Source organism: Elaeis guineensis, chromosome 1 (assembly GCF_000442705.2).
Source record: "Elaeis guineensis isolate ETL-2024a chromosome 1, EG11, whole genome shotgun sequence".
In the NCBI taxonomy this organism is placed as follows: Eukaryota; Viridiplantae; Streptophyta; class Magnoliopsida; order Arecales; family Arecaceae; genus Elaeis; species Elaeis guineensis.
Genome location: NC_025993.2, coordinates 129,803,357 through 129,947,535, shown reverse-complemented (window position 1 = coordinate 129,947,535; position 144,179 = coordinate 129,803,357).

Genomic DNA, 144,179 nt, shown 5'->3' with positions numbered 1-144,179 from the left:
AGAAGAAGTAATCCTACATTAGCAGCGGCACGACATAGGAATCAATTCGCATCATGGTTTGACGAACGGGTAAGTTATGTTAATGTTCATTCATGATTAAAAGTTTGTTTATATAGTATTTATTTTGTCAAATTTAACCTGCTTATTATTCTTTTAATTGTAGATAGCTCAGCTACGTATAGACAATCCTAATTGTATCAGTAATGACTTAGCTGCACTTGCACAGAAATCTGACAGACGCGTATCAGTATATTCAGCATGCATAGTCAATGGTGTGCGATTCTTAACGAAAAATCACGATCACGATCGAACCACACATAATTGTGGAATAAGCGTGGAGGGCGAGCACAAGGGTGAAATAATAGATTTTTTTGGTGTTCTGCATGAAGTTATAGAGTTGAGATATAGTGGTCTTCGATGGATTGTGTTATTCAAGTGTCGATGGTATGACTTAGGATGACACATGTCAATTGTTATAGATCCTCAACTCGTCAGTGTCCACACTGGTCATGTATGGTACGAAAGTGATCCTTATATTTTTGCAAAGCAAGCAAGACTAGTGTGGTATATTGATGATAATAAAATGAAAGAGCCTTGGCGAGTTGCAATAAGGGCTCAGCATAGGTATTTGTTTGATTCTGCACTTTTCACATGCCCGAACGATGAAGATCTAGAGAATGAAGTCCGTGTAATTATTGAAAATGAAGCATATCAAATGCAAGCACCAGATAACATATTAGTGCCAGATGATACGATTGACATAGGACAATTACAAAGAGACGACTATGAACCTGAGGATGTTTCTATTGTTGGATCGTCGATAAGGGCACGGGCACGAGCACGATCCAATAATGACTTCATTAACGACGATGATGATAGCACTTCAAGGTCGAAGTCTTCTATGACTCCCGTCGAAGATGACTATATGGACACGAGTTCAGAATCTGAGAACAATAATTAATATGAATAAGTAATTCAATTTATTTTTTTTGTTATATCATGTAATACTTGAGTTTTTTTGATTATGTGCTGATTTAAATTATTTTAATCATTGCAGCATCATGACTGGTCCTGGACGTAGACGTTCACGGGGTAGGCAGCAGGCTCCGCTTGATGATACACATCCTCACTTTAGCATTTTGCATGATGAGTCAGAGGATTTAGATGAGACTCAGTTGTCCGAGTCCACAGAGCAGACTAGTGCTCAGCCAGAGCTTGCCCAGTCGGAGGTCATGGCACTGCAGCATCATCTCCTTACAGGTACATCTTTATCAATTTATAAATCATATATATTTTTTTGTTATATGCATTTAGTGATACATGATATATGTTCATTTCACCAATTTTTACATGTAGGAACACAGCATCGACGTGCAGTGTGTGGTCCTAGTAGGGGTCTTGTTTTGGAAAAATATGTGCATACACACAATGAAAAGCCGAAGGTATAGATATTTTGAGATCATCCGATTGGCACAGAGGCTAGTATCGTCGCAAATGAGATCAGTTTGTATATGTGGAATTATTTTTCGTGGGCTGCTGAAAGTTTCAAGCATGTAGCTCCTCGATACCGTGATGCTCTAGTCTCTCACATCAAGGTAAGAATTAAATTTGGATGTCTTGCATATCATTACATGATCCATATTATTTTTGATTATATAAATAAATTTTTTATTATATGAATAATTTCATGTATTTGCTTTTTGGTATGATGACTGTGTAGGATAATATTGACTTCGAGAATTGCACCGATGAAGAAGTGACGGCATGTATTCTCAAAATGGCTGCAAATAGATACAGAGATCGGCGATGTAGGCTTCATAAATACTGCAATAAGCTGTAGATGAAGGGGATTGATCCTGTGACCCAGCCATACAGAAATTGGGCGGGTCTAGTGACGATTGGCGGTGGTTATGTGAGCATTTTGGAAGTGAGGCATTTCAGGTATGTCTAGTATTTCAAGTTATTTTAATTTTATTATGTCCTTTATTGGTTATAATTGTATGTATTTTATAGCGATGATCGGAGGTGAATAAGGTGAATAGGAGTAAGATTGATTCTATTCACATGCAAGGAAGTGCCTCTTTTGCACAGGGAATGAAGAGTACGGTACGTAACTACATTTGCAATCATACTTTGTAACTTCTTATTAAATATTTATATTATTTTGATATCTTTTTTTTTTTTTTTTGAACAGGGACTATCCGGAGTCGACGTCTATGCTAAATTCTATCAAAACAAGAGTGGCGAGTTCGTGACCGAGGAGGCGAGGCAGCATCATGTAAGTATCATTACTCTACATTGTGAATACTTTTAAAGAGTTTGAAAAAAATTTATGATTTTATTTGGTTTATTGTGAAGGAAAAAATGTTAGAATTGAGAGAGCAGGCGACGAGGGAGGTGGGATCTGACGGTGATACTGGATTGCAGCAGGTTTGTTTGATGATAGATGATACGATTTTGGATACCATCCTCGGACGGCAGCTAGGATCTGGTCATAGCATGTGGTCCAAAAAATCACGCAGTTCGTCATCCGACCGGTCTGATGATGCATTGGTGCAAAGGCAGTTAGGATATCCATGAGCATGATGCAAGATCAGATTAGTTACTGGATGAATCGTAGTCAGATGCTCGAGAGGATAGTAGCTGCGGTGGCGGGACAGCTCGGTATTGATGCTTCTGAGTTAGCACCTCTACAGTCACATGATGCCACCTCTGCACCACCATCGCGACATATATCGGGTCAGGGATCGACGTCTGGAGAAGGGAACGAGGCCAACGAGTCAGATCATACCTAGTTTGTACTTATTTTAAATTTAAAATGGTGTATGGACTTATATTTTTGTATATGATAAAGATGGTTATGAAACTTTTTGATACTTGGAATTGATATTTTGAATTAGAATATTTTTATTGTGTTAATATACTGTTTATTTAAAATATGTTTGATCAGAGAATTTGTATTTGAGCAGATTTTTTTTGAAAAAAAAATAAAAATTTAATTTTTTATCCAAAATTTATTTTAGTGACGAAATATTAATTTCGTCGCAAAAAAATTTGTGAACCCAAAAAAGTAAAATTTTTATTATACATCATGATGAAATTTTTTATTTCGTTGCTATTTTTGCGATGAAAAAATAGTTTCATCGCTAAAAATTTTAACTTTTTTGCGATGAAATTTTTATTTCATCGTAATTATAGTGACAAATTTTTTTATTTCGTCGCCCTTATAGTGACGAAAATTTTCTTTCGTCGCCATTATAGCGACAAAATTTTTATTTCGTCGCAATTATAGCAACGAATATTTTTTTTGTCGCAATTATTGCGATGAAATTTTTGCAACAAATTTTGTTTGCGACGAAATCCGTCGCTAAGTTTTATGACGAATTTCATTTTCATCACAAAAAATTATGACGAAAGGAAAGTTTCATCGCAAAAAATAAGAGAATATTTTTTTTAATCACTTTATTTAGCGATGAAATTATTTTTCATTGCAATTTTAGCGACAAAAATTTAATCTCTTGTGATAAAATATTTTTGTCGCTAATACAGCACATACTTCGTCGTCTAGGTTTACTATTTTTTGCGACTAAATAAAATTATTTCGTCGCTAAGGTCTTTTGCTATGAGATTTTCTCTACAAATTTTTAGCGATGATATATTTCATCGCAAATACTTTTAGCGATAAAAATATGATTTTTAGCGATGAAAAAATTTCAACGTAAAAAATTAAATTTCTTGTAGTGCTTAGTCATCCTACTCAGCCATCCTGTTACAATCAGCCTCTATACCCACCTCCTCAACAGACCTCTCTAGCCGACGATTGGTTTAGCCAACTTTAACAAATGATTATGACCCAACAGCAATCCCTCATTAGGCTAGAAGCATAAATAGATCAGTTAGCTGAGTCTTCCATGAGGAGAGAACTAGGTCAATTATCGCGCCAACCAATATCGAATTTCAAAAATGACCCACCTATCCACTAACCACCTAGACCTAATCAACAATCTAATGTCTCACTTAAGAATCTTCAATTTAAAAATGATAAAGTAATCTCTGAGCTTAAAAGTGATAGGATTCTTAAGGACCCATATCAAGTCTAGGTGAGTGAGGCTAGTATTGATGCCAGCCAAAGTGCGAATTTAGAAGAGGAGGTTAGTACTGAGACTAATCCAATAGAAGAATCTGAGTCCAAAATTATTACTAATCTGAGTGAAAAAGATAAAGGAAAGAAGAGAGTGGATGAGTTACCTGAGATATATAAGCCAAGAGTCTTATTTTCTTCAGTCTTAGAAATCGGTTCTTCTTCTTTAGAATCATCACACCCCCCAACTTTAGAATCACCTCCTCTAGAATTGAAGTCATCTTTGATCACATTTGAGTACACATGTTTAAAATCAAGTGATACCCTTCCAGTACCCATTACTTCAAACTTAACTCCTAACCCAAAAACTCAATTCATGAGTATTTTAGAAGAACAAATAGGAGAAATTCTCAACAAACAAGGGTCTGTGAATGGGTTTGTGAATTATCTTATTACAATTAAGGAGGATATAAAATACTTTCTGAAGATTGATAATAAAATATTAAAATTTATTATAGGCCATCTTCTTGAGATTGGCAATCCAAAATCATTAAAATTTATCAATCCAATATTTGATATGGGGTAGGTGAGAGAATCAGCATGGTTTGGCTAAAGATATTAAACTTAGCGCTTCTTGGGAGGCAACTCAGTTTTAGTTTAGCTTTTATTTTTTATTATTTTTTATATTTTATTTAGATTAATCAAGTCTTATTTTGTATCTTTTGTAGGGATCTGAAGATAATATTGGCTAAGTTGAGGGGAGAACTAATTTTGAAAAAACTTCTGGATTAGGTGACATCTTTCTTTTTCTTCCTCTTTGCATGCACCTTTCATTTTTTCTACTCTATTGAGGACAATATCGATTAAATTAGAGGAGAGAATAATAAAAATTTTTAAAATTTTAAATTCTCAAGTAAGTTAGTATTTAGCATTTAAGTACCTGATTACACTTAAGAATCGAGTTAAACTGAGCATTCTTAAAAGAAAATTGATATACAGACCTAAAAATTTGTGAGATATTGAGGAATAAATATTAAAAAATTTAATAAAAAAATAAATTTAGAACTTAAATAATTTTTTTGAGTATTTCTAATTTTTTTTACCAGTATTGAAGAAGAGTTTACTTCTTATGGGCTTGTGTAGGGTAACTATACGTTTCTTCATATATATATATATATATATATAAGAGTTTTCAAGCACTTTATGCTGAGTAACTGGGCCTCTTTGCCTAAGCAAGAATTGACAAAGAAGCTTTGTTGTAAAGCTAGTGTTAACTCGTAGCTTGTTTGATTTGAGTAAGTAGGTTCGAGGGATATTCTATACCTAGTGTCTTAAAGTCACCTGGTTTGGGAGTCATTAGCTGAAAACTCATTATATGAGTCAAACAGAAAGCTTAAAGATTTAAGATATTCAATAGCGATACAATATTAAAAAAAAAATCAATAAATAAAGGACAGAAGTAACAATATACTTGTCCATATGAAGGTTAATGATTTGGAGATAAAGGTAGGGGTAATTTAGAAAAGTTCAAAAAAAGTTTAGTGTTCTTGATTTAACTTCCATATTGATTAGTATTAATACTCCAATGACCTATCTCACTCACGCTCTATTGAATATCAATAATTTTTTAAAAATTATTTGATAAAATTTGAAACTAAGTTAAATGGTACTTAATTCTAAATTCTTTCTTTACTCGATGATAAGCAAAGTTCAAGTTGAGGGGTGTAATAAGTGACATATTTTTATATTTATTATAGATATTTTTGATAATTTATGGTGCTAACATCTTTTAAAAAATCTAATTTCATAAAAAAATTTAGATTTTCCTGTAAAAATAGATAATTTTAGAAAAATATGAAATTAAAGTATATTTATAAAAAATAAATATTGATTTAATTAAAAATTTAAGCACCAAGATAATGAAGAATTATTGAAGAATTTAATACATATTTTTTTTCTAATTTTTTAAATAAAAATCAGAGTAAAAATTGAGTAAAAATATCTTAAAAAATAAATTTTATTATCTTCGGTGCACGGTGGACCGACCGCTCGATCCAAAAAAGTGATGGTGTAGTCCACGGGAATAGTTTCATGATCCATGATGCAGCTCACGAGCGGGATGGAAGTTTTTTTGCACAATCTGATGGTTGATATTAATTCTGAGGGAGATCGAATGGTCCACATTTGTTGTCGATTAAAAAAAGAAGATTTGAGCATGATCCGACGATCGAAATTCCATCTGAGACTTGATCCGACAACTGTCACATCTCCAACTATGTTAAGGAGATAAATGGCATCATCTGACAGTCAGAATTTAATCTATTATGTGATCGGATGGCTGAGGATGTCTCTGACTGTAAGGATTTAAACAGTATTTTTTTTATCAGATCTAGACGGTTCAGGGAAGATTCGACGGCCAGAAAAATTTTTATAGGTATAATATATTTTTTAAGAGTTTTAGGACTCCTTTTGTGATAAAAAAAATAAAAAATTTATCTATAAATAGGAGATCCGAAAGTAAATTTTAAGAGAAAAAAAATTTAAAAAAAATTAAAAAAAATAAAAAAAATTAGATAGGTCTAGAGATCCAAGGAGAAGAAGAAGAGAAGTCAGTTCGCTCTACGGAGTATGAAAAAAGAAAGAGAGGTCATCAACCATCTTCTTGATGAGGCTAAACTAATCAACTTCAGATTTTTGTTATAATTTTATTTTTATTATATTATTATTTTTTTAAATTTTTTTATACTTAAATTTTAATTTTAATTAATATAAATTTTATTTTTTTATACTTTAAATTTTTGCCTTTTATTTTTATTGTAAGTAGATGCTAGGTTCTAGTTAGTAGATCTTAGTACCAATTTATTTTATACTCTTTAAATTTTTATTATTTATTTTTATTGCAAGTAAAAGTTAGGATCTAAATAGTAGATCTTAGTACTTGATTTATTTTTCATACTTTTAATTTCTATTTTTTGACTTAAATTATTTTTTTTTAATGTTATTTTTTTTATAAAATCAAAGATTTCAAATCAAAATTTTATCTTCTCTGATTTCGATCCGACTCACTACTTTTTACGTATTTTTTATTTCTATTGAAGTCGAAATTAGATTGATAATCATGGTGTCCTAACGACAACATCATAATCCTATCACATATCCTTTGCGAGCTACTCTTGATAGCAAATTACTTCGTAATTGGATCATGTTCAGTGAGATGTACCCTACATCTCACCTGCATGCCATACCAGTATCTTCATACTTTTTGGTTACGAGGACAACCAACTCATATGGTACACAATGACCTACACGTGATAAATATTATCATCCTAGTAATAATATATTGTTTGGTCATGAATAAATTTAAAAATGATACGATAAATCTTCTTTTATCGATTGAAAAGTAGTTCTAAAGACTTCATCATAACAAAAGAGTTCAATAAAGAAGGTGTACAATTTATGATGAAAATATCAAATAATTTTTATTAATCAATAATTCATATACAATTTACAATGAGCTCAATTATCAATAGATTAACGATTGACTTTAGGATACATTTTTCAACAATCGTATCATAATACATATACATAAATTATTTGAAGAGTATTTAAATGCAAACTAGGTTATCTTCATGTCAGGAAATTAGGCATGTAGGACATATCAGGATATATGATAGAGATATATAGCAGTATCAGAACATGATTCATTTTCTTATTAGTTATCATTTTTGAATCATGATAGTAGAATATATGGTTTCAAATGAGCCATGAATATGATCAATAGTGTTAAAGCAAATGCATGCATGCATGCCAGTTGATAGTTTCATATCAAAATAGCATGTATCATAGCAAACTATCCATACCACAAAACAATCAAGTATCAGAGCAAAATAGAATAATCAAGAATTACAACAAAACATGTATCAACCTATGATATCATGTGAAGCAAAAATATGCACCAAAAGGATCACAAGGAAAAGATAGAGAAATGATGCGAGAAGAAGCATGCATCAAGCCATTATAATTATTCCTATTTATACATAACTCATATTTACTCCCCCACATTTTTCCTCCTTATACCACACAGCTCATATTTACTCCTTTTTGACAAGATCAAATAAATTGTAGATCATTCATAGCATAATAGATGATCATATATATAAGATATAATGCAACATAATGCACTACCATACTAGGCATCATTCATGAGTACGTAATCCAAAAAAAAAATATCTAAGCAAAGTCGCATAAATAACACACATGGGTCCAAGATATATATAACTCCAAGATACTCAATCAAGATACATGTTGCCACTGAAATTTGAGACTCGATCGAAAAAGCTAGAGCAGTGGTGCATCCTTTCAAAAAAGAGACCTTTCAGATAAGTCCTGACTGGAGTTGACTCCAGCGGGGACCTTCTGACGCTCAAGTCAGAAATTAGGAGAAATAGATGAGGAGTATAGAGAGATTGTGTGCATGTACCTTGGGGGTCTTCTCAAGATTTTTTGTAGGCGAGGGCCAGAAAGCTATTTTGGATAGATTATGTGATCGATTTAGACATGATATGATGATATTTTCGATCGAAATTTTCAAGATCGGATGGTTACACCTGTTTTATATATTCTGGAGCCAAATAAGTGTTGCGGGCACTTTTGAATTTTAAAATGAGGGTGCAGATTGGATTGGACTAACTTTTTTTGTTGACTCTTTGTCATGGTCCGATGGAGGCGGGTGCCGAAGAAAAGAAGCGACTGGAGCCATCTACGTTCAGTGAGATAAGATTGGTGAGGGCTAAAATGTACCTATGACTGAAGTTGGAGATCAATCAATTTAGATGTCTGGTCATCTACAAATGTTGGACAGATATCGAATGTCAGCTACCATGGAGATTGAGATAGGCTTGAGGCCAAAATCAGGATGAGGTTGAGGTCAGGATCCACTGATCTGGGGTGTTCTATTTAGGGGGATCACTAGGAGTCAAGGATCATTAGGGATCAAAGCTAGGATCGGGAGGTCCCAAGTTATACTCTGAATGACTTTAGATGGTTCTTTTACAATACAAGAGAAACACACTCCTTCGAGATTGAACACTTCCATCAATCTGTGACTGTGCCATGACATCGGTCTTGCATATTACATCACCTGCCTTTCCATTAATCCATGTCTTTGGGCTATATGACAAATTTTCTCCCAACACATGCCTTCTACTCTCGAGTTCAGAATGGATGAAGTACATGAGTTCTGACTCATTGAAGACATGCTGTCTTTCCCATCGAAATGGTGCTTGTGATCCTTGGATAGAGTGAACGGTTATATTAGTGAGTAGTCATGATCAAGAGGTGGTTGGTGAAATTTGAAAAGTGGTGTGCCTCATTTTTCGCATAAATCATTAATAAGCTGACTGACTCTTGCACACCAATAAGATCATGCCAAGTGTCAGTCATCGGATGGTTAGACAGGATTCGATATCCAAACAGTTCTGATCTTCTATGCCTATAAAAAGAGGTTGTGCTTCCTGCCTTCTTCTTTTACGCTTCCAGACTCTTCCAAGTCTTTCTTTTTCTCCTCTGATTCTCTTTCTTGTTTCGAGAGCTTTTTTGATCACCAGCGACTCCTCTTTGAATCACCATCCTTATTTCCTATGGAATCATCATTCTAATCTCCTGTAGAACCATAGGTTGGTCTCCTTCCTTCTCTTGTTTTTTTTTGTCTCTTTAATCTGATTACCCTTCTTTCTATGCCCATTCTCCTTTTTATTCTTTTCTTTGCATCTTTCTATGATGGGTTCTGAGAGTTTTAGTGAGAATTGATTTTTTGGATTGTCTTTCTCTTCAGAGGAAGCTCCTGTCGATGTGGACAAAGGGTGCGATGTTGTATCCCCCTTTATTCCTAACACAATCAGATCTAGATTGGGCACAGAGGATCTGAGTATCATTCGTACCCGATATGAAATTCCGACTACCTTCAAATTAGAGTCTCCTAGGCCTAGTGCTAGGGTTGGCAGTTTTCTTCTCGATAGAATTCGCCTGTATGAAGAGGCTTTCAAAGTCGGACTTAGACTTTCTATCCATCCTTTTGTTGTCGAGCTCTTCTACTTTTTTGATCTTTCTCTTTGTTCAGTCATTCCTAACTCCTTTTATTTCATCATCAGCTTTCTTATCTTTGTTCTAAAACTAGAGTCCATCCTTCTCTTTCTCTTTTTCGATCTTTCTATATCGTAAAGAGGTGTACCAACGATTGGTGGTACATCTTTCCTTCGAGGGGGCCTCCACTTTGATAAGAGGGGCTCCTTCTTTGGTGCACGATTTGAAGAATCCATTCTTTTTTATTTCGAGCCCTTTTATAGAAAAGTGGAGATTTCTACATTAGGGTTGGCTGAGGGATTCTGCCTTCTGGGTAGCAAAGCTAGGAGATAAAGACTTAGAGTGCTCTGCAATCTTAAGGGGATATAAAATTCTCTCATTAAAGGAGTTATTATCAGAGCAAACTCTCTTTAGTGCTAACATTAGTCTGGCTAACCCCAAAGGTAAGGATTTCTCAAATCTTTTCGATGCTCGTTCATCTAATTTTTACAGCTGCCAACTCTTCTTTTATTGTAGAAATGAATTTAGAAGAAGTGAAGAGGTTGATGAGAGGTTCATTGAAGATGAATGTGCCCTCTTCATCCATCGATACTCAAAAGAAGCCCAAGACTTCAAGCGAGAGTGACAAGAAAGTGGTCCCTCTGACTCTAGCTCAGATGGGAGTCATTTCAATTTCTTCCCTCCAAACTCGACCCATGAAGTCAGTCGCGCTCCCTGCCCCCCCAAGACCAATTCAACCCAAATGGGGTCAGACTCAGTCGGAGGCTTGGTAGACCAAAGATAGGGTTTGGGTTCACCATCTATCTGGGATGTCTTTGACGATTGAAAAATCGCTAGCAATGTCTTTTGAAAGATGCTTTTTGATGCCAACCTAGAAAAGGTAGAGGGTGAGAGCTCCATGAAGCAGCAGAAGCTGATGGTATCCTCCAAAGCATAGATAAATTTTTTCTTACTCTTTTCTCTCTCTCTCTCCTTTCTTTTCTTTCTTCCTCCCTTTCTCTTTTTTTTTTAACTTCTTATTCTTTGGGTACAGGTGGGTCACTACACCGTTGCCCTCATCAACAGGTTGAGTGGCACCGAGAGGAAACTGATTGAAGCACATAACAAGCATGAGATAGCCGAAACTTCTAAGATTGAAGCCAAGTCAAAGGCGGAAGCCGTTGAAAGCCAAGGTCACTCACCTGAAGATGGCACTAAAGAAAGTGAAAGCTGACTTGGCTTTGGAGAAGGAAAGGAGGCTGGAGGCATAGGCTAAAGTCATCGATGGTGAGAAGAAGGCTGAGGATCGGGTTGCTGAAGCCGAGCACACGGTTATGGAAGCCTTCTGTGAAAGATTGCGTAGGAGTTTCATGCATGCATTTCAAATATTTTTAACAAAAGAATATTAGATTAAAATATTTAATCTACAAATGCATGCATAAGATCTAATCTTAAAATTCTTACAAATAGATCTATGACATGAATTTATATGCATAAAAATTTGAATCTAAAATGACAAGCATGTGAACCAAAAAAATAACATTTAGTAATAGATCTAATCTATCACTTCTAAGGTTCTGAACCCAATACCTGAGTATGGATAGTCAAACTTCATAATCGAGAATATAAATCTAGAATTTTTCTCTGATCGTTCATAGCCGCACAAGCATCCGACCTCTACAGATGGTCCACATGAAGCCCTCAGATCGATCAGCCCTTCACAAGAGTGCTAGCTCGTGCAGTCGACTTCTGATGACAGATTTGATTTGATCTCTTCCTTCGATCATCTCAGACATTTTTGATATCGAAGATGGATTAGAGGAGGGTGCTGGATGGTGAAAAAAAATCTGATAGAGACTCTCTTCTCTTTGACTTTTTTCCTCATCCAAAATCCTAAAACAGTTCTAGGTCTCTCACCCGAGAGGAGATCGATCTCCTCCTTTGTTCATGCCAAGAAAGATAGAATCCCACCCAAACCTCACACCCTAAAGAATATTTTTGGCCCCTCTTTCCCTCTGGTATCTCATAGTGAAAAGTTCTCTCTTGTTGGCACACAAAATTATGGTCTTTTTATGGTTATTGCACAAACCAGATTTGATAGGATAAGAGCCGGAATTTGTTGAAATTCAAATCATTTTGAATTTCAATTTGACTCCAAATTTTTTTCACCTTTATCTGACTTAAATAGGGACTTACCAAAGAAATTTAAATATACAAAATAATCAAGAATACTTTCTTTTCTCACACACAATGGGCACCTTCAAAAGAAGCCAACATGTGGAAGGATAGGGATAGGGTTTTAGGTTGAAATTCAAACCATTTTGAATTCAATTCAAAACCAACCAAATCTTATCCTTAATGGGTGACAAAAGAAGGGTTAGCTTTTGATTTTTTCATATATAAATTGATTTTATGCAGTGAGAAAAGGTGTGAGACCTTTTGGGTGGCGCAAGGGAGAGAGTTTCATTCATCTGGGACTCTAGGGTTTAACCAATTAGATTTCTTTCAAATCTAATCTAATTAGATCCAAATAAAATATGATGAACCTAATCTAATTAAGCTTCTATAATTTTAATTAAATCTAATTAAATCAATGAATTAATTGAGCTATAGATCTGATCAAATCAAGATCATTTCTCTCTTACCGATTAGGTCATCTCATAACCTAGTCAGACCTGACCTGATTGAATCCAATTCAATCAGACTTAATTCAGACTTTAATGTTTGATCAAAATGAGCTAATTAATGATCTAATCACTAATTAATCTTTCATTAATAATAGAGTCCAAGTCCAGTGGGACTCTTCACCAGAGTTCTTGTCTAGTGGGACTCTTCAGCATAGTCTCTATCTACTGAAATTCTTCAGATTAGCCATGTGATCAGAGAAAAACTTTTAATGTGTGTGACCCCATAAGTTCGAACCTAATCCAATAGCACAGAAATAGATTTCTATACCAATCGAAGTAACCATCTAGCAATGGTACCCGACGTCTGGATAGGTCGAATGTATGCAAAGCAATACTTAAGAACTTATTTGGATATAGTTACCGTATAATTCATTCCTTTGATCCTTGAAGTTAGGATGACTTAAAGTTTAAACTATCAACTCTCAATAGTACATCCATTATGTGTCTCAACCTAATAAATCCTATGACTCCTCACAAGGATTGTCCTGGCCAAGATCTTACTATATTGAAATGTCAAGTATTCTCTCCAATCCTTTGGAGTGATCAATTCCATCTTGATTCATGCATCGACTTCACAAATACTTGACATGCCTAGAAACCTTTCGATCTTGAAATAAAAATTTAGGTAGTCTGGCACCAAAGCACAGTAAGTTGCTTGCAAGTCATCGTGGTGATCTCAGATCGGAGGGACACTTATACCCATATCCCTTCAGTGTGACTCTTGATAGTAGAGTGCTTTGAAGTTGGTCATGTTCAGTAAAATATACTCCTACATTTTACCTGCATGCCATACCAGCATCTCTACTCTTCTTGATTAAGAGGACAACCAACCTATATGGTACACAACGATCTACACTTGACATGTCTATTATCCTAGTAATAGCATATCATTTTGGTCGTAAACTCATTTAAGAACTAAATGATAAATCCTCCTTTATCGATTTAAAATAATCCTAAGGATTTTCATCATAACACAGAAGTTCGATATAGAAGATGTACAAGCTTATGATGAAAAATTATCAAATAAATATTTTATTAATTAATTCATATATAATTACATCAATAAACTTAACCATCAACAGACTGACGATTGGCTTTGGGATTTAATTTCCAACATTCTGTGTCTGATGAGTTTTCGAAAGAGAAATATGACTTCGGCCAAGAGGCCTTCAATATTGGCTTTGACATCTACCATCGAAGGGTGGCTACATGCTTTCTGAACTTAGACTTAAGCTTCTTGGATAAGATAGAGGAGGAAGGAGAAAAGGAAGGAGGGGCTGAGGAAAGAGTTGCAGGAGATGGGGCTCCATCTGCCAAGACTATAGAAGGGTGCTCTGAAGCTGCTCCACCTCTGGAGGTTGTGCCTGTATCCATTCCTACACCAATTTTACTGCTGCGAGTGAAGTCAGAGTAGTCAGCTGCGGTTATCTCAAGCTCCTCCATCGATTCTCATGTTGAGGTCGGAAATATTTAAACTTGTGTATCTTTTCTTTTTCTTTTCTTGTCAATGTAATGAAAAATTTTGAAATCAATGAAAAAATAATTTTTACACATGTTTTTTGGTTCATATCTGCGGGTGATATTTTTCTCAATTGGTTCGGTATGATTGTTGTGATTGCACATTTATACGATATTGTGCCAAATGTCTACCAACAGCCTTGCCCTTAAGGGTTCGAGTTGAGAATCTTCAGGAGGATCTCTACTGGGCTCAACAAGATGCTGTCGAAGTAAAAAAAAACTCCAAAAGATGAACAAAAAGAATGATGGGTCTTCAACAGACGTAGAGCATCTAAGAAAGTGTTTGAAGCTGGCGGATAGGGAATATTTTGCCACAAAATGCAGGTTGACTGAAGAGCATGATAGATTTGCAAAGTCTGCTAGAAATGCTAACTGGAGGATGGGGGGCATGTGTTAGGAGAAAATTTATCATCCAGACCAAAGACATGGATTAATGGAAAGATAGGTGATGTGATACGCAAGACTGATGTCACAGCACAGTTAGGGATGGAAGTGTTCAATCCCAAAAGAGTGTGTTTCTTCTGTACCATAAAAGTATCGTTTAAAATCATTCAGAGCATAATTTGAGACCTCTCGATCCTAGCTTCGATCCCTGACAAACTTTGACTTCTAATGATCCCCCTATACAGAACATCTAGAATCAGTCGATCCTGACTTCGACCTCTTCCTGACTTCGACCACAAGCCCATCTTAGTCTCCATGATAGCTGACATCCGATATCTGTCGAACATCTATAGACAATCAGATATCTGAACTGGCCAATCTCTAACTTTAGCTGCAGGTATACTGAAAGAAAAGTATCCTATAAGTCAATCGCAAGTGTGTTGTGACGAAACTTTCTTTACAATTTTTTAACTCATGAAATGATATTTATTATTATTTGAGGTATTAATTTATCATATTAGCTGTATCTTATTATGTCTAAGATTATGATGAACCCCAAAGATTAGGATAATGATTTTAGGAGACATGAATTGATCATGTTAGTGAGACCTAAAATTCTAATATTAAATATTTCTGATCGTAGGAGCATTGAGTCGGGGATCAATATTCTGGATAGACTGGTATATCTTATATATGCTCAATGGAGAGGGTGACAGATCTCACTAGCTACTTGTGTGAGACACTGATACAAAAATGTGGGTGCTCATTTGAGAAATGAGTCCACTGAATTGACTCGATGAAAGAGAACATCTTATGGAAGCCTTATTTGTATGACAAAGATGGTTCTCTAAGTGAGAGTTGTGCAAGTGATCTTTAGACCTGAGACCACCATGAAATCTTGTGCACATGAATTCATATTTTGGTTCATACCCAGACATAGCATTAAGACATGTACGGGATGTTCTGAATATGATGGAGTGTGTATGGAGGTTGTGAGTAGGTCAACATGGAATCAATCACTCCTAATAAGAGGAGATCGCATCTTGTGTATTCTCAATCCTTGATGACTCAAGAAAAGTCTTTTGGCCAAAAGCAAGAAGGAGATTAGAAAGAGTTTCTAAGCTTCTTCATTGGAGTCATCATTGGTTAATTGAGAATCGATATGAATATGTGTTTGAGTTTGACATGATTCTATACTCATGAACATATTCAGGGTGCAAGGATGATCGAAGGATTGAATTGCACGGTAATTTGCCACTGAGGGGTAGATTTGGTATTTTTATCAAATTTTATATCTTTTAAGTAGTCATGATACGTTGCTAGACGTCAATCTTGACTTGTAGGTTTTTGACCGAATTAAAGAGTTTAATTCGTTTGTCAATTAGAAATGATTCTAATTATTGAGCTTGGGTTAGCTCAATTGGACCTAAATCAATTAGATAGAAATCTAATCAAATTTAGTCAACTTATATCCAGACCTACTGTTGGCTAGATGTAAAATCCAATGGATCACACACATATAAAAATTGGCCAAGGATCCTTTTGAAAAAGGTTGATTGAAATTTTGGATTCAATCAGAGTTCCGGTAAGCATGCTAGCATGTGTGGAAACCCTTGCTCCTTTGGAGACCAATTTGGTCCCATCCCTTGCTAATTAGCTAGCCCAATTTGGTAGACAATTGGGACAGGTCGTGATACCTAGAAGCAGCCCAAATTGGAGCACCACATCCTATGTTAACACCAAATATGAAGAGTCCAATTTGTGGTGGACTCTTGGAGTAAAATAAGTTCTGCCTACAAGTGTTGGCATGGGCAGAAGAAAAAAATTATTTTTTTATAGGATTAAATTATGTGTGATAGTTGACATCACCCTTCATCCTTTGGTTCACATCTTAAAGTATAAGATATATTTTTTCTGGAATTTATGGGGTAGAGAAAAAAATTAGAAAAAGAAAGATGTCTCACGCATGCACGCAGAAGTGTCGCATCTCTCTATGATTTGGAGAGTCTTTATCCCAATCAAATGCTTTCATATTAGAATGATTTTTTTTATAACATTTTATGCTTGATAAGATATTTTTGATAATTTTTTTATAATTTTTTTAGACTTATCTGGATGCCAAATGGATGCCATAAGTCGGTCCTAATGCCTGCACGTGAGGTGATCAACAATCATGTGAAGAGGTGCAAGGATATCATCCTTTCGTATGAATTTTATCACTATTTTTTATTTTCTAGAATTTATACTAAATCCTCAATCCACATGAATTTTTGAGAATTTTTTTAATTTAAGAAGGGATGTGAAAATATCCCTTCTTTGATTGCATGCGCGCAGACTAGGGTGCTGATCGATGTATCATGGATAAGAATCCTTCTACTTGAAGGAACTCTTATCTCTGATAATCAGATCAGATATGCCTTTTGGATAAGGCATGTCCCTCTCTTTTGGCATGCCTCTGGTGGCTATAAATAGGTTGGGGTGCTGGATATCCGATGAATCTAAGAGGGGTTTCCAATTTCTCTCCTATTGCTCTCCTTTCTTTCTTACAACCTATCTTAGTTTTAGGACAAGACTTTGAGATTTAAGACAAAGCCTTATCTGGTCCTAACAAGAGTTTTAAGGGTCATAAAGAAAGAGAATCAGAAGTTCAGAGGAGGTTCTAAGAGGATGAGGTCAACTTCTTGAAGAAACTTGACCGGTACGAGGCTAGTCGAGTTCTAGGGGCTAGAACTCTTGAAGCAAGGTGAAAAAGGAGCGCTGTTTTTGGATCAATTTCTGTGTGGATCACCATTGGAGGGTGGATATTTGGATATCTTATAAAAATTAAGATTAGCACTACAGGTATTCTTCTTATCTTAATTTATATTTATTATGCTTTGATTATTATAGTCAAAAGTTTCTGGATATTAAGATTTCTGGTGCATTGGGTGTTTTGAATGAAAATTTTAAACACCTAACCCTTTCGCTGTGCCACCAGAATCTAATAGTGGTATCAGAACCTATCTTGATTTATGTAATCCAAAATTAAATTATTATCTTGATTGTGATCAAGCATAAGTTTTTGGTTTGGTTCAAGTCGGGTCAAGAGTTGAACCCGATTGAACATCCAAACCCTATCATGTCTTAGAGATATATTTTAAATATAAAATGCATGATGTATGTATAAAATTTTCTTAGTAGCTTAGTACTCTAATTGGAGTTCATCACCAGACCGTCCAGTCATAAGAGCAAGTAGGATTCAGAGACCCTTTCTTCCTATTCAATAAGGTACTCTTATGGCGTGTAGGGGTGCCATTGTGATGTTCCAAGAAGAAGAACTATGAAAAGAATATTTTATATTCATGCATGTTATTAGAACTTCATGCATATATGATATTCTTGAGATGTTTAGTTATAATCATATTGTATGATTCTACTTCCATATCTTAGAGATATGATAAGATGCCATAATTAGTTGTTATGATTATTAAGATACAACTATTATAGTGCATTCTTGTGATAGATTGAATTAGAATGTGTTTGAGACCATTAAAGCCCTCATAAAAATCATATTAAGTCGTAATATTATGAATCAGAAGCTAACCTATTTTCTTGAATCGATTAATTAATTGGTGTCTAAAGAGTGTTTCAAGTACGGTGGTTATTTAATTGATTCTATTACTGGCCTGGCCAATTTTATTGGTGTCTAAGAAAAGTAATAGGGGGACCCCCACCAATCTTAACACTTTTCTGATCAATTAGATTAGTTCGAATCTTGAATGAAGGTAGCTTAGTATTTTAAACACTACTAAGGGCCTTCCTTCATACTAGGTTAATGTTACATCATGAACTATGGCTAGTTTATTGTGTTACCATAAGACTTGTCATAAGGATTGATATAACATAATCCTGATACATAAAAGATGCTTACGGCAATTTTGGATATACTGCTTTGTTGTGCTAACACAAGGGCAATTATATTTGATTTTGACTGTATTGAAATGAAGGGTCTTACTTAACTAAAATATTATAGCTTGTTGTGTTAACACAAGGCTAATAATATTTTAGAGGCCAAGATAAAATATTAAGAATTGCATGAGATGTAATTGGAAAGAGTTTTCAACCTATGAACTCATAAGGGTTTGTTGTGTTAATACAAGATCGTTATGAGAAATTAGGGTCTCAATTCCACTAAGATAAATATAAAATATATCTCATTTACCATAGGAGAGGGCTATAGTATCTGATAAAATAGTGGAAGACATAACTAGTTTTAAAAGTCCTCATCTAGTTATGCATATCAAACATGAGTGGTCTGCTTATACTATTGTTTTATGTAGATTTAAGTCTATATTATGACTTTTTTATTTTTACCCCATGATACCATAAATAAAACTATGTTGACCGATACAACTATGTGGATTGGTTGAGGAACTTACAAATTAGGTTTATATCGAGAAAGAACTCTGATGTTCTGGATATTTTTGACTCTAGATTGGTCAGTAATAATGAGAAGGTAATGATGTCTGTATAGATATTATTTATAAAAAATTTAGACATTGTGAGTATAATTGTAAGAATTATCTTACAAGATTGAAGTAGGGTGTAAGTGTAACACCAAAAGATATGTATATGATACAGATCTATTTTTTATTGAGTGATTTAGATTCTGATATTTGAGTATTGGATATCATTTGTGGATCACATATTTGTAATTCATTACAGCGACTATCGAATATCAAAGGTCTGAAAAGATGTGACCTTGAGCTTTATAGCGCAAGTAGAGAGTCTATTAGCATAAAGACTGTGGGAACCTATATGCTTGATTTGTCTTCAGATAAAATTTTAGAATTAAAAGACTGTTATTACATGCCAAAGGTCATTAGAAATATTATTTCTATACCTTTATTATTAAAACAAGGTTATGAAATAAGGCTAATGAAAAATGAATGCTCTATTTTTTTTAATGAATTTTATGGCAGTGATTATATTAATAACAATCTTTTAATTCTTGCACTCAATGAAAATATTTTTCATATTAAAAAAAATATGAAAAAAAAGAGAAAAAATGTGAATGTCACATATCTTTGGCATTGTCACCTTGGTTATATTAGTGAGTCAAGGATAAATAAGTTATACAAAGAAGAATTCTTTGATCCAAATGATTATGAATCATTGGGGACTTATAAATCTTGTCTCATAGGTAAGATGACCAAGACTCCATTTTCTTAATATGGAGAGAGGACAAGTGAGTTGTTAGCTCTAGTACATATAGATGTATATGGACTGATAACAACTCAAGCCAGAAGAAGATACTCCTATTTTATTACCTTTACAAATGATTTATTAAGGTTCAGATATGTATATCTTATGAAATATAAATTTGAAGCTTTTAATAAGTTCAAGGAGTATCAAGTTATGGTCGAGAAACAAACTAAAAAAAATATCAAAATTCTTCGATCTGATCGAAGAGGAGAGTACTTATCCAGTGAATTTCTTGATCATCTTAAAAGTAAAGGTATTCTCTTTGAATGGATCCCTCTGATACACCTCAGTTAAATGGTGTAGCAGAAAGGAGAAATCACACTTTAATGAATCTGGTGTGGTCTATGATATGCTTCATCGATCTTCCAATATCTTTTTAGGGATAATGCCTTAGAGACTGCCACATATATATTAAACAGAATACCGTCAAAGTCTGTTGCAAGCATTCCATATGAGATATGGAATGGAAGAAAGCTTAATCTTAAATATCTTAAGACTTTGGGCTGTCCTACTTATGTCAAAAATATTTTTGGATATAAGCTTAATGCTAGATCAGACAAGTATAGGTTTGTAGAGTATCTTAATGAAATTAATGGATATTATTTCAACCACCCTACTGAACAAAAGGTGTTTGTTAGTAGGCACGCCACTTTCTTGAAACATGAATTTATCTAAGAAGGAGGCAGTGGGAGGAAAATTAAATTTATGAAAGTTCATGATCTACAAACCGATCCAAAAATACCAATGGTTGGACCATAAGAAGATCCTCAATCAAAAGTATCTAAGGATGAGGTACATCTACTATACACACCTCCTCTCCGAAGGTCAGATAGAGTGTATCAAGCATCTCTGAGATATAATTTTATCATTAAGAATAACAATTCTATCAATATCATTCAGGATGTTGATCCACTGATCTATTCGAAAGTTGTCATGAGTAGGGACTCAGACAGATAGCTAGAAGCTATGAAATCTGAGATGGACTTGATGAATACCAACCAAGTGTAGACCTTGGTTGATGCACCTGAGGGTGTGACCCTAATATAGGGTGCAAGTGGGTCTTCAAAAGGAAGATCAGAGTAGATGGCCAAGTAGAAACCTACAAAGCTAGTTTAGTGGCGAAGGATTTCAGTCAAAGGCAAGAAATTGACTATGATGAAATCTTCTCACCAGTGGCTATGCTCAAGTTTGTTCGAATTTTGCTTATAATAGCGGCATACTACGATTATGAAATCTGACAGATGGATGTCAAGACTGTTTTTCTTAATAGTAATCTAGAGGAAGAGGTCTATATGACTCAGCCAGAAGAATTTGTCTCAAGTAGGAGAGCAAATCAAGTATGCAAGCTAATGAGATCCATCTATAGATTGAAGCAGGTTTCAAGGAGCTGGAACATCCGATTTGATGTGACAGTCAAAGAATTTGGCTTTATCAAAAATACAGATGAACCATGTGTATATAAGAAGACAGGTGGGAGTGTTATTATTTTCTTGGTTCTGTATGTTGGTGACATACTGCTCATTGGGAATGATATCCCAGTGATGCAATCGATCAAGACTTAGCTATCAAATAAGTTTTTCATGAAAGACTTGGGTGAAACATCCTATATACTGGATATAAAGATCTATAGAGATAAATCTAAAAGGATGTTAAGCTTATCCCAATCACGGTACATAGATCTCATATTAAAGAGATTTAATATGGAGACAAGTAAGAGGTTACCTGCCTACAAGTCATGGTATACATCTCTCTAAAAGAATGTATCCTAAGACACCAGAAGAGAGGAAAAGGATGAATGAAATCTCTTATGCTTCAGCTGTGGGATCAATTATGTATGCCATGCTATGTACCAAGCCTGATGTAGCTTATGCTTTGGGCATAGCTAGTAGATATCAGGCTGATCCAAGGAAGGATCATTGGAAAGCAGATGATAGCAAGTTAATATCAGGGTATGTGTTTATTCTAAATGATGGGATAGTGAGTTGGAAGAGTTTCAAGTAGTAGATAGTAGTTGACTCAATTACTGAGCCAGAGTATGTTGCTGCTAGTGAAGCAATTAAGGAAGTTGTCTGGATGAAAAAACTCATCATGGATTTAAGAGTCGTTCCTAAGATTAAAGGACCGGTGTCACTCTAGAGTAATAACACTGGAGCCATTATTCAAGATAAGGAACCTAGGTCTCATTATAGATTCAAGCACATCCTCAGATATTTTCATCTTGTTAGAGACAAGATGTTATCCTTAAACGAGTAGATAGAAAGAACAATATAGTAGATCCATTCACTAAGGCCATACCACAGCAGCTATATGATTATCATCATGATTGTATGAGATACAAAGGCGATTGACTTTAGTGTAAGTGGGAGATTGAAAGAAAAGTGCCCTATAAGCCAATCGCAAGTGTGTTGCGATGGGACTTTCTTTAAAACTTTTTAACTCATGAAATGACATTTATTATTATTTGAGGTATTGATTCATCATATTAGCTGCATCTTATTATATCTAAGATTATGATGAACCCAAAGATTAAGATAATGATTTTAGGAGACATGAATTGATCATGCTAGTGAGATCTAAAATCTTAAAATCCTAATATTAAATATTTCTGATCGTAGGAGCATTGAGTTGGAGATCAATATTTCAGATAGACTGGTACATCCTATGTATGCTCAATGGAGAGAGTGGCAGATCTCACTAGCCACTTGTGTAAGACACTAATACAAAGATGTGGGTGCTCATTTGAAAAATGAGTCCACTGAATTGATTCGATGAAAGAGAATATCTTATGAAAGCCTTATTTGCATGACAAAAATGGTTCTCTAAGTGGGAGTTATGTAAATGATCCTTAGACCTGAGACCACCATGGAATCTTGTGCACATGAATTCATATTTTGGTTCATACCCAGGCATGGCATTAAGACATATATGGGGTATTCTGGATATGGTGGAGTGTGTATGGAGGTTGTGAGTAGGTCAACATGGAATCAATCACTCCTAATAAGAGGAGATCGCATCCTGTGTATTCTCAATCCTAGATGACTCGAGAAAAGTCTTTTGGCCAAAAGTAGGAAAGAGATTAGAAAAAGTTTTTAAGCTTCTTCATTGGAGTCATCATTGGTTAATTGAGAATCGATATGAATATGTGTTTGAGTTTGACATGATTTTATACTCATGAACATATTCAGGATGCAAGGATGATCGAAGGATTGAATTGTATGATAATTTGCCACTGAAGGGTAGATTTGATATTTTTATCAAATTTTATATCTTTTGGATAGTCATGATACGTTGCTAGACATCAATCTTGACTTGTAGATTTTTGACCGTATTAAAGAGTTTAATTTGATTGCTAATTAGAAATGATTCTAATTATTGAGCTCGGGTTAGCTTGATTGGACCTAAATCAATTAGATTGAAATCTAATCAAATTTGATCAACTTATACCTAGACCTACTGCTGGCTAGATGTGAAACCTAATGGGTCACACACATATGAAAATTGGCCAAGGACCCTTTTGAAAAAGATTGATTAGAATTTTGGATTCAATCAGGGTTCTGGTAAGCATGCTAGCACATATGGAAACCCTTACTCCTTTGGAGACCAATTTGATCCCATCCCTTGCTAATTAGCTAGCCCAATTTGGTAGACATTTGCGTCAGGTCATGATATCTGAAAGCAGCTCAAATTGAGGTACCACATCCTATATTAACACCAAATATGAAGAGTCCAAGTTGTGGTGGATTCTTGGTGTAAAATAGGTTCTGCCTACAAGTATTGGCATGAGCAGAAGAAAAAAATTATTTTTTCATGGGATTAAATTATGTGTTATAGCTGACATCACCTTCCATCCTCTGGTGCATATCTTAAAGTATGAGATATATTTTTTCTAAAATTTATGGGATAGAGAAAAAAATAAAAAAAGAAGGATGTCTCGCACGTGCGCGCAGAAGCATCACATCTCTCCATGATTTGGAGAGTCTTTATCCTAATCAAATGCTTTCATATTGGAATGATTTTGGGTGATAATATTTTTTACTTGATAAGATATTTTGAATAATTTTTTTGGAATTTTTTCAACTTATATGGATGCCAAATAGATGCCATAAGTCGATCCTAATGCCTGCACGCATGGTGATCAGTACTTGCATGAAGAGGTGCGAGGATAGCATCCTTCCATGATAATTTTATCACTATTTTTAATTTTTTAGAATCTAGATTGAATCTCCAATCCACATGAATTTTTGAGAATTTTTTTGATTTGAGAAGGGATGTGAAAACATTTCTTCTTTGGTTGCACATGCGCAGACCAGGGTGCTGATCGACGTATCATAGATAAGAGTCCTTCTGCTTGAAGGAACTCTTATCTCTGATAATCAGATAAGATATGCCTTTTGGATAAGGCATGTCTCTCTCTTTTGGCATCCCTCTGGTGGCTATAAATAGGCTGGGATGCTGGGTATCCGATGAATCTAAGAGGGGTTTCCAATTTCTCTCCTGCTGCTCTCCTTTCTTTCTTACAACCTATCTTAGTTTTAGGACAAGACTTTGGGATTTAAGACAAAGCCTTATCTGATCCTAACAAGGGTTGTAAGGGTCCTAAAAAAGAAGAATCAGAAGTCCAGAGGAGGTTCTAAGAGGGTGAGGTCAGGTTCTTGAAGAAACTTGACCGATACAAGGCTAGTCGAGTTCTAGGGGCTAGAACTCTTGAAGCAAGGTGAAGAAGGAGCGCTGTCTTTGGTTCAATTTTGTATGGATCACCATTGGAGGGCGGACACTTAGACGTCTTATGAAAATTAGGATTAGCGCTACAGGTATTCTTCTTATCCTAATTTATATTTATTATGCTTTGATTATTATAGTCAAGAGTTTCTGAGCATTAGGGCTTCCGGTGCATTGGGTGTTTTGAATGAAAATTTTAAACACCTAACCCTTTCACTATACCACTGAAACCCAACATATACTTCATCCCTCACCAGTCTTATCTCATTGAATGCAATTGGCTCCAGTTACTTTTTCCCTTCGGCACTCGCCTCCATCGGACCATGCCGAAGCCTCAACAAAAGAAGCCAGTCTAATCCAATCTACACCCTTATTTTAAAATTTAAAAGTACCCACGATACTTATTTGGCTCCAGAACAGATAAGGCAAGTGTAAGCATTCGATCTCAAAAATTTTGATAAAAAATCTCACCATATCACACCTAAATCAGCCATGTAATCTATCCAAAAAGGCTCTCTAGTCCTCACCTACAAAAAACCTCTAGGAGACCCCCAAGGTATGCATGCACAATCTTTTTACACTCCTTCTTATCTATTTCTTCTTATTTCTGATTTGAGCGTCGAAGGATCTCTGTCGGAGCCAACTCCGATCAGAACTTACTTTGCAGGTCTCTCTTTCAAAAGGGCACACCACCACTTCAGCCTTTCTGATTGATTCTCAGATTTCAATGGCAATAATACATATATAGAAACTAGAACTAGAAATAGAGGAAGCTCTAATCCTTGTTAGATGAAGAAGAGATCTCATGATGGACCGACAATCTAGACAAAGTACTGGCCCTATGGATTCTAGTCTTGTTGGAAGGCCCGACTTTGATCAAGAGATGGAAAGATCCTAAAGATGAAGACTGAAAAGGTTGATAAGTGGTTTGATGGGGCTGACTAAAAGGCCTAAAGGTGGTAGTGGAGCTTCTAAGGGCTGCAGATATTCTAGCTAAATTGTAGTAAGTGTCTCATGCTATCCAATCAGCCTATCCATGGACCAAAAATAAGGAACGATACTAGCAATCAATAAATCGCTCGTGTCTCTCATCTCCTCTCTCAACTGCCTTATCTCTAACTCTATCATGCCTTAAAGTCTTATCTCAATGGTTAGCTTTGGCAAGTGAGTACTATTGTCATGGCTCGATCCAACAACGCAACTCTATCTCCTCATCTCATCTCAAGGTCTAATACTTTACCACACAGGCTGGTGACCAAAGACTAAAGCTACTCTATCATGATACTCTACTCAATTAGCAATTATGAGATAGTAGAGATGTGAGGTACCATAGTCACCTCCAATGAAGGAGCAATATGAGCACTGTCCCCTTGAGTTGGACCCTTGGTTGCTAGAAGAAGAGCAGCCATCTACTCTAAAATTAACCCGACCTAATCATCATCAAGCCTAAATGAAATAGGTCATGCACTATAGCTGGTGCATTTGTGACTCTAATTGAAAAGCATTGATACAGTCTCTCCTAAAAGTGTCAAAGGTATACTACTCAGGTGCCGCATGTTTCTTAGCCTCATTCCAAAAGTAAAAGGACAAACCCCTTACTCTGTAGGAAAGTAAAACTCCTAGTTAGGTCTAATAGATCTAGTCTTTGTAGGAAGAGATGGTGGTGCCTCTTCCTCTACTCTATCATCATCATCACTCCATCATTTTTCATTGCTCCTCTTCACCCAATGACCAATTATTTTATTATAATCCATCCAATGTAGAGTATGATCGTTGCAAGTATCTAAATATGTCAGCTCTCTAGTGACCTCGCCTGCAAGGTCAACACCAAATTGTCTAAATATTTGGATAAGCACCATCCCATATGGCAATGGGACTTTTGGCCAAGTCAAAGCCTTATGCATCTAATGTAACATCAGAGTAGAGAGATTCAAGAAAATCTCATTCATGATAAGATACGTGACACAAATATTCGACTTAGATACAAAGTCAAATCTTCTCAATTTTGAGAAGAAGAACCTATTAACAATGTGGTGGAGCAATCTCATCTCTATTCTCAACTGATTGGCCTTGGCTTTTTTATGCTCTTCCACAACTCTCTATGCAGGATACACTAAAAATCAATGTCTCTACTCTAGCCTATTTCTGAGCTCACCATCATTAGAAATGTGGAGGATTTGACACAAGACATCATAGTCCATCTCAACCTCAACACCTTTTACAACCGAGACTATCTACCAACCCCAAATATTAGATTATGATAAAACTCCCATACAAGATCAGTGTACATAGGCACTTGGAGTCTACACATATAATCCCATTCTCGATCGGCTCGGGGCTCTCTGTCCTTCTGAGAGAGTTGGCTCGAGACTTCCTTGAGTCAACTCACCAGCACACTGGACTTGCATGCCACACCTAGATTGTGCCAAAGTCGACTTGGTTTCAATCAAGAGTCGACGCAAATTCTTCAAATTTGCTTTTCTTAAGGAATCCATCCCCAAAGTTGGTTTTCTTGATTCAAACTTCTTCTAAAAGACTTCAAGACTTGTCAAAGGAGTCAACGTCCTACATAATCAATCTCAAGGTAAATTTTGAGGTCATTTGATCATCTTTATGTTTAAATATTTTGTGATCATCAAAATCATTTTTTAGGATCAACAATCTCTTCTTTTTTGATGATTGCAAAATATTGAGCATAAACATTGAGAATTAAGAATTAGCTTGAGAAAATATATTGTATCATATTCAAAAGAATCAAAAGTAATACTCTTTTTCATTGCTTTAGCTAAAGTAATGTCATGCAAATGATTGATCAGGGGCTACGATCCTAATACATGGTATTAAGGCAATATTGTAGAAGTATCATAGATTTTAACACACTTCCCTTGTCTAAAGTCCCAAAAGAGTTATCTTTCTATGATTTCTTCTCCCCCTTAGTTTATGTTTTAGATGTTTTAAGTTTAAGCTTAAGTTAGTTCACCCCCTTTTTAAAGTATGTCTATGTCACTTCTAAGTCAAGATTTATATTTATATGTATAATTCTATGCTTTAAAGGAATCGTGAAGATATCTATGATCATCAGATTATGGTGAAGAGTTATCTGCATAAAGATGAAGTCCTAATCTTCCTTCTTTTAATCTTAATCTTAATAACTATGAGAGATCCGTGGTTGATCGAGATAAGATCTCGTATAAATAATCTGAAATTATTATTTTTTCACTACATGACTAATTAAAATTTTATTTTATCCTTGCGCTATATAAATCAATCAGTCCTTAGTTTCTAACGGTGGCATCAGAGCCACCCTCATATTTTTAAGATTAGATTGCTAATTTGGATATTATAGATCAAATTTCATTGCTATTTTTGTGGACCTTTTTTGTGATGATTGATCATAAGTAGATAAGATCATGAACATGATGATTTATGGATTGTTTAATGAGATTCGAAAATGATGAAGTCTGATCTTGTTGGCTAATTTGATCAGCCAATATTGATGGTCGATAAGATCATAAAGTTGTGGTAATGAGATCACATGATATCTATTTGAATCCATGTTAAATGATCAATCTAATATCCAAATCTAAAATTTTCTATTTTTTATATATAAGATATATGTGGTGATGATCATTGGATTGCGATCCTTTTATAATCTCTATGATGTATCATGTTTATGGATCTTGTATGTATGTAAAAGTTTTTATCTTTGGGTGCTTGAGAGCATCAACAAATCTATATAATTTGGAGACTTGCGAATCTTGTATGATTTAAAAGATTGTTATTAATTTTTATGTCTGTATTTTACGAGTTGTATCATGTGATTGATTGCACGTCAATGGTTGATTGATTGTAAGCCTCTAGCACATAACAAGCACAGATCGAGTCGAGCAATTGGTCGAGACTGGATCAAGGTATTGATCATGATGAGATTGAGGATATGCTTCAAATCAATTTAAAGAGTTGAAGATGATCAAACCAATTGACATGCTTGTGCTCGTACCTTTGACCCATAGATCCTGATTTGACTAAGTGGCTCGAACTCAAATCCCTTTCTTAGATCCATGATCATCATCGATTTTTTTTATTATTTATATTTTATGGCTTTTATTTGTATTAGATGTAAATAACTATAATTTGAGACCTAAATTTAAAACTCCTCAAAATATATTAAGCCAAGTGATTTTTCATCATTATATATGTGCGGGCATCCTATTGGTGTTGATTATTTTTGACTGATCATAGTGGTTAGTTATATCAAGAAGATGTAACTACTTTATTAGCATGAGATGCTATAGGATAAAGATGGGGTTGGATCTAATAATTATTAGGTGAGGGATCCAATGACAGTTTTGCCTATGTGTTTGAATGGTGGGTCTAATTTAACTAAAGAATGTGGTCAATAACTATTAGATAAGGTCCATATAACTTAGAGACTGAAGATCATTATAACTTACATGGAAAATATTATATAAGAGTTATCTACTCATTAATTTATATATCACTAATAACTGTTAGGTGAGGTGATATCCAATTAGTAGGACTGCAGTACCCATTAGAAACCCTAGTCATAAAGGATTTCCATTTCTCTATCTAAGGAGTGTAAAAACTTGAAAAAATAGTGAGAGATATATTTATTTTGAAAATTAATTTTAAAATAAATATTTAAAAATAAATATAAAAATCTAACTAGAATCTTTACTCTCTGCAAGAACAAAATATCAGCTTCTAACCCTATAGCTTGTATACTTGAAATCAACCAAATAATCAGAATCAATTATAAAGACTAGCTTAGGAACTTAAAATAATTTTAAGTTCTAAGAAGCTAAGCAAACTTCTTGACAAGGATATCCCCACATTACCAAATCATTTAACGGCTAACCAAAGCGCAATCTATCTATGGTCATTATTTGACAATGATCAAAGACATAAGATGCATAAGAAATTATAAGTGGATTTAATCCTACAATCCCTTTCTAATTTGTATAGATAGTTTATAGTAAACTATCATATGAATAAGATTGACTACACTAAGGCCGAATATATTGGTGACTACTGAAGGGGCCTTGAATGGTTCAAAGGGCATAGCTTTCATTATGGAGCGGGCTACTTCTACCAATAGAAAATCTAATTAGAAGAAGAAGAAGTCTGTGAAGAAGCAAAAGACCGAGAGAAAGCCAAAAAAGAAAAGTTCCTAAGAAGAAGGTCGTTAACAGGAAAAAATATTTCCACTGCAATGTTGATGGCCAATGTAAAAGAAAATTATCCCATATACCTAGAGTCTTGAAGAACAAAAAGAAGGACACGTCTTTCGAAGGTATGTTAGACTTGCTCATAGTGAGTATTGTAGGATCTAAGAGATCTAGAGATGAGATGAACCTAAAGTATATGTGGCACCTCAGGCTTGATTATGTTGGAGAGGATAAGATAAATAAATTAAAGAAAGATGGACTTTTTGACTCATTAAATAATATCTCATATCCAGTTTGTGACTCCTATCTTCAAAGAAAAATAACCCAACAACCTTTTGTGGGACAAGGGGAGATGACCACTAAGATACTTACCTAGTACATAGTAATATGAGTGGCCCATTCAATATGCAGGTCTGGGATGGTTATCTTTATTTTATTACCTACACCGAGGACTATTCACAGTATGGACATGTGTATGAGACATAAATTTGAAGCTTTTTAAAAGTTTAAAGACTTCAGATGTGAGGTAGAGAAGTAGATTGAAAATTTTTTTAAGATTTTTTTATCAGATCAAGGAGGTGAATATCTTAGTGGAGAATTCTATAATTATCTCAAGAAAAATGATATAGTATCACAATAGAATTCTTTGAGAATACCTCAACTCAATAGAATGTCAGAGCGAAGAAATTGAATCATATTGGATATGGTTTAGTCATGAGCTTCACTAATCTTCCTCTACATCTTTGAGGATATGCTTTGCTTACTTCTATTTACCTACTGAATAGGATTTTCTCTAAATTTATTCCTACCATGCCATATGAGATGTGACATGGTAAGAAATCAAGTTTTGATCATATCAGGATTTAAGGATGTTCGGCCTATGTCAAGCGACTGCAGATAGAAAGTTAGAGACTTAGTCCTACAGGACTCATTTCATTAGATATTCTAGAGAGTCCATGGAATACTATTTTTACTTTTAAGAGGATCATAATGTAGTTTGAGCCGACATGTTATCTTTTTAAAAAAATAGTTTATCTAAGATGGAGGTAGTGGGAGGTGTTGGGTTTCGGTAGTATAGCGGAATGCACAGGTGTTTAAAATTTTCATTCAAAATACCTTAGCACACCAAAACCCTAATGCTTAGTATGCCTTGATAATAGCAATCAAAGCATAATCATACAAGAAGTAACAGAAAACATACCTATTAAATTCTAATTTGATGAAAAATTATTTTTACAAGGTGCCTAAGTGTTCATCCTTCGACGGTGATCCACAAAAGAACCAAACTAAGGATAATGCTCTTCTTCACCTCGCTTCAAGAGTTTTAACCCTTAGAACTCAACCAGCCATCAATCAATCAGACCCTCCATCAGACTTGAGCTAATCCTTTCAGAACCTCCTACTGGTCTTGACCACCTTCTTAGGATCTCTTAAACCCTTTGTCCTAATAGGAATAGGTTTGTCTTAAAAGAACAAACCTTATCCTAAAGGAACTAGAGTTGTAAGAGAGAGAGAGAGGGAGTGGATAGGTTGTGAGTTGAATGATTCAATCCATCTGCTATCCCCTATTTATAGAATAAGAGGGGGTGCTAGAAGAGACCTTATGTACACCCCAAACACCCAACAAAAAGGCATATTAAAAATAAATAAGAGCCTTATAGCTAAAAGACTCTTTGGGATAATATGTTGATCTCAATTTTTTCCCACGCGTGCGCACACTAAAGGGGGTATTAGGTGTCCCTTCAGAGATTAGATTAAACCATCATTTGCCGCATGGCATAACCACTTAAATTTGAATTTAAACCATCTGATAAGTTGATAAGGGACACCCCTTCTATCCAAAGTAGAAGGACATCTCATGCATCTCTTCATGAAATCTGCACACCTTGCATACGCGTGCCAACATTCCAAGGGCTTATCCATGCCCCAAAAATTCTAGAAAAATACATCTCAACCTTTAAGATGTGTGTCAGAGGGTGGAGGGTGATGAGAGATGCCACACAAGTCTTAATCCCTTTGCAGAAATACTCTTTCCTTCTCCCCACATCAAACTGCATGCTAAAAATAATTCTGCGTGCTTAGAGTCCTTAGCCCTTTGGACTCTATCCAAAGTGGCATGGATAAGGGTTTAGGCACCCCATTTAGGGCTGCTTCCAGATGGCTAAACCTAACCCAAATACTCATCAAATTAAATTAGCCAAAAAGTAAGGATTGAGATCAAATCTGATCTCCCAAGGAGCTAGAGTTAGCCACATGTGCTAGTATGCTTACCGGCTATCCAATTGAATCTATAATTTCAATCAACCATAATAAATGGATCCTTGGCCAATTTCTTAATACATCTGACCCATTGATTTTTACATCTAGCTAGCACTAGATCCAGGTAAAATTGAACTAATTTGATTAGAATCTTTTTTAATCGATTAAGGTCCAAACTATGCTAATCCGAGTTCAGCAATTAGAACCCTTTCTAATTGGAGATCGAATTAAACTCTTTAATTTGATCAAACCTACAAGTCAAGATTGACTTCTAACAATGTATCGTGACTATCCAAAAAATATAAAATTTGATAAAAATATCAAATATATCCTTCAGTGATAAATTATCGTATGATTCAATCTTTCGATCATCCCTGTATCCCGAATACATTCATGAGTATGGAATTATATCAAACTCAAATACATATTCTTATTGATTCTCCATCAATCAATGATGACTTTGATGATGAAGCATTAGAAATCCTTTCTAATCTTCATCCTGCTTTGGCCAAAGACTTTCTGAGTCATCAAGTGATGAGAATACGTAGGATGTCATCTCCTCTTACTAGGAGTGATCGATTTCTTATTGATCGACTCACAACTTTCATACATATTTTACCATATCTAGAACATCCGGTACATATTTTTATGCCATATATGGGTATGAACCAAAATATGAATTCATGTGCATAAGATTGCATAGTGGTCTTAGGTTTAAGGATTACTTGCATAACTCTCACTTAAAGAACCATCTTTTGACATACAAGTAAGACTCCATAAGATACTCTCTGTTGATGAGTCAATTCAGTGAACTCATTCTTTAATGAGTATCCATATTTTTGTATTAATATCTCATATAAGTGGCTTGTGAAATCAGCCACCCTCTCCATTGAGCATATATAGAATGTGCTGATCTATCTAGAATATTGATTCCCAACTCAATATTCTTTCGATTAGAAATATTTTAGATTAAGATTTTGAGATTTTAGATTTTACAGGTATGAACTTTTCATGGTCCTAAAACTATTATCCTAATCTATGAAGTTTATCCTAATCTTAAAAAATAATAAGATGTAGCTAAAATGATGAATCATGCCTCATTTCATTAATAAATGAATAATGTCATTATATGAATTGAAAGTTTACAAAAAAAAATTCCATCATATCACTCATACAATTGACTTGCAGGGCACTCTTCTTTCAATCTTTCACTTGCACTAAGGTCAATCACCTTTGTATCTCAATCCCATACTATCGAGATGGCGATCAAATAGCTACTATGGTATGGCCTTAGTAAATGGATCTGCTATATTATTCTTAGTATCTACTAGTTCTATTACAATATCTTGTCTTTTGATAATTTTTCAAAAGAGATGGAAGCATCTGAGGATGTGCTTAGACTTATGATGAGACCTAGGTTCCTTTGCTTGAGCAACGACCCCTGTATTATCATAATAAACTGAGACCGATCGTTCTATCTCAGTAACCACATCCAATTCAGTGATAAACTTCTTCATCCAGACAGCTTTCTTAGTGGCTTCACTAACAGCAATACACTCTGTCTCTGTGGTTGAGTCAGCTACAGTTTGCAATTTAGAACTCTTCCAATTCACTACTCCACCATTTAGGATAAACAATATCCTGATATTGACTTGCTATCATCTAGATCAGATTGAAAACTAGTATCTGTATAGCCCTCTAGTTCAACTCTGATCCATCTCCATATATAAGAAAAATATCTTTAGTCCTCCTCAAGTACCTAAGAATATTTTTTACAGCTTTTCAATGATCTCTCCTAAATTAGTCAGAAATCTGCTAGTTATATCCAAAGCATAAGCTACATCATGCCTGATACATAGTATGGCGTACATAATCGATCCCACAGTCGAAGTATAAAAAATTTTACTCATTCTTTTTCTCTCTTCAAGTGTCTTAGGACACATATTCTTGGAGAGTCATATGCCATATCTTACAGGCAGATAACCTCTTTTACTTGCCTCCATGTTGAACCTCTTCAATACAAGATCTATGTACCGAGACTAAGACAAGCCTAGCATCCTCTTAGATCTATTTTTATAGATCATTATACCAATATATAGGATGCTTTATCCAAATTTTTCATGAAAAACTTATTTGATAGTCAAATCTTGACCGATTGCAATATTAGGATATCATTTCCAATAAGTAGTATGTCATCGACATATAGAATCAAGAAGATAACAGCACTCTCACTTGTCTTCTCATACACACAAGGCTCATCTATATTTTTGATAAAGTCAAACTCTTTAACTGTTATATCAAAATGGATGTTCCAACTCATCGAAGCTTGTTTCAATCCATAGATTAATTTTTTTAGCTTACATACTTGATTTGCTCTCCTCCTTGAGATAAAGCCATCTGACTGAGTCATATAAATCTCTTCCTCAAGATTACCATTGAAAAAAGTGATCTTGACATCCATCTATCAGATCTCATAGTCGTAGTATGCAACTATAGCAAGCAAAATCTGGATGGATTTGAGCATAGCCACTGATGAGAAGGTTTTATCATAGTCAATTTCTTACTTTGTTTGAAACTCTTCGCCACCAACCTAGCTTTGTAGGTTTTCACTTGATCATTTGCTTCGATCTTCTTCTTGAAGACCCATTTGCATCCTATTGGGGTCACACCTTTAGGCGCATCAATCAAAGTCTACACTTGGTTGGTATACATAAAGTCCATCTCAAATTTCATAGCTTCTAGCCACCTATCTGAGTCTCTACTCATGATAATTTTCAAATAGGTCAGTGAATCATCATCCTCAATGATGTTGATCGTATTGTCATTCTCAATGATAAAACCATATCTTAAAGGTGCTTGACGTACTCTATTTGATCTTCGAAGAGGAGGTGTGTATAGTGGATATACCTTATCCTTGGGTACTTTTGGTTGAGGATCTCCTTGTAGTCCAACCATAGATATTTCTGGATCGGTTAGTAAGTCCTGAACTTTTTTAAGTTCAATATTTCTCCCACTTCCTCCTTCTTGGATGAATTTATTTTTTAAGAAAGTGACGTGCCTACTAACAAATACCTTTTATTCAATAGAATGATAAAAGTAGTATCCTTTAGTTTCCTTAGGATACCCTCCAAACCTACACTTATCTGATCTAATACTTAGCTTATGTCTGAAGATATTTTTGACATAAGCAAGATAGCCTCAGATCTTAAGATGTTTAAGATTTGGCTTTTTTTCCTTCTATATCTCATATGGAGTACTAGTAATAGATGTTGAAGGCACCTTATTTAATATACGTGTGGTAGTTTCTAGGGTATATCTCTAGAATGATATTGAAAGATTGATGAAGCATATTATGAATCGCACCATATCCAATAGAGTGTGATTCCTCCTTTCTGCTATACCATTTAACTATGATGTATAAGAAGGGGTCCATTCAAAGAGAATACCTTTATCCTTAAGATGATAAAAAAAATTACTGGATAAGTATTCTCCTCCTTGATTAGATCGAAAAATTTGATATTTTTTTAGTTTATTTTTCAATCATATTTTGATACTCCTTAAACTTACCAAAGGCTTCGAATTTATGTTTTATAAAATACATATATCCAAATCTTGATAGATCATTCGTAAAGATGATAAAGTAGGAGTCTCCTTCTTTGGCCTGAGTTGTCATCGATCCACATACATCTGAATGTACTCGGGTTAACAGCTACTTTGCCCTCTCTCCATGTCCAGAGAATGGAGTTTTGTCATCTTATCCATGAGATAAGATTCATAAGTTCTCAATGCTTCATAATCATACAGATCAAAGAACTTTTCTTTGTATAACTTGTTTATCCTTGACTCACTAATATGATCAAGACGACAATATCAAAGATATGTGATATTCACATCTTTTTTTTTTCTTTTTATATTTCTACCAACATGAAAGATATTCTCATTGAGTGCAAGGAAGATTATTATCAATATAACCACTGCTGAAGTATTCATTAAAAAAGAAAATAAAACAACCATTGCCCATTAACTTTATTTTATAATCTTGTTTTAATAACAAAGATACAGAAATAATATTTCTAATGATTTTAGACATACAATAACGATCTTTTAATTTCAAAATCTTATTCGAAGGTAAATTGAGCATATAAATTTTCACAGCCTCTATACTAATGGACTCTTCACTTGTGCTGAAAAGCTCGAGATCACCTCTTTTTAGCCCTCTGATATTCTATAGTCACTGCAATGAATTGTAGATATGTGAACCACAGGTGGTATCCAATACTCAAGTATCAGAGTTTGAGACACTCAATAAAAAATAGATCTGTATCATATACATACTTTTCGATACAACACTTGTACCTTGCTTCAAGCTTGCAAGATAATTCTTGCAATTATTCTTCCAACATCCTAACTTGCCACAAAAATAACAAGTAATCTTTAAAATATTATTTGCCTTCTTTCTTCTGAAGATGTTGCCTTTTGGGCTCTATTTTCCATATATCTCCTTGAGATTAAGGAGTATGGAATGAGGATCCAAATTATTATATTGCCTCTACAATTCTTTGCTCATTGAGGCCAACATAATACTTTTAACAGCTATACTGTCAGATTGCCACTTCTTATACATGGCCTGATCCTCCTCAAAAGCATCTTCACTGATCAGACTAGGGTCAAAAATTTTCAGAATATAGGAGACCTTCTCCTGTACGAATCTAATTCGCAAGTTCTTCAACCAGTCCATGTAGTTTGGATCGATCAATATAATTTTATCTATAATGTCATGTAGTGAGAGTGAAGTTGTCATAATGTAGAATAAAATCTACATAAATTAAGAACAATAGTCTAAGTAGACCACTCATGTTTGACATGCATAACTAAATGAGGTCTTTTGTTTAGTTATGTCTCTCACTATTTTATCAGATACCATAGTCCTCACCTATGGTAAGCCAGAAATCATAATCTAATTTCTTAGTGGGATTGAAATCTTAATTCCTCAATGAGGTCTTATGGATATCACAACAAATTTCATTGAGTTCACTCTTTCCAATTGCATTTCATGCAATTCTCAACATAATCTTCATCTCTAAAACACTCATAGCCTTGTGGATATCACAACAAACTATAGTAATTTAGTTAAATCAGACCCTTCATTTCATACCGTCATATTTTGAAAAATACTATTCTTGAAGATATCACAATAAAGCAATATATTCAAAATATACCGTAAGCACCTAATATGTACCAAGACAATCCCACATCAATCTCCATAGTAAGCCTTATGGATATCACAACAAACTTACTACGATTTTTGACAGGATATTGGCTTAGCATGAAGGAAAGTATGACTAGTGTCTTCAACACTAAACGATCTTAATTTAAGATTCGAACTAATCCAATTGATCAAAAAAGTGTTAAGATTGGTGGAAGGCTCTCCATTGCTTTTCTTAGACACCAACAAGTTGGCCAGATAAGCAAATGATCCTAATTAAGAAACCACCATACTTGAAACACTCCTTAGATACTAATTGATTAATCAATTCAAGAATTGGTTAGCTTCTGGTTTCCAACACTATGACTTAATATGATTTTTCTGAGGGCTTTATGGTCTCATGCACATTCTATTTAATATATTCACATTGGTACATAAACATACTGTGCCATGTGTGAATCATATCTTGCATTAAAGCATCTAAATAGATCTCTAAGATTGACTAGGCTTTGGATGTGCAATTGTATTGGGATCTTTCCTTGTTGTGTCTTGATCATAGAACCAGCAACATATTGAAAAATATATCCTAAAGCCAATTATCTAAGTGGTAGATGATTAGAATTAGTATATGAATTAGCTAATAATAATAGTTATTTGGCAGGTTCATCATAAAAGTTCTATCTTCTTTAAATGAACTCCTAAATTATGATGAAGTCCTTAGAATCACAATGAATCGATAAAAGAAAATTTATCGGATGGTTCTTAAATTCTTCACGACCACATGATAAGTTATTAACAAGGATAATAACTTATCAAGTGTAGGTCGCTGTATGCCATATGCGTTGGTTGTCCTCATAATCAAGTAGTGTGAAGACATTGGTATGGCATCTAGGTGAGATGTAGGAGTACATCTGTATTGAACGTGAATAATGTAATACTCTACTATCAAGAGTAGTTAGCTAAGGCCAATGGATATAAATGTCCCTCTGATCTGAGATCACCATGGTGACTTGCAAGTAACTTACTGTGCTTTGGTGCTAGACTGCCTGTATTTTTAATATAGATTCGAAAGATTTTGGGTACAGTCAAATACTTATGAAGTCGGTGTGTGAGTCAAGATAGAATTGACCACTCTTGATTAACTTCAGGAAGAGAATGTCTCGCTGTGTTTCAATTTAGCAAAACCTAGGCCTAGGTAATCCTCGTGAGGAGTCACGAGATTTGCAAAATTTTGAGACACAATAGAGAAGACTTATATGAGTGATTGACAGCATACTCAAAATTATCTTGAGTATTATTGATCAAAAGAATGAATTATACGGTAACCATGGGTCAGGGTTCATAGAATGCTACTTTGCATACATTCGACCTATCTGGACGTCGGGAACCATTGCTAGATGGTTACTTCGACTGGTACAGAAATTGATTTCTATACTACTGACTTAGGTTTAAACCTATAAGATCACACACATAAGAGATTGTAACCTAATCAGATGGTTAATCGATGATTGTGTTGCCCAGCTATGCAACCCCAGAGGGGGGGTGAATTGGGTTTCTAAAAATTTTAGAATTAATTAAATACTTATGATGAATAAGACAAAGACTTTAATTCAATATTAATTACTTAAAGCAGGAATGCAAGAATATGATAGAGAAATAAGATAAAGCGATAAAGCACACCACAAACACAAGGATTTATAGTGGTTCGGTGCCAACCTTGCACCTACATCCACTCCCCAAGCTCCTACTTGAAATTTCAATCCACTATACTTGTATTCAACCTGAATACAAAATATCGAAAACTCCGACACTAGCTATCTCAAGCTAGATCACTTATTTCCTGGGTACAAGTAAACCCAAAACACTCCGATTTCAGGTTCGGATCAACCTTTCCTTGTTTTGGAAATCCTCCAAAAATAAGAACAAAAACTCACAAAGAGTTAGAAAATTTTGAGCACAGATTAATACAATAACAGCTCCTTAAATGAGCGAATATAACAATAAAAACTTTACTCAAATGAAGAACCCCTTTTTGGATTTTCTCAAAATGGATGAACGCTTGAACGAATGCTTGAGAAGAGGTTGATTGTTGATTGAAGATCTCTTGAAAACTTTGGAAGATCTCTAGATCAAAGTTGAACAATAGGCTTGAAAGATCCTCTCTTTGAAAGCTCTTGAATCTCTTTCACAATCTCTCGTGTGGATTTTGGATCCTCTTTTCTTTTTCTCTCAAATTATCTCGTGGATCCTCTCAATGAATTTTATCTCTCTTTTGATCTGCCGATTGATCTTCTTTTTTCTCTCCAATTTGATCTGCTATTTAATCTGTAATTTTTTCACCATTTCAAGCATTTTTTAGCATTAAAAGCAAGAGAAAATAATTTAGGCAGATAAAGAGCCATTAGAGCAATTTTAGCAAGCATAAAAGGCAATTAAAATGGGCAAAAAAATAGTCATTGCGGACGATTTCCGTCGCAGGAGTCGACTCATGAGTCGACTCATGCTACAGGAGTCGACTCATGAGTCGACTTCTGTTGCAACAGTCAGAAAATGAGTTTCTGCAACTTTTGGCCTAAAACTGCAGGGGTCGACTCATGGGGGTCGACTCATGGGGGTCGACTCATGAGGGTCGACTCACAGGGTGTGCCAACAAAAAATCTACGTGCCAATCAGCTCATTGTGCCATGAGTTGACTCACGGGTCGACTCATGATTTTCAAACATGCATAACTTTCAAAATACAAGTCCAAAATCAATGAAATTTTCACCAATAGTTTACAAATCATTTGTCTATCAATTGATACTATCAAATCAGGATTTTAGTAAAATTATGATTTTGCCCTTGAAGAGCATAAGGACTTTTTCATTTTAAAATTATTTGTATCCCTTCAATCTGCTTTGTAATCATCAAAATCAATCTAGGAGCAACAATCTCTCCCTTTTTGATGATGACAAAATATTTGAACAAAAATATTTATGTGAATGCATTAATTTCAAAAGAATACTTTATAGGTGTATATGCTTGAAAAGAGTATGATTCTTTTGGCATGTAATATAAATAGTCATATGCAAAAATAATTTGTCCATTTGCTTAAGGATTTGAAGGTATGCTCATTTGATTATGTGATTTTGGTGTTAGAGCAGAAAACTTGTTTTTGTTATCAGATTGAGCTCTATTTTGAAAATTCTATTCTCATTTGATTTTAATTTTAGCATCAGAGCAAAAAAAATACTTATGTGCTTAAAAAAAAATTATGTGTGCCAAAGTATGTTTAAAAGTTGATTTTGAGCTTAAGTGTATTAACTCATTTTGAGCTTAAGATATATCAGAGCAAGAGAAAAGAAATAAATTTTGCAATGTATCAGAGCAAGAACAATAATTTTTACAATGTTATCAGAAAAGATTTTACAATGTATCAGAGTAAATGTTATAATATATCAGAGAAAATTTTACACTGTATCAGAGCAAATGCTATAATATATCAGAGAAAATTTTACACTGTATCAGATTAAATTTTATCATGTATCAGAGCAAGTTAAAAGAAATTTTAGGGTGTATCAGAGTAGATCAAATTTCTTAAGATGTATCAAGGTAAATTTCAAAAGATATATCAGAGCAAGTTTGAATTTTGAAATATATCAGAGCATATAAAAAATTACTTATTTGCATTGTACTTATGATTTTGCTTTTGATGGATGGCTTTTTGTTTAATTTCTGTCTGATATCAAATTTCTCAAATTTTTGCTTAATTTCTCAAAATACCATTTTTGTTTAATTTCTCAAATTTTGTTTAATTTCTCAAATTTTTGTTTAATTTTTCTAAATATTTAATTTCTCAAATTTTTGTTTAATTTCTCCAAATATTTAATTTCTCAAATTTTTATTTAATTTCTCCAATTTTTGTTTAATATCTCCAATTTTTATTTAATATCTCTAATTTTTGTTTAATATCTCCAATTTTGTTTTGTTTAATTTCTCCCCCTTTTTGACATCATCAAATATGGTTAACTCTTCTTTTTTTTTTTTTTTTAATTTCTCCCCTTTTAGAGTTTATCATAGAAGTTTGCTCCTCCTTAATATAGCAATTATCAACAGCAAACAACAACAAAGAGAAGACAATTTTTCTACAAGAAGAATATATATAACCAAAATATGATCAATATCATTACAAAAGGTAGAAATATAAGTAAAAAATGATTCCATTAAAAACATAATTGTTTCAATACATAGTTCTTAAAAATAAAATTCAACCAGCTAATTGTCAATACATGGCCCCAAGGTATAGATCCTAGAACAAGACATTAACACCTAGGATCTAGTAAAGATCAAGATAAGTCAATGATCGGAGTCATCAGATATAGGGTGAGGAGATGATGGATCAGAAGTGCTCCTCTACCCCGTCTGCCTCTGCCACGAGTGGAGGTGCTGGCACGAGCAGGAGAGCGAGATGAACTGGGTGGCTGAGAACGCTGAGAGGCCAAAGACTGAACAGAAAGGGTGAGTCTGATAGAATCAAGTACGTTCAGTGCTCTGGAAACAGATTGAAGTAGAGCAGTGAACTGAGTGGTAGCATGCTCACTCGATCCTTGGATTTCTTTCCTCAGCAATTCATATCCACCTTCTAGTGCTCCTCTGAGCCTACCAGCCTCTGCAGTGAGGTCTGTGACCTCAATGGTTGACTCCTGTGGCTTGGGATGGGCCAAAGCAAGGACTTGCCCCTGCAAGTCAAGAACTCTGCCAGTAAGTCTCCAGACTGTGTCCTCAAGCTGCTGGATCCGGATGGACTGATCTGATATCATTTGAAACACAGTGGAGATGTGGGGAGTAATGGTCTGATCAGAAGAGGTGGCTCCAGGTGCAAAAGAAGTACTACCCCACTGACTAGAGAGCAAAGAAGCCACACGCTGTGAAATATGCTCGATCTGATCGTCAGCCAGTCTGAACTCTGAATGAGGTGCTCTACTCTCTGACTGATACACTGGTGTGAGCATCCTAGTAAACTCTGAAGGGCCAGCCTCAGTATCAGGAATGAACTGGATATGTGGTGATGCTGCCCTGAAGTCATGGACAGGAGATGATGGATCTTCTTCTTCTACTCTGCCTTCAGTTCTGACTTCAGCTCTCTCTTCAGTTCTCTCTTCAGTTCTTTCCTCAACTCTCTCCTCAGATCCCTTGATCCAACCACCATCAGTCTTTGCAAATCCCATTCGATGCAGGGTGTGTTGGTTGAAAGTGTCCACATGAGAGAGCTTAGTAGCAGCCTCCCCCTCACAGCTAACTCCAAACCTTCTAAATACTCTAGTAAGGGCCATACCATAAGGCAAGTGTGCCTTGGATCTGTTCAAAGTTTCTCTCATGGCCTCTATCATAAGTGCAGGGAGGTTCAGGGGGGTCTGAGTGATGACATAAAACATGACACATACATCTCTGCTGGAAAGTAAGTCATGTCTACCACTCCTAGGAAAGAAGAGCTTTGTTACTATCTGATGCAGGACCCTCATCTCAATGGACAAAATCTTTGCTTCCAATTTGTTTAAATTTTCTGAATAAGTTTCTCCTAAAATAATTCTGATCCCCTCTTCTTTAATTGGGAGTTCCATATATGAATATCCTTCACTAGGCAACAGAAGTATTTCTCCCAATATCCTAGAATCCAGGCAGATATCAATTCCCTTTACAGTTGAAGTCACTGACCCACTTCCATAAAGAAGGTTCTGGTAGAATTCTCTAACAAGGTCAACATAGGTGACTTCTTAAGGGAGCAATAGAGTTCCCATCCTTGGTTTTTAATTTTGGTGGCAAAAGTAAATCCTTCTTCCTCAAAGAACCGAAAATCTATATTTTTTTCGGTTTCTACTTTTCTATCGGAAAGAGGATTCTTACTGGGGCTTAGGAGGGATTGAGAGGGACCTTGAGCAGGTACAGAAACTAGAGTGGGAGCAGTTGAAGATTGAGCAGCTTGCCTTTTCTTTCTGACAATTTTTTCAGGCTCACGGATTGATTTTCTTCTTTGGGGAAGCTTCATCTTTGGAGCCATATCCACTATAATAGTAGGCAAGGAGACTTGAATTGAGTAGAGGAGGGATCACAAGAGAGTAAAGAAGGATTTTGGTGGAGAAAAGAAGTGGATTTTGGAAGTTCGGTAAAGTGCTAGGGCACGTTCCAACCGCGTCAAGCAAAGCGAGAAAGCACAAAAAAAATCCTTATCAAGGTGGCGATTTTTGGTGGAGAGGAGGAGGGAGAATTGCCTCAGAATAAATCCTTGGTTTTGAAGCAAGAAGAGTTGGAGAAGATGGCTTTTGGAAGGAGGACGATGAGAAGATGAGTCGTCTCACGAACAGGGTTCCTTATAAAAACAATGAACCCGATGGAAGTTGGTGGGATTTACAAGTTTGCCATTGAGTCGACTCATGGGGGTCGACTCATGAAGTTCAGAAAATCAGGAAAAATGTGAATAAATTCCAGAAAAATTTGAAATTTTGAGTGAAGGAATTTTGCTCAATGATAAGTTTTTAGAATGATAAAATTGAGCTTTTAGGACCAGGGTAGATGTTGGAAATTGAGCTCTAATCAATTCTTTGGAAATTGAGAAATTTTAGGCAAATGGATCTAGAATTCCTAGATTTCTCCTAATTTCACAGAATCTATCCTCACTAAGGGCCTTTGTAAAGATATCAGCTAATTGACTATCAGTGCAAACATATTCAAGAATTATATTTTTGTTTTGAACATGTTCTCTTATAAAATGATGTCTTATTTCAATATGTTTGGATCTTGAGTGTTGAATTGGATTTTTAGATAGATTTATGGCACATGTGTTGTCACATCTTATTGGTATTTTATTAAGTTTGATTCCAAAGTCTTCGAGTTGTTGCTTAATCCACAGGATTTGAGCACAACAATTTCCACTGCAATGTATTCGGCCTCAGCCGTAGACAGTGCCACCGAATTTTGTTTCTTGCTAAACCATGAGATTAGGTTAACTCCAAGAAATTGGCAAGTTCCACTTGTGCTTTTTCTATCTAATTTACATCCAGCAAAATCAGCATCTGAATATCCTAATAAATCAATTTGTGAGTCCTTAGAGTACCATAACCCTAGAGTTTGAGTACCATTTAAGTATCTAAGGATTCTTTTAACAGCATTCAAATGAGATTCTTTAGGATTAGATTGATATCTAGCACATAAGCAAACACTAAACATGATATCAGGCCTATTTGCAGTTAAATATAATAATGAGCCAATCATACCTCTATAGTATTTTAAGTCTACACATTTACCTTCATCATCCTTGTCAAGCTTACATGAGGGACTCATTGGTGTGCCAATTGGTTTGCAGTTCTTCATTCCAAATCTTTTGAGTAGTTCCTTGATGTACTTGCTTTGGGTGATGGAGATTCTCTCTTTTGATTGTTTGATTTGGAGTCCGAGGAAGAAGGTGAGTTCTCCCATCATGCTCATCTCGAACTCCCCCTGCATAAGCTTAGCAAAGTCTTGACAAAGGGATTCATTAGTAGATCCAAAAATTATGTCATCAACATAAATTTGTATAATTAGCATATCATTTTGATTTCTTTTAATAAATAGGGTTGTATCTACATTACCTCTTGAAAAACCATTATTCATTAGAAATTTGCTTAGCCTTTCATACCATGCTCTAGGTGCTTGTTTTAATCCATATAAAGCTTTATTTAATCTAAAGACATGATTAGGAAAAGCATGATTTTCAAATCCGGGTGGTTGTTCTACATATACTTCTTCAGAGATATATCCATTTAAAAATGCACTTTTAACATCCATTTGAAATAATTTGAATTTCATAAAGCAAGCATATGCAAGTAGAAGTCTAATAGCTTCTAATCTAGCAACAGGTGCAAAGGTTTCATCAAAATCAATTCCTTCTTCTTGATTATATCCCTTAGCAACCAGTCTTGCTTTATTTCTAATTACATTTCCATGCTCATCTAATTTGTTTCTAAAGACCCATTTTGTGCCAATTATTGAAAAATCTTTAGGTCTTGATACTAAGGTCCAAACATTATTTCTTTCAAATTGATTAAGTTCCTCTTGCATAGCATTAATCTAATTATGATCATTTTCAGCTTCTTCAAAAGTTTTAGGTTCAAGATGAGATACAAAAGCACAATGATTAACTGCATCCCTTAGTGAAGAATGGGTTTTTACCCCATGCATAGGGTCACCAATAATTAACTCCTTAGGGTGGTTGTGAACATACCTCCATTCCTTGGGTAGGTCATTTGTACCTTGAGGTTGTTCTTGAATTTCTTCACCTCTTTCATTTTGTTCGTCTTCTTGATCCTTGTCTTTTGGAGTTGCTGAATCTTTCAGAGTGATCTCCTTCATACCTTTTATTAGTGGATCTGCATCATCAACACCCTCATTCTTCCTTGAAGGAAGATCGTTAGATTTTCAAAAACAACATGTATGGACTCCTCAACTACTAAAGTTCTTTTGCTGAAAACTCTAAATGCTTTACTAGTGGAGGAGTAACCTAGAAAGATTGCTTCATCTGATTTTGCATCAAATTTACTAAGTTTTTTTTTGCCATTATTTAATACAAAATATCGGCAACCAAAAATATAAAAATATGCAATATTTGGTTTTCTTCCTTTTCAAAGTTCATAGGGGGTTTTCTTTAAAAATTGTCTAATTAAAGCATGATTTAAAATGTAACATGCTGTGTTAATTGCTTCCGCCCAAAAATATTTTGGAAGGTTGCTTTCACACAATATGGTACGGGCCATTTCTTCTAAGGTTCTGTTTTTCCTTTCAACTACCCCATTTTGTTGGGGTGTCCTAGGAGCAGAGAAGTTATGGCCAATTTCATTTTCATCACAAAAATTTTCAAAATCTTGATTTTCAAATTCAGTTCCATGATCACTTCTAATATTTTGAATTGAAAAACCTTTTTCATTAGAGACTTTTCGATGAAATTTAGTGAAAATATGAAAAGTTTCATTTTTGTGAGCCAAAAAGAAAACTCAAGTAAAACGAGAGTAATCATCTATAATTACAAAGCCATATCGTTTTCCTCCTAGACTGATGGTTCTTGTTGGTCCAAATAAGTCCATATGTAAGAGCTCTAATGGTCTAGAAGTTGAAACAGTATTTTTGGATTTAAATGATACTCTAGTTTGTTTACCTAATTGGCATGCATCACAAATTCTATCCTTTTCAAAATTCAGTTTTGGCAAATCGAGAACTAAATCTTTCTTAATTAATTTTGAAAGAGAATGCATGCTGATATGTGCAAGTCTACGATGCCACAGCCAACTAGTCTCATTGATTTTAGCATTCAAGGATACTAGGCATTGCATGTCTAATTTGGCTAAGTCATTCAAATCTATCATATAAACATTGCCATGCCTATGTCCTATAAATTTAATGCCATCGTTAATAGGACTAGTCACAATGCAAACAGATGATTCAAAAACTACTTTATACCCTTTATCACAGAATTGACTAATGCTAAGTAAGTTATGCTTTAAACCTTTAACTAGTAAAACATTCTCAATGTATTTGGAGGGAGTGATACCAATGTTACCTATCCCGATGATCTTTCCTTTGCCATTATCTCCAAAGGTGACCATCCCTCCATCCTTAGCATCAAGCATGACGAATTGTGATTCATCACCAGTCATGTGTCTCGAGCATCCACTGTCAAGATACCATTTCCTGTTTCCTTCTTGGGATGCTAGACACACCTGCAAGCAAAGGTCAAGTCTCTGTCTTAGGTACCCAAGCTTTCTTGGGTCCTTTTAGGTTAGTCAGAATGGTTCCTTTTGGAACCCATATTTTCTTTGTGTTTGCATATTTGTTAATAAGACATGTGTATGATTTATGTCCTATCTTACCACAGTTGAAACAAGTAATATTTGTAGACTTGTTACTTGAATAATTTACATAAATATCCTTCAGAAATTTTTGTTTCTTCAGAGGTTTATAGCCAAGTCCAGCCTTATCATATATAGCTTTCTGATTATCAAGAATCATATTTAGTTTGTTTGAACTTAAGGTGAACTTATCTACTATAGATTTCAGTTTGTTAATTTCATCCTTTAAGTTTTGATTTTCTTGAATCAAGGTGAATTTTTCAATTGACAGGTTTTCAGCTTGTTTCACTAAGGACTGATTTTCCAATTTCAGTTCTTTGTTTTTCTTCCCTAGTTTCTTTAATTCATCAATTGAATCATAGAATGCTTCATGCAATTCTTCAAATGTGAATTCACTAGTGGATTCAGAAGTTACCTCATTTTCATGTGCCATCAAGCACAGGTTGGCTTGTTCTGTTGAGGTTTCTTCGTCGGAGCTTGAGTCATCACTCGCACTCCAAGTCGCCATCATTGCTTTCTTTTTGAACTTTTTGTTGCCTTTCTTCAGTTGTAGACATTCAGATCTGAAATGTCCCAATTTCTTGCACTCGTAGCATGTAAGGGGTTGATCTTTCTCTTTTTCTTTGCTTTGTTCCCCTTTTGTGAATTTCTTTCTCATCCTCTTTTCCTTTTTCTTAGAAACTTTTTAAATTTCGGGTGATGAGTGCCATCTCTTCATCCTGTTCTTCATCTTCAGTGTCATCCATTTCATAATCAGGTGAAGTTGTGGATTTGAGGGCAATGGTTCTTTTCTTTTTGACTTCATCCTCTTGATGTTGCTTCATGCTAAGTTCATGAGTCATCAAGGATCCAAGAAGCTCTTCTAGAGGTAGAGTGTTCAAGTCCTTTGCTTCTTGGATGGCAGTCACCTTGGCTTCCCAAGTTCTTGGCAGTGACCTGAGAATCTTCCTTACAAGTTCACTGTTAGTATAAGATTTGCCAAGACTCTTCAAACCATTAATTATATCAGTAAAACGAGTAAACATAGCAGTTATGGACTCATCATGTTCTATTTTGAACAATTCATATTTATGTACAAGCATGTTTATTTTAGACTCTTTTACTTGATTTGTTCCCTCATGGGTTACTTCTAACCTATCCCATATTTCTTTAGCAGATGCACAAGTAGAAATGTGATTGAATTCACTTGCATCTAGTGCACAATAAAGAACATTCATGGCTTTGGCATTTAATTGTGCCAATTTCTTGTCAACCTCATCCCATTCTTTCTCGGTTTGGTTGACTCCTCACCATCTATAATCTTGGTGGGTGTGTGAGAACCGTTCACTATGATACTCCACATATCATAGTCGAGTGCTTGTATGAAAATCTTCATCCGAGCTTTCCAATAGGTGTAATTAGACCCATTGAAAAGTGGAGGTCGGTTTGTTGATTGCCCCTCGACTAGAGAAGTACCAACATGGGTTGCCATAGATCTTTGGCTCTTTGATTGTTAGATCAAAGAAGGGCTAGAGCACCGGGCTCTGATACCACTTGTTGCCCAGCTATGCAACCCCAGAGGGGGGGTGAATTGGGTTTCTAAAAATTTTAGAATTAATTAAATACTTATGATGAATAAGACAAAGACTTTAATTCAATATTAATTACTTAAAGCAGGAATGCAAGAATATGATAGAGAAATAAGATAAAGCGATAAAACACACCACAAACACAAGGATTTATAGTGGTTCGGTGCCAACCTTGCACCTACATCCACTCCCCAAGCTCCTACTTGGGAATTTCAATCCACTATACTTGTATTCAACCTGAATACAAAATATCGGAAACTCCGACACTAGCTATCCCAAGCTAGATCACTTATTTTTCAGGTACAAGTAAACCCAAAATACTCCGATTTCAGGTTCGGATCAACCTTTCTTGTTTTGAAAATCTCCAAAAATAAGAACAAAAACTCACAAAGAGTTAAAAAATTTTGAGCACAGATTAATACAATAACAGCTCCTTAAATGAGCGAATATAACAATAAAAACTTTACTCAAATGAAGAACCCCTTTTCGGATTTTCTCAAAGTGGATGAATGCTTGAACGAATGCTTGAGAAGAGGTTGATTGTTGATTGAAGATCTCTTGAAAGCTTTGGAAGATCTCTAGATCAAGGTTGAACAATAGGCTTGAAAGATCCTCTCTTTGAAAGCTCTTGAATCTCTTTCACAATCTCTCGTGTGGATTTTGGATCCTCTTTTCTTTTTCTCTCAAATTATCTCGTGGATCCTCTCAATGAATTTTATGTCTCTTTTGATCTGCCGATTGATCTTCTTTTTTCTCTCCAATTTGATCTGCTATTTAATCTACAATTTCTTTCACCATTTCAAGCATTTTTTAGCATTAAAAGCAAGAGAAAATAATTTAGGCAGATAAAGAGCCGTTAGAGCAATTTTAGCAAGCATAAAAGGCAATTAAAATGGGCAAAAAAATAGTCGTTGCGGACGATTTCCATCGCAGGAGTCGACTCATGAGTCGACTCATGCTACAGGAGTCGACTCATGAGTCGACTTCTGTTGCAACAGCCAAAAAATGAGTTTCTGCAACTTTTGGCCTAAAACTGCAGGGGTCGACTCATGGAGGTCGACTCATGCCTGGGGGTCGACTCATGAGGGTCGACTCACAGGGTGTGCCAACAAAAAATCTACGTGCCAATCAGCTCATTGTGCCATGAGTTGACTCACGGGTCGACTCATGATTTTCAAACATGCATAACTTTCAAAATACAAGTCCAAAATCAATGAAATTTTCACCAATAGTTTACAAATCATTTGTTCTATCAATTGATACTATCAAATCAGAATTTTAGTAAAATTATGATTTTGCCCTTGAAGAGCATAAGGACTTTTTTATTTTAAAATTATTTGTATCCCTTCAATCTGCTTTGTAATCATCAAAATCAATCTAGGAGCAACATATTAAGAATCATTCTAACATTAAACGATCAATGTGATTGATGTTTGACCTAATGCAAGTATTGTAGGAGGATCGATTAGCAATTGGATTGCTAATCGACTGAATCTGATTAAGTAATTAGTTTGACATCAAGTCTTATTATATTTGATTCAATTAGAATTAGTTTGAATTTAATTAGATTAAGTCTAATTGATTTATTGGATAAGCCAATTGCAAGGGAGAACAAGTCCCTGTTTGACTAGGACTTGTATGCACCTAATTCCTACTTAAGTTAGGATTTAAATCAGAATTAAATATGATTTAATCTAATTTATTAAGACTTCTAGTTGGACTAGAATTATCATTAATTAAGTTATAATTAATTTAGATTGGGTTCAAAGTGTTTGACCTAATCTACATAAGAATCCTAGTTAGACTAGGACTCCATCTCTTCTCTTACGCCACGTAAGAAATCTCAAGCCCATGCCCACTAATTAATTTCCAGATATTTTTTTATGATATTCATATCTAAGAAATATTATCTCACACCACTTATTCTAGAGATTTGAATCAGATTTGATTTGATTCAATATGGAAAGAGATTTGGCTAATTATGGAAAGTGGTTTATGTTGCTCCCAGATTAATTTTGATGACTACAAAACAGTTGGAAGGGATACAAATATTTTTTATGTGAAAAAGACCTTATGCTCTACAGGGGCAAAATCGTAATTTCATCAAAACTCTGATTTGATAACATCATCGTGTAGAACAAATGATATGTAATCTATTGGTGAAAGTTTCATGATTTTTGGACTTATATTTTTGGAGTTTTGAAGGTTTGAAGTTCATGAGTCGACTCATGAGTCAACTCATGAAACTATGAGCTGATTGGCACGCAAAGATTAGCCATGGCACACTGGTTTTCTGGCTTGGCACGACCTGTGAGTCGACTCATGAGTCGACCCACAAGGCATGAGTCAACTCATGAGTCGACCTCTGCTGTTTTGGGCCAAGAAAATCCAAAAACCCAATCTCTGGACTTTGCAACAGAGGTCGACTCATGAGTCGACCCCTGAGGCATGAGTCGACTCATGAGTCGACTCACATGTCGGGATTTGCCTGTAACGGCTAGTTTTTGGCCAGATTTGGTTGCTTTTTAATGCTGCTTTTTGTGCTCTAACGGCTCTTTTTCTGCCTAGTTTGTTTTCCCTTGTCTCTTAAGGCTATAAAGGTTTCAAAAGGTGGAAAACAAAAAAGTAGAGAGATCCAAATATCCAAGAGGCATTCAAGTGATTTGAAAAGAGAAAATCAAGAGCATTCAAGAGGGCATTCAAGTGCATTCAAGAGAGAGTTTTCTCAAGCCAACTTCTCAACCTCATTCAAGAGCTCATTTACAGCCTTCAAGAAGCCTTCAATCAAGCTCACCAACTCCTCAAGCATTTACTTCATCTCTCATCCACTTTGAGGAAATCCAAGAAGGGCTTCTTCATTTGAGTAAAACGTATTTATTGTTATATTCGCTCACTTAAGGAGCTATTCTTGTACTTATTTGTGCTCTAAACTGATTTTATCTTGTGAGCAATTATTTTTATTTTGGAGGGTTTCCAAAACAAGGAAAGGTTGATCCGAACCTGAAATCGGAGTGTATTGGGTCGGCTTGTACCCGAAAATAAGTGGACTAGCTTGGGATAGCTAGTGTCGGAGTTTCCGACGGTTGTATTCGGGTTGAATACAAAGTATAGTGGATTGGAATTCCCAAGTAGGAGCTTGGGGAGTGGATGTAGGTGCAGGGTTGGCACCGAACCACTATAAATCATTGTGTTTGTGGCATGCTTTATTGTTTCTCTTTAATTCTCCATTATATCCTTGCATTCTTATTTTAAGTAATTAATCTCAAACCAAAGTCTCTCTCTTCATTCATCAAGTTTTTGATATATAATTTTTACAAGTAATTAGTTAAGCCTAAAATTTTTAAAACCCAATTCACCCCCCCTCTTGGGTTGCATAGCTGGGCAACAAGTGGTATCAGAGCCCGGTGCTCTAGCCCTTCTTTGATCTAACAATCAAAGAGCCAAAGATCTATGGCAACCCACGTCGGCACTTCTCTAGCCGAGGGGCAATCTACCAACCGACCTCCACTTTTCAATGGGTCTAACTACACCTATTGGAAAGCTCGGATGAAGATTTTCATACAAGCACTAGACTATGATATGTGGAGTATCATAGTGAACGGTCCACACACACCCACCAAGATAATAGATGGTGAGGAGTCAACCAAACCCGAAAGAGAATGGGATGAGGTTGATAAGAAATTGGCACAGTTAAATGCTAAAGCTATGAATGTTCTTTACTGTTCACTTGATGCAAATGAATTTAATCGCATTTCTACCTGTGCATCTGCTAAAGAAATATGGGATAGGTTAGAAGTAACCCATGAGGGAACAAATCAAGTAAAGGAGTCTAAAATAAACATGCTTGTACATAAATATGAGTTATTTAAAATGGAGCATGATGAGTCCATAACTGCTATGTTTACTCGCTTTACTGATATAATTAATGGTTTGAAGAGTCTTGGCAAATCTTATACTAACAGTGAACTTGTAAGGAAGATTCTCAGGTCATTGCCAAGAATCTGGGAAGCCAAGGTGACTGCTATCCAAGAAGCAAAGGACTTGAACACTCTACCTCTAGAAGAGCTTCTTGGATCCTTGATGACTCACGAGCTTAGCATGAAGCAACATCAAGAGGATGAAGTCAAAAAGAAGAGAACCATTGCCCTCAAATCCACAGCCTCTCCTGATGAAGAAACTGACGATACAGAAGATGAAGAACAGGATGAAGAAATGGCACTCATCACCCGAAGATTCAAGAAGTTCCTAAGAAAGAGGAAACAGGGGATGAGAAAGAGACCTTTCACAAAAGGGGAACAAAGCAAAGAGAAAGAAAAAGATCAACCCCTTATATGCTATGAGTGCAAGAAGCCGGGGCATTTCAAATCCGAATGTCCACAATTGAAGAAAGGTCCCAAAAAGTTCAAAAAGAAGGCAATGATGGCCACATGGAGTGCGAGCGACGACTCAAGCTCCGATGAGGAGACCTCAACAGAACAAGCCAACCTGTGCCTTATGGCACACGATAATGAGGTAATTTCTGAAAACCCTAGTGATTTTACTTTTGAAGAATTGCATGAAGCCTTCAATGATTTAATTGATGAATTGAAGAAACTAGGAATGAAAAACAAAGAACTAAAACTGAAAAATCAGTCTTTAGTAAAACAAGCAGAAAATCTTTCAGTTGAAAAATCTACTTTGCTTCAAGAGAACCAAAGCCTAAAGAATGATATTAATAAGCTGAAACCTATAGTAGATAAATTCACCTTAAGTTCAAACAAACTAAATATGATTCTTGAAAATCAAAAGGCCGTATATGATAAGGCCGGACTTGGCTATAACCCCTTAAAGAAACAAAAATTTCTGAAAAATATTTATGTAAATTATTCAAGTAACAAGCCTACCAATACTACTTGTTTTAAATGTGGTAGAATAGGGCATAAATCTTACACTTGTGCAAACATAACTGTAAAGAAAATATGGGTTCCAAAAGGAACCATCTTGACTAACCAAAAAGGACCCAAGAAAGCTTGGGTACCTAAAACAAAAACTTGATATTTGTTTGCAGGTGTGTCTAGCATCCCATGGAGAAAACAGGAAATGGTATCTGGACAGTGGATGCTCGAGACACATGACTGGTGATGAATCACAATTCATCACGCTTGATGCTAAGGATGGAGGGATGGTCACCTTTGGAGATAATGGCAAAGGAAAGATCATCGGGATAGGTAACATTGGTATCACTCCCTCCAAATATATTGAAAATGTTTTGTTAGTTAAAGGTTTAAAGCATAACTTACTTAGCATTAGTCAATTTTGTGATAAAGGGTATAAAGTAGTTTTTGAATCATCTGTTTGTATTGTGACTAGTCCTGTTAATGATGGCATCAAATTTATAGGATATAGACATGGCAATGTTTATATGGTAGATCTAAATGATTTAGCCAAATTAGACATGCAATGCCTAGTATCCTTAAATGCTAAAGTTAATGAGACTAGTTGGCTTTGGCATCGTAGACTTGCTCACATTAGCATGCATTCTCTTTCAAAATTAATTAAGAAAGAATTAGTTGATGGCTTGCCTAAACTGAATTTTGAAAAAGATAGGATTTGTGATGCATGTCAATTAGGTAAGCAAACTAGAGTTTCATTTAAATCCAAAAATATTGTTTCAACTTCTAGACCATTAGAGCTTTTGCATATGGATTTATTTGGACCAACTAGAACCACAAGTCTAGGAGGAAAACGATATGGTTTTGTAATAATAGATGATTATTCACGTTTTACTTGGGTTTTCTTTTTGGCACACAAAGATGAAACTTTTCATATTTTCACTAAATTTCATCGAAAAGTCACTAATGAAAAAGGATTTTCAATTCAAAATATTAGAAGTGACCATGGAACTGAATTTGAAAATCAAGACTTTGAAAAATTTTGTGATGAAAATGGAATCGGCCATAACTTCTCTGCTCCTAGAACACCCCAACAAAATGGGGTAGTTGAAAGGAAAAACAGAATCTTAGAAGAAATGGCCCGTACCATGCTTTGTGAAAGCAACCTTCCAAGATATTTTTGGGCGGAAGCTATTAACACAGCATGTTACATTCTAAATCGTGCTTTAATTAGATAATTTTTTAAGAAAATCCCCTATGAACTTTGGAAAGGAAGAAAACCAAATATTGCATATTTTCATGTTTTTGGTTGCCGATGTTTTGTATTAAATAATGGTAAGGAAAGACTTGGTAAATTTGATGCAAAATCAGATGAAGCAATCTTTCTGGGTTACTCCTCTACTAGTAAAGCTTTTAGAGTTTTTAATAAAAGAACTTTAGTAGTTGAGGAGTCCATTCATGTTGTCTTTGATGAATCTAACGATCTTCCTTCAAGGAAGAATGAGGGTGTTGATGATGCAGATCCATTAATAGAAGGTATGAAGGAGATCACTCTGAAAGATTCAGCCACTCCAGAGGACAAGGAACAAGAAGACAAACAAGATGAGATAGGTGAGGAAATTCAAGAACAACCTCAAGGTACAAATGACCTACCCAAGGAATGGAGGTATGTTCACAACCACCCTAAGGAGTTAATTATTGGTGATCCTATGCATGGTATAAAAACTCGCTCTTCACTTAGAGATGTGTTTAATCATTGTGCTTTTGTATCTCATTTTGAACCTAAAACTATTGAAGAAGCTGAAAAAGATCATAATTGGATTAATGCAATGCAAGAGGAACTTAATCAATTTGAAAGAAATAATGTTTGGACTTTGGTTTCAAGACCTAAAAACTGTTCAATAATTGGCACAAAATGGGTCTTTAGAAACAAATTAGATGAGCATGGTAATGTAATTAGAAATAAAGCAAGATTGGTTGCTAAAGGATATAATCAAGAAGAAGGAATTGATTTTGATGAAACCTTTGCACCAGTAGCTAGATTAGAAGCTATTAGACTTCTACTTGCATATGCTTGCTTTATGAAATTCAAATTGTTTCAAATGGATGTTAAAAGTGCATTTTTAAATGGATTTATTGCTGAAGAAGTTTATGTAGAACAACCCCCTGGATTTGAAAATCATGCCTTTCCTAATCATGTCTTTAAATTAAATAAGGCTTTATATGGATTAAAACAAGCACCTAGAGCATGGTATGATAGACTAAGCAAATTTTTACTAAATAATGGTTTCTCAAGAGGCAATGTGGATACAACTCTATTTATTAAAAGAAACCAAAATGATATGCTAATTATACAAATTTATGTTGATGACATAATTTTTGGGTCTACTAATGAATCCCTTTGTCAAGACTTTGCTAAGCTTATGCAGGGAGAGTTCGAGATGAGCATGATGGGAGAACTCACCTTCTTCCTCGGACTCCAGATCAAACAATCAAAAGAGGGAATCTCCATCACCCAAAGCAAGTACACCAAGGAACTACTCAAAAGATTTGGAATGGAGAACTCCAAACCCATTGGCACACCAATGAGTCCCTCATGTAAGCTTGACAAGGATGATGAAGGTAAATGTGTAGACTTAAAATACTATAGAGGCATATTGGATCATTATTATATTTAACTGCAAGTAGGCCTGATATCATGTTTAGTGTTTATTTATGTGCTAGATATCAATCTAATCCTAAAGAATCTCATTTGAATGCTGTTAAAAGAATCCTTAGATACTTAAATGGTACTCAAACTTTAGGGTTATGGTACTCTAAGGACTCACAAATAGATTTATTAGGATATTCTGATGCTGACTTTGCTGGATGTAAACTAGATAGAAAAAGCACAAGTGGAACTTGTCAATTTCTTGGAGTTAACCTAATCTCATGGTTTAGCAAGAAACAAAATTCGGTAGCACTGTCTACGGCTGAGGCCGAATACATTGCAGCCGGAAGTTGTTGTGCTCAAATCTTGTGGATTAAGCAACAACTCGAAGACTTTGGAATTAAACTTAATGAAACACCAATAAGATGTGACAACACAAGTGCCATAAATCTATCTAAAAATCCTATTCAACACTCAAGATCCAAACATATTGAAATAAGACATCACTTCATAAGAGAACATGTTCAAAACAAAAATATAATTCTTGAATATGTTTGCACCGAAAATCAATTAGCTGATATCTTTACAAAGGCCCTTAGTGAGGATAGATTCTGTGAAATTAGGAGAAATCTAGGAATTCTTGATCCATTTGCCTGAATTATTTTTCAAATTCCAATGATTTATGGTCAAAATCTCCTAAGAGCTCAATTTCCAACACCTTTCTTGGTCCCAAAAGCTCAAGTTTTTCATTCTAAAAACTCATCATAGAGCTAAACTCCTTCTCCCCAAAATTCAAATTTTTCTGGAATTTATTCACATTTTTCCTGATTTTCTGAACTTCATGAGTCGACCCCCATGAGTCGACTCAATGGCAAACTTGTAATTCCCAGCAACTTCCAACGGGCTGAAGGGTTTATATGTTGAATTACTGTTCGTGAGCCGACCCTCACGCTCGTCTTCCTCCTTCCGAAATCCATTCTCCCTTCTCCCATTTGCTCCATTTCCTAGGCTTGAGCTAGTGGAACTCCTCCCGCCTCCTCTCCACCGCAAATAGCCACTCCGGGAAAGGTTCTTTTGTGACCTCTTCCCTTGTTCTTCACGGTTGGAGCGTGCCCTAGCACTCCACCGTCCCTCTCAAATCCACTCATTCTCTCCTCCAAAACCTCAAATCACTCTCTTATAATCCTTCCTCCACTCCTTCACTTGCTCCTCAAGTCTCCTCGCCTGCTTTTGAAGAGGGTATGGCACCAAAAATGAAACTTCCCCAAAGGAGAAAGTCTGTCCGGGAACTTGAAGAAAGTGTTAGAAGGAAAAGACAAGCGGCACAGTCCACCTCTGCTCCCGTTCCAGATTCTGTTCAAGGTCCTTCACAGTCTTCTCAAACTCCCAGTAAGAACCCTCTCTCAGATAGAAAAGTAGAAACCGGGAAAAACATTGACTTCCGGTTCTTTGAAAGTGAGGGATTTTCTTTAGCAAGTAAGATCAAAACTCAGGGATGGAGCTTTTACTGTTTACTCAAAGAAGTCACCTTTGTTGACCTTGTTAGGGAGTTTTATCAGAATTTTATTTATGGAAATGGGTCTGTAACTTCAACTGTGAAAGGGATTGATATCTGTCTGGATCCTGTCATTTTAGGGGAGATTTTACACTTACCTAGTGAAGGTTATGCATACATGGAACTCCCCGTGAAAGAAGAAGGTATAAGTGTTATACTTGGAGGAACCTACCAAGGGAATTTGAATAAACTAGAGGCCAAGATTTTACCTATAGAAATGAGAATCTTACATCAAATGGTCACAAAACTTTTCTTCCCTAGGAGTGGTAGGCACGATCTTCTGTCAGGCAGGGACATATGCATTATGTTTCACATTATCACAGAAACCCCCCTAAACCTCCCAGCACTTATGATAGAGGCCATGAGAGAGACTCTGAACAGATCTAAGGCACATTTGCCTTATGGTATGGCCCTGACTAGAGTTTTCAGGAGGTTTGGAGTTAGTTGTGAGGGGGAGGCTCCCACCAAACTGTCTCATGTTGATACCTTCAACCTTCACACCTTGCATCGAATGGGGTTCACAAAAAGTGGTGGTGGTTGGATCAGGGGAGCTGAAGAGAGAACAGAAGAAAGAGCAGAAGAGAGAGCAGAAGAAAGAGCTGAGGATATAGCAGAAGTCAGAGCTGAAGAAGAAGAAGGTCCATCATCTCCTGTTCATGGCTTCAGGGCAGCTTCACCAGATATACAGTTCTTTCCGGATCCAGAGGCTGGCCCTTCTGAGTTACCAGGATACCCACACCTGTGCATCAGCCAGAGAGCAGAGCACCTCCGCCAGAGTTCACACTGTCCGATTATCAGATTGAGCGGATTGCACAGCGTATGGTCTCCTTGATGTCGAGTCAGATGAGCAGTACTTCATTTGTACCAGGGGCTACTTCTACTGATCAGACTTTGACTCCCCACATCTCCACAGTATATCAGATGATGGCAGATCAGTCCATGAGGATTCAGCAGCTTGAGGACACTGTTCTGAGATTGACTGGCAGAGTTCTCGAGTTACAGGGGCAGGTCTTCGATTTGGCACACCCTCAGCCTCAGGAGTCTTCGATTGAGGTCACTGATCTCACTGCAGAGGCCGACAGACTCAGAGGAGCTCTTGAGGGCGGTTATGAGTTACTGAGGAAGGAGATCAGAGGATCAAGTGAGCAAGCTACTACTCAGTTCACTGCACTTCTCCAGGCTGTCTCCAGGGCACTGACTGTACTTGACTCCATCAGACTTACCCTTTCAGTTCAGTCCCTAGCTTCTCAGTGTTCTCAGCCACCCAGTTCCTCCCGTTCGCCTGCTCGTGCTAGTTCTTCCTCTCGTGCCAGAGGCAGACGGGGTCGAGGACGTATCTCAGATCCAGATCCATCTGATCCTTATCACATTTCTGATGATTCTGATCATTGATCATTTCTAGATCCTAGGTCTTAGTATTTAGTCCTCTCTAGGATCTGTATTTTTGGGGCCATGTATTGACATGAGCTAGTTAACTTTGTATGTTACTTTTTATGTTACAATCTATGTACTGAAACAATTATGGCTTTACCTTTGGAATGATGATTATCTTACTTTGGTTATATATTCTCTTTTGTGAAATATTGTCTTCTCTTTATGGTATTATCATTTTATGATTGCTGTTAATAGTTGCTTCACTAAGGGGGAGCAAACCCTACAAGAGGAAAAATTAAAGAATGCTTCAGAAAAAGGACTTAACCTTGTTTGATGATGTCAAAAAGGGGGAGAAATTAAACACAAAGAAATCCATCAAAAGCAAACACTACAACTTATGAGAAATTAATACATTGACAATTTTAAGTACAAATGCTAAATATACTGCAAATAAGTACCTTTTAAAATTACTTATACTCTAATTTGCTGTAAACCATTGAATATGCTTTGATAGGCTTTGAAATTTCAAACCTACTCTGATATATTGAATACATTGCTCTAATACTTTGACAATTTTACTACTCCGATACATTACTCAATTTTACTCTGATACATTGAAAAACTTTTTTATTACTCTGATACTTTGTAAAATTGTTTTCCCTACACTGATACATTGCAGGATTTTCATTTCTCTTGCTCTGATACATCTTAAACTTAAATGATCTAATACTCTTTCCAAATCAACTATTTAATATGCTTTGGCACACATGACTAGTTTTGAGAATTGAGAAAATTTTTCAAAATACAGTTTGCTCTGATAATAAAATCAAATTTTCTGCTCTAACACCAAAACAATAATCCAATGAGCATATCTTCCAATCTTTAAGCAAATGGACAAACTATTTATGCATATAACCATTTGTTTCACATGCCAAAAGAATCATACTCTTTTCAAGCATATGCACCTAAAATGCAATCTGTTGAAATTCATGATTCAGAAAAATGCTTTTGTTCAAATATTTTGTTATCATCAAAAAGAGGGAGATTGTTGCTCCCAGATTGATTTTGATGACTACAAAACAGTTGGAAGGGATACAAATATTTTTTATGTGAAAAAGACCTTATGCTCTACAGGAGCAAAATTGTAATTTCATCAAAACTCTGATTTGATAACATCATCGTGTAGAACAAATGATATGTAATCTATTGGTGAAAGTTTCATGATTTTTGGACTTATATTTTTGGAGTTTTGAAGGTTTGAAGTTCATGAGTCGACTCATGAGTCAACTCATGAAACTATGAGCTGATTGGCACGCAAAGATTAGCCATGGCACGTTGGTTTTCTGGCTTGGCACGACCTGTGAGTCGACTCATGAGTCGACCCACAAGGCATGAGTCGACTCATGAGTCGACCTCTGCTATTTTGGGCCAAGAAAATCCAGAAACCCAATCTCTGGACTTTGCAACAGAGGTCGACTCATGAGTCGACCCCTGAGGCATGAGTCGACTCATGAGTCGACTCACATGTCGGGATTTGCCTGTAACGGCTAGTTTTTGGCCAGATTTGGTTGCTTTTTAATGCTGCTTTTTGTGCTCTAACGGCTCTTTTTCTGCCTAGTTTGTTTTCCCTTGTCTCTTAAGGCTATAAAGGTTTCAAAAGGTGGAAAACAAAAAAGTAGAGAGATCCAAATATCCAAGAGGCATTCAAGTGATTTGAAAAGAGAAAATCAAGAGCATTCAAGAGGGCATTCAAGTGCATTCAAGAGAGAGTTTTCTCAAGCCAACTTCTCAACCTCATTCAAGAGCTCATTTACAGCCTTCAAGAAGCCTTCAATCAAGCTCACCAACTCCTCAAGCATTTACTTCATCTCTCATCCACTTTGAGGAAATCCAAGAAGGGCTTCTTCATTTGAGTAAAGCGTATTTATTGTTATATTCGCTCACTTAAGGAGCTATTCTTGTACTTATTTGTGCTCTAAACTGATTTTATCTTGTGAGCAATTGTTTTTGTTTTGGAGGGTTTCCAAAACAAGGAAAGGTTGATCCGAACCTGAAATCGGAGTGTATTGGGTCGGCTTGTACCCGGGAAACAAGTGGACTAGCTTGGGATAGCTAGTGTCGGAGTTTCCGACGGTTGTATTCGGGTTGAATACAAAGTATAGTGGATTGGAATTCCCAAGTAGGAGCTTGGGGAGTGGATGTAGGTGCAGGGTTGGCACCGAACCACTATAAATCATTGTGTTTGTGGCATGCTTTATTGTTTCTCTTTAATTCTCCATTATATCCTTGCATTCTTGTTTTAAGTAATTAATCTCAAACCAAAGTCTCTCTCTTCATTCATCAAGTTTTTGATATATAATTTTTACAAGTAATTAGTTAAGCCTAAAATTTTTAAAACCCAATTCACCCCCCCTCTTGGGTTGCATAGCTGGGCAACAGTTTAGGTTTATCTTTTTTTTTTGAAAGAGTCCCTCTTCACAAGGACTCTTCTCTCCTCTCTTGAGCCAACTTTTCCCAAGCTTATCCATTCTTTTTGTAGCCCCTTTTGTGAGTTATTTCATGCTCTCCATGAAATTTATGAGGGAGGGGGCGTCCAAGAGTTGGACACCCCATGGACTCCTTGTTAGACTAGGTTTTATGACCTAGTCTACCATATAAAAAGTTGCCGCCCCATATGCTATCAAAAAAAGAGTCAAAATTTTGTGACTTTTAGATAGAAATAGCAGAGGAGAAAAATAAAAGCATGGGTTGTTTGAGGCACCAAAATTCTTGGAGGAGAGTCTTCAATCAAGAGATCAAAAGTTGATATCTTGTAGAGAGAAAGGTAAAAGAAAAGATTATCTTCTCTCATTATTTTTCTTTCATATTATTCTCTTTTTATTTTTTATGTTTTTTATGTGATAAAATTTGAGAGAGAAAGAAGATGGAATGGGTGGTTTGAGGCATCAAATTCTTTGAAGAAGAGTCTTCTATCAAGAGATCAAAAGTTGATGTCTTGTAGAAACAAAAGGTAAGAGAGAAGATATTTTTCTCTTATTGTTTTTCTTTTCAGTTTATTTTCTCTTTATTTTATATTTTTATGTGATAAAAATCTGAGAGAGAAAGAGGAATGGTGAGGTAGATTCATTCTCCAATGAGTTGGGGCATGGTGATCTAATTTTGGACATGATCTGATCATGTTCTGATGAGAGAAGAAGAAGAAAAGAAGATCTTCTCTTAAGGTTTCTTTTAGAACCCTTCTTCTCCATAAATCATGAGATTTTTTTATGAAAAAAATCAGATATCATGAGATCTAGAAGTTTGAAAAATATCTAGAGAAGAAGGTCTTCTCATGTCCTAGCATAGAGATGTTCTCAAGACATCAATCGTTGATGTACTGAAAGAGAAGAACTATCTTCTCTTAGGACTTTTTCTTTTATATTATTATTTTTGATTTTAGGAAGGTTAAAAGGTTTGACTTCTTCCTTATTCTTCCTCATATTTTCATCTCTTAGAATATCCAAGAGATCCGAAGAATATTTTTAGATTAACTGTCCGAAGGGATCTGCAAGAAGCTAGCACTTTGAGCGGATCTTCGTTCGACGAACCTTCGATTTTGTTGCAGCCTCGTGTGGATCACCTGTAGAGGTCGGATGTGTGTGTGGCTCTAAAGGTAATAAAGAAAATCAATCATAAAGTTCTCGATCCACATGAAGGTAAGAGATCTGATCTCTTCTCTTATCTAGATGTGATCTAGGTTTTAGATCTGAAACTGTTTCAGATCTAGGGTATTGATTTGATCAATACCAAAGCTTTTATTTTTTGATTTATAAATATAATATGATATATTATAGGTCATAATTGTAGGATTTAGTAATTTGATTAAATATATTTATAGATTAAATTATTTAATTTATATGTTTCGCTGTGTTATATTTCAAAAATATTTTGAAATTTATGCATGAAACCCTGCACCTTATCCCTTACAGTGGTATCAAAGCATCTAGGTTCTTTTATAACATATTTATAATTATATTAAAATAAATTTAAAAAATAAAATAAAGATCGCACGGACTGTAGGTTGTCTTGCTGTAAGATTTACCCCTTACAGTGCAAAGATTATCCTGGTACATTACGATCTAAAAAATTTAAAAGAATTTAAATAAATTTTGTCATAAATATTTTTGATTAGGTCTATTTTATTTCATAAAATTTTATGTAATGTACATAGATTAAAATCAGCCAAGAACAGGATCTTGCGAAGATTCTGTTTGCTTATCGGGCCAGCTCGACCAGCAATCCAGTTTGACTGAAAAGTTGGATGAATTATATTTTTGACTGATTTTAATTATTTTAACCTACAATTAGTATTTGTTAATGAAATAAGCCGACTCATTTTTGAAATGAGTCGACCTATTTAGTGAAACAATACTAGATTGTATTAAATCTTTCAAAAGTTGAAAATGGATTTTGAAATGCTGAACCCCAACTCTCAGCCATGACCTTAATTAAAAGAATTAAGTGATTGTTTAGGATCTAGGTTTGTGATTTAAAGATCCTAAGATAATTTCATAAAACATGGATTAAAGGGTAATGGGTTAGCTTTGATCAGGTTATTAACTGGGTTAGACCTAGGGTTAGATTAAATATGGACTAAATTAAGAAATTGATCAAACCTAATTAAAAGTTAATTAGGATTAGGTCATTTCTATAGATCACTTCAATAGTTGTAGTTGATCAAAGTTCATATATCTAACAAATGGACACTGATCGTGGCTCAACGGCTGAGCTCGAATCTTTAGGCAGACCAAATCAAAACTGATAAACCAGTTGGTGTCTAAGGTAAACCTAACTGATGGCTTTTAATTGGGAGCTCGCTTATTTGGCCATTTCTGATGGTGTCTAAGGCAAGCTTTGGCAAACCCTCCCACCGATCATACTTACCTGGCCAATGTGGTTAATCAGGTCTTGATTAGGTTGCTTATTGATTCATGCTAACCCATGTCACATAGAAAATTAGTGAATCTGATTTCATTCAGTGAGACTGATCTAAGTGCCCATGGATCAAATTTGATCCTAGTCCTTGTTAATGACTTGAGAAGTCAGTGGGAGGACTTGACTTGGTGAAGTCAATGGGAGCAAATTGATCCATGTTCTTTCTATCCTTAAATCACTAATAATTTTAAATCCTCTAAAATTATTAGGTCCTTAAAATGATAAAGTTATAGAGATAACTGAGTCATAGCCTCCCATTACGGTGTTTGATAATGAGTCCATTAACTCAATAATCATTGCAGACCCAAAGGCCTAGTGCTTGTTGACTAATGAAATTATCACTCATCATATGACAACTTGGAAGTATCTCTCTAATGGTGGTTAGGTTAGCCAACCAAAGTTGGGCTTAATCATTCGTTGGTTAGATACACTAAGTATGGTCATGTTAATGGTTGGACCTAACCGGATCCTTACAGTGGAGGCCAAAGCCTATTGATTAAGTTTCTGGAGCAAAATTAAATTACTAGAAGTTGTTTGGTAAAATAATTGGTTAATGAACCTACCCGTAGATGCAGATGGGTTGGCCGACCAAAGTCGGGCTTGTCTGTAGTGTATGTGGATTCTAGTACCTACTAGAAAATTAAAATAATTTTTTGAATTGGAGATAGAGGCTATCAATTTGAACAAAATAATGAGAGAACCTTGAGACTAAAGTCCAAGTCTTTAGGCTTAAAATAATTTATATACATTGGGTCATTGTTCTCTTTTCTCAAAATAAGGCTAAACCTTAATTGCTCCAATCACTATTAGACAGTGATGACTTATGGGACCCAACTTCGTTAATTAGTATCGAAAGTTGAATTTGGTTCAGCAGTACCAATTGGTTCGTATTGGGACTTCTTAGTCCAGTCAAAATAATTAGTCCAAAATCGATCCAAATCAGGCATGATGCTTCTACTGTCAGAAGCAGGATCATAGGAAGAAGAATTGTCTTGCTTCCCTTGACCATAATAGGCTGAACAAGAGAAAGGAGTAAGAGTTGCTCATCAAGGATGTTATATAATAACACCTTAAAGTTTCTCTATGTAATTCTACTACCTAGGTATTAGATATCGATGGTCTTATGCAATTTATTGTTGGGATTACTAGTAAGTGGAATGTTTGAAAATGGTGAAAAATTCTTGAATGTTAGGGATGGAAGTCTTATTCCAATCCGTAACATTCAATCTTTTAGGAATTGTAGAGCTTATTTTCAAATATTGTCATTTAGTGTAATTGTTACTATTGTCCATTGTTTATGATGAATGTAATCTTTGTTGGCTTTTTGGCCAAAGATGATCATCATTCATTAATAAAGGAAAATTATTATGATAGTATTATGAATAATGTTACAATAATACATGGGCAAGAAGGAAATGACATTTAACATTTATACAGCCTATTAAGTGTAATGTACACACTCAAGTTAGATAATGTCATGAATGTCTATCTTTGGCTTAGTCACCTTGACAAGAATAGGATAAATGAATTAGCTTGAGAGGGAAATCTCACATCAATGATTGTGAATCATTGATAGCCTGTGAGTCTTGTCTTCTTGGAAAGATGACAAAGTCACCTTTTAATGGAAAAGGTGAAGGAGCTGATAAAGTTCTAAGTCTCACATATAGTGATGTATGTGGATCTGTGAACTTAAGTGCCAGAGGAAGATATTAATATTTTATTACAGACGATCTATTTGGGCATGGGTGCGTCTGGCCTAATCATTTGAAATGTTCAAATGATTCAATAATAAAAGATTGAAACAAACTGGATAAGATGTTAGAACTCTTCGATCAGATCGAGGAGGCGAATACTTATCCAGTGAGTTTGTGACATATCTAGGAGAGAATTGGATTCTCTCTCAATGGATTCTTTTTTGGAACACAGTGTATCTGAAAGGAGAAGTTGAATGACAAAGTCATCTTTTAATGGAAAAGGTGAAGGAGCTGATAAAGTTCTAAGTCTCACATATAGTGATGTATGTGGATCTGTGAACTTAAGTGCCAGAGGAAGATATTAATATTTTATTACAGACGATCTATCTGGGCATGGGTGCGTCTGGCCTAATCATTTGAAATGTTCAAATGATTCAATAATAAAAGATTGAAACAAACTGGATAAGGTGTTAGAACTCTTCGATCAGATCGAGGAGGCGAATACTTATCCAGTGAGTTTGTGATATATCTAGGAGAGAATTGGATTCTCTCTCAGTGGATTCCTTTTTGGAACACAGTGTATCTGAAAGGAGAAGTTGAACTTTGTTAGACATGGTTCAATCCATGATAGGGTTCACTTCTTTGCCTGTTTCAGAATTGTGCTCTTTTGTGATTACCTATTTTACCTTGAAAATATACTGAGTAAGTCTGTTGTGCAGATTCCATATGAGATATGGATCGGGCATGGACCTACACTCTCTCACCTTTGGGTTTGGAGTTGATCGGCCTATGTCAAAGGTTTGCATACAGATAAACTTGGTTCTTGGTCCAATAGGTGTTTAAGGGTTACTAATTCTATCATGCTGAAGAACTTAAGATGCTCATCAGTAGTAGGGTATTTCTTTTGGAAAGGAGTTCCTTAGAGAAGGAACTGATGCCTATCAAGTTGAACTTGAAAGTTTGACTGGTAGAAAATGAACCGACATAATCTAGTAAACCTACAGAATCAGATTTGATTAGATCAAACTCGGAGATCATTAATGTAACACCTTTAAAGAGATCTGGTAGAGTACCATGTTAGCCAGACAGACACTTCAGTGTCTAGGTCTGGGACGGCGATCCTGTTGATCTCGATGAGATTAACAAGGATCCGATCACCTATAGGGATGCAATGCAGTGGTCTAACTCTGAGAAGTGGCTTGGAGCCATTAAATCCAAATTGAAGTCCATGAAAATCAATAGTGTATGGACACTAGATGATTCACCTGAAAGGATAAAATCCATTGGGTGTGAATGGATTTTTCAAAAGGATCAGAGTAGCACAGACGGAAAGGTGGAGACCTATAAAGTCCGTTTTCGCTATTATCTCAGAGTTGGAATATACGTTTTGAACATATGTCTTTGTTATGAATAAAGAGGAACCCTATATTTATAAGTTGGAAAAATATTCTGTAGTGTTATTTTTTGTGTTGTCTGTGGATGAAATTCTCTTAATTGAGAATGGTATTCCAGCATTGCAAGAAATAAAGGTTTGGGTGTCATCTAATTTCTCCATGTTCAAGACCAAATATGGTATACTCACTAATGGTAGTGAGCAGATACCAGTCTAATCTAAGTAAGAACCACTAGAAGATTGTATAGACAATCCTTAAGTATTTGGAAAATACTAAGGTCCAGTGACTCAAATATGAAAATACTGACTTTAAACATGATGATGTTTCGATTTTAGTTAGATCAAGATGACAACAAGAAAGTATTGGATCATACCCTAATTGTAAGAGCAATTTGCTGGAAAGGTTCCAAGCAGGATACTTTAGCCTACTCAGTTAGTGATGTAGAGTACATCGTAGCATATGATGCTGCCATGTATGCTGTGTAGGTGCTGAGCTTCATTAGCAGGTTGGGAGTAGAACCCTCCACTGATGGTCCAATCCTATCGTAGCACTGGAGCCATAAATCTAGCTAAAAAACTGAAGGACCAGCATACTCTATATTGCTATCACTTTTTATTTTAGATCAGGGTGACATCGATCTTTGGAAGATCGATGATAAAGGAGAACTTGACCGACCCATTTGTTGAGGCCTCGAAACTAAGAAGTTCTACGAACTCAAGTGAAAGATAGGATATTTGATATTATTCTGATTGGCTTTAGTATAAATGGAGTTGTTGGAAAATATATCCTAAAGTCAATCATCTAAGTGGTAGATGATTGGAATTAGTATATGAATTATCTAATAATAATAGTTATTTGACAGGTTCATCATAAAAGTTCTATCTTCCTTAAATGAATTCCTAAATTATGATGAAATTTTTAAAACCACAATCAATCGATAAAGGAGGATTTATCAGATGGTTCTTAAATTGTTCACGATCAAATGATAAGTTATTAACAAAGATGATAACTTATCAAGTGTAGGTCGCTGTATGCCATATGTGTTGGTTGTCCTCGTAACTAAGTGGTGTGGAGACACTAGTATGGCATCCAGGTGAGATGTAGGAGTATATCTGTATTGAACGTGACCAATGTAACACTCTACTATCAAGAGTAGTTAGCTAAGGCCAATGGGTATAAGTGTGCCTCCGACCTGAGATTACCACGGTGACTTGCAAGCAACTCACTATGCTTTGGTGCCAGATTGTCTATATTTTTAATATAGATTCGAAAGATTTTTGAGTACAGTCAAATACTTATGAAGTCGGTGTGTGAGTCAAGATAGGATTAACCACTCCTGATTAACTTCAGGAAGAGAATGTCTCGTTGTGTTTCAATTTAGCAAAATCTAGGCCTGGGTAATCCTCGTGAGGAGTCATGAGATTTGCAAAATTTTGAGACACAATAGAGATGACTTATATGAGTGATTGACAGCATACTCAAAGTTGTCTTGAGCATTATTAATCAAAAGGATAAATTATACGGTAATCATGGGTCAAGATTCTTAGAATGTTGCTTTGCATACATTCGACCTATCTGGATGTCAGAAATCATTGCTAGATGGTTACTTCGACTGGTACAAAAATTAGTTTCTGTGCTACCAACTTAGGTTCAAATCTATAGGATTACACACATAGGAGGTTATACCTAATCAGATGGTTAATCGAGGATTGAGAATCATTCTAAGGTTAAACGATCAATGTGATTGATGTTTGACCTAATGCAAGTGTTGCAGGAGGATCGATTAGCAATTGGATTGCTAATTAGCTCAATTTAATTGAGTAATTTGGCTGAGATTAAGTTTAATTAAATTTTATTTAATTAGAATTAGTTTATATTTAATTAGATTAAGTCTAATTAGTTTATTGGATAAGCCAATTGCAAGGGAGAACAAGTCCTTGTTTGACTAGGACTTATATGCACCTAATTCCTAATTAAGTTAGGATTTAAATCAAAATTAAATATGGTTTAATCTGATTTAATTAGACTCTTAGTTGGACTAGGATCATCATTAATTATATTGTAATTAATTTGGATTGGGTTCAAAGTGTTTGACCTAATCTACATAAGAATCCTAGTTAGACTAAGACTCCATCTCTTCTCTTGTGCCACCTAAGAAATCTCAAGCCCATGCCCACTAATTAATTTCCAGATATTTTTCTATGATATCCATATCTAAGAAATATTATCTCACATCACTTATTCTAGAGATTTAAATTAGATTTGATTTGATTCAATATGGAAAGAGATTTGGCTAATTATGGAAAGTGGTTTAGGTTTATCCTTTTTTTTTGAAAGAGTCCCTCTTCACAAGGACTCTTCTCTCCTCTCTTGCACCAACTTTTCCCAAGCTTATCCCTTCTTTTTGTAGCCCCTTTTGTGAGTTATTTCATGCTCTCCATAAAATTTATGAGGGAGGGGGCGTCCAAGAGTTGGACGCCCCATGGTTTCCTTGTTAGACTAGGTTTTATGACCTAGTCTACCATATAAAAAGTTGCCGCCCCATATGCTATCAAAAAAAGAGTCAAAAATTTATGAATTTTAGATAGAAATAGCAGAGGAGAAATAGAAAGGCATGGGTGGTTTGAGGCATCAAAATCCTTGGAGGAGAGTCTTCAATCAAGAGATCGAAGGTTGATATCTTGTAGAGAGAAAGATAAGAGAAAAGATTGTCTTCTCTCATTGTTTTTCTTTTATATTATTCTCTCTTTATTTTTTTGTATTTTTTATGTGATAAAATTTGAGAGAGAAAGAGGATGGAATGGGTGGTTTGAGGAATCAAATTCCTTGGAGTAGAGTCTTCTATCAAGAGATCAAAATTTGATGTCTTGTAGAAACAAAAGGTAAGAGAGAAGATATTTTTCTCTTATTATTTTTCTTTTCAATTTATTTTCTATTTATTTTATATTTTTATGTGATCAAAATTTGAGAGAGAAAGAGGAATGGTGAGGTGGATTCATGCTCCAATAAGTTAGGGCATGGTGATCAAATTTTGGACATGATCTGATCATATTCTGATGAGAGAAGAAGAAGAAAAGAGGTCTTCTCTTAAGATTTCTTTTAGAACCCTTCTTCTCCATAAATCATGAGATTTTTTTATGAGAAAAATTAGATATCATGAGATCTGAAAGTTTGAAAAATATCTAGAGAAGGTCTTCTCATGTCCTAGCATAGAGATGTTCTCAGGACATCAATTGTTGATGTACTGAAAGAGAAGAACTGTCTTCTCTTAGGACTTTTTCTTTTATATTATTATTTTTGATTTTAGAGAGGTCAAAAGGTTTGACTTCTCTCTTATTTCTTCTCATATTTTTCATCTCTTAGAATGTCCAAGAGATCCAAAGAATATTTTTAGATTAACCATCCGGAGGGATCTGTAAGAAGCTAGCACTTCGAGCGGATCTTCATTCGATGAACCTCCGATTTTGTTGCAGCCTCGTGTGGATCACTTGTAGAGGCCGGACGCGTGTGCAGCTCCAAAGATAATAAAAAAAATCAACCACGGAGTTTTTGACCTGCATGAAGGTAAGAGATCTGATCTCTTCTCTTATCTAGATGTAATCTAGATTTTAAATCTGAAACTATTTCAGATCTAGGGTATTGATTTGATCAATACCAAAGCTTTTATTTTCTGATTTATAAATGTAATATGACATGTTATAGGTTCTAATTGTAGGGTTTAGTAATTTGATTACATGCATTTGTAGATTATATTGTTTAATTTACATGTTCCACTGCGTTATGTTTCAAAAATATTTTGAAATTCATGCATAAAACCCTGCACCTTTTCCTACACAACAAGGGTTCAAGAAAATCATTGACTCTTAGAAAGCCCTAGAGTTCATAGAAGAGAAGGAGAGTGAGAGAGGAAGAGAGAGAGAGAAGATTCGGGAGAAAATAGTTTCTATTCAGATTCAATCAATCACATACACAATACAATGTATATATATCGGGTCAATGTGATCCAACCCAAAAAAACTCCCATGGCTAATCCAATGTGATACACTTTTCGAGTCCATGTACACCCATATCTCCCATGCACTCATCCATTGGACTAAATCCTAGTCCAATCCATAGATTAGCCCATTAAGACCTTAAAAACCAAGGTCTTAAGTCCTTAAAATCAAATCCGTTCCTAGACCCAAACAAAATTTCATGTAGCCTCTACCCGATAACTGAGTCGGCTCACCTTCGCCTGAGTCGACTCAGACTGGGACTGAGTCAACTCACCTGCATACCGACTTGAAACTCCTAAAATGCAGCCTTCTGTCTGGAATCTCTTCTGAGATGTAGTCAACCTAGACTAAGACTGGGTCGACTCACCTATGACTTAGTCAATCTAGCCTCAGTCTGAATCGACTAACCTATAGAAACACTACTACTTGGGTTGAAACTTCTGCTGGCTTGCTCCATTAACCCCTTGACCTCTTTTTACCTATTCTCAAGGCTTGGGAGTGCCACACTTCAGCTCACAATCTCCACTTTGGTGCTCACAAGTCCTTATGAACTTAGTCCTATCTAGCAAATCCATCAATCCCACATAATACCGAAAGATGTCTTGCAGAAGTACCTTCGTAAGTGCATCAGCTAGATTTTTCTTAGTGTGAACCTTCACTAGCTCTACCTTGCAATCCTCCATGAGCTCTCTAATCCAGTGATACCTGATGTCAATGTGCTTCATCCTTGAATGATAAACAGAGTTTTGTCCTAACAATATAGTACTCTGGCTATCACAATGCATCTTGATTGCATCCTGTGGGAAGCCCATCTTCAATGCCAAGCCCTTCAGCTATAGGGCCTCCTTCACTGCCTCTGTGATGCCAATATACTCTACCTTGATGGTGGATAAGACCGTAATGGGCTGTAAGCAAGATCTCCATGAGATAGGACCTCCATATAGGTTGAACACAAAATCTATCATCGAACGTCGAGTGTCCATATCTCCACCAAAATCTGCATCCATAAAGCCCTCTATCTGCCCCCGAGCCTCCTTGGACATATCGGAGTAACCCTCAACACCTCCTCACTGACTATAGTAGATGTCAACTCCAACTGAACCCACCAAGTACCTAAAGATATCCTTTAGTGCTCGTCAATATCCTCTGCCAGGCTGTGCCATAAATCTGCTCACCTAACTCACTGCATGGGCTACCATAGAGTACATAATGCTCCCCACACTAGAGGTATATGGAACTCTCTTCATCTCCTGAACCTCCACCTCAGTTTGTGGCAATATAGTCTTCGAGAGTCTGACGTGCTCGGCAAGTTGCAACTCTGCTGCTTTGTCTTTTTTCATCCCAAATCTCTCCAACACCTTCTTTATGTAGGCTCCCTGAAATAAACATAGCAGCCCTTTGGTTCTATCTCTGATGATCTCTGTACCTAAGATTTTCTTTGCAGGTCCCAAGTCCTTCATCTCAAACTCTCAAGACAAAGCTACTTTTAACTCCTACACAACTTCCTTACTCTTGCATGTTATCAGCATATCATCTATATATAAGAGTAAATACATCCTAGATCTATCCTCCAGAGATCTAACAGACACACATGGGTCATGATCACACCTGAAAAGGCCAATGCTCCTCATATAGGTGTCAAATCGCTTGTATCACTATTTAGGAGACTGCTTCAACCAATATAGCGATTTCTTTAACAAATAGACCTCTCCCTCTGATTCAGACTCCCTGAACCCCTATAGCTGCTCCATATAAATATTCTCCTCCAAATAACCATGGAGGAATGTTATCTTGACATCCATCTGCTCCAGCTTCAGATCTTGAGCAGCAACTATGCTCAAAAGCATCCTGATGGATGTATACCCGATAACCGGAGAGAAAATCTCTGAATAATCAATACCTTCTCTCTATGAGTATCCTTTGGCTACCAGCCTAGCCTTGTACCTCACTCCATCTTGCTTTGAAGGTGCCTCCTTTCTGATGAAAACCCATTTGGAGCCAATGGGTTGAGTATCTTCTGGAAGATCCACCGATTGCCATGTCTGGTTCTTCCTGAGAGACTCCATCTCCTCCATCATGGCCTGCATCCATGACTCCTGATCCAAACTCTCCATGGCCTCCTCAAAGCTCTCTAGGTCTCTATTGGTAGTGATAAGAGCATAAAAAATCTTCTCATCAATGCCATATCGTACCAGTTTGCGAACAGTGCATTTCGGCTTGTGCAGTGCCACTCCCTTTGCGATGTCTTGCAAGTCTGCTGCCTGTGGCTGCCTTTGCAACTCCTCCTGGACAGATTGCTCTCCTCGCTGATCCTTCACAAGTGTATAACCATGTCTGCCCATCTCTACCTCAAATTGAACACGATCTGAGGTCGAAGTTGAAGGCAAATCACCTATATGCGAGTGCTGCCCAATGCTGTCTTGCACTGACTTTTCAGCTTCATCAGCACCTTCCAGCTTCTTCAAGATGCTCTTCTCATCAAACACCATATTTCTACTGATGATGTATTTCTGAAAATATGGATCCCACAACAAGTAACCCTTCACACCTTGTCGAAATCTGATGAAGATCATCTTCTATGACTTCGGATCCAACTTGCTCCTTTCGACTTCTCCACCAAAGCATAAGCTGGGCAGCCGAACACCTTCAGGTGGCCAAGCTCCACCTTCTTCCCACTCCAAACCACCTCTAAAAGTCCTCCATTGAGCTTTCTATGGGGAGACCTATTAACAAAAAAACAAGCATAAGTTAGAGCATCACCCCAAAAAGATTTGAGCAGTGATGCTTGCAGCCTCAAGCTATTGGCTTTCTTCATCAGTGTCTGGTTCATCCTCTCTGCAACACCATTCTGCTAAAGAATTATCTTCATTATATAATGGCATTTGATGCTATTTTTCTCACAGTACCTCTTGAACTGTAGACTTCTGTACTCCTCTCCATTATTAGACCTCAGACACTTCACTGACTATCCTGTCTCCTTCTCCATCTTAGCTCTTCAGGCTTTAAACTGAATAAATATTTTTGATTTTTTCTTGATCTAATACACCTATACCCTCCTAGAGAAGTCATCTATGAAGGTGATAAAATATCTGCTCTAGGTGCCAGTCCCCATATCTCCGAGTGAACAAGCTCCAAAATAGCTTCACTCCACTTGGTGCTACTGGCAAACCTTACTTTGTGCTATTTGCCATAGATGCAAGGCTCACATAGGTCATCTCCTTTCTTTTTGAATACTAAAATCAGACCCCTCCTACTTAACTCCATGAGCCCCCTATCACTCAAGTGACCCATACGATAGTACCATAGTTGGTAGGCAAACTATTCCTCCTGTGCTGCCATAGACACCTTCATACTATCCATAACCATTGAGCCCTCCATCACCAAAGCCTCCTTAGAAATCTTCAAACACTCACTGCCCAGCTGACAACTGAAAGCATACCCCTGTCTCTCCAAGTAACCAAGGGATATCAGGTTCTTCTTCAGCTCTGGCACATGCTTGACATTGGTGAGTGTTCGTATGACTCCATCATATATCCTCACCCTAATAATATCAATACTAGCAACTCGACATAGGTGATCATCTCTAAGACTCATACACCCTCCATCAAATTTTTTATAAGATGCAAACCAGTCCCGATATGCAGTGTAATGGTGGGGACACACTGAATCTAGCATCTAGTAGCTATCCAACTCTGTAATCCCATCTGACACAACTAGTATATCATCTCCACTATCCTCAGATGATAGAGCACCACCCCCACTGGTCGATCCATCCTTGGAAGTGCCCTTCCCCTTCTCATTCTTCAGAAGTGGGCAATTTCTCCTAAGATGACCAGACTGATGACACTTATAACATTTCAAAGCCTTTTCTCGAGACTTCGATCTGCCCTTTGACTTGTCTCGAGTCTTCTCCTTAGGCCTCTCTTGTCTCTCGCTAATAGCAAGTACATCTAAACTTGGGATTCTTTTGTGTAGCCTCTCTCGCTGCTTATTAGACCTGAGAACCCCAACCACCTCTTTGAAGTTTAAGGTCTCTTTTCCATACATCAATGTAGTAATGAGACCATTATAAGAAACCGACAATGAACACAACAATAGGAGAGTGCTATCCTCCTCATCGATCTTCACATCAAGGCTCATGACCTCTGAGCAAACCTGATTAAATTTCTGGATGTGGGCAATTAGGTCTCTTTCTTCGGGCATCAGCAAACTATACATCTATTTCTTCAACCACATCTTGTTTGTCATATTCTTGCCTATATATGTGTTCTCCAACTTCTTCCAAAGCCCCTTCAGTGTGGTTTCTGTGCTTATCTTAGATAGGTCTTCATCAGCGAGGCACATCTTGATTCTGCTAAAGGCTATCTCCTCGAACTCCTTCCAATCTTCAACAAAGATCTTTTTCGATCTTTTACAAACAAAGATCTTATAGATCTTGCTCTGTACTAATAGATCCTTCATCCTTTGCTGCCAAAGGTTGAAGTTACCTTTGCCATCGAACTTCTCAAAGTCCGTCTTAATGGTACTCGATGCCATCCCACACAAATTTCAAAAAACAAATACAAAACAACAAAGATTGTGTTCTAGCGCAAATCTATTCCACAGCTTACCACAATCCAAATGAAAATTTGATCTTCCCTCCACCAGATCTAACTCCAGGGCTCTGATACCAAATGTTGGGATCTTCTCTTGTTGTGTCTTGATTGCAAAACCAGCAACAAGGGTCTGAGAAAATTATTGATGGCAAATCTATCAAACCTTAGAAAGTCCTAGGCTTCAGAGAAGATAAGGAGAGCGAGAGAGAAAAAGAAAGAGAGAGAAGATTAGAGAGAAAATTACTTCTATTCAGATTCTCAATCACATACATAATACAATGTATGTATATATATATATATATATATATATATATATATATATATATATATATATATATATATATATATCGGGTCAATGTGATCCAATCCAAAAAAACTCCCACGGCTAACCCAATGTGATGCACTCCCCGAGCCCATATACACCCATGCCTCCCATGCACTCACCTATTGGACTAAATCTCAGTCCAATCCATAGATTAGCCCATGAAGACCTTACAAACCAAGGCTTTAAGTTCCTAGGATCAAACCCGATCCAAGACCCAAATAGAATCCTGTGCAGCCTCTGCCTGATAATTGAGTCAGCTTAGTCTGAGACTGAGTCGACTCACCTTCGACTGAGTCGACTCAAATTGAGATGAGTCAATTCACCAGCATGCTGGCTTGAAACTTTCAAAATACAGCTTTCTGTCTGGAACCTCCTCTGAGACATAGTTGACCCAGACTGAGACTGGATCGACTTACTTATGACTTAGTCGACCCAATCTCAGTTTGAGTTGACTAACCTATAGAAATACTACTACTTTGACTGAAACTTCTATTGGTTTGCTCCCTTGACCCTTTGACCTCTTGTCACCTATTCTCAAGGCTTGGAAGCGCCACACTTGAGCTCACAAATTGGACTCATCTCATAACCCAAACTGAAACAATTCAAAACCCTCGGTGAACACAATCTAGATTACATTTCATAATGATTCATAATTATACTCAAGCATAAATATGATCATAATCATGACATCATGCATCTAAATATATCTCTAAGATAGTTTAGGATTTGGATGTTCAATAAGTCTCAACTCTTGGGCTGACTTAAACCAAATCAAAACCCTAGCTTGATCATAATTAAAACAACATTCTAATCTTTAATTATACTCATCAAGGTAGGCTCTGATACTACTGTTGAATTTTGATGGCGTAGTAAAATATACAAGTATTTAAAATTTTCATTCAAAACACTTTAGCACACCAAAATCATAATACCTAAGACACCTTGATAATAGCAATCAAAGTATAATCATATAAGAAGTAATAGGAAGCATACCTATTAAATTTTGATTTGGTGAAGAATTATTTTCATAAGGCGTCCAAGTGTTCGCCCTTCAATGGTGATCCACATAAGAACCGAATCAAGGACAGTGCACCTCCTTCACCTTACATCAAGAGTTCTAACCCTTAGAACTCAACCAGCCACCAATCGATCAAACCCTCCACCAGATTTGAGTCTGATCCTTTCAGAACCTCCTACTGACCTTGACCACCTTCTTTAGGATTTCTTAAACCCTTTGTCCTATTGGATGTCAACATCACATGGCGATATGTATACATGCAAAAATTTCAAAAATTTTATACAGAGTTTACAGCGGAATAAAAATTTTAAATCTGAATTCTCAACATCATTCTAGGATAACCATTCAGCATAATATTTAACCGTTATACCAGGATAACCTTATGTCAGAATAATTTTAAAATTTTAGATTAATAATTAGATCTAATCTAACTAGTATGCATGAAGAGATCAAATCTCAAAATAAAATCCAGGCATTATCATTAATAATAAGATTAAAGATCTAAAAGAGAGATCTAAATTTTATACCTTGCACGAGTAGATCTTCACCACAATTCGATGGTTCGTGGATGTCTTTGAGGTTCCATCGTAGCTGCACAACTATTCGGCCTCTATAGGTATTATTTTAGCTCAACTTCTTAGAACTTAAAATTATTTTAGATTTCTGAGCCAATCTTTATAACTAGATCGGTTAGTCAATTGATTCTAAATTGGAGGATTAGAAGACTATATTTATTCTATTAGAGAGTAAAGATTCTAGTTAGATATTCATACTTGATTTTAAATTTATTCTAAGAATTTTTTAAACAAATGTGTTCCCACTATTTTCTCGAATCTCTTACACTCCTTGGATAGAGAGACGAAAATCCTTCACGATAAGGATTTCTAGTGGATACTGTAGTCCAACCGATTGGCACACCACCTCATCTGACAGTTATTGGAGATGTGTCAACTAATGAGTGGATAACTCTTATCTACTTCTCTAAGCATATTACAGTAATTTTTGATCTCTAAGTCTTAAAGCCTCACCTAATAGTTATTGGTCTTATTCTTTAGTTAAGTCAGATCCACTGCTCACCAGCAGATATAAAGCCATTATTAAGTCCCTCACTTGATAGTTATTGGGCCCAATCTTATCTTTACCTTAGAGCATCTTATGCTATAGAGTGGTTGCATCTTTCTTGATGCAACTGAACCACTGTGACCAACCGAGAGTAATCAAGACCCGGAAGGACCCGCACATCTACAACGATGGAAGACTGCTCGACTTAATATCTAATTGAGAAGATTTATTTTAGATCTCTTTAATTTTAATTACACATATATTTACATCCGATGTAAATCCATAATTAACATGGATCTACTAGAAAGATCCTTACTTGGTTCACCAAGATCAAATCAAGACGTAATTGCAACATACGTGGTGAACTCAAATCTAGGCATCCATTAAGAGGCTTAATCGATCCAATTGGCCAGATAAGTTCAAAATTAGTGGGAGGCTTCTCGTACACATGCAACGGTCCTAATTAAGTAACTATCATTCTATCCCTTGTCTTAAACACCAATCGATCAAACAGTTCAAATTGGTTCAGTCCAATTGGTTATGTCACCATAGATTGCAAATTGCTAACACATAATTGTGCATTCACAATACAACCCTACTTCAAGAGTTTGTAGTGATTCATGAAGATCACTACATATATCCATGAAAAACACACGCATGACTAACTCATAGTTCTTATGATTATCTTATAATCTTTATGATTATCATATAATCTATTATGTTAATGCTACAATTTCTTTCGGTGTTATATCAATCTCTTTTCCTCCTAGGACAACCTTTCAATGTAACGACACTTGTTATGTCAGGATAACTTTACGTCAGGATGAACTTAGGTTGACTCGACTAATTTTATCTTATGTTCAATCAAATTACTCAAATTTGAATATATCTATACTATCATTGATCACATCAAGATAGGTCTCTATCTATGAACATCATCTCGTGCATGAACATATAATAAAGATAAATTCAGATCTAATAAAATTCACATCTCATAGAAATTAGATTCAAAATTTTAGATGCATGAATATTAAGATAAAATTGAGATCTAAAAATTTTTGATTAATCAAGACATAACATGACTTTCAATAATCATTAATTTTAGATTAACAATCATAAGAAATTAAATTTTTAGATCTGAAAAAATTTTTAGATCTTAAAAGTAATCGCATGAAAATAAATTAATCTAAATTTTATATCTAAAAATAATTTTCAGATCTTAAAATTCATCACATGAATTTCAACCATTCAAATTTTAGATCTGAAAATAGATTTTCAGATCATAAATTTCATCTCCTCGATCATGAACATTCTTAATTTCAGATCTAAAAAATAAATTTTCAGATCTAAAATCATCTTCATGATCAAATAAAATTTAGATTTTTAGATTTAAAAATAATTTACAGATATGAAATCTAGATCTCAACCTTGCATTAATAAGATTGCTCTGATACCACTGTTGGATGTCGACATCACATGATGATATGTATGCATACAAAAATTTTAAAAATTTTATACAAAATTTACAGCAGAATAAAAATTTTAGATCTAAATTTTCAACATCATTCTAGGATAACCATTTAGCATAATATTTAATCGTTATGCTAGGACAACCTTATGTCAGAATAATTTCAAAATTTTAAATCAATAATTAGATCTAATCTAACTAGCATACATAAAGAGATCAAATTTCAAAATAAAAATCAGGCATCATCATTAATAACAAGATTAAGGATCTAAAAGAAGGATATAAATTTTATACCTTTGTGAGGGTAGATCTTCACCATGATCTGATGGTTCATAGATATCTTCGAGGTTCCATCATAGCCACACAAGTATACGATATCTATAGGTATCCATCAAGGCTAATCTGATTAGGAGGTTTCGATCTCACTGGAGTGCTAACTTTCTTACAGAGATCACTCTCTGAATTATCGAATTGACTTGATCTATTGATCCTCTTTTCAAGAGAATCAAATAGATCTAAAAGAAGAGGATGAAATCAGATCACATTTGATTTTTTTTTTGCCTTTTTTTTCTCAAGAAAAACTATGAAGATCTATGGAAGAAGACAAGAGATTAAATCTCTTTCTTCTTTCTTTTTGTCCAACTCTTGGACTAGATCTAGAAAAGGTAGAGGAGAACCATCCAGCTCATAGACCAAGAAGGAGAGAAAAAATAAGATCAAATTTGATTTTAATCATGTCCAACTCTTGGACATCTTTGGGAGAGAGGAAGAGGGAGATATAAGGGAGAGAGAAAAGGTTATTTTCAATAACTAACCATTGGTTGTAAGAAAGAAGAGATAGAAAGAGAGTGCCAACCACCTAGAACCCACACCTTCTCTCTTGCTCATGCCAACCTCTTTTTCATGCACTCCTTGGGGCACCCTAAAACTCTTGATCTCATCTAGAGGAGGCACCCCTTTTACCCTCTATTTAAACTTGAAATTGTTAGAGTTTGGTTGGAGATAAGATAGAGATAAACTCAAACTCCATCTCCTTATGTCGCCCCACCCCTTCCTTAATTTTCTCCATGCCCACTTCTTTTTTCATGTAGAAAATATGGAGCATCCCTCTTTCCTAGGTGTGGAGTCCATATGGGCCATGGACTCCTCATTGGACTTGGATCCAATCCTAGTCCAAGTCAAATAATTGGAAAAGATTAGGTTAAACCCAATCTAAATAGGTTTAGATCTAGTATCTATTAAATCTAATTCTATTAGATTAATAAAATCTAATTTAAATCAAACTAAAATCAAATCTAATCAAATTAAATCTGATTTAATTTGATTAGAATCCAATCTCAAATTAAAATGAGTCCAAATCCTAATCCGATTTTGAATCCAATTTGATTGAATCAGGACAAATTTAATTTGACTCAAATTAAACTAACTCCAATCAAATTAAATCAGATTTAATCTGATTAGGATTAGAACCCTAATATTTGATCAAATTAAATAAACACAGCAACAATTGCTATTTGACAGAGTTTCAATCTAGTGGGACTCTTTTCGATCCTCCTACAACTTACTAACTCTTTGTAAATCTTATTCCTTTTACGATTCAAAATCATGATTCAAAATCATGATTCAATGATCTAATCTATCAAAACCTCTTTTATGTGTGACCCCATAAGTTCTATTCTGTCTAGTAATAAAAAATATTTTGATCTTTATTAAAATATCATTAAAAATTTTTTCAATAGATTGAAATAATTTTAACTCATTAATCGAGAATTATTAACCATTAAAATAATTTTTGTTGATCTCATAATCCATCAGTGATGCTTAATAACATATAGTGACAACCCAGTAGAACAGAAAGATGAATCTCTAGGTGTAGTTACCTTGTGATTCAGTTCTTCTATCGTAAGTTCTGACAAGACGGAGGTTATGAAAAACTCGTTATACCCCATCGTCTGTCAAATGTAAGATTTATTTAACTTAAGTTCACTTATGAAATCTGATGAAAACTCTATTCCATCATTCATTCTATCCTGGTCAAGGTCTTCAGAACTCAATCACATAAATCACATAAGACTGCTTCTTAATTACTAAGATCGATAGATCCCATCTAGGTGTACACCGTATTCCTATAATGAACCTACTACAGCCAACATACTCCTCAAGGCTCCGTATGACTAGAAGATCGAGCTATATTGCTGTCAAACTACAGCAACCTCATTGTGAACAGTTGAAGCACCGTAGATCTAAGAACTAGTCATACCACTATAGCATCGAGAATATCATTGATAAGTGAGTAGACTCCTAGTGACTTCTCATATTGGTCACGCTCGGTACCATTGTTCTCTAATAACTATCTACACTATCACTTCAGTGTCTCCACACTATAGACTCAAGACTCATCTATTCTAAAAGAAGTGATCCATGTGTTGGATGTATGCCCTAGAAGCCAATCTTGGCTGACACATATCATATCTCTAGGATATGATTTTGTACTTTATAAGTATTTATATTACCATTCATGTTATGTGTCAATAAATCATCTAAGGAATTAACAAGATAATGACACATATTCTCAAAGAGTTAAAAATTTAAAACATGTGTCATTGATGGTTGATTCTTAATTGCTCTTGATCATAGGATCATCATGGGGATGGTGATTGATCCGAATAGACCAGTGCACGGATCGCTTCCTTCAGACAGATGGGTCTCGAGTCTGTAGTGTAGTGACACTGAAGCAAAAATGCAGGTGGTTGTTAGAGAATAACTAGCACTGAGCGTGACCGACACGAGAAGTCACATGGATGTCTGCTTACTCATTAGTGACTTTCTCGATACTGTAGTTGTATGACTGATCTTCTAATCTGCGGTGCTATAACGGCTCGTGGTGAGGCTGTTGGAGTTTGAGTACACATAAATATGAGTTTCAATGACCCTTGTAGTAGATATTGACAATAGTTGGTCCACTATAGGAGTAGGATATATACCTAGATAGGATCTATCGATCCTAGCAGAAGGAAATAGTCTTGTGGAATTTAAGAAGTTGAGTCTTTAAGTCTATGGCCATAGCAACATGATTGATGAAAAAGAGTTTTCATATAATCACATATGGACTCGAGCTGATTGAATCTATCATATGACCGATGATGAGGTTTGACGATTCATCCATGACTTGCCATCTGGTCGGAACTCACGATAGAGGGATTGTATCATACGTTAACTGCACCTAGAGGTTCATCACCTTTTATTCTGCTGGCTTGCCATTATATACTGCTAGGTGTCACTGATGCATTATGAGACCTACGAGCATCATCTTGATGATCGATGATCCTTAGTGGATAGAGTTGGAATGATTTCAATTCATTGAAAAGAGTTTCAACGATATTATGATAGGGATCACAATATATCTCACTACCAGATAGAATAGAACCTATGGTTCACACACAAAGAGATTTTTGACTGATCAGATAGTTGAACTATGATTATGAATTGTAACAGAATTTATTATCAATTTGATTGATGATTAATCTAATGTAAAAGTTACATTATGTAACTCGCTAAAGAGTTAGCGAGTTATAGGAGGATTAATTGGCAATTGAATTACTAATTGGCTCAATTTGATTGAGCAATAGGATTTATATCAAGTCTAATTAAATTATATTTAATTTGACTTAACATGAATTTGATTTGATCAAACCTGATTGGATTATAAGATAACCTAAATTATATGGGAGAATGATTTCTATTTAAATTAAGATTTAGATTTGACTCAATTCTTAATTAGACTAGGATGTATGAGTTTTTATTTAGACTAAGAATTCTCATTTTCATGGGTGCATCAAATTCTAATTAGATTAGGATTAAATTGAATTTGACTCAAGCATCAAGAGAGAGTCTAAAAGGACTATGACTCTTTCTCTAATTAGGTGACATCTAATCTAAATAGTTTAAGCTTCAAATTAGATTTGATTTTCATCTATTTGGATCTAATCAGGTCCAAATATGATTAGGATTGATTGAAGTTTTATTGGGTTTAAAACAGCCACCTAAAAGAGAGTCCCATGAAGACTAAACTTCTTCCTTTCCATGCGCCAATAAGGTCCCATGCCAAACCAATTTTTGACACCATCTTTGCTCCCTTTTTAGCATGTAAGAAGGACTCCTAATTCCCTTTCTTCCATGAAAAACTTGGGTGCAAATTAGATGTGTCTTGGGCAGCGTAAAAAGTTAAGAGTCCATGGATGTTTGGACTCTAATTTCTTATCCAAAGTCCAACTCTATCTCTTCCCTATTTAAACCATGCATCATGGGATGTGTAGAATAAGATGTGATTAGGTTTTTATTGCCCAAAATCAGAGGAGTGTGCATGAGAAAAATTCAAGGGAGAGGTGCGACGTGATGGTCATGAAGGGTGTAAGGTATGTTTGCTTGATCCCTTCTTTCTTACACAACCAAAGGTTGGTTGTTAGGACATCTGCTCTGCTCTCCTTTGTCCATATTTAGATATGGGTTTCTCCTCTTCTCTTTTCCAAAAGTTGGATAAAATTTTTACATCTCTATTGTAGAGATTTGGTGCATGAATTCAAGGAAGAAAAGAGAAGAAAAGAAGATTTGGTGCATGAATTCAAGATCCTCCAATGATCTTCTTCTCTAAGAGTGTCTTGAGAGAAAAGAAGATTTTCAACCATCAAGATGTGATCTCTGTATAGGAGCTAGCATCCTGATGAGATCAAAAAGTTTCTAATCAGATCAGAGTCTCGTGTGGATACTCGTAGAGGTCGGATGCTTGTGCGGCTATAAAAAACTTTTAGAAGACATCCTTGATCATCAGTTCACAGTGAAGATCGATCCATGCCAAGGTATGTGCTCTATTTATTTTTTTCTATTTGATTTTTCTATCTGAATTCTATCTCACATATGATGATCCAGTTTATGATTTTAAGATTTGATCTTATGCATATTTAGATTAAAGTAGATTTAATCTAAAAAATTTTTAAATTTTGCTATATAGTCATTTTGAGAAATTTTGCATGCATAAAATCATAAAAATCTAATAGTGGTATCAAAGCCATGTCATATGTATGAGATTAAAATTTAGATCTAAAATTTATAGAGAAAAAATTTCAGATCTAAAAGATTTTGATGTTGTTCTGACATAAGGTTGCCTTAGCAAAACTTGTTATGCTGTATGGTTGTCCTAGAATGATGTTAAAATTTTTAATTAAATTAAAATTTTAGATCTAATTTTTTAGCATATATGTGATATATATTTTATTGTTTAGATTTGAAATGAGTTTCGAGATCTATTTCGATTCATGTATGTGATATATGAAAGTATGTTTAGGACTGAAATTTATTTCTATAATCTAAACTTGTTTATGTATATAATACATATTTGTATGTGTGATCTAAAATTATTTCGAGATCAAAATATACTTTTCATCTAAAGTATTTAGATCTAAAAATTTTGATTTAAGATCTAAAATTAGTATTTGTGCATGAGGGATTGAGATCAAATAAGGTCCTGTAATTGGATTACATGTAGAGTTTCTGATTTAATCATATTGGGTCTGAATTAATTTAGTAGTTGATCAAATCGAGTCAAATATTGATTAGGATAAGATCAATAAAGCTTAAGATCATATAATTATTGTTGATCGAATCGATTGACACCTATATATAGAATCGATTAACCTAAAGACCTAGTTCAGCTCTATGGCTCGAATCTAATTCACCTAAGCTAACCTATTCGGATCAATGAACCAATTAGTGTCTAAGGTAAGTAATTGAAAGATGATTATTTAATTGATTCTGTTCGCTGATCTGATCAATTTATTGATATCTAAGAAAACCAACGGGGGGACCTCCACCAATCTCCACTTACCAGACCAATTTGGAAGATTAAGTCACAAATATGGTTGCTTGGTGGTTTGATTTAGTCCATGCTAATTAGATCAGTCATGTGATGACTAATTAGATGAGACCTAAATCTAAAATCTCTCCACAAATATTAAGTCCAAGATCTTCCACCATTATAGATGTGCGTGCGTGCTACCGACGTTGATTATTCTCGTCTGGTCACAGTAGTTCAGTTGCATCAAAAATACACAACCACTCTATTAGCAAAGAGTTACTCTAGAATAAAGATGGGGTTGGGCCCAATAACTGTTAGGTGAGGGACCCAATGACGGCTTTGCACCTGCTTATGAACGATGGGTCTGACTTAACTAAAGAGTGCGGGCAATAACTATTAGGTGAGCCCACATGACTTAGAGATCAAGTAGCTGCAACATGCTTAGAGAAGCATCTAGACAAAGAGTTGTCTATGCATTGGTGTTTATTCGTATTACCAATAACTGTTAGGTGAGGTGCAGGCATCAGTGGGACCGCAGCACCCATTAGAAATCCAGTTATCATGTTAAGATTTTCATTTCTCCACTCAGAGAGTGTGGGAGATCTGATAAAATAGTGAGAGTCTTCTTTTTGTATCTAAAAATTTTTAAAATAAATTATAAAATAAGTGCAAATATCCAATTGAAATATTTGCTCTTTGCTATTTATTGTGTCAGCTTCCAATCCTCTAGCTTGAATCCTAGATATCAATCGATTAATCAAAACTGATTGCATAAACTGGCTCATAAATCTAAAAGTCATTCTTAATTTTAGAAAATTAAATAATATTCTCTATCAGATTATTCTAATATTAACGACTTATCTAATCCATAGTCAACGAGCTATACTTGATGAGTGGATGGACAATGACAATAAATATAGGGGCTATATGTTGAAGTCCATGTTAGATGAACTCCAACGTATGCATGAGCATATGTCCACTGCCAATGACATATTGATTCATCTACAAGTATTGCAAGATGATCAGAGTCACACAATGTATGAGATGCATGATGGACAGTCAGTCTATGATCATTATTTGATAATGATCGAGGACATTAAGGAGCTTGAAAGGCTCGACATGATCATGCATAAGGAATTGCTTGTAGATTTGATCCTACAATCCTTGATTAGTTTATATAGATAATTTATTATGAACTACCATATGAATGACCATTATGGCACCTTATCTGAATTGGTCAAAGTGTTGATAACAAAGGAACCTTAAAAGACTTTAGAGGTAAATATTTGGAGAGCCTAAAGAAATAATGACATGCCTAGAGTAGACATATCAAAATTATTCAATACAATCTTTACAATTTTTTCTTCTCTCAGTTAAGCTGTAGACTCTAGTGATTTTATATAGAGTCGATGGGAAGATAGAGGGCTGAGGAAGTAACCCTTATATTGGCAAAAGGGCAAGAGTTGCTGCTGTGGCCATGGATATCTGTCCTTTATGGTTATCATTTGAATTAAGTTCTTAGAGACGGTCTCTATCATTTGCATGGTAATGCATCTGTGAACTTAATTGAGCAAGCATTGAATGTCATTGGATCTGAAAAATTCAAAATTAAGATAAACCTAAAGTATATGTAGAACCTATGGCTAAGTCATATTGGAGAAGAAATGATTAACAAACTAAAAAATTATAGATTTTTGAGCTCATTAACTATTGAGTCATATCTAGTTTGTGCATCATCTTTTTAAAAAAATATGATCAAACTACTTTTGTGGGATAAGAGAAAAAGGATCACTGAGATACTTATCCTTGTACACATTTGATGTGTGTAGCCCATGTGATGTGCTAACAAAAAAAATTATCTCTACTTCATTATCTTTATCGATGATCAGTCATGGTATGGGTAAGTATATAAAATATAAATCTAAAATTTTTGAAAGGTTCAAAGAATTCAGATGTAAAGTAGAGAAGTAAATCAAAAAATTCTTAATGGTACTTTGATCGGATCGAGGATAAAATATCAATGAAAAAAATTTTTTGATTATCTCATAATATGGCATAGTTTCATATTGAACCCCTCTTAGTATATCTCAGCTCAACGAGATAAGAAAAGTCATGAGACTATTTGAGATATGGTCTGGTCCATAATGAACTTCACTGATTTATTTATATTTCTTTAGGGATATGCTTTAATTCTATAGAAATTGGGTTCGCTCTAAACCTATTCCTACCACATCATATGAGATATGATATGGTGAGAACTGAATCTTGATTATTTTGAGATCCAAAGATATTCAGCTTATGTCAAGGACAGCAGGTGGATATATTAGAAGATAGGTCTATAAAGCTCATCCTAAAAGAGTTTGGGATGTTACTTCTCTTTTGAAAGGATTACAATGTGATTATGATCCGACATGCTATCTTGAAAAATTATTTAATCAGGATGAAGCAGTGGGAGAAAAGTTAAGCTCTAAAAGAGTGTCTCTGAAGAGCAGTAAGTCTTAGGACCTTAAGAACCTATTCATCATGGGCCAGTAGATGTATATTTCTCCTCCACCTCGTATACATAGTAGGATCTCTAATCTTCTCGAAAGGTACTTGGGTATGTTTAACAGAGGATGTAGAGAAAGTCATTTCTTATGGAAGATGGAAAATATAGAGATGATCCCAAAACCTACAAGGAGGTGATGTAAGACATCGACTCCAAGAAAGGGATGTGAATTAGTTTTTCTGACCGGATATCTTTTGAAGATTTTTATATGGAATAGCTCATGGATTTCACTTCTTGTGATATGAAATCACAAAGTTTGCAATACTCTTGGAGTTGGAATATTCATTTCGATGATATGATCAAATTGTTTGATCAGAAATGAAGAAATATATGTTTTCAAAAAGATCAGTGGGAGTGTCCAATACTGACATCGATTAAAATATAGTTGTATATAGACTTCTCCATGAAAGACATAAAGCAAGCATCCTATATTTTAAGAATATAAAGATCTATAGAGATAGATACAATCGGATGCTTGTGTTTTCACAGATAAAGTACAGAGACTAGATGCTGAAAAGATTGAGCATAGAAATCTCGAAGAGGGGTCTGCTATCATCTCAGACATAGATGTGTGCCATATAATGTACTTCAACTGATATAGTTAATACTATGAATGTCACGAGTAGATATCAGTTGTACCCAGGTTGAAAGTGCTGGATTGCTGTGAAAATATCCTTAAGCTCTTGAGAAGAACTAAAGATTTTTCTTATTTTGAAGAAAGATCAAAGCTAAGAGTGGAAAGATACATCAATTCAAATTTATGTCTATCGTTGATTGTAGAATGTCTACATCATAGGTGTAACTATGTCGATATTTTAGAAGGATTCCAAATAATCGATCGATGAAAGCTGAGTACACTGTAGATGTGTAGGATGTATTCTGATTCTAATGTTAGTTACAGAATGGATGTCATGCCATCAAATGTCATGATACTATACTGCAAAGACAATGGCACCATAGCCCTTGCTGAGGAGCCTAGGTCTCACCAGATATCTAAGCACATAGAGCAGCAAAATACGTGACTACCTCGAGTAGAAATATATAGAGATGCAGAGAGCAAACTCCACATGTGATGTCGTTGACCCACTGATAAGTCACTTAGCTAGCCGAAGACTAAAGCCTGTCTTGTGAAGATGGGGCTTGGTATATGGTAGATTGGCATTAGTGCAAGTGAAAGATTGTTGGATGTATGCCCTAGAAGTCAATCTTGGCTGATACATATCATATCTCTAGGACATGATTTTATACTTTATGGATATTTATATTATCATTCATGTTATGTATCCATGAATCATCCAAGGGATTAACAAGATGATGACACATATTCTCAAAGAGTTAAGAATTTGAGACATATGTCATTGATGGTTAATTCCTAAATTGCTCTTGGTCATAGGATCCTCGTAGGGATGGTGATCGATCCGGATAGATCAGTGTATGGATCGCTTCCTTCGGATAGATGGGTCTCGAGTCTACGGTGCAGTAACACTGGAGCGAGAGTGCAGATGGTTGTTAGAGAACAACTAGCATTGAGCATGACCAACACAAGAAGTCACATGGATATCTGCTCACTCATTAATGACTTTCTCAATACTATAGTTGTATGATTGATCTTTTGACCTACGGTGCTACAACTGCTCGCAGTGAGACTGCTAGAGTTTGACTACATATAAATATAGGTCTCAATAAGCTTTTGTAGTGGATGTTGGCGATAGTTGATCCATTGTAGGAGTAGGGTGTACACCTAGATGAGATCTATCGATCCTAGCAGAAGGGAGTAGTCCTATAGGATTTAAGAAGCTGAGTCTTTAAGTCTATGGCCATAGCAGCATGATTGATGAAAAAGAATTTTCATAGAATCACATATAGACTCGAGCTGATTGAATCTATCATATGACCGATGATGAGGTTTGACGATTCATCCATGACCTACCATCTGATCGGGACTCACGATAGAGGAACTGTATCATACGTTAACTGTACCTAAAGGTCCATCACCTTTTATTCTGCTGGGTTGCTACTACATACTGTTAGGTATCACTGATGGATTGTGAGACCCACAAGCATCATCTTGATGATCAATGATCTTTGGTGGGTAGAGTTGGAATGGTTTTAATCCATTGAAAAGAGTTTCAATGTTATTATGATAGGGATCACAATATCTGAAAATCAGGTAGGCAGCATGTGTAGATTTTAAAACTTTGAAAATAGGTAGTGAAAAATAAAATAGGTTAAACCCTTTAACCTCACATGCTAGAGATCAAATTTAAACCTACCCAAGCCCAGGAGAAAGCACATATCATCAATCTAAAATTTAGAAAAATTTATGAGATCAAATCTCATCACCTTGGCGTGGGTAGATATTTACCGCTTCTGATGATCTCGAATTCGTAGAAGGTTGAGCCGCATATGTGTCCGACCTCTACGGATATCTATCGAAATCTATCTCAAACTTTTTTCTTCTCGTAAAAGATTCTTTTTCTCAAGAAAAACCTTGGCCTAGAAGATTTTGATCAACTCCTTTGATCTTAACTGCGAGATCAACTCTTTGATCTGCAGCCTTCTTCTTCTTCTCCTCGATCCTTGATCTCTAAGTCACCAATACTTTTTCTTGGCATGTGGAAGAGAGAGCACCCAACTTTTGGGCATGGAAAGGAAGAAAATGATGAGAGTATTGAGAAATATGTCCAAAAGCCAATCGTTAGATGATTATGCTCATCTTGTAAACTGTATATGAATTTTTATTAATAAAAATTATTTGGATTTTTATTACAAATTGACCATCTTTGAACTCCTGTGTTGTAATGAAGTCCTTAAGACTATATATATTAATCGACAAAGGAGGATTTATCGTTAAGTCCTTAAAATTGTTCGTGACCAAATGATACGCTATTACTAGGATGATAGCGATATTATGTGTAGGTCATTGTGTGCCATATGAGTTAGTTGTCCTCTTAACCAAGGAGTGTGGAGACATGGTTATGGCATGCAAATGGAATGTAGGAGTACATTCACATAGAACGTGACCATGTGTCGAGCACTCTGCTGTCAAGAATAGCTTGTGAAGGGTATGGGTATAAGTGTCCCTCCGATCTGAGACCACCACGATGACTTGTAAGCAACTCACTGTATTTTAGTACTAGATTATCTAAGTTTCTAACTTACTGACGGAAGGATACTAGGTGCAGTCAAGTACTTATTAAGTCGGTATGTGAGTCAAGATAGAATTGACCCCTTTGAATTGGTAGGAGATATGCATCAGTGTATTTCAATTTAACAAAACTTTGGTTAGGATAATCCATGAGATGGATTTGAAAGATTGAAATATAATATGGATGACTTAATTTAGATGGACACTTAAACCCTAAGTCATCTTGAGCATTTGAGTCAAAGGGATGAATTATACGATAACCATATGCTAGTAGGTTCTAGAAGGTTGCTTTGCAACACTTCGACCCATCCGGTCGTCAGGTCATAATTGCTAGATGGTTATATCGATTGATATAAGAAGTTATTTCTATACTACCGGCTTAGGTTCGAACCTATAGGGTCACACGCATTAGAAGATTTGATCAGATCTGATAGCTGAAGAGTCTAATTAGATTGTGACTCTGGTGAAGAGTCCTGCTTGGACTAAGACTCTATGGGAGAATCTCACTGAGACTGAAACTCTACCATTTATGAAGAATTAATTAGTAATTAGATAATTAATTGACTCAATTTGATTGAGTAAAGAGATTTAGAATAAGTTTAATTGAATTAGATTCATTTCGACTAATATTGCGATTGATATGATCAAACCTGATTACAAAAGAAATTTGATCCTGAATCGATCAGGATTTGGACTCGACTAATTTCTAATTGGATTAGAAATTTGATGAGATATTTAAATTTTTAATTAGATTAGATTTATTTCTATCAGTGGTTTCAATCCAAATTTGATTTGGATTAGAATTGAATTAGAAATGAAGAGTCCAAGTCAGACTAAGACTCTATCCTTATCTTTTGCGCCACATCTGGATCCATACCAATTTCTCCATGTCTAATTAGATTTGGATTGTAATTTTTAGCATCATGAGAGAGGATCTAATAAGGGTGGTCGGCTATAGCTGATGAGTCATAATATTATCTCTTACCTAATTTGAATGCGATCCAAATTAGAGATAAGATGCAGATTAGGAAAGAGATTTTTCGTATATGGTATATTATTAGAGTCATATTATTTTTTTTATTTTTCTTGAAAAATTTTTTAGTATGTGAGACTCTAGATTTCTTTTCCATATCTTAATAATTTTTTTGGAATTTTTGAGGATGCAAAAAAGGAGTTTTGGCATTTATTGATGGCATTCTTTTCTGAAAAGTCCTAATTCCTAGTCTATAAAAAGGGGACCCCTCTCTTGGACATCCCATGATCAATTTTCTTATAATTTTTTTATTTTTAGAGCATCTTCTCCTCCTCCTCTCTTCCTCCTCTAGATTCTCTATCACTTTAAAGTATCCAAGATGCTTGTAGAAGGAGAAAAAGATCAGCTATCGAAGTTGTTCACAGACTAGCATCTCCGAGCCCCTGATCTGTGCCAGTCTTCACATGGATTTTTCTATAGAGGCCAGACGACTTCATGTGGCTGTGACCAATTTAAGGAATATCCTCTCCAATCGTTGGATCAGAGGAGATTAAGATCAAAATTTGTTTGATAACGATCTCTAACTTATTTTGATTCCTATGGTAGATCTAATAGTTAGATCTAGAATTTCAGTATCGATGAGATCGATGTGATTTTTATTTTTAAGCATATATTTTTTATATCAAAGATCCTGATGTGATAGTCTAAGATTAGATCTTATACATGTGATTAGGATTAAATTATTTAATCTATTATTACTACTGTAGAAAATTTTTAATTACATGTACTGCACTACCGTAAATTTTTCTTCAGAGAGAAGGTGTGGAGATGGAGAAAGGAGAGTTTTGTTGATCAAAAATTTATTTATTGAAATCCTAGAGGCCACCTTTTATATATAGTCACTATCCTAACATATATTAGAAACTTAATTATCTTAAAAAAGTAGATTCTTATCTCATAAGAATTTTTTACTTTTTTAATCTGATTTATACCAAATAAAATCAAATATAAATGATAATTAATCAGCCCCTTTAAGCATGTATAAGAGGCATCATGAGAATATATATCAGGTAGTTGGGGCACCAACTCTTGACGCCCCACAAATGGATCTCTAACCAAAAAGAGATAGGGCATGGACCCCACTCTCTCTCCTCTATGCCATAACACATAAGAGAGTGGGCCCCTCAAGGATTTGGCGCTCAAAATTTTTCAAAAAGAAAAAAAGTTGGCACCCCACAAAGGGATCTCTAGCCAAAAAGAGATGGGGCATGGACCCCACTCTCTCTCCTCCATGCTATAACACATAAGAGGGGTGGGCCCATCAAGGATTTGGCACTCAAAATTTTTCAAAAAGAAAAAGATGCACCACTCAATCTTCCATCTATTCCACATGCACACTTAGAAATAATTAGAAAATAAAGAAGAGATAATGTTAGGATAATTATGCCAACTAATTGACTTAATTAAATCCTCTTGGGCTCAAAATTAAGAGTCCAATTAAATCCAAATGGATTTAGGTTAAGTTCAAGGCTATGGACTTGATTGAATCAAAGTCTTAAGAAGAATTAGGTTTAACCATGTGCTAGCACGATTCTCATAAACCTAATAAGATTTCAATAAATCATAACCCAATTAGAACTTCATAAGTCCAATTGGCAAATTCGAGATTAAATCTCTTAATGTGTGACCCCATAGGTTCCATTCTATTAGGTAGTGAGATATATTGTGATTTCTATCACAATATCATCAAAACTCTTTTCGATGGATTGAAACATTTCTAATTCTACCATTCGAGGGCCATCGATCATCAAGATGACGCCTGATGAATTTCACAATCCACCAGTGATACCTAGCAGTATGTAGTGACAATCCAATAAGATGAAAGTATAAACTCCTAGGTGCAGTTATCGTATGATTCAGTCTTTCTATCATGAGTCACGACTTGACGGAGGTCATGGAGAGCTTGTCAGACGCCATCGTTAATCATATGCTAGATTGGCTCGATTCGAGTTTATTTGTAAATCTCATGGAAACTCTTTTTCAGTATTCACACTTGCTTTGGCCGAAGATTTTCTAAACTCAGTCTCACAAATCACATAGGAGTTCTCTTTTTCTACCAAGATTGATAGATCCCATCTAAGTGTATCCTACTCCAAATAGCGAACCTGAACCTGCTGAAGCCAATATACACAGCAAGGATCCAAATGGCTAGGGACCAAGGGAATGTGCAATCAAACTCAATAGCTTGACTGCGAATAGCCAATGACACTGCAGGTCAAAGAACCATTCACACCACTGCAGCATCGAAAAGATCACTGACGAGTGAATAGACATCCATGTGGTTCTCATATTGGTCACGCTCAGTGTAAGTTATTCTCTAACAACCATCTACACCTTCACCCCAGTGACTCTACATCAAAGACCTGAGACTCATCTGTCCATAAGGGAGGTGAACCATGCACCGATCTCAAATGGATGGATCACTGTCCTCCGTGACGATCCATTGATCGGAAGTATTTAGAAATTAACTACTAATTAATGTATGTCTCAAATTCTTAACTCTTTAACAATATACAGAAAATCATCTTTGTTAATTTCTAGAATAAATCATGGACACATAAACATGATTGGAAAGAAAAAATCCTTTATTGATAATAAAAAATTATAAGTATAAGTATAAGCTTAAGAATTACATAATGTGTCAGTCAAAAATTAATTTCTAGGATACAAATCCAACAAACTCTCACTTGACCTAAAGCCAATTGGTCATATACCTAAGACTCATCTTCTCAAGGTGAGCTTCGGTCTTTTACTGACTGAGAGGCTTGGTCAGTGCGTCTGCCACATTTAGTACGGAGTCGACTCTCTACACCTCAACGAACTTCTTCTCAAGATATTCGCATATGATGTGAAATCGTCGCTCTATGTGCTTGGACTTCTGATGAGATCTGGACTCCTTAGCGAGACCTACGATGCTATTGTTGTCGCAGTGTAGTGCAATGGCATCTGATGGCATCACACCCAGCTCCACAACGAACTTTTTGAACCAAAAGGCTTCCTTAGCAGCTTCAGAGGTGGCGATGTACTCGGCTTCTATGGTCGAATCTATAATGATCGGCTGCTTGGAACTCTTCTAGCTAATCGCACCACTATTACACAAGAAGATATATCCTGATGTAGACTTTCTATCATTGATATCAGCCATAAAGTCTGAATCGATGTATCCCTCAACTTTCAACTCCGACCCTACACCAAAGACCACCATTAAATCCTTAGTCCTTCTCAAGTACTTAAGGATATTTTTAACAGCAATCTAGTATTCTTCATCTGGATTCGCCTGATATCTACTCGTGACACTCACGACAAGTGCTATATTAGGATGTGTACATAACATGGCATACATGAGACTCCCTATTATCGAAGCATAAGGGATCTTGCTCATGTGCTGGATCTCCTCAGGTGTGTCAGGGCACATCTTCTTGGAGAGATAAATACCGTGTCTAAGGGGCAAAAGATCCCTTTTGGAGTTTTTCATACTGAACCTCTTCAGCACCTCCTCTATGTACATATGCTGTGAGAGTCCTATCATTCTCTTGGATCTATCTCTATAGACCTTTATACCAAGAATGTAGGAAGCTTCTCCTAGGTCTTTCATGATGAACCCTTTCGACAATCATACTTTGACTGACATCAGCATGGGAATATCATTTCCAATTAAAAGGATATCATCCATGTTCAATACGAGAAATGTGACAGTACTCCCACTGACCTTTTTGTACACATACGGCTCCTCCTCATTTTTTATGAAATCAAATATTTTGATCACATCATTGAAGTAAGTGTTCCAACTTCAAGATACTTGCTTGAGTCTATATATGGACCTTTGCAGCTTGCAGACCTTGTGATCACTATCACTGGACGTGAAACCCAGAGGCTGCTTCATATAGATATCTTCCTCAAGACATCCATTTAGGAAGTCAGTCTTCACATCCATCTACCAGATTTTATAATCATGAAATGCTGCTATGGCAAGCAGAGTATAGATGGATTTCAGTATGGCTACAGGCGAAAAAGTTTCATGATAGTCAATGCTTTCGTGTTGACTATAATCTTTCGTGACTAGTCTTGCCTTATAGATCTCTATCTTACCATCCGACCCAATCTTCTTTTTGTAAATTTATTTACACCCAATAGGTATAATACCTTTAGGTGGATCTACTAAGGACCAAATCTGGTTGGAATGCATGGAGTCAATTTCTGACTTCATCGCATCCATCTATTTCTCAAAGCCTACATCTAACATTACCTCATCATAGGTTTTGGAATCATTCCTAATGTCCCTATCTCCCATAAGGAATGCTTCCTCTAAATTCTCTGTAAGAATACCTAAGTATTTTTTAGGAGGATGGGAGATCAAATTGATTTACGAGGTGGAGGAGGTATCACATCTACTGGCTCATTATTAGGTTCAGATCTTTGGACTTGATGCTCTTCAGAGATTTTCTCTTCGAGCTCAATCTTCCTCCCACTGCCTCCATCTTGGTTAAACTCTTTTTTCAAGAAGACGGTATGGCGGCTCACAATCACATTGTGATCCTCAAAAAGATAGAAGTAGTATCCCATGATTTTCTCAGGATATCCTATAAAATGAGCCCTAAAGGACCTAGCCTCTAACTTATCTGTCTACTATCACTTGACATGGGCCGGACATCCTCAAATCTTGAGGTATCCAAGAGTTAGCTTCTTACCATGCCATAATTCATATGGTATGGTAGGAATGAATTTAGAGAAAACCCGATTCAAGAGATGAATTATAGAAAGCAAAGCATATCCCCAGAGAAAGTCAGGAAAGTCTGTGAAGCTCATCATGGATCGAATCATATCTAATAGGATCCGATTCCTTCTTTCGGATACTCTGTTGAGCTGAAACATCTCTGCAGGTGTCCACGTGAGACTATGCCATTATCTTTGAGATAAGCTCAAAATTCTATACTAAAGTATTCTCCTCCTTGATCTGATCGAAAAATCTTGATGGTTTTTTCGGTCTGTTTTTCTACTTCATGTCTGAATTTTGTGAACTTTTCAAAAGCTTCAGACTTTCGGTGCATCAGATACACGAACCCATACTGTGAATAATCATCAGTAAAGGTTATGAAGTAGATATAGCCACCCCTGGCTTGTACATCAAATGGACCACACACGTCAGTATGTACCAGGGCTAATATCTCAGTGGCCCTTTCTCCTTATCCCACAAAGAGCAACTTAGTCATTTTTCTTTGAAAACATGATTCACAGACTGGATAAGACTCGAAAGTCAATGATCTAAGAAGACCATCTTTCTCTAGTTTGATGAGTCTGTCTTCTCTAATATGGCCTAGCCTAAGATGCCACAGATACTTTTGGCTGATCCTATTTCTAGATCTCTTAGACCTCATAGCATTTACTATTTGCTCATTAATATTTACACTTGCATCCATATATAAATGGTAAAGACCGTCAATCAAAAAAGCACGTGCCACAAGTTTATTTCTAAAATAAATAGAACATATGTCTTTACTGAAATAAAACTTGTAATTATCCTATGCTAGCACAAAGATAGAAATCAAATTTCTACTAGCTACAGATAGATAGAAATAGTCTTTCAAAAGCAAACTAAATCCTAGCGGTAGTCACAGAGGGTAGGTCCCCACAGCCACAGCAGTAACCCTTGCTCTATTGCTGATCTGGAGATTGATTTCACCTTCCCTCAGCCCCCTAACTTCTTCAAGACCCTGTATTGAAGTGCACAAATGAGCACTTGAACCAGAATCAAGAACCCAACTAGAAGAAGAGAAAATCGTTAGATTAGTTTCAATAACAAGCAACTCAGAGTACCTTCAGAAGATCCATCCTTCTTTCTGCTTTTGACAGTCGCTAGGTAGGCCGGACAGTTTCTTCTCCAATGGCCTTTGACATTGCAATGAAAATATTTTTCTTTGTCATCGACCTTCTTTGGAACCTATTTCTTAGGCTTGACCTCATTCTTTTGCTTCTTTGCATGCTTTTTCTTCTTCTTGAAAGAAGACTTCCTTTTGGAGGAAGCCCGCTCCACAGCCAGAACTATGCCCCTTGAATTTTTCAAGGTGCCCTCTGCAGTCACCAGCATATTCAATAACTCTGACAAAAGTAGTATCAATCTTATTCATATGGTAGTTTATGATGAACTACCCATATGAATCAGAAAGAAATTGGAGGATCAGATCCACCTACAATTTCTTGTCTATATTCATCCTGAGCTTCTGAAGCTCTTCTATGTCCTTGATCATTGTCAAACAATGATCATTGACGGCCTGCCCATCATGCATCTTTGCTCTGAAAAGTCTCTTGGAGATCTCAAAGTGAGCCGTGCGACTCTGTTCACCATACAACTCTTGCAGGTGAACCAGCATCTCCCCGGCAGTCCTCATATCTTCATGCTATTGCTGAAGATCATTGGACATGGATGCTAAGATATAGCACTTCGCCTTGTTATCTTCATCCATCCACTTCTCAAGTGCAACTTGTTAATCAACGGATGGGTGAGCAAATAATGTAGGCACTTCTTGATCGAAGACATGGGTGAGTTTTTCAAAATTAAGAATAATTTTCAAATTTTAGAGCCAGTCTTTGTAATTGGTGCCAGTCAACCTATTTGTATCAAGGATTTGGGCTAAGGGGTTTGAACTCGATATGGTTATCTACAGAGAGAATAGTTTCTAATTAGATTTTATACTTATAAAAATATTTATTCTAGAGACTTTAAAAATAAATAAAGGCTTCCACTATTTCTTCGAATCTCCCACACTCCTTGGGTGGAGAAATGAAAATCTATACGTGATCGATTTCAAGTAGGTACTGCAGTCCTATTAATCTATACACACCTCACCTAATAGTTATTGATGAGTACAAATCGATGAGTGAACAACACTTTGTCCATTACTTCACTAAGCAAGATGCAGTAGGCTTGATCTCTAAGTCCTATGGCCTCACCTAACAATTATTGGCACCTTCCTTAGTTAAGTCAGACCCATCGTTCACCAGCAGACGTAAAGCCGTCATTGGGACCCTCATCTAACAGTTATTGAGCCCAACCCTATATCTATCTCGAGATATCAAATATCAATAGAGTGATTGTACCTTCTCAATGCAATCGAATCACTGTAACTAGTCGAGAACGATCAATGCCAGGAAGGTACCCGTATCTCTACAATGATGGAAGACCTCTAGACTTAATATTTAATGAGAAGATTTAGATTTAGATCTCTTCTAAATCAACAGATCTGATATCCGACTGATTAAATCAGATCAGCACATCAATATGTCTAACCATCCTAGTTAGCATGGGTGAACTCGAGTCAACAAGTAACCTAACACGAAACTGAATCTCCCAAGATGGCCAGGTAAGTTAAGATACATGGGGGTCCCCCCATTGCCTTCCTTAGACACCAATCAAAATTGACCAGATCAGACAATGAAACTAATTAAATAATCATCATCTAAATATTTATCTTAGACATCAAATTGATCGATTAGAATCGATTAGATTAACCTATTGAGATGGGCTCGAACCACTGAGCCAAATTCGATCTTAAGTCAATCAACTCATATCAAAATGTGAATCGATATGACCAACTACAACTAAAGCCAACTTTGAGCCCCTTTGATCTAATCCTAATTATCCATCGATTAAGTTCAATCAACTGCTCAAAATCGAAGATGGATTCTCGCCTGATCTAATCAATTAGACCCTAATTGTAGTTTATTCACTTAGACCTAATTTGTCCAACCCATACCCACATACAACAATATAATTTTAGATCTAAAAATAATTTTTAGATTATATTTTATTACATGCAATTAATGGCTTATGATCTTGAAACTATTTCAGATTTAAACCTAGTTTCATATATCGAATATATGTAGTTTCAGATTTAAATCAAATATACATCACATATATATTAATTTTAGATCTAAAACTAAATTCATACATATCAAATATGTATAAAATCAGATCTAATGTAATGATCAAAATATTTCAAAAATAGCTTTTAAAAAATTGATCACATCAAACTAGGACAACCTTTATAATATAGGAGATAAATCCTATATCAGGACAACCTTATATCAGTTTGATATAAACTTTTAATCATTCTAATTTTAGATCTAAATATAAATTAAATATATAATATATGTTAATTTTTAGATCTAAAAAATTTAATTTAATTATTTCAAAAATAATTTTTAAAATCGATCAATCTTGTGCTAGGACAATCTTTGCAATATAGAGGGTAAATCCTATACCAGGACAACCTTATATAAGCACAAAATTAATTTTAAATCATTAAAATATTCAGATCTAATCTAAAAAATAGATCATATATGTTTTCAAAATTTGTGACTCTGATACCACTGTTGAAAAATCGGATAGGCAGCATGTGTAGATTTCAAAACTTTAAAAATAGACAGTGAAAAACAAAATGGGTTAAACCCTTTAACCCCACATGCTAGAGATCAAATCTAAATCTACCCAAGCTTAGAAAAAAGTATATATCATCAATCTAAAATTTAAGAAAATTTATGAGATCAGATCTCATTATCTTGATGTGGGTTGATATTCACCACTTTTGATGATCTCGGATTCATAGAAAGTTGAGCCGTACGCATGTCTGGCCTCTATAGGTATCCACCAGGATCTATCTTAAACTTTTTTCTTCTCATAGAAGATTATTCTTCTCAAGAAGAATCTTGACCTTGAAGACTTAGATCAACTCTTTAGATCTTAACTGCAAGATCAACTCCTTGATCTGTAGGCTTCTTCTTCTTCTCCTTGATCCTTGATCTCTAAGTCACCAATACTTCTTCTTGGCATGTGGAAGAGAGAGCACCCAACTTTTGAACATGGAAACAAAGAAAATGATGAGAGGAGGCATGGAGATGGAGAGAGGGAGAGTTTTGTTGATCAAAAATTCATTTATTGGAACCCTAGAGACCACCCTTTATATGTAGACACTGCCCTGACACATATTAGGAACCCAATTATCTTAAAAAGATAGATTCTTATCTCATAAATTTTTTTTATATTTTTAATCTAATTTATATCAAATAAAATCAGATATAAATGATAATTAATCAGTCTCTTTAAGTATGTATAAGAGGCATCATGAGAATATATGTCAAGTAGTTAGGGTGCCAACTCTTGGTGCCCCACAAAGGGATCTCTAGCCAAAAAGAGATGGGGCATGGATCCTACTCTCTCTCCTCCATGTCATGACACATAAGAGGGGGTGGGCTCCTCAAGGATTTGGTGCTCAAAATTTTCCAAAAAGAAAAAGATGCGCCACTCAATCTTCCATCTATTCCACATGCACACTTAGAGATAATCAGGAGATAAAGAAGAGATAATGTTAGAATAATTATGCCAACTAATTGACTTAATCAAATCCTCTTGGACTCATAATTAAGAGCCCAATTAAACTCAAATAGATTCAGGTTAAGTTCAAGACTATGGACTTGATCAAATTGAAGTTTCAAAAAGAATTAGGTTTAACCATATGCTAGCATGGTTCTCATAAACCTAATAGGATATCAATAATCCCTAATCCAATTGGAACTTTATAAGCCTAATTGGTAAATTCGAGATTAAATCCCTTAATGTATGATCTCTATCACAATATCATCAAAACTCTTTTCGATGGATTGAAATATTTCTAATTTCATCCTTCGAGGGCCATCGATCATCAAAATAATATTCGATGAGTCTCACATCCACCAGTGACACCTAGTAGTATATAGTGACAACTCAGTAGAATAAAAGTATGAATTTTTAGGTGCAGTTATCGTATGATTTAATCTTTCTATCATGAGTCCTGACTTGACGGAGGTCATAGAGAGCTCATCGGATCCCATCATCAGTCATATGCTAGATTGGCAAGACTTGAGTTCATTTATGAATTCTGTGAAAAAATTTTTTCAGTATTCACACTTGCTTTGACAAAGATTTTTTGAACTCAATCTCACAAATCATATTGGACTTCTTCTTTTCTATCAAGATCGACAGATCTCATCTAGATGCATCCTACTCCAAACAGTGAATCTGAACCTACTGAAGCCAATATACACAGCAAAGATCCGAAGGACTAGGGATCAAGAGAATGTGCAGTCAAATCTAGTAGCCTTACTGCGAATAGCCAATGACACCGTAAGTCAAAGGACCACTCATACCAATGTAGCATCGAGAAGACTACTGACGAGTGAGTAGACATCCATGTGGTTCTCGTGTTGGTCACACTCAATGCAAGTTGTTCTCTAACAATCACCTGCACCTTCATCCCAATATCTCTACACCGTAGATCTGAGACTCATCTACCTACAAAGAAGGTGAACCGTGCATCGATCTCAAATAGATTGATCACTGTCCTCCGTGATGATCCTTTGATCGGGAGTATCTAGAAATTAATCACTAATTAATGTATGTCTCAAATTCTTAACTCTTTAAGAATATATAAAAAATTATCTTTATTAATTTTTAAGATAAATTATGAACACATAAATATGATTGAAAGAAAAAATCTTTTATTGATAATAAAAAATTATAAGTACAAGTATAAGCCCAAGAATTACATAATGTGTCAGCCAACAATTGGCTTTTAGGGCACAAATCCAACACACAGTATATCTCACTACCAGATAGAATAGAACCTATGGGGTCACACACAAAGAAGCTTTTGACCAATCAGATGGTTGAATTATAATTATGAATCGTAACAAGATTTGATTATCAATTTGATTGATGATTGATCCAATACAAAAATTACATTATGTAACTCACTAAAGAGTTAGTGAGTTATAGGAAGATTAATTATCAATTGGATTACTAATTAGCTCAATTTGATTGAGCAATGGGACTTGTATCAAATCTAATTAAATTAAATTTAATTTAACTTGATATGGCTTTGATTTAATCAAATCTGATTGGGTTATAAGATGACCTAAATTGCATGGGAGAATGATTCCTATTTGAATTAGGATTTGAGTTTGACTTAATTCTTAATTAGACTAGGATGTTTGAGTTCCTATTTGGACTAAAAATTCTCATTTCTATGGGTGCACCAAATCCTAATTGGATTAGGATTAAATTGAGTTTGAGTCAAGCACCAAGAGAGAGTTCAAAAGGACTAGGACTCCTCTCATTAGATGACATCTAATCTAAATAGTTTAAGCTTCAAATTAGATTTGCCTTTTCATCTATTTGAGTCTAATCAAGTCCTAATATGATTAGGATTGATTGGAGTTTTATTGGATTTAAAATAGCCACCTAAAAGAGAGTCCCATGAACACTAAACTTCTTCCTTTCCATGTGCCAACAAGGTCCCACACCAAACCAGTTTTTGATATCATCTTTGCTCCCTATTTAGCATGTAAGAAGGACTCCTAATTCCCTTTCTTCCATGAAAAATCTGGGTGCAAATCAGATGTGTGTTGGGTGGCATAAAAAGTTAAGAGTCCATGGATGTTTAGACTCTAATTTCATATCCAAAGTCCAACTCTACCTCTTCCCTATCTAAACCATGCATCATGGGACGTGTAGAATAAGATGTGATCAGGTTTTTGATGCCCAAAATTAGAGGAGTGTGTGTGAGAAAAATTCAAGGGAGAGGTGTGACGTGATGGTCATGGAGGGTGTGAGGTATGTTTGCTTGATCCCTTCTTTTTTACACAACCAAAGGTTGGTTGTTAGGACATCTCCTCTTCTCTCCTTTGTCCATGTTTAGACATGAGTTTCTCCTCTTCTCTTTGTCTAAAAGTCAGATAAAATTTTTACATCTTTATTGTAGAGATTGGTACATAGGTTTAAGAAAGAAAACAGAAGAAAAGATTCTTCTCATGATCTCTAGTGTAGAGATCAAGATCCTCCTATGATCTTCTTCTTCTCTAAGAGTGTCTTGAGAGAAAAGAAGATTTTCTATCATCAAGATACGATCTCTGCAAGGGAGCTAGTACCCCGATAAGATCAAAAAGCTTCTAATTAGATCAGAGTCTCGTGTGGATATCCATAGAGGATGGACGCTTGTGCGGCTATAAGGGACCTTTGAAAGATATCCTTGATCATCAGTTCGCAGTGAAGATCGATCCATGCCAAGGTATGTCCTCTATTTATTTTTTTTATTTGATTTCTGTATCTGAATCCTATCTCACATATGATGATCCTGTTTATGATTTTAAGATTTGATCTTATGCATGCTTAGATTAAATTAGATTTAATCTAAAAAAATTTTAAATTCTGCTGTATATTCGTTTTGAAAATTTTGCATGCATAAAATCATGAAAATCCTACATCATGCACTAATCTTACCAAATCAATCACCATCCTCATGATGATCCTTCGATCTGGAGTAATTTGAAAATTAATCATCGATGACATATGCCTCAAATTCTCAACTCTTGAGAATATGTGTCATCATCTTGTTAATTCTCTAGATGATTCTTGGACACATGTACTATATGAATGAAATTAATAACCCTTATTATTTTCATCAAGTATAAAATTATATTCTAAAAAGATTTAATGTGTCGGCCTGATTGGCTTCTAGGGCATACATCTAACAATCTGATGCACTGTTAGAAAATGCCATCACATGGTGATCCAGTATACATCTAGAATTTTTAAAAATTTTAAACATGCAGTAGAAGAGAATTTCAAAAGCTTTTCAATATCATTCTAGGGCAACCATACAACATAATGACCCTCATTATGCCAGAGCAATCTTATGTCAGAATGATGCTAAAATAAATCTCTAATTAGATCTAATCTAATCAAGCATGCATATAGAGATAATATCACAACATAAGTCAGGAATCATCATATGTACAGAATTAAGATTCAAGTAAAAATAAAAATCTAATTTTTACCTTTGCACGAATTGATCTTCACCGTGATTCGATGAACCATGGATATCTTCATGATCTGTTGAAGTCATGATCTGATGATTTATGGATGTCTTCAAGATCTTTTTGAAGCTACATAAGTATACAACCTCTACAGATATCTATACGAGGCTGATCTGATCAGAAGATCTCGATCTCATCGGGGTGTTAGCTTTCTTATAGAGATCACTCCTTGGATTGTCGAATCTTTGATCTCTTTTGATTCTTTTCTTAAGAAAATCAAAGAGATCCATAGGAGGATCAAGAAATCAAATCTAATTTGATTTTTTTTTTCTCTTCTTAAGAGAAAGAAGAAGATCTGAAAAGAAGAACAAAAGATTCAATCTTTTTTTTTTCTTTCCATCCAACTCTTGGACTGATCAAGGAGGAGAAGACATATTCAACTCTTGGACATCTATGAAGGAGAAGACATGTCCAATCAGGCTTGATCTAATGAAACCCAAACCAAGTTAAATTGAATTCAATTTAATTACACTTGATCTTAAACCCATTGCTCAATTAAATTAAGCTAAATTATAATTCAATTGCTAATTAATCCTTCTATAACTCACTAACTCTTAGTAAATTTATTTATTACAATTTTTGTATTGGATTAATCATCAATTATATTGATAATTAGATCCAATTATGATTCATAATCATAACTCAACCATCTGATTAGTCAAAGATCTCTATTGTGTGTGACTCCATAGGTTTCATTCTGTCGGTAATAAGATATACCATGATCCTTATCACAATATCATTGAAACTTCTTTCAATGGGTTGGAATGATTCTAACTCTATTCATCAATGATCATCGATCATCAAGATGACACTCGATGAGTCTCACAATCTACCAGTGACACCTAGCAGTATATAGTGGCAATCTAATAGCATAAAATTACTAAATTTCTACATATAGTTATCGTATGATTCAGTCCTTCTATCGTAAGTCTCGACTAGATGGAGGTCATAGAGAACTCATCAAATCTCAGTGTCAGTCATATGCAAGATTGGCTCAACTTGAGTTCATTTGTAAATTTCTGTGAATTTTTTTTTCTAATATTCATACTTGCTTCGATCGAAGACTTTCCGAACTCAATCTTGCGAATCGCATTGGACTTTTCTTTTTCTATCAAGATCGATAGATTTCATCTAAGTGTATCCTACTCCTAATAATCAATCTGAACCTACTATAGCCAACATATACCATAAGAACCAAATAGCTAGAAGATCAAGTATATGGCTGTCAAACTACAGTAACCTCACTGTGAATAGCTGAGGCACCACAGGTTAAAGGATCACTCACACCACTACAGCATCGAGTAAACCACTGATGAGTAAGTAGACATCCAAGTAGTTTCTCATATTGGTCACACTTAGTATAAGTTATTCTCTTACAACCATCTATACTCTTGTTTCAGTATCTCCATACTGCAAACTTGAGACTCATCTATCTGAAAGACATGCATCAATCTAATTGGATTGATCACCGTCCTTCGTAATGATCCCTCAATCAAGAGCTTTTAGAAATTAATCATTAATAATATATGTTCTAAATTTTTAACACTTTAAGAATATATATCATCATCTGTTAATTTTTTGGATGAATCATGGATGCATATAAAATATAATTGGAATAAAAATTATCTATTTTATTAATGAAAAATTTATAAGTATAATATTATGATCTGGAATTACAATATGTGTCAGCCAATAATTGACTTGTAGGACATACATCTAACACTACTAATCTTAAGTCCTTGATAATAATTTCATAAGTGTGTGTGACTTATTGGGTCCCACATCTAGGCCAGTAGTAGGTCCAAGCTCATGTCCACCTAATGTAATTAGAACTCTTCTAATTAATTAGGCTTAAAACATATTAAGCCTAAATACATCAATTAATTAGAATCTCTTTTAATTAATTACTAAATTAAACTCTTTAATTTAAAAGAGCAAAATTGACGTGTAGCAACATATCATGACTACCAAAAAGATATGAAATTTTAAAAGAATAACCAATACATGTTGGAAATTATATCTCAAAGCCAATCATCGGTCTATTGATGGTTGAGCTTATTGATGTAATTATATATAAATTAATTAATAAAATATTTATTTGATAATTTTTTATCATAAGCTTGTACATCTACAGTATCGAACTTCTATGTTATGATGAAAGTCCTTAGGACTAATTTAAATCGATAAAGAAGGATTTATCATTTAGTCCTTAAATGAGTTTGCAACCAAATGATATGCTATTACTAAGACGATAGACATATCAAGTATAGGTCATTGTGTGCCATATAAGTTGGTTGTCCTCTTAACCAAGGAGCGTAGAGACGTTGGTATGGCATACAGATAAAATATAGGAGTACATTTTACTGAACGTGATCAACTCCGAAGTACTCCGCTGTCAAGAGTCACTCCGAAGGGATATGGGTATAAATATCCCTCCGATCAGAGATCACCACAATGACTTGCAAGCAACTCACTGTGCTTTGATGTCGAACTACCTAAATTTTTAATTTAGGATCGAAAGATTTTTGGACACAGTCAAGTACTTGTGAAGTCAGTGCATGAATCAAGATAGAATTGATTACTACAAAGAATTAGAGAGAATGCTTTGTGTTTCAATTTAGTAAGACTTTGGCCAGGACAATCATTATGAGGAGTGATAGGATTTATTAGGTTAAGACACATAATGGATATACCATTGAGAGTTGATAGTTTAAACTCTAAATCATTCTAACATCAAGGGTCAAAGAGATAAATTATACGATAACTATATCCAAATAGATTCTTGAGTGTTGCTTTGCATACATTCGGTCTATTCAAACTACCATTGCTAGATGCTTACTCTGATTGGTACAAAAATTTATTCCTATGCTACTGGATTAGAATCAAGCCTATGGGGTCATGCACATTAGAAGTTTTTCTCTGATCACATGGCTAATCTGAAGAGTCCCACTGGACAAAGACTCTACTGAAAAGTCCTACTGAACTTGGACTCTATCATTAATATAAGATTAATTAGTAATTAGATCACTAATTATCTCAATTTGATTGAGCATTAAAGTCTAGATCAAGTCTGATTGAATTGGATTCAATTAGATCAGATCTGATTAGGTTATGAGATGATCTAATCGATAAGGAAGAAATGATCCTAATTTGATCGGATCTATAGCTCAATTAATTCATTAATTTAATCAAATTTAATTGATATTATAGGAGCTTAATTAGATTAAATTTATCATATTTTATTTGGATCTAATTGGATTGAGTTTGAAAGAAATCCAATTGGTTAAACCCTAGAGTCCCAGATGAATGGGACTCTCTCCCTCGCGCCACCCAAAAGGTCTCACACCTTTTCTCACCATACAAAATTAATTTATGTATGAGAAAACTAGAAGCTAACCTTTCTTTTGTCATCCATTAGGGATAGAATTTTGTTGGTTTTGAATTGAATTCAAAATGATTTAAATTTCAACCTAAAATCCTAACCCTATCCTTCCACACGTTGGCTTCTTTTGAAGGTGCCCATTTTGTGCAAGAAAAGAAACTGTTCCTAATTATTTTCTATGCCTAAATTTCTTTGATAAGTCTCTCTTTAAGTTAGATAAGGGTGAGAAAAAATTAGAGTCAAATTGAAATTCAAAATGATTTGAATTGCAACAAAATCCAGCTCTTATCCTATCTTACCTGGTTTGTGTGACAACCATAAAAAGGCTATAATGTTGTGTGCCAACTAGAGAGAACTTTTTACCATGAGATACCAGAGGGAAAGAGGGGCCAAAAACCTTCTTTGGGGCATGAGGTTTGGGTGGGCTTCTATCTTCCTTGGCATGAACAAAGGAGGAGATGGATCTCCTCTTAGGTGAGAGACCTAGAACTATTCTAAGATTTTTAGGTGAGAAAAAAATTAAAAAGAAGAGAGTCTTCATTAGATTTTTCTCTACCATCCAACTTCCTCCTCTAATCCATCTTCAATATCGAAAAGGTTTGAGATGATCGAAGGAAGAGATCAAATCAGTCTGCCATCAGAAGCTGACTGTGCGAGCTAGCACTCCTACGGAGGGCTGATCGGTCTGAGGACTTCGTGTGGACCATCCATAAAGGTCGGATGCTTGTGCGGCCACAAGAAACCAGAGAAGACTTCTAGATCTATATTCTTGATCATGAAGTTTGACTATCCATGTTCAGATATTGGGTTCGGAACCCTAGGAGTGGTAGATTAGATCTATTACTAAATGTTATTTTTTGGTTCACATGCTTGTCATTTTAGATTCAGATTTTTAGGCATATAAATTCATGTCATAAATCTATTTATAGAAGTTTTAAAATTAGATCTTATACATATATTTATAGATTAAATAGTTTAATCTAATATTTTTTCACTAAAAATTTTTGAAATGCATGTATGAAACCCCTACACAACCTAACAATGGTATCAGAGCCAAATTTTTCTTATGACATGAATTTATATTTTTATATATAATATAATTTTAATTACTTAGATTAGATCTAAATAATTAATTTAGTATCTGAGTAGTATAGTAATCTGATTGGATAGATCCTCATAGCCGTTCGGTCATAGGAGAAATCAGGATTTTGCAACTCTATTTATCCATTCGATGGGATCTCCTATGACGTGTAAGGGTGCTGCGTAGTCTTTTTCATGATGATGAACAATAAAAAAAATTTTAAAATTTTATTTTAGATCTAAAATAATATATATTAGATCTAAAATTAATATTTTAATCATTAGATGATTGATTGAAAAAATATTTTATAAAATTAAAAACCATTTTCAAACACCAAATCCGAACCCATGTCAGCTCAAAACTTAATTAAAAATTAAGTGATCTAGATTTGAGAATCAAAGATCTAAGATATTAATTTCATAATTTATGGGTTAATGGGTTAGCTCGAGTCAAGTCCATTTAACTGAGTTAGACCTAGGGTTAGAAATCATTGATAATGGATCATGTTAGTAATTGATCAAATCTAATTAAAAATTAATTCTGATTGGGTCAATTTCTTCTCTTGATCAATTTCAATAGTTGTAGTTGGTCAAGTTTATATCTTTGATTAGGTCAATATGGACTTTGATCATGGCTCCGTCATCGAACCCAAGTCTATAAGTTGATCAAATTGAAAATAACTAATCAGTTGGTATCTAAGGTAAGTATGGCAGCTTTGATCAGTGGTCATTAATTGGGAGCTATTCGTATAGATTGAATCTATGTCGAGTTAATGGCATATCTCTCCCATCGATCTCACTTACTTGGCCAAGATGGTGAATCATGTTTTGATTAGATCACTTTATGATTGGGATTGATCCATGCTAACTAGAAAATCAGTATGACTGATTTAGGTGCCCCTAGTTTAACTTATTTTGAGTCCTCTTTATGACTTGATGAAGTCAGTGGGACGATTCATGACTAGTTGGCTGGACCAGCTTATGTCTGATCTTCTTTAATTTGACTTGATAAAGTCAGTAGGAGGATTAAGATTAACTGGTCAAGTCTTTTCTCATCTCTCAATTCAACTAATTAAATCTTCAAAAATTGTTAGGTCCTTAAAATGAAATAGTTATGGTGATAACTAGATCATAACCTCCTATTAAGTTGGATGATAATGAGTCTAATATTTTAGATGATTATTGGAGGTGCCACACGCTTGGTGCTCATCTGGCTGTTGGAATTATCACTCATAATATGTTGATTTATTTTTATATTTCTGATGATAATCAAGTTGGTCGAGCCACACTCGGGTCTGGTCACTCATTTATCAGATGAACTAAATTCTGACATGTTAATGGTTGGACCTAACCAGAACTTTCAGTGGAGACGCCATACGCCTGCTAAAGAGATGTCTGGGGCAAAATTAAATTTTAAAAATTATTTGATAAAATAATTGATTAAGAACCTACCCATGGATGCACAGAGGTTGGTCGAGCCACACTCGGGCTCATGTGCAGTCCATGTGGATTCTAGTACCCACTAAGAAATTAGTGTAATTTCTCGAATTGAAGATAAAGGCTATCCAATCGAATAAAATAGTGAGAGAATCTTTAGACTAAAATCCATATCTTCAAACTTAACCAATTCATATACTAATTAGATTTTGATTTTTCTTTTGCAGTTATGGCCACCATCTTGTCGCTTCAATCACTATTAGATAATAATAAATTGATGGGATCAAATTTCGATAGCTGGTATCGAAAGCTCAAAATAGTCCTGAAGCATGAACAGATCTTATATGTATTAACAGATCCGGCACCCGAGGAGCCAGCTCTGAACGCATGTAGCACGATCAGAGACACTTATCAAAAGTAGCTCAACGATCGAACTACGGTTCATTGTATTATGCTAACGGCAATGAATGATGAGTTCAGCCATCATTTTGAGAATGCTCAGCCATAGGACATGATACAAATATTGAACGAGTCTTTTGGCACACCCGACGATGTTGAGAGGCACAAGACTAGTTGTGCCATCTTCAACGCTCGAATGAGAGAAGGAGCGTCAATCATCGATCATGTACTATACATGATCGAGATGATTGAGCGCTTAAGCAAGCTCAGTTTTTTCCTGCATGAGCTGCTAGGGAAAGATGCCATTCTGAATTCTCTGCCCAAGTCCCACCTCTCTTTTCTTACTCATTTTTGAATGACAAAGCCTGTAGTCAACTACCATAATTTGCTGGGATTACTGTAGAACTTTGAGAAGGATCATCAGTTCTATAAGGAGTCGGTGAATATAGTGAGAGAGTCTTCTTCTGGATGTCGACCCTTTAAGAAAAGAAAGAAGAACAAGAAGAATAAAAAAAGGTGCAAACTGTTGGGGCACCCAAGCTCAGTCAGATCAAGAAACCTAAGTTCGATTAGAGTTAGGCAGAATACTTCTACTGTAAGAAGCAGGGGCATGGAAGAGAAAGTGTCCTTAGTATATTGCCTTTTTGGATCCGAACAGGCTGAGAAAGAAGCAAGTTGTTGCTGGATAAGGTAATTACATAATAACATCTTATAATTTCTCAATTTGTGATTCTACTATCTAGATATTAGATATCGGAAGTCCTTTTAATATTTGCAGTTCGTTGCAGGGTCTACAGGTTGTTGGGTTCTGGTGGTGCTGCGGAAGCGTTAGGTGTTTAAAATTTTCATTCAAAATACCCGATGCATCGAAAACCCCAATGCCCAGAAATCTTTGACTATAATAATCAAAGTATAATAAATATAAATTAGGATAAAAAGAATACCTGTAGTGCTAATCTTAATTTTTACAAGGCATCCAAGTGTCCGCCCTTTAATGGTGATCCACACAAAAATTGAACCAAGGACAGCGCTCCTTCTTCACCTTGCTTTAAGAGTTCTAGCCACTAGAACTCGACTAGCCTCATACTGGTCAGATTTCTCCAAAAAATTGATTCCATCCTCTCAGAACCTCCTCCAAACTTTTGATCCTCCTTCTTTAAGACCCTCACAACTCTTGTTAGGACCAGATAAGGCTTTGTCTTAAATCCCAAAGCCTTGTCCTAAAACTAAGATAGGTTGTAAGAAAGAAAGGAGAGCAACGGAGACAAAATTGAAAACTCCTTCTGAATGCCTAGGACACCTAGTGCACTGACCAATTTATAGCCACTAGAGGGATGCCAAAAGAGAGGGATGCACTTCTTCCAAGAGGCCTATCTGATCTGATTATCAAAGATAAGAGTTCCTTCAAACATAAGGATTCTTATCAATGATACGTCGATCAGCACCTTGCTTTGTGCACACAACCAGAGAAGGGATGTTTTTGCATCCCTTCTCAAATCAAAAAAATTCTCAAAAATATTTGTGGATAGAGAATTCAATCTTGATTTCAGAACATATAATTAATAAATAAAAATTCTCACAAATGGATGTGTTCTCATATCCTTTCATGAGAAGTCTGATCACCATGCGTGCAGGCATGAGGAGGAACTTATGGCATCCGTTTGGCATCCAGATAAGTCCAAAAAAATTCTAAAAAAATTACCAAAAATATCTTGTCAAATGTGGAACATTATCACTTAAAATAATTCTATTTTGAAAGTATTTGATGAGGAGAAGGGCTCTCCAAATCTTAGAGAGATGCAACACTTCTGCACACATGTGCGAGACTTCCTTCCTTTTTCTAATTTTTCTCCATCCCAAAAATTTTTAGAAAAAATACATCTCATACTTTGAGATGTGCATCAGAGGATGGAGGGTGATATAGGCTATTACACGTATCTTAATCCTATGCTAGAAAGACTCTTTTCTTCTACCCACACCAACACTTGTACGCAGAACCTATTTTGTGCCAAGAGTCCTTCACAACTTGGACTCTTCATAATTGGTGTTAAAATAGGATGTGATGCTCTAATTTGGACTGCTTCTAGGTAGCACAATCTGACCCAAATGCTCACTAAGTTGGGCTAGCTAACTAGCAAGGGATGAGACCAAATTGACCTCCAAAGGAGTAAGGGTTCCACACGTGCTAGCATGCTTACCAAAGCCCTAATTGAATCCAAAATTTCAATCAATCTTTTTCAAAAGGATCCTTGGCCAATTTCTATATGTGTGTGATCCATTGGGTTTCACATCTAGCTGACAGTAGGTCTAGATGTAAGTTGATCAAATTTGATTAGATTTCAATCTAATCGATTTAGATCTAATCGAGCTAACCCAAGTTCAACAATTATAATACTTTCTAATTGATGATCGAATTAAACTCTTTAAAACTCTTTTTAATTTTCATCTTACTTTGGCCAAAGACATCCTGATCATCCTATGAGATCACATAAAATATTTTCTCCTCTTATAAGGAGTGATCTATTCTTTGTTGATCACTCATAATCTTCATGCATACTTCACCATGCTTAAAATATTTTATACATATCTCAAAGAGTCATGCTAGGATATGGACCAAGATATAGATTCATATACACAAGATACCATGGTGATCTCAAGTATAAAGATCACTTGCACCACTCCTACTAGAGAACTATCTATTGACATACAATTAAAATTCTATTAGATGTTCTTTTTATGGATTAATTTAGTGAACTTATTCTCCAATGAACACCCACACCATTATTTTAGTATCCCCACATAAGAGATTGTGAAATCAATAACCCTCTTCTTTGAGCATACATAGGATGTGTCAATCTTATCAGTATCGTTGATTCTCGACTCAATAATCTTATGACTAGAAATATTTTAGATTGAAGCTATCAAGATTTTAGATCTCACTAGTATGATCTCATCACGGTCCTAAAACTACTATCCTAATCTATAGATTCATCATAATATTAATTAAGTCATAAATAAGATAATAAGATATAACATTTGATGAAATATAATGCCTAGCTCATATTATTAATAAATAATCAATATCATGTACATAAGTAGGAAGATAAAATAAAAAAGTCCCATCACATCATCTATGTAATTGACTTGTAGAGTACTATTATTTCAACCCTTGGCTCATAGATGTCGGTTCGGAGGCGTGACAAATTATATGGTATCAGAGCATAAATAGATAACTTATGACATATAGAAGGAACCATAGGATGAGTATAGGTTGGTAGACACAAGGTTTATTAGGATGTAGATCTATGATGATTATTGTAAAAGTTGTCCTCATGATTTTTGACTAAATCTTATGAATATATATGAAAAGATTTCAAAAAAATTATGATTCATAGGGTTTGATATATGATAGATAATATGTGAATTATATTATGATTAGTTAGATTTTGATCTAAAATAATTGCAAGAAGATTCATCATAAAATTTTATTGTGCATTGTGATCATCAATTGTTTAAATAAATTTGGAAGCTCAAATTTGATATGGAAGAATACTGTGATATTATTCTTGATTTTAAAATTAATTATTTAGTGGCAAGATAAAGAATTGTTCATAAAATATTGTTTAAGGTTGGACTAAGAAAATCTTTTATGATATATGATTCGAATATTCTTCGAGGTTGAACTTAGTATCTAGATCATGTGTAAATCGGCATTTAGGAGGTAAGTATATTTGAAAATATTGCAAATATGTCTATTTCTAATGGAAAGAAATTAATTTTATTTTGAGTTCATAGAGTATTCATCTTGGTGAAATCACTAATAATTTTAATTATCATCTTTAGATCTAAATAATAGATCTTATTTATGTCTATTGGAGATTATATGGTGTGTATGAAACCTCAATTCAAAGTTTGGATCTATAAATTGATCAAGGTATTTTATGCTATCGTGGTTGAGATTGCTAGTAAAATCCTTCATTACTATCTTGGATCAAGATAAAAGATCCTATTTACATCGATTCAAGATTTTGGGACACATGTGAAATGGCAATTCAAAATTTTGGATTTAAGTACTGATCTAAAGTTCTTTTCATATTGTTATTGAGGTACTTGATAAAATCGAGTGCTACATAGAGGTTTGATTTTAAGAGGCATGCATAATTGTTATGGAAAGTGTTGGTGCAAAAATCTGCCTGCATCGGAGAAGCCGAAGTTGAGGGAGTCACGGTCACCACCGGGACCTGCAAAAGAAGTCTAAACCAGAGGGAGGTTGCTCCGGTAAGACCCTCCGATGCTCAAGTCAGTTCTCTGCCTCAACAAGAATGGAGTGCTCGAACAGAAATTTTAGCAGAGTTTCTAGGTAAAAATGAGAGCTTAGAGAATAACGTATCTGGGGTCCCCCTTTTATAGGCGGAGGGACAACAAACTGATAGCGACGTCTGTAACCATCTGGCAGTGGGCTGCCCAGAGTCAGGGGGAGTTTGTTGTGAAGAGTAGTGGGGTGGAATCGTGGCTATCACCGAAACATGCCATGTGGAGTCTGTCGCGGGGAGTGGAGCGGCGTCCGTTGTCGCGACTTGCCAGAGGATGGAAGAATCGTGCGGTATCCGTCGCAGAAAGTGAAGCAGGATCATGGGCATCATAGCGGTCTGCCAGGGAGTAATGGAGCCATGCGGAATCCATCGCAGGAAGTGGAGCAGAGTCGTGGCCCTTACTGCGTCACGCCAGGGAGTGCAGGCCTGTCGGCTGAAGTTCGGCTGGAGTGTCTGGCAGAGAGAGGTGGTTAGCTACCCGTTTGAGAGGAGCCCGGAGTCCGGCTCTTGTAGGAGTCCGGACGAAGTCTTCCTTCAGTCGAAGTTGGGGATGAGGTCTGGCTCCCGTGAGAGTCCGGACGGAGTCTTCCTGTAGCCGGAGTCGGAGACGAGGTCTGGCTCCCGTAGGAGCCCGGGCGAGGTCTACCTGCAATCAAAGTCAGGGGCGAAGTCCGGCTCCCTTAGGAGTTCGGATGGAGTTTACCAGCAGTCAAGGTCGAGGGTGGAGCCCGGCTCCCGTAGGAGTCCGAGCGAAGCCTTCCAGCGGTTGAAGTCGGGGACGAGGTCTGGCTCCCGTAGGAGCCTGGGTGAAGTCTTCCTGCAATTAAATCAGGGGCGAAGTCTGACTCCCTTAGGAGTTCGGACGAAGTTTACCAGCAGTCAAGGTCGAGGGCGGAGCCCAGCTCCCGTAGGAGTCCGGACGAAGCCTTCCAGCAGTTGAGGTCAGGGATGAGGTCCGGACGGAGTCTTCCTGCAGCCAGAGTTGGAGATGAGATCAAGCTCCCGTAGGAGTCCAGACTGAGTCTTCCCGCGATTGGAGTTGTGGGCGGAGTCCGGCTCCCGTAGGAGTCTGGGCGAAGTCTGCCTGCAGCCAGAGTCGGGGATGAGACCCGGCTCCCGTAGGAGTCCGACGGAGTCTTCCTGCAATTAAATCAGGGGTGAAGTCCGGCTCCCGTAGGAGTTCAGATGAAACTTATCGGCAGTTGAAGTCGGAGATAGAGTCCGGCTCCCGTAGGAGTCCGGACGAAGTCTGCCTGCAACCGGAGTTGGAGACGAGATCCGACTCCTGTAGGAGTCTGGGCTGAGTCTTCCCGTGATTGGAGTCGTGGGTGGAGTCCGGCTCCCATAGGAGTCCGGATGAAGTCTGCCTGCAGTCAGAGTCGGGGACGAGGCCCGACTCCCATAGGAGTCTGAGCGGAGTCTTCCTGTAATTAAATCAGGGGCAAAGTCCGGCTCCCGTAGGAGTCCAGACGAAACTTACAGGCAGTTGAAGTCGGGGACCGAGTCCGGCTCCCATAGGAGTCCGGACGAAGTCTGCCTGCAGCCGGAGTCGTAGGTGGAGTCCGGCTCCCGCGGGAGTCCAGGAGAAGTCTGCCTGCAGCCGGAGTCAGGGACGAGGCCCGGCTCCCGTAGGAGTCCGGGCGGAGTCTTCCTACAATTAAATCAGGGGCGAAGTCCAGCTCCTGTAGGAGTCCGGACGAAACTTACCAGCAGTTGAAGTCGGGGACCGAGTCCGGCTCCTGTAGGAGTCTGGACGAAGTCTACCTGCAGCCGAAGTCATGAGCAGAGTCTGGCTTCCATGGGAGCCCGGGCGAAGTCTGCCTGCAGCCGGAGTCGGGGACGAGGCCCGGCTCCCGTAGGAGTCCGGGTGGAGTCTTTCTGCAATTAAATCAGGGGCGAAGTCCGACTCCCGTAGGAGTCCGGATGAAACTTACCAGCAGTTGAAGTCGGGGACCGAGTCTGGCTCCCGTAGGAGTCCGGACGAAGTCTGCCGGTAGTCGGAGTCGCGGACAGAGTCCGGCTCCTGTAGGAGTCCAGATGAAATTTGGTAGTTGTAGGAATCTACCGTTGGAGAAGTTCAGCCGTTGACGAAGTCTGGGGTAGTTCGGATTGGAGTTGAACCTGGCTGGAAGAAGTCTGGAAGGGATTCGGAGAACAGCTGATAGTCGTAGAAAGTCGGCTGGCGGCGGAGCTCAGTGAGCACTTGGGGTGGCTTAATAGATGACTGGGGGAACTCATGTTGAAGGAGCTCGGGTGGTGCAGTGGGAGTTCGTCCGTCGGGGGAATTCAGTCAGCACTGTGGGAATCCGACTGTTGGAGAAGTCTGGAGAGATACCATCTGCGGTCGAAAGTCGGAGGAGTCCTGGGAGGGTCAATCCTGTCAAGAACTTTGGCTAAGGATATTTTATACCCAACAGAAAGTATTTAATAGATGTTAAAGACCTCGATGGAAGAAACTTTAAAAGAGATGATTGAGTCGGTTTTACTTATATGTTTTGATTAAAGTCCTAACTTGATGAAGCATCAAAAAATTTTCTTATTAATTTTGCTTATAAGATTTTGATTTAGAATTGTCTAAACGAATTGATATGAGAATTAAAATTTAATTCATATTGAATTATAATAAATCTATATGATGATTTTGAATGTGTTATGGGACTCAAGAATTAAGCAAGAAGATTGTGCTCCAAGAAAAATTAGAGATAAGAATCAAAAGTTCATCTTTAGCTTTATTTAAAATTTAAATTTTAGATCTTTCCATCAATAGTATAGAGTAATATTTTGGTCAAAATTATTTCATCAATCTAAAAAATTTTGAGGGTTTAAATCAGAGTGTGCAATGGAAGCATGGTGATCTAAATTATTATGAGCTAGTCAACAATATTACCACTTTCAATTAGAAAGTTTATAATAGATAATCTAATTTGATTTGTCCTATATAGAATTTCATTGATAATGAAAAGAAAAATATTTTTGATTCTAGATAATGTTGCATGTCCATATGTGCTTTTTACTAGTAGGTCCTCTATATACTATGCTAAGAAAATTTTCAGCATTTTAAGTCTCAAATGAGGGGACCATCGATTCTTGATCTTGAATTTAGAATATTTAGCGATAAATTTTTTTTTTCTTTTAGATTTGAAGCATATGCTTCTCTATCCATTAAAAAGAATGTGAAATGGTTTATCAATCTTATATGTATACTTGAATATTCATCTATTGAGAGCATATTAATTTTTGTTAATGATCTTGTGATAGATCAATTAGATTATAAATATTTGATATTTTTGACAAAAAACTTGATATTCTTATTTGCAATTAAGATATTGATTTTGATTATCAAAGAGAATGGTTCTAATTCAGATCAACTCTTGAGGTGTGACCTTTCCCTCATTAGACCATTTAACAATGAAATTACATTGAAAAATAAAATACCAAGAAGTTCAAGGATGTGATTAGAATTGTTAGTTTTCAACTTTTGAAAGTATGGATGAGAAAGAATTTCAAGGATGAAATTTTTTTTAGGGGGAGAGAATGTGATACCACAATCCAACTCACAAAAAGAAAAAGCCAGCACGTGCCTGGCATGTGTTAGAAAAATATGTGGAAGGAAACCTGAAGGAAGTTATTTTCTTCCTCTAATTCGATGAGGAGTCTGATTCCCACTCAAAATTAAACACTAAAAGCCCTTCAAAAGCTCGATTCCTCAATTAAACTGATCTAAGATTTTCTTGTCTCCACCTTCCTTTGGTCCTCCAAGTCGATCAATCCCATCGTCTTCCTCCCTTGTTTTCACCTTAACAAAAATCTGTTTCCTTTACTGCATTCATTGGAAAAAGGTCACCAAAGTGTTGCAAGAGTGAGGAAAAATGTTCATATCTTTCCATACATCTTCTTGGGCACTAAGACATTAGATTCTAGTCGGTTAGTCGTCAGATTCAGATAAGGAAGGGATGTTTTGTTTCCCCTATTTTCGAATTTTTTTCAATCAATTCTATTCTTTTTCAGTCATCTTCATTGCTAGCACTAACCTCCAAAGCCATTGTCCAGTCTCTCAAGCTAGTTCATAGCCTTGGCTGGAGCTCCAGCCATTGGAATTTTGGGATCTTCAAGTTCATGGTTGAGCCCTTTTTTTCCCTCCTTGTTTTCTTCTTTTTTAAGCACCGTATGGCCACCACTCCACCATCGGTCTTCTGATAGTGAAGTCTTAGTATACCAACCAAGCCTTTTCCTTATCTGGAGAAGACTGGGCATAGATGCCCAATTTTATTTGTCAAGAAACCTAAAAGAAAAAGAAAGAAGAAAAAAAAGGGGAAAAAGAAAAAGAAAAAAGAAAGAGAGAGAGCGAGATTCACTTTCTTTCCTCTCTCCCTCTCTTACCTTGCAGCCTCACTTTCTCTTTTTAGAAAATTTCACTTTATCTCTAGAATATTTTACTTTCTCTCTCTATAAATTTTCTCTCTCTAAAATTATTTCTTTATAAAATTTTCTCTCTCAAAGATTAGTCCAGTGAAGGACTTTCTTTTGATGATTTTAATCAAACTTAATGAAGGATCCTGATTTGTAGTCGCTGGATAGCTTGCCCTCACCCATCTTAGCCAGATCTAGATACCATTAGATTGATCATCCATGATTTTTGTTTAAATCACCTTGATTGGGTCAATCAGGATGTGAGACAATATTGTCAGGTCAATCATGTGCAACCTTATCAATTTCTCTCTTCAATGATATTCTCTCCCTATATGATTTATAAACCCAATGAGCCCCATTTGTTGCTTTGAATCTAAGTTGATTCTAGTAGGAGTTTTGAACTGTTTCGTTAATTGGATAACATGCCCACTGAAAAAAAAGTGCCTTACAAGCCAATTGCATGGGTGATGTGATGAAATTTTTTTGTATTTTTTTTCTACTCATTTGGATGACATTGATTATTTTATTTTATGAGGTATTATATTTTATTATTTATTGCATATATTTTATGATTATGATGAACCTCATAGATTATAAAATTGATTTTAGGGCCATGATAAGATCATGCTAGTGAGATCTAAAAGCTTGATAGGTCCAATCTAAAATATTTCTAATCATTAGATCATCGAATCGAGAATCGATGATGCTGATAAGACTGGTACATCCTATATATGCTCGATAAAGAGGGTGATTGATCTCATAATCACTTATGTAGTGATACTAATATAAGATGTAGGTGCTCATTGGAGAATGGTTCACTGAACTGATCCACAGAGAGAATATCTGATGGAGCCTTACAGCATGTCGACAGATGGTTCTCCAGTGGGAGTGGTGCAAGTGATCCTTTGACCTGAGATCACTATGGTACCTTATGTATATAGATCCTCACTTTGATTTATTCCCTAGCATGTCACTTTGAGATGTGTATGGAATATTCTGGATTTGATAAAGTATGCATGAAGATTGTAAATAGTCAATATAGAATCGGTCACTCTTTGTAGGATGAGAGAATATCCTATGTGATCTCATAGGATGATGACTTTGAGAGTCTCTGGCTAGAGTAGGGATGAACAGTAGAAAAAAATTTTACAGATTCATCAATCGAGTCATCATCATCAGATCGAGATACATATGGATAGGTATTTGGATTTGACATAATTTTATGCCTATGACTTATCTGGGATGTTGTGTGATCGAAGGATTGAATTGCATGATAATTCACCAGGAAAGGATAATTTTGATATTTTCACTAAATTTTATATTTTTTGGATAGTCATCACATGTTGCTAGACATCAATCTTGACTTATGGACCTACAATAATTAAAGAAGCTTAATTTGAGAATTAATTAGAAAGTATTCTGATTAATTAACGCCTTTGGGCTGACCTAATCGAATTAAGTCATGAGTCTGAGTCCACTACTGGCTAGATATAAAATCCAATGGATCACAAACAATAGATATTTGATCTTGGTCTAATCTATTTAGATTTATTATAAATCTTATGTGCTAATTAAATTACTAGCACATGAATTAATCCAAGTTCTCAATTTGATTTGGTGCAAAGGTGTTTGTGCTATAATCCCAAGCTTGATGCCTTGACCTAATAGGATTAGGTTCAAATCTTTTGATTTTTTGGTTTGGCTAACCAATCCACTTGAAAGAGTTTCATCTGGAATCAACCTCCTCCATGCCACCATGTGCAAGAATTAAAAGCCATGCCCCATTTATTTTAGCATTAAGAAGGAGAGTCCTTCTTAACGAAGTATCTTAAATTCCTTATTCCATGTGTTCTTTTGTTTCTTGCACCATCAGATGATGCCTTGGGATATGTGGACATAGAAGAGAAGGAAGAATCCTTCTCTATGAAGGAACTCACATGCCAAAAAAATATTTGGATGCCCATATTTTTGTGCGATGAGAATGGAAGAGTCCATCTCATATTAAACTCTTAACAAACCTTCCTTTTTCTTCATTTATTCCATGCAAATTCCTAAAGGTGGCGGCATTAGATGATGCCTTGGGAGGTGTGCACAGAGAAGAGTCCTTCTGCTGGTTAAATACTTAACAAACTCTCTTTATTAGGATTTATTTCATCGGAGAAAACCAAGTGATGCCAATAGTTGGCGTCCCTTGATGGCACCCTTTTATTCCTTATAAAAGGGATGCCTCTTATGTGATAAATTAAGGAGATTTTCTCTAGTTGTTGGGCATGGGAATGAAGAGGAAAAGATAGAAAAATTTAGAGAAAAAGATAAGGAAAAGAGAGAAAGAAAAATAGAAAGGAAGGTAAGAGAGAAATGGAAAGCAAAGGGTTGCTTATCCTAGTGTTTGGATTTTTCAAGTGTTAGAGTTATAAACCTATTTTGTGTCGTGAGTTCTTGTAAGAAATGATTCCTAGTGTGATCCTAGTAGAGGATTCGAAGGCATACAAGTAGTAGTGTAATCTGTTCTTAAAAAGAACGATCGACAGTGGCTTATGAAGATGGCAGCAGCACTACGTCAAATTGGGAAGGACATTGATCTGTCCCATGTGGATCACCATTAGAGAGTTTCTACTTTGGAGCCTTGTGAAGATTATTCTATTATCAGATCCTCATCTTCATATTTGGTATATGACTTCTAATTTCTCATTAATATATATACTGGAATTGTTTGATTGTCATCATCAAGGAGTTCCTAGGATTTGTGTTCCGGTAGTCATATTTTAATTGCTAAAACCTATTTTCAATAGTTGAATGCATGTAAAAATTTTTGAAAACTATATTCTGCTGCATCATCAAAATTCAACAGTGGTATCAGAGCCACCCTTGATTGAATCAATCAAACTTCATGTTATTATTGTGATATGGATTAGATCTAATTCATATTATGTCAAAATCAAATTTTTTGAACGATGTTTAATTGATATTTTTGATGCATCCTAGATAAATATTATCAATCCATGATCAAACTTGAGTTTGAGATTTTGTGGTCCTTAGACTTGTGAGACAAGTTTAGATTAGATCCTATGATCTGATTTTCTATGGAATTGTATATCTTATACATGTGATACACAAAGCATTGGAATGATATATTGGATGACATTGCCAAGACTTAGGGTTCTTGCATATGATGCATTCACCCAAGATCCAAGGGTTGACCACCATAGAATTGGGCATTCATCATTATGGGTCTTCCATTATGATTATTGCCCGAGGTATGTGTGGAGCCAAAGAATTTGATTATAAAAAGGATGCTTCAAGACATGGATTAGGATTTTTATCAATGGATTTGTTTTAACTATAATTTATTGATCTAATGTAATTAAAATTTATGATTTTAGATTAAATCAAATTTATAATTTTAATTTGATTAGAAATTATGTTTAATTAAGATTGATCATATTGTCATTGGCCTAATTTGATTAGGGCTTAAGTCATGGTTGATCGAATATTTGCTAATCTAATCGGATTAGGGTCAATCTAAGAATTGATCAACTCAACTCAAAAGGATAATAAATGATTGACTTAAAATTGGATCAAGAGTTGAACCTGAATCAAAAATCCTAGATGGGTCCTATGTCCATATATTTAAACATCTTCATTGACATGTTTATGAATGATACCACAATTAGAATAACATGAGAAGCTTATTATCATATTTTATAATTATTATAAAATACATGATGAGTAATTATGGACTAAGATATATCCATCTAGTGGATGTATACATAAATGCTTTCTTGTTGGCTGATTATATAGATGTATCTGTAATAGTTGCAATAAAGGCTGGATGTCCCTGATGCATTGTATTATCAACTGCACCTTTCTTTATATATTTTCAACTGTTGATTGAAATTTTACATATTGACATGAAATTACAAAAATTTTTATTTAAAAATAAATAAAAATTATTTTTTTTATTTTCTGAAAAAGATAGAGTATTCATGGAAGTCTTCATAGAGATAAAAACTGGACTACCAGGTGTTTGGAGGGCTGAGGTGCATTTAGATTGACCATGAGATGGTTCAATCTATGATGCACCTAGGGTTTGACCCATGTTCCATCCTATGGCTCGGATGAATTCTACTCAAAGGTTCATAGCCATTTGATTTTCTTTATATGCTCTTACATGCTGGTAGTTAGAATTAAATATAATTACATGTGAAGCATTTGTATATATATTGGATGTGCATGAGACCTAAGTCCCTCATTTAAATTATATTAAATCATAATAGTAAAGTGTTAAGAACACTACCCATGCCTTCCTTCATGCCAAACTAGTATTATGTCAAAAATCATAGTAAGCTTGTTGTGCCATTCACAAAACTTGCTGTGGAGATTGATGTGATACTATCTTGATGCATTATGATGCGAATAGTATTTAGCTCATACTACGTCAATAGAGTATGTCAAAAACTGTAATGAGTTTATTGTGCTATCCACAAAGCTTACTATGGGGATTGATATGATGTTGACTTGATGATGCTTATGGCATATTTTGGTAGTGCTATCTTGTTGTGCTATCCACAAAGATAGTATTATTCAGATATGATCATATAGGATTGAAGGATATGATTTAACTAAAATACTATAGTTTGTTGTGCTATCCGCTATAAGTATTTTAGAGACAAAAATTATGTTGAGAGTTACATAAGATGCAATTAGTAAAGAGTTACCTATCCTTAAACTCATAGGAGTATGTTGTGCTATCCACAAGACTTTTTATGAAGAATTGATATCTCAACCCCACTAAGAAACTTGTTGATTAATTTTCTCATTTTTCATACTTGAGGGCTATGAAATTTGTAAAAATAGTGAAAGACACAATTAGATAAAAATTTCTTCTAAATTATACATACCATCATGAGTAGTCCTTTTATGTTCTTATATATTCATCTGCATCTTCACTATCACTACATGGTATATTTGATGCCTTTTAGATTAACCAAACTTCATGGACTAGTTGAGAAATTTGAGAATAGTTCTTATTTAGGAGATAGTCTCCTATTCTTCTATTTTTGATTCGATCGAAGATGATACCATAAAGAAAGAAAAATCGCATGTGAGATATGATGGGGATAACAGTATGACTATCAAATGCATCTTGATTAAATTAATCTTGTGATTATGTTAATTAGGTTCTTATCATGGATGGTAAGTTAATTTAGGATTTGATCCTGCTAACTCTTTCAGATTTCTTCTTTAGCATATCTGAAGAGAAGAAGGCGAAGAATGTCTTCACCAAGGATATCTATTTTCATTATAGTAATGATAAGCATTGGAAAGAAATTGCAAGAATAGTCTTACAAGTGTGAAGCAGAAGCAGGATGCAAAAGTTGCATCTGTTAAAGATTTATATATGATACAAACTAATTTATTATTGAGTAATTTAGCTTTAGATTCTTGGGTATGAGATATCTCATATAGGTCCCACTTATGCAAAGCATTACAGGGCCTATAAAGCTTAAGTGACTCCATGCCTTTTGGCACTGGTGGATAGTCCATCCGAACTAAAGCTAAAGGAATCTTCTTATATGTGCATCCTTCTAGCAAGGTTTAGAAATTAATAAACTATTATTATATGTCTAAATTTATCAAAAATATTATTTTGATTTTTTTATTATTGTAGCATGGTTTTGAAATTAATATAAAGAGCAAAAGTTGCTCTCCTTCTGATAAATTTTATGACTATAGATTTATGATAATGATCTCATATTTCTATCACTCAATGATATTTTCTGCATATTGATGAGAACAAAAAAAGAATATGTGATTGTCACATATCTCTGGTATTGCCAACTTGGCCATTTTAGTGAGTTAAAGATAAACAAGCAATACAAAAAAGAGTTCTTTGATCTATATGATTTTTGAATCATATAGAACTTGTAAATCTTATCTCATGGATAAAATAACCAAGATCCCATAAACAGGATATGAGAAAAGGTGAGCGAGCTATTAGGCCTTGTACATATCGATGTTCGAAGGCTAATAACATCTCAGCCCAGAGATGGACACCCCATATGAGATATGGTGTGTTTCTTAATATGCTTCACAGATTTTGTTATCTCATTCTAAGGATATACTCTAGAAATTACTGCATATGTTCTGAATTAGATACCATCAAAAATCTATTACTTGCACTCTATATGAGATATGAAAAAGAAAAAAGAAAGAGACAGGTTGCCTAGTTTATATGAAAAGAGTTGATGTACATAAGCTTTACGCTAGATCAAATTAGTAAAGATTTATAGATTATCCTAAAGAGTAGTATGTGATACTACTTCTACCACCTACTGGACAAAAGATATTTTGTCAATAGGTATGTCACTTTTTAAAAAAAAAAAAAAAATTTTCAGAAAAGAGCAGTGGGAGGATAATTGAACTTAAGAACTTCAAGATCTATGAACTATTCTACCATTACCTGTGGAGTGTCCACAAGTTGATCCTCAACTAGATGTGCCCATAGATGAAGCACAACCATGACACACACCTCCACTCCAAAGATCAATTAGAGTGAATCATGTACTACTCAAATATGGATTTATCATTGAGAATGATAATATGCCATACATCATTGAGAATGATGTTCCTTAATCGATTTAAAAATAGTCATGAGTAGAGACTCTGACAGATGGCTTGAGGCCATGAAATTCGAAATGAACTCTCTATACATCAACCAAGTGTAGACTTTGGTTGAAGCTCCTATGGGTATGACCCAATAGATTGCTATCTGGAATGTCAACCAGATTTTTTGCTTGCTATAGCCGCACACCATCTAGAGAGTTTGTCTCTAGTAGGAGGGTAATTCTATTTACAGAATAAAGCAGGTATCGAGGAGTTGGTACTTCTATGAGATAGTTAAAATATTTGACTTTATCAAAATATAGATGAACTATATGTGTGCAATAAGATAAGTGGGAGTCCCACTAACTTCTTGATTTTTATGTGGATGACATACAACATATTGGAAAGGTTGTCCCGATATTGCAGTCGGTCAAAGATATACTTATCATAGAAGTTTTTTTGAAAAGACTTGGGTGAAACATCCAATATACTTGGTATCTATAGAGATAGATCTAAGTGGATGCTAGGCTTGTCCCAGTCTAGGTACATAGATTTTATGTTGAAAGAGTTCAACATGAATGGGTATAAAAAAATTTACTTACCCATATATTCAATGTATCAAGCCCGATGTGGTTTATGCCTTATGCATAATCTTTGATTTTAGGTAGACCATGATAGGATCATTGAAAAACTATGAAAAGTATTCTCAAAGTACTTGAAAAGTACTAGAAGAGCAGTGAATTGAAAGAGTTCCAAATAGCAAACTGTGTTTGACTCAGCTAATTGCTGTTAATAAAATTTGCTAAGTAAAGTCACTTCATGAAAGGATTCATCACTGAATTAGGTGTGGTCCCACCAGGAACCCAGGCATATCCTATAGCACTTTCACCTTATTCATGATTAAATCATAAAATGAGTTGATATAAAGAACTACATAATGGACCAATTCACTAAGCCTTAATACAGCAGCAGTGTGTTCGCCACCTTGATTGTAAGGGCATCAGGTACTAGGGTGATTAACTTTAGTGTAAGTGGGAGATTGAAAGAAAAGTATCCTATAAGCCAATCGCATGGGTGTTGCGATGGAATTTTTTTTATATTTTCTTCCTGCTCATTTGTATGATATTGGTTATTTTATTTTATGGAGTATTATATTTTATCATTTGCTGCATCATATTTTATGATTATGATGAACCCTATAGATTAGGACAATGATTTTAGGATTATGATGAGATCATGCCAGTGAGATCTAAAATCTTGATAGCCCCACTCTAAAATATTTTTAGTCATTGGATCATTGAGTCAGAGATCGATGATGTCGATAAAATCGGTACATCCTATGTATGCTCGATGGAGAGGATGATTGATCTCACAATCATTTGTGTGATGACACTAATACAATAATATAAGTGCTCATTAAAGAATGAGTTCACTGAATTAATTCACAAAGAGAACATCTGATGGAGCCTTACAGCATGTCGACAGATGGTTCTCCAGTGGGAGTAGTGCAAGTGATCTTTTGACCTGAGATCACCATGGTACCTTATGTATATGGATCTTTACTTTGATTTATTCTCTAGTATGCCACTTTGAAATGTGTATAGGATATTCTAGGTTTGGTGAAGTATCTATGGAGGTTGTGAGTGGTCAATATAAAATCGATCACTCCTTGTAGGAGGAGAGAACATCCTATATGATCTCATAGGATGATGACTCTGAGAGTCTCTGGCCAAAGCAGGGATGAACAGTAGAAAAAATTTTTACTGGTTCATCAATCGAGTCATCATCATCAGATCAAGATACATATAGATAGATTTTTGAGCTTAACATGATTCTATGCCCATGACTTGTCTGGGATATTGTATGATTGAAGGATTGAATTGTATGATAACTCATCATAAAAGGATAATTTTGATATTTTTATCCAATTTCATATCTTCTGGGTAGTCATGACATTTGCTAGTGTTGGGTTTCGGTGACACAGTGGAATATGAATTTCAAAATTTTTACATGCATTCAATAATTGAAAATAAAGTTTAACATTTAAACTAGTCTATCGAAACATAAAAGTCCTAGGAACCTCTTGATGATTACAATCAAACAATCAAAAACATACATATCAAGAAGAGATCAAAAGCCATATACCAATGAGAAGACCACGATTTGGTAATTTTAAGACCTCCATGAGACTCCAAAGTAGAAGCTCTCTAACGGTGATCCACAGGGGTTGATCAGGATCCTTCCCAATTTGATATGGTGCTGCAGCCTTCTTCCTAAGTACGCTGCTGATCATCCTTCGTAAGAATTGTGGGAAAATTTAGTGCAGGGGTAAAATGGTAATTTTAAAACTTTTTCAAAATTATGATTTTACAGTGAAAAAATATTAATTAATCTAATTAATTAACATAAATTTATCCTACACTAGGATCTAAATATGACATATAGCATGCATGTATTTAAATTTAAAATTCAAATTTGAACAATAAACACTTTACTGTAATGTGTTCAGAACATAATATCTTTGTGCGGGTAGTAGATCGTCGTAATTTGATCATCGTCAGGAGAGTCTGATCATCATGATGTAGCCACACAGTGTATCTGGCCTCTGCAGATCATCCACATAAAGTTTTCGATCTGATCGACTCCTCACGAGTGCTAGCTCATTGTAGAGACCTTTCGATGGTCGATGCTGATCGAACTCCTTCGACTGATATTTGTTGATTCTTTGGATGCTCTGGATCATCAACAAACGTGCTTGAGAGGATTTTGAAGATCTCCCTGAAATTTGGTGGGCTCACGATACTCGTAGCTCACCTTCTCACTTCCCGAACTCCAGGCTAAAACCCTGAAGAACTCACTAAAACCCTATGCACACTTTTTCTTTCTTTTCTTTCTTTTTCTCTCGAAAGGATATAGACCTTCATCTTGCACACAAGGATTCTTCACGCCTAGATTTTCTCTCCAAAATTTTTCTTGCACACGCCCCACTCTTCTCCTCCTTTTAAAATAATGTCAAACATCTTATCCATGTGAGAGGATAAAGATGAGTAATTGCACATTTGAATTCAAATCAAATTTTGAATTCAAATGGAAATAAATTTATTCCTATCCACTAAGGGCATGAGAAGAGGAGGGCATGGCTTAATTTGTGCATGAGTGATTTCATGAGAAATATTTTCTCATGTAATAAATGGGGCATTAAAAGAGGATAAGGTCAAGGCGCTAAGATTGGTTGCTCATTCAAATTCAAACTTTATTTTGAATTTGAATGGCCAACAAATCATCCTTATCCACTCATTTAGTGCATTAAAGTAGGGCATGAGGAGGGCTTTGCGTGAGGAAAAATTCATGAGAACTTCCTTCTCGTGAATTCAAATGGGTGCAGTGGAAGTGAGGTGGCACAGGGAGAATGGGTCAAGGTGATTTTATTATTTAAACCAACCTAATTGAACCAAATAAATTAGGCCCAATTAGACTAATTTAAACCTAACTAAATTAGACTTAATTAGGCTCAATAAAATCCTAATCAAATCAGAAATTGATTAAGCCCAACCCCTGATCAAATCAGGGACCAAACCATCTCGACGATTAGGTCAACTCTTAACCTAATTGGGTCAAACCCAACTGAATCCAATTCAATTGGACTTGATCCAAAAATAATTACTCAATCAAATTGAGTTAATTAGTGATCAAATTACTAATTAAATCTCTCATAAATATTGAGTCCAAATTCGATGGATAATCGGGCATCAGAATTCATCAATATGTAACCCTAATCGAAGAGTCCAAAACTAGTGGGACTCTTGACCCCGGTACCCAAAATGTGTGGGACTCGTGATCAGAGAATCCTGATTCTCAATCACAGAGTCCTAGACACATAGGACTCATAGTCCATGAGCATTAGTGTTGCTCCTTAGATTGATTTTGATGATTACAAAGTAGTTGAAGGGGTACCAATGATTTTCACTTGAAAAAGACTTATTGCTCGTCAGGGGCAAAATTATAATTTTATCAAAACCCTGATTTGATAGTATCAAATGATAGAACAAAAGATTTGTGATCCAATGGTGAAAATTTTATTGATTTTGGACTTGTATTTTAAAAGATATGCATGATTGAAAATCATGAGTCATGAGTCGACTCATGGCACATGAGATGACTGGCACGCTGAAATTCCTGACCGGCACTGTCTTGGTACTCCCTGTGAGTCGACTCAATGAGTCGACCCCCAAGGCATGAGTCAACTCATGAGTCGACCTCTGCGGATCTTTTTGCCAGTTTTACAGAACCTCGGATCCCGTTCGATTCTGTGATGTTTTTCCACAGAGGTCGACCCATGAGTCGACCCCCAGGCATGAGTCGACTCATGAGTCGACCCCTGTGATGGAATTTTTCCACAACGGCTAGTTTTTAACCCATTTTAAATGCTCTTAATGCTCATTTAATGCAGTCTAACGGCTCTTTTTCAGCCTAGAATATTTTCCACTATTTCTTAAAGCTATAAAAGGGATAAAAATATGGAAATCAAAAGGAGAATAAGGAGAACAAAAGTAGAACAAAAGAAGAACAAAAAGAAGAAAAAGAGAGGATTCAAAGAGAGAGATTTTGAAAAAGGGATTTCAAGCCAACATTTCAGCCCTAAGCAAGAGCTCATTCAAAGCTTTCAAGAAGCCTTTAATCCAAGCTCACCAACTCCTTAAGTACATTTTCAAGTCTCCATCCACCTTGAGAAAATCCAAAAAAGATCTTCTTCTCTTGAGTAAAGTGTATTTAAAGTTATATTCGCTCATTGAAGGAGCTTTCTTTGTGCTATAAATTGTTATACTCAGTTTGAGTGATTGGTTTTATTTTAGAAGGGTTCCAAAATAAGAGAAGGTTGATCCGAACCTAGAATCAGAGTGTATTGGGTTGGCTTGTACCCATGAAATAAGTGGTCTAGCTTGGGATAGCTAGAGTCAGAGTTTCTGACATTTGTATTCGGGTTGAATACAAGATTAGTGGATTGAAATTTCCAAGTAGGAGCTTGGGGAGTGGATGTAGGTGCAAGGTTGGCACCGAACCACTATAAATCCTTTTATTTGGTGTGTGTCTAATTGCTCTTCTTTATCTCTTCATTATTCTCTTGCATTCTTGCTCTTGCTATTAGCCTTGAATTAATTCTACTCACTCTATCTATTTAGCTTTGTCAAACATTTCTCATAAGTCATAAGTTAAGCTTAAAATTTTTAGAAACCCAATTCACCCCCCCTCTTGGGTTGCATAGCTGGGCAACAAGTGGTATCAGAGCCTGGTGCTCTAGCCCTTCTTTGATCTAAACAATCAAGAGCAAAAGATCTATGGCAACTCATGTCGGCACTTCTCTAGCCGAGGGGCAATCCACCAACCGACCTCCACTTTTCAATGGGTCTAATTACACCTATTGGAAAGCTCGGATGAAAATATTTATTCAAGTACTCGACTATGATATGTGGAGTATCATAGTGAATGGTCCTCACACACCTACTAAAATTATAGATGGTGAGGAATCAACCAAACCCGAGAAAGAATGGGATGAGGTTGATAAGAAGATGGCCCAATTAAATGCTAAAGCAATGAATGTTCTTTATTGTGCTCTTGATGCAAACGAATTTAATTGCATATCTACTTGCTCATCTGCTAAAGAAATATGGGATAGGTTAGAAGTAACCCATGAGGGAACCAATCAAGTAAAGGAGTCTAAAATCAACATGCTTGTGCATAAATATGAATTGTTTGAAATGGAGCATGATGAGTCCATAATTGAAATATTTACTCACTTTACTGATATTATTAATGGTTTAAAGAGTCTTGGCAAGTCCTATACTAACAGTGAGCTTGTAAGAAAGATTCTCAGGTCTTTACCAAGAACTTGAGAAGCCAAAGTGACTGCCATTCAAGAAGCTAAGGACTTGAACATTCTATCCTTGAAAGAGCTTCTTGGATCATTGATGACTCATGAGCTGAGCATGAAGCAACATCAAGAGGAAGAAGTCAAAAAGAAAAGAACCATTGCCCTCAAATCCACAGCTCCACCAGATGAAGAATCTGATGACACTGAAGATGAAGAACAAGATGAAGAGATGGCACTCATTATCCGAAGATTCAAGAAATTTTTGAGAAAAAGAAAATAGGGGATGAGGAAGAGGCCATTCATAAAAGGGAAACAGAGCAAAGAAAAAGAGAAAGACCAACTCCTTATCTGCTACGAATGCAAGAAGCCGGGACACTTCAAATCCGAATGCCCACAACTGAAGAAAGGTCCCAAGAAGTACAAGAAGAAAGCCATGATGGCCACTTGGAGTGCGAGTGATGACTCAAGCTCCGATGAGAAAAACTCAACCGAACAAGCTAACCTGTGCCTTATGGCACACGAAAATGAGGTAATTTCTGAAACTCCTAGTGACTTTACATTTGAAGAATTACATGAAGCTTTCTATGATTTAGTTGATGAATTAAAGAAACTAGGAATGAAGAACAAAGAGCTAAAATTGAAAAATCAATCTTTATTGAAACAAACTGAAAATATTTCAATTGAAAAATCCATCCTGCTTCAAGAAAATCAAAGCTTAAAGAATGAAATTGCCAAGCTAAAACCAATAGTAGAAAAGTTCACCTTGAGTTCAAATAAACTCAATATGATTCTTGATAATCAAAAAGCCATGTATGATAAGGCTGGACTTGGCTATAACCCCTTGAAGAAACAAAAATTTCTGAAAAATATTTATGTAAACTCTTTAAGTAACAAGTCTTCCAATATTACTTGCTTCAAATGTGGTAGAGTAGGACATAAGTCATACACTTGCTTCTCTAACAAGTCTGCAAACTCAACAATAAAGAAAATATGAATTCCAAAAAGAACCATTATGACTAACCAAAAAGGACCCAAGAAAGCTTGGGTACCTAAAATAAAAACTTGACTTTTGATTGCAGGTGTGTCTAGCATCGCAAGGAGGAAACAGAAAATGGTATCTTGACAGTGGATGCTCGAGACACATGACTGGTGATGAATCCCAATTCATCACTCTTGATGCTAAGGATGGAGGGATGGTCACCTTTGAAGATAATGGCAAAGGAAAGATCATCGATATAGGTAACATTGGTATCACTCCCTCCAAATACATTGAAAATATTTTGTTAGTAGATGGTTTAAAGCATAACTTACTAAGCATTAGTCAATTTTGTGATAAAGGATATAAGGTTGTTTTTGAATCATCTGTTTGCATTGTAACTAGTCCTATTAATGATGGCATTAAATTTATTGGACATAGACATGGTAATGTTTATATAGTAGATTTAAATGATTTAGCTAAAATAAACATGCAATGCCTAGTATCCTTGAATGCTAAAGTTAATGAGACTAGTTGGCTTTGGCATCGCAGACTTACACACATTAGCATGCATTCTCTTTCAAAATTAATTAAGAAAGAATTAGTTCTTGGTTTGCCAAAACTGAATTTTGAAAAGGATAGAATTTGTGATGCATGCCAACTAGGTAAACAAACAAGAGTTTCATTTAAATCCAAAAATATTGTTTCAACCTCTAGACCTTTGGAGCTTTTGCATATGGACTTATTTGGACCTACTAGAACCACTAGTCTATGAGAAAAACGATATGGTTTTGTAATTATAGATGATTACTCTCATTTTACTTGGGTTTTCTTTTTAGCACACAAAGATAAAATTTTTTATGTTTTCACTAAATTTTATCGAAAAGTCACTAATGAGAAAGGATTTTCAATTCAAAATATTCGAAGTGATCATGGAACTGAATTTGAAAATCAAGACTTTGAAAACTTTTGTGATGAAAAGGGAATTGGCCATAACTTCTCTGCTCCTAGGACACCCCAACAAAATGGGGTAGTAGAAAGGAAAAACAGAACCTTAGAAGAAATGGCCCGTACCATACTTTGTGAAAGCAACCTTCCAAGATATTTTTGGACGGAAGCAATCAACACAGCATGTTATATTTTAAATTGTGCTTTGATTAGACAAATTTTAAAGAAAACCCTCTATGAGCTTTGGAAAGAAAGAAAACCTAATATTGCTTATTTTCATATTTTTGGTTGTCGATATTTTGTGTTAAATAATGGTAAAGAAAGACTTGAAAAATTTGATGCAAAATCAGATGAAGCAATCTTTCTTAGTTACTCCTCCACTAGTAAAGCTTTTAGAGTTTTTAACAAAAGAACTTTAGTAGTAGAGGAGTCCATACATGTTGTCTTTGATGAATCTAACAATCTTCCTTCAAGGAAGAATGAAAGTGTTGATGATGCAGATCCTCTTATAGAAGGAATGAAGGAGATCACTCTGAAAGATTCAACAGTTCAAGATGACAAGGAACATGAAGACAAATAGGATAAGGGAGGTGAAGAACATCAAGAACAACCTCAAGGTACAAATGACCTACCCAAAGAATGGAGGTATATTCACAATCACCCTAAGGAGCTAATTATTGGTGATCCTATGCATGGGGTAAAAACTCGTTCTTCACTTAGAGATGTATTTAATCATTGTACTTTTGTATCTCATCTTGAACCAAAAACTATTGAAGAAGCTGAAAATGATTATAATTGGGTTAATGCAATGCAAGAGGAACTTAATCAATTTGAAAGAAATAATGTATGGACTTTAGTATCAAGATCTAAAAATTATTCAATAATTGACACAAAATGGATCTTTAGGAACAAATTAGATGAACATAAAAATGTAATAAGAAATAAAGCAAGATTGGTTGCTAAAGGTTATAATCAAGAAGAAAGAATTGATTTTGATGAGACCTTTACACCTGTTGCTAGATTAGAGGCCATTAGACTTCTACTTGCATATGCTTGCTTTATGAAATTCAAATTATTTCAAATAGATGTCAAAAGTGTATTTTTGAATGGATATATTGCTAAAGAAGTCTACGTAGAACAACCCCCAGGATTTGAAAATCATGCTTTTTCTAATCATGTTTTTAAATTAAATAAAGCTCTATATGGATTAAAACAAGCACCTAGGGCTTGGTATGATAGGCTAAGCAAATTCTTACTAAATAATGGTTTTTCAAGAGGTAATATAGACACAACCCTCTTTATTAAAAGAAATCAAAATGATATGTTAGTTATACAAATTTATGTTGATGACATAATTTTTGGGTCTACTAATGAATCTCTTTGTCAAGACTTTGCTAAGCTCATGCAGGGAGAGTTCGAGATGAGCATGATGGGAGAACTTACTTTCTTCCTCGGACTCCAAATCAAACAAACAAAAGAGGAAACTCCATCATCCAAAGCAAGTACACTAAGGAATTACTCAAAAGATTTGGAATGGAGAACTCCAAACCAATTGGCACACCCATGAAACCCTCATGTAAGCTTGACAAGGATGATGAAGGTAAATGTGTAGACTTAAAGTATTATAGAGGTATGATTGGCTCTCTATTATATTTAACTGCAAGTAGGCCTGATATCATGTTTAGTGTTTGTTTGTGTGCTAGATTTCAATCTAATCCTAAAGAATCTCACTTGAATGCTGTTAAAAGAATCCTTAGATATTTAAATGGTACTCAAACTCTAGGATTGTGGTACTCTAAGGACTCACTAATTGATTTATTAGGATATTCAGATGTTGATTTTGCTGGATGTAGATTAGACAGAAAGAGCACTAGTGGAACTTGCCAATTTCTTGGAGTTAACCTAATCTCCTGGTTTAGCAAGAAACAAAATTTGATAGCACTATCTACGGCTGAGGCCGAATACATTACAGCCGGAAGTTGTTGTGCTCAAATCTTGTGGATTAAGCAACAACTCGAAGACTTTGGTATCAAACTTAATGAAACACCCATAAGATGTGACAACACTAGTGCCATAAATCTAACTAAAAATCCAATTCAACATTCAAGGTCTAAACATATTGAAATAAGACATCATTTTATAAGAGAATATGTTCAAAATAAAAATATAATTCTTGAATATGTTTGCACTGAAAATCAATTAGCTGATATCTTTACAAAGGCCCTTAGTGAGGATAGATTCTATGAAATTAGGAGAAATCTAGGAATTCTTGATCCTTTTGCCTAAATATTTCTCCAATTTCAAGAAATCGATGTCAAAATTTTTTTGAGCTCAATTTTCATCATCTCTCTTGGACCTAAAAGCTCAAGATTATCATTCTCACAACTTGTCATTGAGCAAAATTTCTTCTCCCAAAATTTTAAATTTTTCTAAAATTTATTCATATTTTTTTTGAATTTTTGTGATTCATGAGTCGACCCCCTAGGGTGGACCCAATGGCATACTTGAAATTCTTTGCCAACTTCCCACGGGTTCTTTTCTTTTTAACTTAAAGCCCGTTCATGAGCCGACTCATTCTTCTTCTTCATCTTCCTCCCTCCAAGACTCTTCGTCCTCATCTTCGTTCTCTCCAAAACCAAGGATTTAGCCCAAGATCATTCCCCCTTCTCATCTCCACCTCAAATCACCCCTTGGGAAAGGAGCTTCTCGCATCTTTCTCCCTTGATTGAAGCGGTTGGAGCGTGCCCTAGCTTCCACCGTTCTTCTCAAAATCATCATTTCTCTCTGCCAAAATCTCTTTCCATCCTCTAATAACCTTCCTTCTCCTCACCCATTTGATCTTCCGAGTCTCCCTGCCTGCTCTTGTGGTGAGAATGGCCCCAAAGATAAAACTCCCTCAAAGAAGGAAATCAGTCCATGCGCTGGAAGAAGGCGTCCGCAGAAAAAGACAAGCTTCTCAGACCACCTCTGCTCCTATTCCAGCTTCAGCGTCTGCACCAGGTCCCATCCGGTCTCTCCTTAGCCCTAGCAAAATCCCTCTCTCTGACAGAAAGGTAGAAACCGGCAAGAATGTGGACTTCAGGTTTTTTGAAAAAGAGGATTTCTCCTTTGGGTCAAAGATCAAAAACCAAGGTTGGGAATTTTACTGTTCTCTCAAAGAAGTTACATATGTAGACTTGGTTAGAGAGTTTTATCTAAATCTGCACTATGGCAATGGAACAGTAACTTCTACTGTTAAGGAAATTGATATCTGCTTAGATCCTATTATTTTGGGAGAGATTCTACATTTGCCCTGTGAGGGATATTCATACATGGAACTCCCAGTAAAGGAAGAGGGGATCAATGTAATTTTAGGAGGAACCTACTCGGAAAGTCTAAATAAATTAGAAGCCAAAATCTTGTCAATTGAAATGAGAATTCTACATCAATTAGTGACAAAGCTTTTCTTTTCGAGGAGTGGTAGGCATGACCTCCTTTCTGGCCGAGACATTTGTATAATGTTTCATGTGATCACTCAAACCCCCTTAAACCTCACTGCTTTAATGATTGAGGCCATGAGAAAAACACTGAATAGATCCAAGGCACATCTGCCTTTTGGTATGGCCCTCACACTGGTTTTCAGGAGGTTTGGAGTCAGTTTTGAGGGGGAGGCATCTGCTAAGCTTTCTCACGCAGACACCATCAACCAACACACTCTGCACCGCATGGGATTCACTAGGATTGATGGTGGTTGGATCAAAGGTATAGAAGAAAGAGCTGAGGAAAGAGCTGAGGACAGAATTGAGGACAGAGCTGAGGAAGAAGGTCCCTCATCACCTCTCCATGACTTCAGGGCAGCATCTCCAGATATCCAGTTTGTTTCAGATCCAGAGGCTGGCCCTTCAGAGTCCACCAGGAGGCACACACCAGTTCAGCAGCCAGACAGCAGAGCACCTTCCTTAGAGTTCAGATTGGCTGATGATCAGATTGAGCAGATTTCTCAGCGTGTGGCTTCCTTGCTTTCTCGTCAGTGGAGCACTTCTACATTTGCACCGGGATCCACATCATTAGATACATCTGATCAGACCTTGATCCCCCATATCTCCACTGTATTTCAGATGATCCCAGATCAGTTTGTTCGGATTCAGTAGCTCGAGGATTATATTTTGAGACTGACTGGGAGAGTACTTGACTTGCAGGGGCAAGTCTTAGCTTTGGCCCATCCTCAGCCATAGGAGTGCACTATTGAGGTCACAGACCTTACTGCGGAGGCTGGCAGGCTCAGAGGTGTATTGGAGGGTGGTTTTAATTTCTTGAGGAGAGAGATCAGAGGCTCTAGTGAGCATGCTTCTACACAGTTCACTGCACTGCTTCAGTCTGTTTTGAGAGCTCTGAACGTTCTTGATTCCATCAGGCTCTCTCTTGCAGTCCAGTCTTTGACCTCTGAACGTTCTCAGCCTTCAGGATCATCTCGCCCACCTACTCATGCCAGCACCTCCACTCGTGGCAGAGGCAGTCGGGGTAGAGGATGAGTCCCTGATCGTGATCCATCATCTCCCCACCCCATCTCTGATACATCTGATTATGATCCATAGAGTCATGTGTTCTACTAGATCCTTGTTGTTAGTCATGTCTGTTGTTCTTTCTAGGATCTGTCTTTTGGACCATGTAATGATGTTAACTAGTTGACTTTTATATTATGGAATATGTATTGAAACAACTATGGTATCAATCATCTTTTAATTATATATCTTCTTTTTGTAATGGTATCAATCATCTCTTGATTATATATCTTCTCTTTGTTGCTAATTCATATCTATGGTCCTCAATGGCATATTTTGTTTTATGATTACTGTATTCAGGGGGAGCAAACATTAATGATAAGCACAAGAAGTTTGAAAGAAACACTAAAGAGAAAATGTATTCAAAAAAAAGAGGGGGAGTTAACAATGTTTGATGATGTCAAAAAGGGGAGAAATTAAAGAAAAATATCAAAAGCAAGATTATTAAATGACTTAAAAATATAATGAGTGAATTGCTAAGCAAAAGTATCAAAAGAAAGATAAATAAAAGATTTAAAAATAAAATGAGTGAATTGGGAGAAATTAAAATATTAAAAACAAGATTGCTAACAAAATGAATGAATTGCTAAGCACAAAGCAAATGAGCAACCTTTAAAATTACTTCTTAGACATGCTCTGACATGCTTTAAAATTAGACAATGATACATCTTAAAATTTGATATGCTCTGATATACTTTACAATTAATTCTTAGACATACATTGATACACTTAATTGTTAAACTTGCTCTGATACTAAAACTAAATAATCAAATGAGAATGAGCAAATTTTCAAGATGCAACTTGCTCTGATACTAAAACTAAATAATCAAATGAGAATGAACAAATTTTCAAGATGCTAAGAAATTTGAAAAACAAGCAAATGAGCAAATGAGATATTTTCAAACACGCAATTCTCAAATCATAAGGTAAATTCTGCTTTGCTCTGATAACAAAAATAAATTTTCTACTCTGATACCAAAATCACATAATCAAATGAGCAAATTTTCCAATCATTAAGCAATAGGCAAATTACTTATGCAAATCGGTACATGTATCACATGCCAAAAGAATCAATCTTCTTTTCAAGCAAATGCACTTATAAGTTGGTAGTAAATTTTTTATTTATCTTCAAACTACCTATAATGCATTTCATTAAAATTCATGATCATTGATTCATATAAATGCTTTTGTTCAAATATTTTATCATCATCAAAAAGGGAAAGATTGTTGCTCCATAGATTGATTTTGATGATTACAAAGCAGTTGAAGGGGTACCAATGATTTTCACTTGAAAAAGACTTATTGCTCGTCAGGGGTAAAATTATAATTTTATCAAAACTTTAATTTGATAGTATCAAATGATAGAACAAAAGATTTGTGATCCAATGGTGAAAATTTTATTGATTTTGGACTTGTATTTTAAAAGATATGCATGATTGAAAATCATGAGTCGACTCATGAGTCGACTCATGGCACATGAGATGACTGGCACGCTGAAATTTCTGACCGGCACTGTCTTGGCACTCCCTGTGAGTCGACTCAATGAGTCGACCCCCAAGGCATGAGTCGACTCATGAGTCGACCTCTACGGGTCTTTTTGTCAGTTTTACAGAACCTCGGATCCCGTTCGATTCTGTGATATTTTTCCATAGAGGTCGACCCATGAGTCGACCCCCAGGTATGAGTCGACTCATGAGTCGACCCCTGTGATGGAATTTTTCTGCAACGGCTAGTTTTTAACCCATTTTAAATGCTCTTAATGCTCATTTAATGCAGTCTAACAGCTCTTTTTCAGCCTAGAATGTTTTCCACTATTTCTTAAAGCTATAAAAGGGACAAAAATGTGGAAATCAAAAGGAGAACAAGGAGAACAAAAGTAGAACAAAAGAAGAACAAAAAGAAGAAAAAGAGAGGATTCAAAGAGAGAGATTTTGAAAAAGGGATTTCAAGCCAACATTTTAGCCCTAAGCAAGAGCTCATTCAAAGCTTTCAAGAAGCCTTTAATCCAAGCTCACCAACTCCTCAAGTGCATTTTCAAGTCTCCATCCACCTTGAGGAAATCCAAAAAGGGTCTTCTTCTCTTGAGTAAAGTGTATTTAAAGTTATATTCGCTCATTGAAGGAGCTTTCTTTGTGCTATAAATTGTTATACTCAGTTTGAGTGATTGGTTTTATTTTGGAAGGATTCCAAAATAAGAGAAGATTGATCCAACTTAGAATCGGAGTGTATTGGGTTGGCTTGTACCCATGAAACAAGTGGTCTAGCTTGGGATAGCTAGAGTCGGAGTTTTCGACGTTTGTATTCGGGTTGAATACAAGACCGAACCACTATAAATCCTTTTGTTTGGTGTGTGTCTAATTGCTCTTCTTTATCTCTTCATTATTCTCTTGCATTCTTGCTCTTGCTATTAGTCTTGAATTAATTCTACTCACTCTATCTATCTAGCTTTGTCAAACATTTCTCATAAGTCATAAGTTAAGCTTAAAATTTTTAGAAACCCAATTCACCCCCCCTCTTGGGTTGCATAGCTGGACAACAATTAGGACTCTTCATCAGCCATCAGATCAGATAGGAACCTCTAATGTGTGTGACCCCGCAGGTTCGAACCTAAGCTGGTAGCACAGGAACCAATTCTTATACTAATCGAAGTGACCATCTAGCAATGATACCAAACGATCGGATAGATCGAATAGTTGCAATCGCAATACTCAGAACCTATGTGAATATGGTTACTGTATAATTCATCCTTTTGACCTCTGTGTTTAGGACGACTCAGGGTTAAACTGTCAACCCTGATTAGATCATCCGAATCGTGCTCAACTCAAACAATCCTGTGACTCCTCACAAGGACTACCCTGGCCAAGATTTTACTAAATTGAAACACGACTGTACACAGCTCCTAAACTGGAGTGGTCAATCTCATCTTGACACATGCACCGACAAGTCAAGTACTTGACTACACCCAGCAGCCTTCCGTTACTGAATTAAAAATTCAGATAGTCCAGTGCCTAAGTGCAGTGAGTTGCTTGCAAGTCACCATGGCGGTCTCAGGTCGGAGGGACATTTATACCCATATTCCATCGGAGCAAATCTTGACAGTAGAAATAGCTCTGAAATCGGTCATGTTCAGTGCAGATGTATCCTTATATCTCACCTGTATGCCATACCAGTGTCTCCACACTCATTGGTTAAGAGGACAACCAACCAATATGGTACACAACGACCTATGCTTGATAAACGTTGTCGTCCTTGGTAACAACGTATCATTTGGTCACGAACAGATTTAAGGACTAAACGACAAATCCTCCTTTGTCGAGTCTAAATAGTCCTAAGGACTTCACCACAACACAGGAGTTCATTAGAAGATGTAACATTTTGTGATAAAAAATATCAAAATAATTTTTATTAATTCATAATTCATGTACATATACAAAAATGAATACAACCGTCAACAGGCTGACGATTGGCTTTGGGATACTATTCCCAACAATCTCCCACTTGGCCTAAAGCCAATCAGTGCAGTATCTAATACCCATCTTCGACTTGTAGTCGTCGAACTCTTTCACCGTAATGGCTTTAGTGAATGGGTCGGCCAGGTTCTCCTTTCCGTCGATCTTCTGAAGGTCGACGTCACCTCGATCCATAATTTTCCGAATGAGTTGGTAGCGGTGCAGAATATGCTTCATCCATTGGTGTGCCTTGGGTTCCTTCGCCTGAGCAATGGCTCCAAAGCTGTCACAGTAGAGCAGAACTGGACCAACAAGGGAGGGTGCTACTCCGAGCTCGATGATGAATTTTCTCAGTCACACCGCTTCTTTGACAGCATCTGATTGCAGCGATATACTCCACCTTGCAAACTGAATCAGCCACTGTGTGTTACTTGGAACTCTTCCAGCAGATAGCTCCACCATTAAGGGTAAAAATAAATCCGATACACTTTTGCTGTCATCGTGATCAGACTGAAAACTAGAGTCTGTAAACCCTATAAGTCTCAAGTCCGATTCACCATAAACAAGCCACTGGTCCTTAGTATTTCCTAAATACTTCAGGATGGTTTTAACAACCTTCCAGTGATTCTCCCCAGGATCAGATTGTATCTACTCACTATCCCTAGTGAGTATGCCACATCTGATCGTGTACATGTCATGGCATACATAATAGATCCCACTGTCGAAGCATATGGAATCCTACCCATATGCTCTCTCTCTTGAGGTGTTGTCGGACAATCCCTCTTCGAGAAAGAAATTTCATGGCCTACCAGTAGATAGCCTTTCTTAAAATTCTCCATGTTGAATCTCTTCGGCATAGTATCTATGTACGTAGACTGGGATAAACCAAGCAACCTTTTAGATCTATCCCTATAGATTCTCATCCCTAGGATGTAGGAAGCTTCTCCCAAATCCTTCATGGAGAACTGTGACGACAGTCAAATCTTTATTCCCTGTAATGCAGGGACATCATTCTCGATTAAGAGAATATCATCTACATACAATACAAGAAATACCACTACTGGACCATTAGCCCACTTATAAATGCAGGGCTCTTCTCCGTTCTTAACGAAGCCATACGTCTTGATCGTCCTATCAAAATGTATGTTCCAACTCTGGGATGCCTGCTTAAGTCCATAAATGGACCTCTGTAGTCTGCATACCTTAGACTCATCAGTGGATGTGAATCCTTCAGGTTGTATCATATACACCTCTTCATCCAGCTCTCTGTTTAGGAAAGCTGTCTTCACATCATCTGTCAGATTTCATAGTCTAGATGGGCAGCTATCGCAAGCATAATCCGAATGAATTTGAGCATTGCCACAGGAGAAAACATCTCGTCATAGTCTATACCATAATGTTGACGATATCCCTTGGCAACCAGACGGGCTTTATAGGTTTTCACCTTTCCATCTGTGCCCCTCTTCCTCTTGAAGACCCACTTACACCCTATGGGTTTTACTCCTTCGGGTGGGTCAACCAATGTCCACACATCGTTGA